Here is a 121,896-nt window from a genome sequence, read left to right on the forward strand (position 1 = left end):
CGAGCTGGAATGGTTTTGATGGCGTTGGCACTGGACCACTCTGCTTCCTGCAACCTGCGGTGGGTAGGGGGGAGGGAGGATGAGGGAGTCTTCCTCTCAGTTACAGCTAGGCGAGGGCTGTCACTCGAAGGTAGGTGGATGTGATACGTGAACTTTTGTAACTTGGGGTCAAAAGCTGAATTTCGTTGCTTGCTGTAGGTAATATCTCGAGCTGGAATGGTTTTGATGACGTTCGCACTGGACCACTCTGCTTTCTGCAACCTGCAGTGGGTAGGGGGGAGGGAGGATGAGGGAGTCTTCCTCTCAGTTACAGCTAGGCGAGGGCTGTCACTCGAAGGTAGGTGGATGTGATACGTGAACTTTTGTAACTTGGGGACAAAAGCTGAATTTCGTTGCTTGCTGTAGGTAATATCTCGAGCTGGAATGGTTTTGATGGCGTTGGCACTGGACGACTCTGCTTTCTGCAACCTGCAGTGGGTAGGGGGGAGGGAGGATGAGGGAGTCTTCCTCTCAGTTACAGCTAGGCGAGGGCTGTCACTCGAAGGTAGGTGGATGTGATACGTGTACTTTTGTAACTTGGGGACAAAAACTGAATTTCGTTGCTTGCTGTAGGTAAAACCTCGAGCTGGAATGGTTTTGAAGACGTTGGCACTGGACCACTCTGCTTTCTGCAACCTGCGGTGGGTAGCGGGGAGGGAGGATGAGGGAGTCTTCCTCTCAGTTACAGCTAGGCGATTTCTGTCACTCGAAGGTAGGTGGATGTGATACGTGTACTTTTGTAACTTGGGGACAAAAGCTGAATTTCGTTGCTTGCTGTAGGTAAAACCTCGAGCTGGAATGGTTTTGATGACGTTGGCACTGGACCACTCTGCTTTCTGCAACCTGCGGCGGGTAGCGGGGAGGGAGGATGAGGGAGTCTTCCTCTCAGTTACAGCTAGGTGAGGGCTGTCACTCGAATGTAGGTGGATGTGATACGTGTACTTTTGTAACTTGGGGACAAAAGCTGAATTTCGTTGCTTGCTGTAGGTAAAATCTCGAGCTGGAATGGTTTTGATGACGTTGGCACTGGACCACTCTGCTTTCTGCAACCTGCAGTGGGTAGGGGGGAGGGAGGATGAGGGAGTCTTCCTCTCAGTTACAGCTAGGCGAGGGCTGTCACTCGAAGGTAGGTGGATGTGATACGTGTACTTTTGTAACTTGGGGACAAAAGCTGAATTTCGTTGCTTGCTGTAGGTAAAACCTCGAGCTGGAATGGTTTTGAAGACGTTGGCACTGGACCACTCTGCTTTCTGCAACCTGCGGTGGGTAGGGGGGAGGTAGGATGAGGGAGTCTTCCTCTCAGTTACAGCTAGGCGAGTTCTGTCACTCGAAGTTAGGTGGATTCGATACGTGAACTTTTGTAAATTGGGGACAATAGCTGAATTTCGTTGCTTGCTGTAGGTAAAATCACGAGCTGGAATGGTTTTGATGACGTTGGCACCGGACCACTCTGCTTTATGCAACCTGCGGTGGGTAGCGGGGAGGGAGGATGAGGGAGTCTTCCTCGCCGGTACAGCTGTGGCGAAGGCTGTCTCTCGAAGGTATGTGGATGTGATAAGTGAAATTTTTTAACTTGGGAACAAAAGCGGAATTTCGTTGCTTGCTGTAGGTAAAATCTCGAGCTGGAATGGTTTTGATGACGTTGGCACTGGACCACTCTGCTTTCTGCAACCTGCGGTGGGTAGGGGGGAGGTAGGATGAGGGAGTCTTCCTCTCAGTTACAGCTAGGCGAGTTCTGTCACTCGAAGGTAGGTGGATGTGATACGTGAACTTTTGTAACTTGGGAACAAAAGCTGAATTTCGTTGCTTGCTGTAGGTAAAATCTCGAGCTGGAATGGTTTTGATGACGTTGGCACTGGACTACTCTGCTTTCTGCAACCTGCGGTGGGTAGGGGAGAAGTAGGATGAGGGAGTCTTCCTCTCAGTTACAGCTAGGCGAGTTCTGTCACTCGAAGTTAGGTTGATTCGATACGTGAACTTTTGTAACTTGGGGACAAAAGCTGAATTTCGTTGCTTGCTGTAGGTAAAATCACGAGCTGGAATGGTTTTGATGACGTTGGCACTGGACCACTCTGCTTTCTGCAAACTGCGGTGGGGAGGGGGGAGGGAGGATGAGGGAGTCTTCCTCTCAGTTACAGCTAGGCGAGTTCTGTCACTCGAAAGTAGGTGGATGTAATACGTGAACTTTTGTAACTTGGGGACAAAAGCTGAATTTCGTTGCTTGCTGTAGGTAAAATCTCGAGCTGGAATGGTTTTGATGACGTTGGCACTGGACCACTCTGCTTTATGCAACCTGCGGTGGGTAGCGGAAAGGGAGGATGAGGGAGTCTTCCTCGCTGGTACAGATGTGGCGAAGGCTGTCTCTCGAAGGTATGTGGATGTGATAAGTGAAATTTTGTAACTTGGGAACAAAAGAGGAATTTCGTTTCTTGCTGTAGTAAAATCTCGAGCTGGAATGGCTTTGATGACGTTGGCACTGGACCACTCTGCTTTCTGCAACCTGCGGTGGGTAGGGGGGAGGGAGGATGAGGCAGTCTTCCTCTCAGTTAAAGCTAGGCGAGTTCTGTCACTCGAAGGTAGGTGGATGTAATACGTGAACTTTTGTAACTTGGGGACAAAAGCTGAATTTCGTTGCTTGCTGTAGGTAAAATCTCGAGCTGGAATGGTTTTGATGACGTTGGCACTGGACCACTCTGCTTTCTGCAACCTGCGGTGGGTAGGGGGGAGGTAGGATGAGGGAGTCTTCCTCTCAGTTACAGCTAGGCGAGTTCTGTCACTCGAAGGTAGGTGGATGTAATATGTGAACTTCTGTAACTTGGGGACAAAAGCTGAATTTCGTTGCTTGCTGTAGGTAAAATCTCGAGCTGGAATGGTTTTGATGACGTTGGCACTGGACCACTCTACTTTCTGCAACATGCGGTGGGTAGGGGGGAGGTAGAATGAGGGAGTCTTCCTCTCAGTTACAGCTAGGCGAGTTCGGTCACTCGAAGGTAGGTGGATGTAATACGTGAACTTTTGTAACTTGGGAACAAAAGCTGAATTTCGTTGCTTGCTGTAGGTAAAATCTCGAGCTGGAATGGTTTTGATGACGTTGGCACTGGACCACTCTGCTTTCTGCAACCTGCGGTGGGTAGGGGGGAGGTAGGATGAGGGAGTCTTCCTCTCAGTTACTGCTAGGCGAGTTCGGACACTCGAAGGTAGGTGGATGTAATACGTGAACTTTTGTAACTTGGGAACAAAAGCTGAATTTCGTTGCTTGCTGTAGGTAAAATCTCGAGCTGGAATGGTTTTGATGACGTTGGCACTGGACCACTCTGCTTTATGCAACCTGCGGTGGGTAGGGGGGAGGTAGGATGAGGGAGTCTTCCTCACAGTTACAGCTAGGCGAGTTCGGTCACTCGAAGGTAGGTGGATGTAATACGTGAACTTTTGTAACTTGGGAACAAAAGCTGAATTTCGTTGCTTGCTGTAGGTAAAATTTCGAGCTGGAATGGTTTTGATGACGTTGGCACTGGACCACTCTGCTTTCTGCAACCTGCGGTGGGTAGGGGGGAGGTAGGATGAGGGAGTCTTCCTCTCAGTTACTGCTAGGCGAGTTCGGTCACTCGAAGGTAGGTGGATGTAATACGTGAACTTTTGTAACTTGGGGACAAAAGCTGAATTTCGTTGCTTGCTGTAGGTAAAATCTCGAGCTGGAATGGTTTTGATGACGTTGGCACTGGACCACTCTGCTTTTGCAACCTGCGGTGGGTAGCAGGGAGGTAGGATGAGGGAGTCTTCATCTCAGTTACAGCTAGGCGAGTTCCGTCACTCGAAGGTAGGTGGATGTAATACGTGAACATTTGTAACTTGGGGACAAAAGCTGAATTTCGTTGCTTGCTGTAGGTAAAATCTCGAGCTGGAATGGTTTTGATGGCGTTGGCACTGGACCACTCTGCTTTCTGCAACCTGCGGTGGGAAGGGGGGGAGGGAGTCTTCCTCTCAGTTACAGCTAGGCGAGTTCTGTCACTCGAAGGTAGGTGGATCTAATACGTGCACTTTTGTAACTTGGGGACAAAAGCTGAATTTCGTTGCTTGCTGTAGGTAAAATCTCGAGCTGGGATGGTTTTGATGACGTTGGCACTGGACCACTCTGCTTTCTGCAACCTGCGGTGGGTAGGGGGGAGGTAGGATGAGGGAGTCTTCCTCTCAGTTACAGCTAGGCGAGTTCTGTCACTCGAAGGTAGGTGGATGTAATACGTGAACTTTTGTAACTTGGGGACAAAAGCTGAATTTCGTTGCTTGCTGTAGGTAAAATCTCGAGCTGGAATGGTTTTGATGACGTTGGCACTGGACCACTCTGCTTTATGCAACCTGCGGTGGGTAGCGGAAAGGGAGGATGAGGGAGTCTTCCTCGCTGGTACAGCTGTGGCAAAGGCTCTCTCTCGAAGGTATGTGGATGTGATAAGTGAAATTTTGTAACTTGGGAACAAAAGCTGAATTTCGTTGCTTGCTGTAGGTAATATCTCGAGCTGGAATGGTTTTGATGGCGTTGGCACTGGACCACTCTGCTTTCTGCAACCTGCAGTGGGTAGGGGGGAGGGAGGATGAGGGAGTCTTCCTCTCAGTTACAGATAGGCGAGGGCTGTCACTCGAAGGTAGGTGGATGTGATACGTGAACTTTTGTAACTTGGGGACAAAAGCTGAATTTCGTTGCTTGCTGTAGGTAATATCTCGAGCTGGAATGGTTTTGATGGCGTTGGCACTGGACCACTCTGCTTCCTGCAACCTGCGGTGGGTAGGGGGGAGGGAGGATGAGGGAGTCTTCCTCTCAGTTACAGCTAGGCGAGGGCTGTCACTCGAAGGTAGGTGGATGTGATACGTGAACTTTTGTAACTTGGGGACAAAAGCTGAATTTCGTTGCATGCTGTAGGTAATATCTCGAGCTGGAATGGTTTTTTGGCGTTGGCACTGGACCACTCTTTCTGAAACCTGCAGTGAGTAGGAAAGAGGTAGGATGAGGGAGTCTTCCTCTCAGTTACAGCTAGGCGAGGGCTGTCACTCGAAGGTAGGTGGATGTGATACGTGAACTTTTGTAACATGGGGACAAAAGCTGAATTTCGTTGCTTGCTGTAGGTAATATCTCGAGCTGGAATGGTTTTGATGGCGTTGGCACTGGACGACTCTGCTTTCTGCAACCTGCAGTGGGTAGGGGGGAGGGAGGATGAGGGAGTCTTCCTCTCAGTTACAGCTAGGCGAGGGCTGTCACTCGAAGGTAGGTGGATGTGATACGTGAACTTTTGTAACTTGGGGACAAAAGCTGAATTTCGTTGCTTGCTGTAGGTAATATCTCGAGCTGGAATGGTTTTGATGGCGTTGGCACTGGACCACTCTGCTTTCTGCAACCTGCAGTGGGTAGGGGGGAGGGAGGATGAGGGAGTCTTCCTCTCAGTTACAGCTAGGCGAGGGCTGTCACTCGAAGGTAGGTGGATGTGATACGTGTACTTTTGTAACTTGGGGACAAAAGCTGAATTTCGTTGCTTGCTGTAGGTAAAACCTCGAGCTGGAATGGTTTTGATGACGTTGGCACTGGACCACTCTGCTTTCTGCAACCTGCGGTGGGGAGGGGGGAGGGAGGAGGGAGGATGAGGGAGTCTTCCTCTCAGTTACAGCTAGGCGAGTTCTGTCACTCGAAGGTAGGTGGATGTAATACGTGAACTTTTGTAACTTGGGGACAAAAGCTGAATTTCGTTGCTTGCTGTAGGTAATATCTCGAGCTGGAATGGTTTTGATGGCGTTGGCACTGGACGACTCTGCTTTCTGCAACCTGCAGTGGGTAGGGGGGAGGGAGGATGAGGGAGTCTTCCTCTCAGTTACAGCTAGGCGAGGGCTGTCACTCGAAGGTAGGTGGATGTGATACGTGAACTTTTGTAACTTGGGGACAAAAGCTGAATTTCGTTGCTTGCTGTAGGTAATATCTCGAGCTGGAATGGTTTTGATGGCGTTGGCACTGGACCACTCTGCTTTTGCAACCTGCGGTGGGGAGGGGGGAGGGAGGAGGGAGGATGAGGGAGTCTTCCTCTCAGTTACAGCTAGGCGAGTTCTGTCACTCGAAGGTAGGTGGATGTAATACGTGAACTTTTGTAACTTGGGGACAAAAGCTGAATTTCGTTGCTTGCTGTAGGTAATATCTCGAGCTGGAATGGTTTTGATGGCGTTGGCACTGGACGACTCTGCTTTCTGCAACCTGCAGTGGGTAGGGGGGAGGGAGGATGAGGGAGTCTTCCTCTCAGTTACAGCTAGGCGAGGGCTGTCACTCGAAGGTAGGTGGATGTGATACGTGTACTTTTGTAACTTGGGGACAAAAGCTGAATTTCGTTGCTTGCTGTAGGTAAAACCTCGAGCTGGAATGGTTTTGATGACGTTGGCACTGGACCACTCTGCTTTCTGCAACCTGCGGTGGGGAGGGGGGAGGGAGGAGGGAGGATGAGGGAGTCTTCCTCTCAGTTACAGCTAGGCGAGTTCTGTCACTCGAAGGTAGGTGGATGTAATACGTGAACTTTTGTAACTTGGGGACAAAAGCTGAATTTCGTTGCTTGCTGTAGGTAAAATCTCGAGCTGGAATGGTTTTGATGACGTTGGCACTGGACCACTCTGCTTTTGCAACCTGCGGTGGGTAGCGGGGAGGTAGGATGAGGGAGTCTTCATCTCAGTTACAGCTAGGCGAGTTCCGTCACTCGAAGGTAGGCGGATGTAATACGTGAACATTTGTAACTTGGGGACAAAAGCTGAATTTCGTTGCTTGCTGTAGGTAAAATCTCGAGCTGGAATGGTTTTGATGGCGTTGGCACTGGACCACTCTGCTTTCTGCAAGCTGCGGTGGGAAGGGGGGAGGGAGTCTTCCTCTCAGTTACAGCTAGGCGAGTTCTGTCACTCGAAGGTAGGTGGATCAAATACGTGCACTTTTGTAACTTGGGGACAAAAGCTGAATTTCGTTGCTTGCTGTAGGTAAAATCTCGAGCTGGAATGGTTTTGATGACGTTGGCACTGGACCACTCTGCTTTCTGCAACCTGCGGTGGGTAGGGGGGAGGTAGGATGAGGGAGTCTTCCTCTCAGTTACAGCTAGGCGAGTTCTGTCACTCGAAAGTAGGTGGATGTAATACGTGAACTTTTGTAACTTGGGGACAAAAGCTGAATTTCGTTGCTTGCTGTAGGTAAAATCACGAGATGGAATGGTTTTGATGACGTTGGCACTGGACCACTCTGCTTTCTGCAACCTGCGGTGGGGAGGGGGGAGGGAGGATGAGGGAGTCTTCCTCTCAGTTACAGCTAGGCGAGTTCTGTCACTCGAAAGTAGGTGGATGTAATACGTGAACTTTTGTAACTTGGGGACAAAAGCTGAATTTCGTTGCTTGCTGTAGGTAATATCTCGAGCTGGAATGGTTTTGATGGCGTTGGCACTGGACGACTCTGCTTTCTGCAACCTGCAGTGGGTAGGGGGGAGGGAGGAGGGAGGATGAGGGAGTCTTCCTCTCAGTTACAGCTAGGCGAGTTCTGTCACTCGAAGGTAGGTGGATGTAATACGTGAACTTTTGTAACTTGGGGACAAAAGCTGAATTTCGTTGCTTGCTGTAGGTAATATCTCGAGCTGGAATGGTTTTGATGGCGTTGGCACTGGACGACTCTGCTTTCTGCAACCTGCAGTGGGTAGGGGGGAGGGAGGATGAGGGAGTCTTCCTCTCAGTTACAGCTAGGCGAGGGCTGTCACTCGAAGGTAGGTGGATGTGATACGTGTACTTTTGTAACTTGGGGACAAAAGCTGAATTTCGTTGCTTGCTGTAGGTAATATCTCGAGCTGGAATGGTTTTGATGGCGTTGGCACTGGACGACTCTGCTTTCTGCAACCTGCAGTGGGTAGGGGGGAGGGAGGATGAGGGAGTCTTCCTCTCAGTTACAGCTAGGCGAGGGCTGTCACTCGAAGGTAGGTGGATGTGATACGTGTACTTTTGTAACTTGGGGACAAAAGCTGAATTTCGTTGCTTGCTGTAGGTAAAACCTCGAGCTGGAATGGTTTTGATGACGTTGGCACTGGACCACTCTGCTTTCTGCAACCTGCGGTGGGGAGGGGGGAGGGAGGAGGGAGGATGAGGGAGTCTTCCTCTCAGTTACAGCTAGGCGAGTTCTGTCACTCGAAGGTAGGTGGATGTAATACGTGAACTTTTGTAACTTGGGGACAAAAGCTGAATTTCGTTGCTTGCTGTAGGTAATATCTCGAGCTGGAATGGTTTTGATGGCGTTGGCACTGGACGACTCTGCTTTCTGCAACCTGCAGTGGGTAGGGGGGAGGGAGGATGAGGGAGTCTTCCTCTCAGTTACAGCTAGGCGAGGGCTGTCACTCGAAGGTAGGTGGATGTGATACGTGTACTTTTGTAACTTGGGGACAAAAGCTGAATTTCGTTGCTTGCTGTAGGTAAAACCTCGAGCTGGAATGGTTTTGATGACGTTGGCACTGGACCACTCTGCTTTCTGCAACCTGCGGTGGGGAGGGGGGAGGGAGGAGGGAGGATGAGGGAGTCTTCCTCTCAGTTACAGCTAGGCGAGTTCTGTCACTCGAAGGTAGGTGGATGTAATACGTGAACTTTTGTAACTTGGGGACAAAAGCTGAATTTCGTTGCTTGCTGTAGGTAATATCTCGAGCTGGAATGGTTTTGATGGCGTTGGCACTGGACGACTCTGCTTTCTGCAACCTGCAGTGGGTAGGGGGGAGGGAGGATGAGGGAGTCTTCCTCTCAGTTACAGCTAGGCGAGGGCTGTCACTCGAAGGTAGGTGGATGTGATACGTGTACTTTTGTAACTTGGGGACAAAAGCTGAATTTCGTTGCTTGCTGTAGGTAAAACCTCGAGCTGGAATGGTTTTGATGACGTTGGCACTGGACCACTCTGCTTTCTGCAACCTGCGGTGGGGAGGGGGGAGGGAGGAGGGAGGATGAGGGAGTCTTCCTCTCAGTTACAGCTAGGCGAGTTCTGTCACTCGAAGGTAGGTGGATGTAATACGTGAACTTTTGTAACTTGGGGACAAAAGCTGAATTTCGTTGCTTGCTGTAGGTAAAATCTCGAGCTGGAATGGTTTTGATGACGTTGGCACTGGACCACTCTGCTTTTGCAACCTGCGGTGGGTAGCGGGGAGGTAGGATGAGGGAGTCTTCATCTCAGTTACAGCTAGGCGAGTTCCGTCACTCGAAGGTAGGCGGATGTAATACGTGAACATTTGTAACTTGGGGACAAAAGCTGAATTTCGTTGCTTGCTGTAGGTAAAATCTCGAGCTGGAATGGTTTTGATGGCGTTGGCACTGGACCACTCTGCTTTCTGCAACCTGCGGTGGGAAGGGGGGAGGGAGTCTTCCTCTCAGTTACAGCTAGGCGAGTTCTGTCACTCGAAGGTAGGTGGATCAAATACGTGCACTTTTGTAACTTGGGGACAAAAGCTGAATTTCGTTGCTTGCTGTAGGTAAAATCTCGAGCTGGAATGGTTTTGATGACGTTGGCACTGGACCACTCTGCTTTCTGCAACCTGCGGTGGGTAGGGGGGAGGTAGGATGAGGGAGTCTTCCTCTCAGTTACAGCTAGGCGAGTTCTGTCACTCGAAAGTAGGTGGATGTAATACGTGAACTTTTGTAACATGGGGACAAAAGCTGAATTTCGTTGCTTGCTGTAGGTAAAATCACGAGATGGAATGGTTTTGATGACGTTGGCACTGGACCACTCTGCTTTCTGCAACCTGCGGTGGGGAGGGGGGAGGGAGGATGAGGGAGTCTTCCTCTCAGTTACAGCTAGGCGAGTTCTGTCACTCGAAAGTAGGTGGATGTAATACGTGAACTTTTGTAACTTGGGGACAAAAGCTGAATTTCGTTGCTTGCTGTAGGTAAAATCTCGAGCTGGAATGGTTTTGATGACGTTGGCACTGGACCACTCTGCTTAATGCAACCTGCGGTGGGTAGCGGAAAGGGAGGATGAGGGAGTCTTCCTCGCTGGTACAGATGTGGCGAAGGCTGTCTCTCGAAGGTATGTGGATGTGATAAGTGAAATTTTGTAACTTGGGAACAAAAGCGGAATTTCGTTTCTTGCTGTAGTAAAATCTCGAGCTGGAATGGCTTTGATGACGTTGGCACTGGACCACTCTGCTTTCTGCAACCTGCGGTGGGTAGGGGGGAGGGAGGATGAGGCAGTCTTCCTCTCAGTTAAAGCTAGGCGAGTTCTGTCACTTTTAGGTAGGTGGATGTAATACGTGAACTTTTGTAACTTGGGGACAAAAGCTGAATTTCGTTGCTTGCTGTAGGTAAAATCTCGAGCTGGAATGGTTTTGATGACGTTGGCACTGGACCACTCTGCTTTCTGCAACCTGCGGTGGGTAGGGGGGAGGTAGGATGAGGGAGTCTTCCTCTCAGTTACAGCTAGGCGAGTTCTGTCACTCGAAGGTAGCTGGATGTAATATGTGAACTTCTGTAACTTGGGGACAAAAGCTGAATTTCGTTGCTTGCTGTAGGTAAAATCTCGAGCTGGAATGGTTTTGATGACGTTGGCACTGGACCACTCTACTTTCTGCAACATGCGGTGGGTAGGGGGGAGGTAGGATGAGGGAGTCTTCCTCTCAGTTACAGCTAGGCGAGTTCGGTCACTCGAAGGTAGGTGGATGTAATACGTGAACTTTTGTAACTTGGGAACAAAAGCTGAATTTCGTTGCTTGCTGTAGGTAAAATCTCGAGCTGGAATGGTTTTGATGACGTTGGCACTGGACCACTCTGCTTTCTGCAACCTGCGGTGGGTAGGGGGGAGGTAGGATGAGGGAGTCTTCCTCTCAGTTACTGCTAGGCGAGTTCGGACACTCGAAGGTAGGTGGATGTAATACGTGAACTTTTGTAACTTGGGAACAAAAGCTGAATTTCGTTGCTTGCTGTAGGTAAAATCTCGAGCTGGAATGGTTTTGATGACGTTGGCACTGGACCACTCTGCTTTATGCAACCTGCGGTGGGTAGGGGGGAGGTAGGATGAGGGAGTCTTCCTCACAGTTACAGCTAGGCGAGTTCGGTCACTCGAAGGTAGGTGGATGTAATACGTGAACTTTTGTAACTTGGGAACAAAAGCTGAATTTCGTTGCTTGCTGTAGGTAAAATTTCGAGCTGGAATGGTTTTGATGACGTTGGCACTGGACCACTCTGCTTTCTGCAACCTGCGGTGTGTAGGGGGGAGGTAGGATGAGGGAGTCTTCCTCTCAGTTACTGCTAGGCGAGTTCGGTCACTCGAAGGTAGGTGGATGTAATACGTGAACTTTTGTAACTTGGGGACAAAAGCTGAATTTCGTTGCTTGCTGTAGGTAAAATCTCGAGCTGGAATGGTTTTGATGACGTTGGCACTGGACCACTCTGCTTTTGCAACCTGCGGTGGGTAGCGGGGAGGTAGGATGAGGGAGTCTTCATCTCAGTTACAGCTAGGCGAGTTCCGTCACTCGAAGGTAGGTGGATGTAATACGTGAACATTTGTAACTTGGGGACAAAAGCTGAATTTCGTTGCTTGCTGTAGGTAAAATCTCGAGCTGGAATGGTTTTGATGGCGTTGGCACTGGACCACTCTGCTTTCTGCAACCTGCGGTGGGAAGGGGGGGAGGGAGTCTTCCTCTCAGTTACAGCTAGGCGAGTTCTGTCACTCGAAGGTAGGTGGATCTAATACGTGCACTTTTGTAACTTGGGGACAAAAGCTGAATTTCGTTGCTTGCTGTAGGTAAAATCTCGAGCTGGAATGGTTTTGATGGCGTTGGCACTGGACCACTCAGCTTTCTGCAACCTGCGGTGGGTAGCGGGGAGGTAGGATGAGGGAGTCTTCCTCTCAGTTACAGCTAGGCGAGTTCTGTCACTCGAAGGTAGGTGGATGTAATACGTGCACTTTTGTAACTTGGGGACAAAAGCTGAATGTCGTTGCTTGCTGTAGGTAAAATCTCGAGCTGGAATGGTTTTGATGACGTTGGCACTGGACCACTCTGCTTTCTGCAACCTGCGGTGGGAAGGGGGGAGGGAGTCTTCCTCTCAGTTACAGCTAGGCGAGTTCTGTCACTCGAAGGTAGGTGGATGTAATACGTGAACTTTTGTAACTTGGGGACAAAAGCTGAATTTCGTTGCTTGCTGTAGGTAAAATCTCGAGCTGGAATGGTTTTGATGACGTTGGCACTGGACCACTCTGCTTTATGCAACCTGCGGTGGGTAGCGGAAAGGGAGGATGAGGGAGTCTTCCTCGCTGGTACAGCTGTGGCAAAGGCTCTCTCTCGAAGGTATGTGGATGTGATAAGTGAAATTTTGTAACTTGGGAACAAAAGCGGAATTTCGTTTCTTGCTGTAGTAAAATCTCGAGCTGGAATGGTTTTGATGACGTTGGCACTGGACCACTCTGCTTTCTGCAACCTGCGGTGGGTAGGGGGGAGGTAGGATGAGGGAGTCTTCCTCTCAGTTACAGCTAGGCGAGTTCTGTCACTCGAAGGTAGGTGGATGTGATACGTGAACTTTTGTAACTTGGGAACAAAAGCTGAATTTCGTTGCTTCCTGTAGGTAAAATCTCGAGCTGGAATGGTTTTGATGACGTTGGCACTGGACTACTCTGCTTTCTGCAACCTGCGGTGGGTAGGGGAGAAGTAGGATGAGGGAGTCTTCCTCTCAGTTACAGCTAGGCGAGTTCTGTCACTCGAAGTTAGGTTGATTCGATACGTGAACTTTTGTAACTTGGGGACAAAAGCTGAATTTCGTTGCTTGCTGTAGGTAAAATCACGAGCTGGAATGGTTTTGATGACGTTGGCACTGGACCACTTTGCTTTCTGCAACCTGCGGTGGGGAGGGGGGAGGGAGGATGAGGGAGTCTTCCTCTCAGTTACAGCTAGGCGAGTTCTGTCACTCGAAAGTAGGTGGATGTAATACGTGAACTTTTGTAACTTGGGGACAAAAGCTGAATTTCGTTGCTTGCTGTAGGTAAAATCTCGAGCTGGAATGGTTTTGATGACGTTGGCACTGGACCACTCTGCTTTATGCAACCTGCGGTGGGTAGCGGAAAGGGAGGATGAGGGAGTCTTCCTCGCTGGTACAGCTGTGGCGAAGGCTGTCTCTCGAAGGTATGTGGATGTGATAAGTGAAATTTTGTAACTTGGGAACAAAAGCTGAATTTCGTTGCTTGCTGTAGGTAAAATCACGAGCTGGAATGGTTTTGATGACGTTGGCACTGGACCACTCTGCTTTCTGCAACCTGCGATGGGGAGGGGGGAGGGAGGAGGGAGGATGAGGGAGTCTTCCTCTCAGTTACAGCTAGGCGAGTTCTGTCACTCGAAGGTAGGTGGATGAAATACGTGAACTTTTGTAACTTGGGGACAAAAGCTGAATTTCGTTGCTTGCTGTAATTAAAATCTCGAGCTGGAATGGTTTTGATGACGTTGGCACTGGACCACTCTGCTTTCAGCAACCTGCGGTGGGTAGGGGGGAGGGAGGATGAGGGAGTCTTCCTCTCAGTTACAGCTAGGCGAGTTCTGTCACTCGAAGGTAGGTGGATGTAATACGTGAACTTTTGTAACTTGGGGACAAAAGCTGAATTTCGTTGCTTGCTGTAGGTAAAATCTCGAGCTGGAATGGTTTTGATGACGTTGGCACTGGACCACTCTGCTTTTGCAACCTGCGGTGGGTAGCGGGGAGGTAGGATGAGGGAGTCTTCATCTCAGTTACAGCTAGGCGAGTTCCGTCACTCGAAGGTAGGCGGATGTAATACGTGAACATTTGTAACTTGGGGACAAAAGCTGAATTTCGTTGCTTGCTGTAGGTAAAATCTCGAGCTGGAATGGTTTTGATGGCGTTGGCACTGGACCACTCTGCTTTCTGCAACCTGCGGTGGGAAGGGGGGAGGGAGTCTTCCTCTCAGTTACAGCTAGGCGAGTTCTGTCACTCGAAGGTAGGTGGATCTAATACGTGCACTTTTGTAACTTGGGGACAAAAGCTGAATTTCGTTGCTTGCTGTAGGTAAAATCTCGAGCTGGAATGGTTTTGATGACGTTGGCACTGGACCACTCTGCTTTCTGCAACCTGCGGTGGGTAGGGGGGAGGTAGGATGAGGGAGTCTTCCTCTCAGTTACAGCTAGGCGAGTTCTGTCACTCGAAGGTAGGTGGATGTAATACGTGAACTTTTGTAACTTGGGGACAAAAGCTGAATTTCGTTGCTTGCTGTAGGTAAAATCTCGAGCTGGAATGGTTTTGATGGCGTTGGCACTGGACCACTCAGCTTTCTGCAACCTGCGGTGGGTAGCGGGGAGGTAGGATGAGGGAGTCTTCCTCTCAGTTACAGCTAGGCGAGTTCTGTCACTCGAAGGTAGGTGGATGTAATACGTGCACTTTTGTAACTTGGGGACAAAAGCTGAATGTCGTTGCTTGCTGTAGGTAAAATCTCGAGCTGGAATGGTTTTGATGACGTTGGCACTGGACCACTCTGCTTTCTGCAACCTGCGGTGGGAAGGGGGGAGGGAGTCTTCCTCTCAGTTACAGCTAGGCGAGTTCTGTCACTCGAAGGTAGGTGGATGTAATACGTGAACTTTTGTAACTTGGGGACAAAAGCTGAATTTCGTTGCTTGCTGTAGGTAAAATCTCGAGCTGGAATGGTTTTGATGACGTTGGCACTGGACCACTCTGCTTCCTGCAACCTGCGGTGGGTAGGGGGGGAGGTAGGATGAGGGAGTCTTCCTCTCAGTTACAGCTTGGCGAGTTCGGTTACTCGAAGGTAGGTGGATGTAATACGTGAATTTTTGTAACTTGGGGACAAAAGCTGAATTTCGTTGCTTGCTGTAGGTAAAATCTCGAGCTGGAATGGTTTTGATGACGTTGGCACTGGACCACTCTGCTTTCTGCAACCTGCGGTGGGTAGGGGGGAGGTAGGATGAGGGAGTCTTCCTCTCAGTTACAGCTAGGCGAGTTCTGTCACTCGAAGTTAGGTGGATTCGATACGTGAACTTTTGTAAATTGGGGACAATAGCTGAATTTCGTTGCTTGCTGTAGGTAAAATCTCGAGCTGGAATGGTTTTGATGACGTTGGCACTGGACCACTCTGCTTTATGCAACCTGCGGTGGGTAGCGGAAAGGGAGGATGAGGGAGTCTTCCTCGCTGGTACAGCTGTGGCGAAGGCTGTCTCTCGAAGGTATGTGGATGTGATAAGTGAAATTTTGTAACTTGGGAACAAAAGCTGAATTTCGTTGCTTGCTGTAGGTAAAATCACGAGCTGGAATGGTTTTGATGACGTTGGCACTGGACCACTCTGCTTTCTGCAACCTGTGGTGGGGAGGGGGGAGGGAGGAGGGAGGATGAGGGAGTCTTCCTCTCAGTTACAGCTAGGCGAGTTCTGTCACTCGAAGGTAGGTGGATGAAATACGTGAACTTTTGTAACTTGGGGACAAAAGCTGAATTTCGTTGCTTGCTGTAATTAAAATCTCGAGCTGGAATGGTTTTGATGACGTTGGCACTGGACCACTCTGCTTTCAGCAACCTGCGGTGGGTAGGGGGGAGGTAGGATGAGGGAGTCTTCCTCTCAGTTACAGCTAGGCGAGTTCTGTCACTCGAAGGTAGGTGGATGTAATACGTGAACTTTTGTAACTTGGGGACAAAAGCTGAATTTCGTTGCTTGCTGTAGGTAAAATCTCGAGCTGGAATGGTTTTGATGACGTTGGCACTGGACCACTCTGCTTTTGCAACCTGCGGTGGGTAGCGGGGAGGTAGGATGAGGGAGTCTTCATCTCAGTTACAGCTAGGCGAGTTCCGTCACTCGAAGGTAGGCGGATGTAATACGTGAACATTTGTAACTTGGGGACAAAAGCTGAATTTCGTTGCTTGCTGTAGGTAAAATCTCGAGCTGGAATGGTTTTGATGGCGTTGGCACTGGACCACTCTGCTTTCTGCAACCTGCGGTGGGAAGGGGGGAGGGAGTCTTCCTCTCAGTTACAGCTAGGCGAGTTCTGTCACTCGAAGGTAGGTGGATCTAATACGTGCACTTTTGTAACTTGGGGACAAAAGCTGAATTTCGTTGCTTGCTGTAGGTAAAATCTCGAGCTGGAATGGTTTTGATGACGTTGGCACTGGACCACTCTGCTTTCTGCAACCTGCGGTGGGTAGGGGGGAGGTAGGATGAGGGAGTCTTCCTCTCAGTTACAGCTAGGCGAGTTCTGTCACTCGAAGGTAGGTGGATGTAATACGTGAACTTTTGTAACTTGGGGACAAAAGCTGAATTTCGTTGCTTGCTGTAGGTAAAATCTCGAGCTGGAATGGTTTTGATGACGTTGGCACTGGACCACTCTGCTTCCTGCAACCTGCGGTGGGTAGGGGGGGAGGTAGGATGAGGGAGTCTTCCTCTCAGTTACAGCTTGGCGAGTTCGGTTACTCGAAGGTAGGTGGATGTAATACGTGAATTTTTGTAACTTGGGGACAAAAGCTGAATTTCGTTGCTTGCTGTAGGTAAAATCTCGAGCTGGAATGGTTTTGATGACGTTGGCACTGGACGACTCTGCTTTCTGCAACCTGCGGTGGGTAGGGGGGAGGTAGGATGAGGGAGTCTTCCTCTCAGTTACAGCTAGGCGAGTTCTGTCACTCGAAGTTAGGTGGATTCGATACGTGAACTTTTGTAAATTGGGGACAATAGCTGAATTTCGTTGCTTGCTGTAGGTAAAATCACGAGCTGGAATGGTTTTGATGACGTTGGCACCGGACCACTCTGCTTTCTGCAACCTGCGGAGGGTAGCGGGGAGGGAGGATGAGGGAGTCTTCCTCGCCGGTACAGCTGAGGCGAAGGCTGTCTCTCGAAGGTATGTGGATGTGATAAGTGAAATTTTGTAACTTGGGAACAAAAGCGGAATTTCGTTGCTTGCTGTAGGTAAAATCTCGAGCTGGAATGGTTTTGATGACGTTGGCACTGGACCACTCTGCTTTCTGCAACCTGCGGTGGGTAGGGGGGAGGTAGGATGAGGGAGTCTTCCTCTCAGTTACAGCTAGGCGAGTTCTGTCACTCGAAGGTAGGTGGATGTGATACGTGAACTTTTGTAACTTGGGAACAAAAGCTGAATTTCGTTGCTTGCTGTAGGTAAAATCTCGAGCTGGAATGGTTTTGATGACGTTGGCACTGGACTACTCTGCTTTCTGCAACCTGCGGTGGGTAGGGGAGAAGTAGGATGAGGGAGTCTTCCTCTCAGTTACAGCTAGGCGAGTTCTGTCACTCGAAGTTAGGTTGATTCGATACGTGAACTTTTGTAACTTGGGGACAAAAGCTGAATTTCGTTGCTTGCTGTAGGTAAAATCACGAGCTGGAATGGTTTTGATGTCGTTGGCACTGGACCACTCTGCTTTCTGCAACCTGCGGTGGGGAGGGGGGAGGGAGGATGAGGGAGTCTTCCTCTCAGTTACAGCTAGGCGAGTTCTGTCACTCGAAGGTAGGTGGATGTAATACGTGAACTTTTGTAACTTGGGGACAAAAGCTGAATTTCGTTGCTTGCTGTAGGTAAAATCTCGAGCTGGAATGGTTTTGATGACGTTGGCACTGGACCACTCTGCTTTATGCAACCTGCGGTGGGTAGCGGAAAGGGAGGATGAGGGAGTCTTCCTCGCTGGTACAGATGTGGCGAAGGCTCTCTCTCGAAGGTATGTGGATGTGATAAGTGAAATTTTGTAACTTGGGAACAAAAGCGGAATTTCGTTTCTTGCTGTAGTAAAATCTCGAGCTGGAATGGCTTTGATGACGTTGGCACTGGACCACTCTGCTTTCTGCAACCTGCGGTGGGTAGGGGGGAGGGAGGATGAGGCAGTCTTCCTCTCAGTTACAGCTAGGCGAGTTCTGTCACTCGAAGGTAGCTGGATGTAATATGTGAACTTCTGTAACTTGGGGACAAAAGCTGAATTTCGTTGCTTGCTGTAGGTAAAATCTCGAGCTGGAATGGTTTTGATGACGTTGGCACTGGACCACTCTACTTTCTGCAACATGCGGTGGGTAGGGGGGAGGTAGGATGAGGGAGTCTTCCTCTCAGTTACAGCTAGGCGAGTTCGGTCACTCGAAGGTAGGTGGATGTAATACGTGAACTTTTGTAACTTGGGAACAAAAGCTGAATTTCGTTGCTTGCTGTAGGTAAAATCTCGAGCTGGAATGGTTTTGATGACGTTGGCACTGGACCACTCTGCTTTATGCAACCTGCGGTGGGTAGGGGGGAGGTAGGATGAGGGAGTCTTCCTCACAGTTACAGCTAGGCGAGTTCGGTCACTCGAAGGTAGGTGGATGTAATACGTGAACTTTTGTAACTTGGGAACGAAAGCTGAATTTCGTTGCTTGCTGTAGGTAAAATTTCGAGCTGGAATGGTTTTGATGACGTTGGCACTGGACCACTCTGCTTTCTGCAACCTGCGGTGGGTAGGGGGGAGGTAGGATGAGGGAGTCTTCCTCTCAGTTACTGCTAGGCGAGTTCGGTCACTCGAAGGTAGGTGGATGTAATACGTGAACTTTTGTAACTTGGGGACAAAAGCTGAATTTCGTTGCTTGCTGTAGGTAAAATCTCGAGCTGGAAGTGTTTTGATGACGTTGGCACTGGACCACTCTGCTTTTGCAACCTGCGGTGGGTAGCGGGGAGGTAGGATGAGGGAGTCTTCATCTCAGTTACAGCTAGGCGAGTTCCGTCACTCGAAGGTAGGTGGATGTAATACGTGAACATTTGTAACTTGGGGACAAAAGCTGAATTTCGTTGCTTGCTGTAGGTAAAATCTCGAGCTGGAATGGTTTTGATGGCGTTGGCACTGGACCACTCTGCTTTCTGCAACCTGCGGTGGGAAGGGGGGAGGGAGTCTTCCTCTCAGTTACAGCTAGGCGAGTTCTGTCACTCGAAGGTAGGTGGATCTAATACGTGCACTTTTGTAACTTGGGGACAAAAGCTGAATTTCGTTGCTTGCTGTAGGTAAAATCTCGAGCTGGAATGGTTTTGATGGCGTTGGCACTGGACCACTCAGCTTTCTGCAACCTGCGGTGGGTAGCGGGGAGGTAGGATGAGGGAGTCTTCCTCTCAGTTACAGCTAGGCGAGTTCTGTCACTCGAAGGTAGGTGGATGTAATACGTGCACTTTTGTAACTTGGGGACAAAAGCTGAATGTCGTTGCTTGCTGTAGGTAAAATCTCGAGCTGGAATGGTTTTGATGACGTTGGCACTGGACCACTCTGCTTTCTGCAACCTGCGGTGGGAAGGGGGGAGGGAGTCTTCCTCTCAGTTACAGCTAGGCGAGTTCTGTCACTCGAAGGTAGTTGGATGTAATACGTGAACTTTTGTAACTTGGGGACAAAAGCTGAATTTCGTTGCTTGCTGTAGGTAAAATCTCGAGCTGGAATGGTTTTGATGATTTTGGCACTGGACCACTCTGCTTCCTGCAACCTGCGGTGGGTAGGGGGGGAGGTAGGATGAGGGAGTCTTCCTCTCAGTTACAGCTTGGCGAGTTCGGTTACTCGAAGGTAGGTGGATGTAATACGTGAATTTTTGTAACTTGGGGACAAAAGCTGAATTTCGTTGCTTGCTGTAGGTAAAATCTCGAGCTGGAATGGTTTTGATGACGTTGGCACTGGACCACTCTGCTTTCTGCAACCTGCGGTGGGTAGGGGGGAGGTAGGATGAGGGAGTCTTCCTCTCAGTTACAGCTAGGCGAGTTCTGTCACTCGAAGTTAGGTGGATTCGATACGTGAACTTTTGTAAATTTTGGACAATAGCTGAATTTCGTTGCTTGCTGTAGGTAAAATCACGAGCTGGAATGGTTTTGATGACGTTGGCACCGGACCACTCTGCTTTCTGCAACCTGCGGAGGGTAGCGGGGAGGGAGGATGAGGGAGTCTTCCTCGCCGGTACAGCTGTGGCGAAGGCTGTCTCTCGAAGGTATGTGGATGTGATAAGTGAAATTTTGTAACTTGGGAACAAAAGCGGAATTTCGTTGCTTGCTGTAGGTAAAATCTCGAGCTGGAATGGTTTTGATGACGTTGGCACTGGACCACTCTGCTTTCTGCAACCTGCGGTGGGTAGGGGGGAGGTAGGATGAGGGAGTCTTCCTCTCAGTTACAGCTAGGCGAGTTCTGTCACTCGAAGGTAGGTGGATGTGATACGTGAACTTTTGTAACTTGGGAACAAAAGCTGAATTTCGTTGCTTGCTGTAGGTAAAATCTCGAGCTGGAATGGTTTTGATGACGTTGGCACTGGACTACTCTGCTTTCTGCAACCTTCGGTGGGTAGGGGAGAAGTAGGATGAGGGAGTCTTCCTCTCAGTTACAGCTAGGCGAGTTCTGTCACTCGAAGTTAGGTTGATTCGATACGTGAACTTTTGTAACTTGGGGACAAAAGCTGAATTTCGTTGCTTGCTGTAGGTAAAATCACGAGCTGGAATGGTTTTGATGACGTTGGCACTGGACCACTCTGCTTTCTGCAACCTGCGGTGTGGAGGGGGGAGGGAGGATGACGGAGTCTTCCTCTCAGTTACAGCTAGGCGAGTTCTGTCACTCGAAGGTAGGTGGATGTAATACGTGAACTTTTGTAACTTGGGGTCAAAAGCTGAATTTCGTTGCTTGCTGTAGGTAAAATCTCGAGCTGGAATGGTTTTGATGACGTTGGCACTGGACCACTCTGCTTTATGCAACCTGCGGTGGGTAGCGGAAAGGGAGGATGAGGGAGTCTTCCTCGCTGGTACAGCTGTGGCAAAGGCTCTCTCTCGAAGGTATGTGGATGTGATAAGTGAAATTTTGTAACTTGGGAACAAAAGCGGAATTTCGTTTCTTGCTGTAGTAAAATCTCGAGCTGGAATGGTTTTGATGACGTTGGCACTGGACCACTCTGCTTTCTGCAACCTGCGGTGGGTAGGGGGGAGGTAGGATGAGGGAGTCTTCCTCTCAGTTACAGCTAGGCGAGTTCTGTCACTCGAAGGTAGGTGGATGTGATACGTGAACTTTTGTAACTTGGGAACAAAAGCTGAATTTCGTTGCTTCCTGTAGGTAAAATCTCGAGCTGGAATGGTTTTGATGACGTTGGCACTGGACTACTCTGCTTTCTGCAACCTGCGGTGGGTAGGGGAGAAGTAGGATGAGGGAGTCTTCCTCTCAGTTACAGCTAGGCGAGTTCTGTCACTCGAAGTTAGGTTGATTCGATACGTGAACTTTTGTAACTTGGGGACAAAAGCTGAATTTCGTTGCTTGCTGTAGGTAAAATCACGAGCTGGAATGGTTTTGATGACGTTGGCACTGGACCACTTTGCTTTCTGCAATCTGCGGTGGGGAGGGGGGAGGGAGGATGAGGGAGTCTTCCTCTCAGTTACAGCTAGGCGAGTTCTGTCACTCGAAAGTAGGTGGATGTAATACGTGAACTTTTGTAACTTGGGGACAAAAGCTGAATTTCGTTGCTTGCTGTAGGTAAAATCTCGAGCTGGAATGGTTTTGATGACGTTGGCACTGGACCACTCTGCTTTATGCAACCTGCGGTGGGTAGCGGAAAGGGAGGATGAGGGAGTCTTCCTCGCTGGTACAGCTGTGGCGAAGGCTGTCTCTCGAAGGTATGTGGATGTGATAAGTGAAATTTTGTAACTTGGGAACAAAAGCGGAATTTCGTTGCTTGCTGTAGGTAAAATCACGAGCTGGAATGGTTTTGATGACGTTGGCACTGGACCACTCTGCTTTCTGCAACCTGCGGTGGGGAGGGGGGAGGGAGGAGGGAGGATGAGGGAGTCTTTCTCTCAGTTACAGCTAGGCGAGTTCTGTCACTCGAAGGTAGGTGGATGAAATACGTGAACTTTTGTAACTTGGGGACAAAAGCTGAATTTCGTTGCTTGCTGTAATTAAAATCTCGAGCTGGAATGGTTTTGATGACGTTGGCACTGGACCACTCTGCTTTCAGCAACCTGCGGTGGGTAGGGGGGAGGGAGGATGAGGGAGTCTTCCTCTCAGTTACAGCTAGGCGAGTTCGGTCACTCGAAGGTAGGTGGATGTAATACGTGAACTTTTGTAACTTGGGGACAAAAGCTGAATTTCGTTGCTTGCTGTAGGTAAAATCTCGAGCTGGAATGGTTTTGATGACGTTGGCACTGGACCACTCTGCTTTTGCAACCTGCGGTGGGTAGCGGGGAGGTAGGATGAGGGAGTCTTCATCTCAGTTACAGCTAGGCGAGTTCCGTCACTCGAAGGTAGGTGGATGTAATACGTGAACATTTGTAACTTGGGGACAATAGCTGAATTTCGTTGCTTGCTGTAGGTAAAATCTCGAGCTGGAATGGTTTTGATGGCGTTGGCACTGGACCACTCTGCTTTCTGCAACCTGCGGTGGGAAGGGGAGTGGGAGTCTTCCTCTCAGTTACAGCTAGGCGAGTTCTGTCACTCGAAGGTAGGTGGATCTAATACGTGCACTTTTGTAACTTGGGGACAAAAGCTGAATTTCGTTGCTTGCTGTAGGTAAAATCTCGAGCTGGAATGGTTTTGATGACGTTGGCACTGGACCACTCTGCTTTCTGCAACCTGCGGTGGGTAGGGGGGAGGTAGGATGAGGGAGTCTTCCTCTCAGTTACAGCTAGGCGAGTTCTGTCACTCGAAGGTAGGTGGATGTAATACGTGAACTTTTGTAACTTGGGGACAAAAGCTGAATTTCGTTGCTTGCTGTAGGTAAAATCTCGAGCTGGAATGGTTTTGATGGCGTTGGCACTGGACCACTCAGCTTTCTGCAACCTGCGGTGGGTAGCGGGGAGGTAGGATGAGGGAGTCTTCCTCTCAGTTACAGCTAGGCGAGTTCTTTCACACGAAGGTAGGTGGATGTAATACGTGCACTTTTGTAACTTGGGGACAAAAGCTGAATGTCGTTGCTTGCTGTAGGTAAAATCTCGAGCTGGAATGGTTTTGATGACGTTGGCACTGGACCACTCTGCTTTCTGCAACCTGCGGTGGGAAGGGGGGAGGGAGTCTTCCTCTCAGTTACAGCTAGGCGAGTTCTGTCACTCGAAGGTAGGTGGATGTAATACGTGAACTTTTGTAACTTGGGGACAAAAGCTGAATTTTGTTGCTTGCTGTAGGTAAAATCTCGAGCTGGAATGGTTTTGATGACGTTGGCACTGGACCACTCTGCTTCCTGCAACCTGCGGTGGGTAGGGGGGGAGGTAGGATGAGGGAGTCTTCCTCTCAGTTACAGCTTGGCGAGTTCGGTTACTCGAAGGTAGGTGGATGTAATACGTGAATTTTTGTAACTTGGGGACAAAAGCTGAATTTCGTTGCTTGCTGTAGGTAAAATCTCGAGCTGGAATGGTTTTGATGACGTTGGCACTGGACCACTCTGCTTTCTGCAACCTGCGGTGGGTAGGGGGGAGGTAGGATGAGGGAGTCTTCCTCTCAGTTACAGCTAGGCGAGTTCTGTCACTCGAAGGTAGGTGGATGTGATACGTGAACTTTTGTAACTTGGGAACAAAAGCTGAATTTCGTTGCTTGCTGTAGGTAAAATCTCGAGCTGGAATGGTTTTGATGACGTTGGCACTGGACTACTCTGCTTTCTGCAACCTGCGGTGGGTAGGGGAGAAGTAGGATGAGGGAGTCTTCCTCTCAGTTACAGCTAGGCGAGTTCTGTCACTCGAAGTTAGGTTGATTCGATACGTGAACTTTTGTAACTTGGGGACAAAAGCTGAATTTCGTTGCTTGCTGTAGGTAAAATCACGAGCTGGAATGGTTTTGATGACGTTGGCACTGGACCACTCTGCTTTCTGCAACCTGCGGTGGGGAGGGGGGAGGGAGGATGACGGAGTCTTCCTCTCAGTTACAGCTAGGCGAGTTCTGTCACTCGAAGGTAGGTGGATGTAATACGTGAACTTTTGTAACTTGGGGACAAAAGCTGAATTTCGTTGCTTGCTGTAGGTAAAATCTCGAGCTGGAATGGTTTTGATGACGTTGGCACTGGACCACTCTGCTTTATGCAACCTGCGGTGGGTAGCGGAAAGGGAGGATGAGGGAGTCTTCCTCGCTGGTACAGCTGTGGCAAAGGCTCTCTCTCGAAGGTATGTGGATGTGATAAGTGAAATTTTGTAACTTGGGAACAAAAGCGGAATTTCGTTTCTTGCTGTAGTAAAATCTCGAGCTGGAATGGTTTTGATGACGTTGGCACTGGACCACTCTGCTTTCAGCAACCTGCGGTGGGTAGGGGGGAGGTAGGATGAGGGAGTCTTCCTCTCAGTTACAGCTAGGCGAGTTCTGTCACTCGAAGGTAGGTGGATGTGATACGTGAACTTTTGTAACTTGGGAACAAAAGCTGAATTTCGTTGCTTCCTGTAGGTAAAATCTCGAGCTGGAATGGTTTTGATGACGTTGGCACTGGACTACTCTGCTTTCTGCAACCTGCGGTGGGTAGGGGAGAAGTAGGATGAGGGAGTCTTCCTCTCAGTTACAGCTAGGCGAGTTCTGTCACTCGAAGTTAGGTTGATTCGATACGTGAACTTTTGTAACTTGGGGACAAAAGCTGAATTTCGTTGCTTGCTGTAGGTAAAATCACGAGCTGGAATGGTTTTGATGACGTTGGCACTGGACCACTTTGCTTTCTGCAACCTGCGGTGGGGAGGGGGGAGGGAGGATGAGGGAGTCTTCCTCTCAGTTACAGCTAGGCGAGTTCTGTCACTCGAAAGTAGGTGGATGTAATACGTGAACTTTTGTAACTTGGGGACAAAAGCTGAATTTCGTTGCTTGCTGTAGGTAAAATCTCGAGCTGGAATGGTTTTGATGACGTTGGCACTGGACCACTCTGCTTTATGCAACCTGCGGTGGGTAGCGGAAAGGGAGGATGAGGGAGTCTTCCTCGCTGGTACAGCTGTGGCGAAGGCTGTCTCTCGAAGGTATGTGGATGTGATAAGTGAAATTTTGTAACTTGGGAACAAAAGCGGAATTTCGTTGCTTGCTGTAGGTAAAATCACGAGCTGGAATGGTTTTGATGACGTTGGCACTGGACCACTCTGCTTTCTGCAACCTGCGGTGGGGAGGGGGGAGGGAGGAGGGAGGATGAGGGAGTCTTCCTCTCAGTTACAGCTAGGCGAGTTCTGTCACTCGAAGGTAGGTGGATGAAATACGTGAACTTTTGTAACTTGGGGACAAAAGCTGAATTTCGTTGCTTGCTGTAATTAAAATCTCGAGCTGGAATGGTTTTGATGACGTTGGCACTGGACCACTCTGCTTTCAGCAACCTGCGGTGGGTAGGGGGGAGGGAGGATGAGGGAGTCTTCCTCTCAGTTACAGCTAGGCGAGTTCGGTCACTCGAAGGTAGGTGGATGTAATACGTGAACTTTTGTAACTTGGGGACAAAAGCTGAATTTCGTTGCTTGCTGTAGGTAAAATCTCGAGCTGGAATGGTTTTGATGACGTTGGCACTGGACCACTCTGCTTTTGCAACCTGCGGTGGGTAGCGGGGAGGTAGGATGAGGGAGTCTTCATCTCAGTTACAGCTAGGCGAGTTCCGTCACTCGAAGGTAGGTGGATGTAATACGTGAACATTTGTAACTTGGGGACAAAAGCTGAATTTCGTTGCTTGCTGTAGGTAAAATCTCGAGCTGGAATGGTTTTGATGGCGTTGGCACTGGACCACTCTGCTTTCTGCAACCTGCGGTGGGAAGGGGAGTGGGAGTCTTCCTCTCAGTTACAGCTAGGCGAGTTCGGTCACTCGAAGGTAGGTGGATGTAATACGTGAACTTTTGTAACTTGGGGACAAAAGCTGAATTTCGTTGCTTGCTCTAGGTAAAATCTCGAGCTGGAATGGTTTTGATGACGTTGGCACTGGACCACTCTGCTTTTGCAACCTGCGGTGGGTAGCGGGGAGGTAGGATGAGGGAGTCTTCCTCTCAGTTACAGCTAGGCGAGTTCCGTCACTCGAAGGTAGGTGGATGTAATACGTGAACATTTGTAACTTGGGGACAAAAGCTGAATTTCGTTGCTTGCTGTAGGTAAAATCTCGAGCTGGAATGGTTTTGGTGGCGTTGGCACTGGACCACTCTGCTTTCTGCAACCTGCGGTGGGTAGCGGGGAGGGAGGATGGAGTAAGGAGTCTTCTTCTCCGGTACAGCTGTGGCGAGGGCTGTCTCTCGAAGGTATTTGGATGTGATACGTGAACTTTTGTTACTTGGGGACAAAAGTGCATTTCGTTGCTTGCTGTCGGTAAAATCTCGAGCTGGAATCTTTTTATGACCAGGTTTCGACTCTACTATGTGCGTCGTCTTCAGAATTAAACTAACTTCAAAAATATTTCGGGTATATAATACATTAATAAAATTTAAGTTTGTACTGGCTTGGATGAGATGCAGCACTTACAAGTCACGTTTTTAATAAATCTAAGCCGGTAAGTCTACGTCATGAACAGTTGGAAATAAGATAGCGAGCCGTGAAGGGCTGCCCATACTTGAGTGAACAAGGGTTGCAATAAGACTGAGGTGCCACGTTAGAAAGTGTGGGCAAGTAAACATGGTGGTACTACGAGCGCCATCTAGTAGCCCAGAAACAACTGGGCTACTGTACATTCAAAATTAAGCACATGAAATTGTGATAAAGCTGATTCAGGCATAACGTAGGCACTAATAATAATAGGATGAAGTTACATATTTATCTGCTTTAAACAGATACATTTTGTAACGCAAAGAAGCATCAGTTATGACATATAAGAAAACAGCAAAGATGTAACAGGAAAACATCATTTCAGCAAACTGCATAAGGAAATCTGAATCAAAGATCAAGCAATGGCTTTATACAGTCGAAAAGTTTTTCTTTCGCTGCTGTAGCTGTTTGTTGATATTGAGGCCATCATGACGAGATAGATGTTTGAAAATCTCCAATTCCTCTAAAACATCTAACCTACGCCCCTTCTTTTCGGTATGCAGAATATTGCTATCGCCTACGGCTTTAGGCACGTGTCCAGTAATTAAGAGATGATCGGCAAAGGATGAACTTAGGACTGGTGTCGTTCTTTCTCAAAAGATGTTCTTTATATCTGAAGGTGAAATCACATCCAGTTTGCCCTATATAATAGGAAGAGCAGGTAATACAGATGATCTTATAAACGCCAGAACTTTCTGTACTAGAGCGAATGGATTTCAAATTATGAAGTTTCTGTTCAGATTATTATTAGTAGAGAAGGCAACATTGCAGTTGTATTTGTTGCGAAGCATGCGCTGAATCTGATAGGAAACAGGTCCTACGAAAGGAATAGAAAAAGTTTTTTTGGGTTAATTTCAGTGCATGAGGTGTTGATCGTGGTAGTTCTTGCAGTTCTCTTTTTTAGGATATCGTCCACCATGTTGGGCGTATATTCATTACTGACTGCTATGGTTTTAAGTAAATTAATCTCCTCATTAAACTTTTCTGTTGAAAGTGGTATAGAGGTGGCTCGGTGGACGGCAGAGTGAAAAAAGGCCATTTTTTGAGACTGTGGATGAAAAGAGGAAGGCACGATTTGGTCAGTATAAGTTTCTTTTCGAAAAATATTGTAAGTGATGTTATTGTATTCTATAGTAAGAGTCAAGTCTAAATAATGTAATTGGCGGTTTTCGTTTTAGAGTTCAATAGCGAAAGAAATTTTTTCGTGGAGGTCGTTAAAAAGTTTAAATATACGATCAATTCTATCGGCGGGTCCGTTATAGATGACTAGAGAATATCATCGACGTATCCTGTGTAAGAAAGGGTACCTATTGAAGCGGCTGAGACACGGTTAAAGACTTTTTTCCGAGGAATTGATAGAGATGTCGGCAAGGATGCCGGCTAAAGGGTTGCCCATAGCGAGCCCATCAGAATGCTGCTACAGTTGTCCGTTCAATTCAGAGTAGTTGTACTTGACAACGACATTAATGAGATTCATAAAATCGGTAATCTGTTCATCTGATAGATCTTTTTTAAATTGACGTAAATTTTCTTCCACGATGATGAGCGTCTATTGTATCGGGACATTGCTATAAAGATTTTTAATATCTAAGGAAAAGAGCTTGGTGTCTGAACTGCATACTAAGTTTTTAATATTTTGGACCAAAACGTGGCTGTTAGGAACGGAATAATTATTTTCGAAATCGAAGGATTTTTTCAGTTTCGTGTAGAAATCTGGACAAATCGTGATATGCGCTATTCATGATACTGGACGTATTGGATGATTAGGTTTACGAATTTTGAAGTGGGACCAACGTTTAGGGGGCTGAGGGTTCATATTGATGAGTAGTTTCTTTTGGAAAGGTTTTATAAGAAATTTTGCATTGTTAATGGCTGACCTCACTTCTTTCTGTATTTTAGGAGTCGGATCATCATGCAGCTCCGATGTTGTTTTCACTGAAGAAATTTTCTGTTTTAGAAATATACTCAGAAATATAAGCAATGTCTAGACAACAACCTTTATCGGATTTAGTTATTAAAGCATTTGTTGTTTCAAGTTTATTATTAATGCAAGTTACTAAAATTCTGTCGTTATGCGTAGTATTACACAAACTAGCTGTATTTTTTTCTAGCATGCGGGTTACATCATACGCAATTCTGGCTTGAGAAGCATTATCTATCTTACGATAAGCGAGACCGATTTTTAAATCAACATGCATATTTTCTCTCGCATTTCTCTCTGACAGTTCGGCTGGCATTGTATTTTAGTCCTTTTCCTAACAGGACTTTTTCATTCTGAGTAAAGACGATGTTGGTTTTATTTAAAATTATTTCTTGAAAGATGACCGCTTTTTGTGAAATGTATTCTGAGGCCATTTTTCATTAGAAAGCAGACAAAAAAGATTGCTGAGCTTCTTCTCCTTCTTGCATTATACCTATTTTTACAAATCTCTAGATGTTCGTTAATTTGCGTCCACATGTCGTCAATATTAAATATCACAAACACTTATCGTGTTAACTATAATTTTAAGTACAAATGGTATGCTTCTTCGTTAAGACGGTCTTTTTTAGCGTGCAGCGCTTTTATCCTATTACAAATAATATTCTTAATGATAGGTCTAAAAGATTTTGAATTTTTCTTACATACAGAAAAATTGGCATAGGCTTTTGTATAAGTCGGGACAAGTCCCCTTTTTCACACTGCTTGTTAAAATAGATAGCCATACTTGTATTTAAAATATTTTTTTGTAATTCTTTATATTTCGAAGCAGCTTTAGATACCTGGGCAGGTAAAAAAACTGTTCAAAACGGGACCCCAGCACGAATACGCATTTTGGTGGAGGTGGAGGTGGAGGTGGAGGTGGAGGTGGAGGTGGAGGTGGAGGTGGAGGTGGAGGTGGAGGTGGAGGTGGAGGTGGAGGTGGAGGTGGAGGTGGAGGTGGAGGTGGAGGTGGAGGTGGAGGTGGAGGTGGAGCTTTGACAGAAAAAGTTCTATCCGTGAGATAGCTTTTGATTTGTTTAATTATGCTCCCAGGGAACCCTTGTGTGCACAACTTGTAGAGTAGCCCTGTATGCCATACGGAGTCGAAGGCTTCGTCTATGTCTAGTACCACTACCCCCCGGTAGCCTCTGTGGTTGAACCCCTCTGTGGCTGCTTCAACCACCCTCATGATCTGTTGTGGGGCAAAGTGGTTCAGCCGGAATCCGAATTGGAAATCCGTTAGATGTCTCTGGTAATGTGGTCCTGTACGGGTATTAGCAGGAGGCGCTCGTAGATCTTGCTGAGAGCTGGGAAGAGGCTAATCGGCTTCTAGTACTGCGGGAATAGAGGGTCTTTCCCTGGTTTGTGTATTGCGACCAATTCCGCGTGTTTCCAGCAAGCTGGGAACTCGCGGGAACGAGTGATCTCGTTGAATACGTTGGCGAGGTGTGTGATCGCCGAGGGTGGGAGGTTTTTAACTAACTGATTGGTGACACTGTCATGTCCTGGCGCCTTTATTGTGGGGAGGGACCTAATTACTTCTGCCACATATTCGGGGTTCGTCCTCTGTGTCCTCAGCATTGAGGATGACAGTCAGTTGACAACGGACTACCTCTTCATGTTCTTCCGCTTGAAACTACTTCTCGAAGGAGTCGTCGAGGGCGTTGGCCTTTTCAGCAGGGCCGTAGGCCAGAACCCGCTCGCCGTGCAGTGGCGGCATTCTAGCGCGTCTTTTTGTGAATTGCTTGGTTGCATGCCATAGTGTGTGATCATCTACTTTGAGAACTGTGAGGCGGCTTTGCCATTGCTAGTTCCTGTGCTCATTGAGCGCTACCTTTAGTTCTCTCTGTAGACGATTGAGCAGCCTCCTGGTGGCCTGATTTCTGGTGATCGTACACTCTTTTGACACTATTCTTATGCCGAATTTTAGCTAGAAAGTGTTCTGGGAACTGTATTTGCGGGGGCGGCCAGTCCCTTTGCGGGGGAGTGGCCTCTTCCGCTGCCTGCAAGATGGTACCTGTTAGGTCTTACAGCTCTTGTTCTACTGTTTCGGCAGTAGGTGGCAGAGCGCGAGCGATATCAGAGGCGACAGTTTCTCAGTATCGCTCCCAATCTCTACGTTTGTAAGACGTCTGATATCGTGGGAGTGCTACCCATTCTCCCACATCGACCTCTAGAATAACTGGGTTGTGGTCGGAGGACATTCTGTAGATTATCCTTGCGGCCACAAACCCAGCGATCCACCTAGTGAGGGTTATGTCTAACACTTCGAGCCAACATCCATTTTTTCGAAAATGTGTGGGATCGGCTGGTCCCCATGTTTCGAAGTTGAGATAGCACGCTACTCGTGATTAAAAATGCCGTCTGCGATAAAGACGCACATTGTCAGGGCTTGGATGTTTGGTCGTCTATTCATGATGGGTCTTTGAAACTACTGAGGAAGTCGCAGAGGGGAGTGACTGCTGGACTGCTGCCTGAAGGACAACGAGGATCTGTGTGTTCTGCTTCTGGGCTTCCCTGAATTCCTTCATCATTTCCATATGAGGTTCATGGTCTGCACCATAACGCCTAACAACTTATCCACGGAGGGGGTGGTGGTGACTGTGTGTGGGGTTCCTTCCTCTGCCTTGGTGGACCCGGTCGTTGTGTGTTTCCCGGTGTTCTAGTGACTGTGTTTGCTGTTGTGGTGATAGGGCCACGCTTTCATGGCTTCTCGGAGGAGAAACCACTTCCCCGTATGTTGCCATTGGTGTGTCCAGTCTTGGTTTTACCCAGGCCTTGTACATCTCTGTGTGTGTGTGTGTGTGTGTGTGTGTGTGTGTGTGTGTGTGTGTGTGTGTGTGTGTTTTGATGATGATGTTATTGTTGTTGTTGTTGTTGTTGTTTTGTTTCCTTGTTTCCTTGTTTCCTTGTGTGACTGGTTGGGTTGGTGGTGTTTTGTTTGCGTGTGTGGGGTCGGCCTTTGCGCCCTTTGCCTGCTGTGTGTGACGTTTATGGACCTCACATCCTTGGTAATCCGATGTGCGGTTTTTGCCACACAGTGCGCACTTTATTTGTGGGTCCATGTGTTTTAGTGTACATGTCCTTGTGTCGTGGGCCTCAGCACACTTTCTGCATCTTAATGGCATAGTGCAGTGTGCGGCGTTGTGGTTCAGGCCCTGACACCTGAAGTACTGCACTGTCTTGTTTGTATGGCGCAGTGGCTCAGTGGTGACAGGCACAGCCAGGACCGTTTTTATCTCCCTTTTGTTTTGAGGGATGTTGGGGAGTGTGACCTGGTGTAGTGGCCACTTACTGTCTACGTTACCCATCTGCTGGACTGCCTTGACGACGCACCCCCAGGCAGTCAAGTCTGTTTTGATTGTCTGGGGGCTGGGGGGACAGTCGTCTTGGGAGGTCTCTGACTACTATGTCTTTGTTGCGTGTTTTTGTTGTGGGGAATGTGTAGTGGGGTATGTTTTTGTTGTTAAAAGTGTCTTGACAGTGGTGTAGTTTTCTAATGTGTGTACTGTAATTTTTGTCTCTGCCTACAGGATTTGCTTGGAAGCTGCCTCCCCTGATTTCTGTTTTCAGCAACTCAGCGACAATGGGGGGGGGGGGGGGGGGAGAGAGGAGGTGAGGTGGTGGGTGACGTGTTTTTGTGTTTATGTTGCGTCATGTGGTGTCTCTGGCTCATCAGCCACCGCCTGAAACCTGTTTGGGGTGGGTTCTACTCCCCAGGCCGCTGGAAGCTCCGGCTGGCGAAAGATTTTCTTCGCCAGCACAAAACCCTCAGAGTCCTGCCCGGTTACGCAGTTCCCGGCCAGGGCGACAACTGGTGCTGTCGGGGGGCGCAGGCTCCTCAGAGGGAGTGGGGGTGGTTGAGGTTGGGGTTGGGGTAGGGATGGTGGACGTTTTCTTACTCTTGGAGTGCCTATCCTTCCGGTCCTTCCTTGCACGCCGCTGTTTGGAGGAAGTGGACTTGTGTGGGGGGGATTTTAGGAATTTGGATCGGGTGGAGGGCTGGGTTGCGGCGGTGGGCAGACAGGACTTCTGCTTGCCTTTACTGAGGGACGCGATATAATTTGGGAGGTTGTTGGCGGCGTTGGCAAGCAGGAGTGGGCTTGGGACAAGGGGAGGAGGGGCGGGATCGCAAGTACTGACTATGTATGTAGTTCTCGGCGATTTGTGTAATATTGCGTTCTGTGTTCTCGCCATGTCTGGAGCGGAAAAGCGGGCTGCTGCCAGGGGGGTGCTAGTTACAGCCTTCGTTGTCACCGTTAGGTGGCCTAGTGGACGCGGAGGTCTAGGCGGCGGCGGCGGCGGCAACCTTCTCTGCGGTTCCGCAGCCGGCTTCCACTTCCTGGCCCACATTTTCCCTAACTTTGGAGGGAGGGAGGGGGGGGGGGGGAGCGGGCAGAGCCTGACTCTGCGGCAGCTGGAGTCCTCGAAACGGCTGGAAAAGCGGCCCGCGGCAAAGAAAAGACGCGCCTTCTGTCGACAGCGGAAGCCCGCTTTGACCCCAAGGCATCAACTGCATAAGACATCCTGCAGCGGCGAAAAACACAATACCGCTCCAAATGCTTTCTGAGGCTGCTTTGCCCTCAGACGGTCCTTGAGCGCCAAACTGTATTTTTATTAAAAACGCAGTTGGCCGCTCCTGCGTCCTTGGTATGCGCAAGTTTTAAAGCGTTACGCACCCTCGAGACGTAACCCGCAAGCAGGTCACTATGGCTTGCTGTATATTCGTAAGAGCTCCTGCAGCTTCGCACGTGATCACTGCACAGTACGACTGGTACAGTACTACAACCAGAGGAGGACGACACAAGAGGTTGTGCGTTCCTACCGTATGTGGACCGCCAACAGTGAAAATAGCAAGAATGCTTAAGAAGCACCAAGGGAAAACGGTCTTTCACGCAGCAAAGAAAATCAACCAAATCAACCAAATCGACCAAAGGCACAGTTGCATCAAATTCTATAAACACCCGGTGTCATTAGTCCTAATGTTGAATGCAATACATAAGACAGATGCAACGTTGCGCTGTACAGAACATACAAGAAACGTGCTTCTTGGACGGGTTGACAAGTTTGCCGTGGCGGAACACATCATCAACGAAAAGCATACAGAAGAAACAAAGAAGTTATGCAGCGCCAGCGGATCTTGGGATTTGGTGATAAAGGAACCAGTGGAGATTAGTCTGCACGAAAATTTAATTAATCGAGACAGTGGTTACCATCTCAGTACAGCTTGGGATCCTGCAATTAGGAAAATTCCGCAAGAATACTCCGGTCCGAAGGGGACCGCGGCCGGCGCTGATATGAACAGACAACGGGAATCGACGCCCACGCGCGCGTCGCCCCCCCCCCCCTCCCCCCCATCCGCCACGACTGTCGCCAAGCGCCCGGTGCGATTCCGCTGGTACTTGATTGGTTGGCGGCAGGAATTTGGGAATCTGATAGCGGTACAGCGGCTACAAATGTGCGTGGCAGACAGCATCCCGATTCTTCCGGATCAGGAAACGCCCTCATCCACTCCCTAGGTCGGTATGATATGTCCCGCGATAAGCATAAGCGCCGTATGACGATCTTCGACGATTAAGTCGAAGAGAAAATCCCAATATCCAATACCAAATCCCAAATCCTGGTCCTTGCCCATATAACCCCAAACATCTCGCCAACCTCAGGCAAATACCAGACACATACAGAACAGTCATCACATATCAGACACCAAAAAACTACATAAAAAAGCGCGCGCGCGCGCGCGCGCGCGCGCCCACACACACACACACACACACACACACACACACACACACACACACACACACACACACACACACACACACACACCACACACACACACGGGAGTAAAAGCCGAAAGGCTACAAACTCCCCTTCACACTTCCCTAAAGAGGGGAAAATAAAAGATGAGAGCAGCAGCAGCATCCCGACGATATGCACATGCACACGCTTGCGCTGTGGCTGCCGAAGTGTGTGGACGCTCTGTGCTGACGCTGCCGAGGCTAACCTCTCGCTCGTGATCTTGGAGTGACCGGTTGCGCGGGTTCACGCATTTGGCTAATCGCCTTGCGTGTTCTCGCTCACCAGCGTTTCTCTCTTTCAGGTTAGACAACAGCCTGCAAGGGCCTTTAGGGACTTGTGTGGCAAAATCCACGTGGCATGACCGCTCTAAGAAAGCAAAAACTGTCGTGGCTTTCTAAAGAAGCAAAGTGGACGTGTTTGGGGTTACGACATGGAGGAGAAGCAGGGTGTGGCAGATAGCGGTCCAAGGGAAGTTTCCCGGACGGCGGCAGCGTCTTGAGCCCCACCACCGATGAAGACGACGAGTGAGACTGTTGTTCGCGGCCGCCGGATGGACGAGGAAATTTCTGCGAACGGACGGCGCCGCGCCCGCACACTCTCAGGACGGAGACGACGCATCGAGCCGCCGATCCCCCGATCCCCCTGACAAAGGAGGAAATTGCCGCCACCATCGCCAGGCTGACCCCCGAAGAGAGTTGCATCGGCATTCAACGCTTGGCCATGGGCACCGAAGGGGACAGGGAGGAGGTACGAGACTCCGGTCCCTGTCGCAGTCGCCACGACAGCTGCCGCGCCAGCAGTCTCACCAGTCGTTACAGAAGCCGCCCTGCCAACGTCCAGGCTGGCAAACACCCAATGAGCCTGCAGAGGTCGAGCAAACTTCGCGGAAGCGCGCAGCCGCGGCCGTAGAGGACTCTCCCTCCCCCCAGGCAAGTTCCGGTCGCGCCAGGCGGAAGAAGACGAGGGTACGTCGCAGGATGACCTCATCGCCGAGGAAGCCTGACGATGGAGGCTTCATCGCGCCCTCCTGGCGCCACAGAGAGAGCCAGGTCGTTCGAACTGGTGACGCCGGAACAGGTCAAGGTTGCAAACCAGTTTGGAGACCTGCCGGAAGTAGCAGAGACCGAAGGGGACTGGACCACGCAGACTACGGCGACAAAACCGCCCCGCCGCCAGCCGCTGATTACCATCCAGTGGCGTGAGGTCTACAGTGAGCTGAGAGAGAAGTTCTACTCCATCGTGATACCGCGAAAGATGATCGCGGGGACATAGAGGACCACACAAAACCCATGCAGCTCTGTGAGACCGAGAAGTGGAACTGCTTCACTCAGAGCATGGAACAGCTGAAGCAGCTGAAGGTCGTTTTTCGCCACCTGCCGCTGAAGATAGCACCGGCGTTCATACAGCGGCAGCTGGAGGAAGTCGGCTTCCAGACCCGCCACGTCGGCCTGATGATGTAGCCCAGGACCCACAGGGACATGCCCTTGTTCCTTGTGGTATTGGTCGACAATGTTGACAACCGGAAAATTTGTCAGGTTGGAAACACTGCCGACTTGACGTAAAAGTCGAGCCACTCCGCGCAAAAGGCAGACGGGCCCAGTGCTTGAACTGCCACCGCATGGGCCACGTGGCAAAGTTTTGCAGGATGCCTGTGCGCTGCTGCAAGTGCGCCGAGGAGCAACCGTCTTGGGACTGCCCCAAGAAAGAAGACCGGCTGACGTGCTGCAACTGTAATGGGGACCACGTCGCCTGTTACTGAGGATGCGCCGCATTCAAGCGCGGGAAGCGCGCCAGCCGCGTAAACCCGAGCCGAAGCTTTGAGGACGTAGCTAGGGGGAGGCTGCACTGGCACCGCAGCCGTCCAGCTGCCTTCGCCAGCGCCCGTGGTTGCGAGGAGGGTTACCGCCCGTGCAGGGTGTAGCCAGCACGCCACTCCGCTGCCGACTATGGGAAACGTCGCCATTTAGTCGAACCTTCCCTACACAGCGAAGGAAGAAGGAAGACACCACCGATCTGGCCGCGCTTTTGCGGTCGCTCAACCAGCTGATGACTCAGCTACCGGTACTCACGGGAGCAGTGACGGCGGCCCTCCAGGCCAGCGCCGGGAGAATCCTGTCATAAAATGGATAACATTTATGGGTTAAACATTTGCATGTTCAATGCTAGGGGCCTCCACCCCCAGCACGGTGAATTTCGCCAATTCCTACAGCACGAAGCGGTCGACATCTGCCTTGCACAGGAGACCTTCCTCAAACCTGGGGTCGACGTGCAAGCAGCAAATTTTTGCTGCTGCTGAGATGACATAACCACCCACGGGGGCGGCACTGCCATCTGTGTGAAGCCACTGCGCCACCACCGGGTCCAACTGCCGACGCTTAGTGCCCTGGAGGCCACAGGAGTGGCAGTCAATGCCACCACCAGAAAGATTGTTTTGTCAGTGTACCGGCAGCCTGGCAGACCACTAGATGAAGCAGACTTCGACGCCCTGCTGTTGTTGGAGGAGCGAGCTTTCATTGCCGGGGATTTCAACGTGAAACACACCGAATGGAAATCACGAACTGTAAACTGCAGTGGGCGCAGTCTCTCCCGCGCTTTCACCATAACGGTGCAACGGCGCGATCACCGTGAGGGCGGTTTGACCCCATGATCTTCCCTGTACAGGGACAACTGGACGTGCTCGATATTGCTCTTCTCGAGGGCATCGGGCAATTCGCGACCGCCAAGATGCGAAATGTCCTGTCTTCTGACCACGTATTGGTCATTTTTGGCCTCGACATAGTCGGAGCTACTCTTCCAGAGAGCCGTTTGAGCTATCGCAGGCTGGACGCCGAGCGCTTTCGGACGAAAGTTCTCGAACTGCTAGAGGATGCACCAAACCCCACAGAAATAGGGGCAGACTCTGCCCTACCATTCTTCAGCCGAAGAATACTCCGGGCAGCAGATGAAGCTTCGTGGCCCTTTACGATGTCTCGGCGTGGCTTCGTGACTGCTACCGCGCCCTATTCTGGACGCGACCACTGAGAAGAACAGACTGTTTCGTGAACAAACCAGACATGAAGCGCCACTTAAACAGTATGAGATGGGAAATTAAGGCAGCAGTCGAGCATCACCGGAACCAGGAATGGGCAGACCTTGTGTCTACCCTCAATCCTGAGGATGGTAGTGCATGGAGGGTGGTAAAATCCTTCCTATGCCGGCGACAGCGTATACCGCCCTTACAGGTCGGGAACAACTTCGCCAATGATCCGGACGCGAAAGACAGCGCTCTGGCTCACGCATTCGCGGCGAACTTCACGCCGGTGGCCAAGGTCATCGTCGTGGGGAACGAGCAATTACCAAGCTTCAGCGCCGCAAGAGAGGAAGGCGACGTTATCGAGCCGATAACGGAGGAAGTATTTGCTGTGCAGCTTCCCTCGCTGAACCCCAAGAAGGCTGGAGGCAGCAATGGCGTCACAAACCTTCTGAAGAACCTTCTGCTGGGATTGCACTGGTTACTTGCCCATGTTTTCAACGAGATCCTCTGATCAGGTGTCTACCCCTCTGCGCGGAAACACGCAGAGGTTGTGGCCATTCTGAAATCCGGCAAGGACCCACGCCAGGCGTCCAGCTACCTACCCATCAGCCAGCTCCCGTCCCTCTCGATGGTTTTCGAGAGGCTGTAAGCGAGAAGACTGATGCGGCACGTCACCCTGGAGGGCATCATCCCAGACGAGCAGTTCAGGTTTCGAGAAGAACGTGCCACTTCCCACCAGCTCCTAAGGGCTGTAGAACCGACGATGAGGGCACTGAAAACAAGGGAATACCTTGGGGCAGTGTTCCTCGACGTCTCCGGAGCGTTTGACTCGGTGTGGCACTACGGTCTCGAGTTCAAACTTTTTGAACAAGGGATACCGACGTCGCACATGACGCTACTGTAGTCGTACCTGTCTCAACGAACCTTCCACGTGAGGGCCGACGACGGTACGTCCACAGACCGGCAGATACGTGCAGGAGTGCTGCAGGGATCGGTACTCGGCCATTTGCTGTACACCCTGTACACTGCTGACGCCCCGAAAGTGGCAGGAGTTGAACTGGCGCTGTACGCGGATGATATGGGCCTGTTCACTAGCAGCAGCATGAACGCCCAAGTGCTGAGAAACCGACTCCAACGCAGGTGCGACGCCTTGGGCTCATGGGCAACAGAATGGCGGCTTAAATTAAACACCACGAAGAGCCAGGCAGTCGTCTTCACCCGAAGACTCCTGCCGCCAGGACTTACGCCAGTCGAAATCCTGGGAGAACCTATCCCATGGAGTGGGACGGCGAAATACCTAGGGGTCACTGTAGACCGCAGGCTCACCTGGAAACAACACATCCGTGATTTCAAAGGGATAGCAATAGGACGCCTTCGCGCCCTGTATCCGCTGCTAAACCCGCAGTCGTCATTGCCACCGCAATCACGTTATACCTAACATTGGTCTGCCCACTGTTAGAGTATGCGGCTGTGGTGTGGGGGAAAGCCGCAGATGCTCACATTGTGACTCTGCAGTGGATTCAGAACCGCTCCGTGAAGACTGCCATGCATCTTCCGAGGCGGTACTCGACTCGCCAACTCCACGAGGACACTGGGATCCTGCCTCTCCGAAACAGGATTCGCGCCATCGCCAAGAAGTTCTACGAGAAAGCGGGACACTCGCGCAACCGGCTCATCCGAGGACTGGGCCAACCACCTCACCACAGGCCAACTACGCGTTGGCCTGACCTGCTGAGGGACTAAGTTTTACTAATCCCCCATCAGTGGTTTTTTTTTTTTTACAGGCTCCACCGGCAGGGACAAGTCAACAAGAATGGTAATATCTATTCTCTCCTCCTACCCCCCTCCCCCTAGGAACCACAGGAATAACAAATTTTTGTTTAAACTGCACCATCTCGAGCCAAGGTCAGGCTCGTCTTTTCAGCGTCAGCCTCAACCGGCGTCGAGAGCCGGTGGCTATCCAATCTGTCTACGGACGCTGCTGCCTTCAGATCGGAGAGTTCCTGACGTATTTTGTCAACTGCGGGATTCCACGCTGCACTGAGCTGAAAACTGCTATCGCTGTTTACTTAATTGCTGTGCAGACCTATCTCCACTGCCTCTTAGAAGATTGAGTCCCAGAAACTGTTAACGCTGCACAAATTCTTCGTTTTTTCGAATTCGAAGGTGTGTCCCTCGATAATGCTATGTTCTGCTACCGCATACTTGTTTCTGTCCTAGTCGTACGTCCCTGATGTGTTCAGTACAGCGCTAGGAGATACATCGTTGTCTCGGTGTAGCAGTTCTTTCTGTAGGTTTCCCGCAGATGTGCTAACTCACGCGGCAAACTCTCGCTGTCACATATCGACCTGGCTCTTTATACTAAGATGTTTAGTACCGAGTTACATTGTGCTGGATGGTGGCAGCTCCGAGCATTGAGGTGTAAGTCCGTGTGCGTTTTGTTCCTGTAGACAGAATGTCCCAACGTACCGTCCGGATTTTTCTTGATCAAAATATCCAAGAAGGGAAGGCAGCCATTCTCTTCTAACTCCATGGTGAATTTGATGCTGTCATGTATGCCATTGAGATGTAGTAGGAACTTCTGTAGTGTGGCCCCATGGCAAGAAAAAAAACTACAGAAGTGTCGTCTACGTATCTGCAGAACCTTTGGTTTATGGCGGGCGGTGCTCAGTGCCACATCTTCAATGTACAAGTCGGCAATGCCTGGAGCCAGAAAGGAATTCATGGCAATACCATCTGTTTGCTCATAGAATTTCCCACCACATTTGAAGTACGTTGTGCCGGCCGTAATGGCCAAGCGGTTCTAGGCGCTTCAGTCTGGAACCGCACGACTGCTACGGTCGCAGGTTCGAAACCTGCCTCTGGCATGGATGTGTGTGATGTCCTTAGGTTACTTAGGTTCAAAATGGCTCTGAGCACTATGCGTCTTAACTTCTGAGGTCATCAGTCGCCTAGAACATCACACACACCCATGCTCGAGGCAGGATTCGAACCTGCGACCGTAGCGGTCGCTCGGTTCCAGACTGTAGCGCCTAGAACCGCACGGCCACTCCGGCCGGCGTTAGTTTGAAGTAGTTCTATGTCTAGGGTACTGATGACCTCAGATGTTAAGTCCCATAGTGCTCAGAGCCATTTGAACCATTCGAAGTACGTTGTGGTTAACACGAGACGGAAGTGTGTGTGTGTGTGTGTGTGTGTGTGTGTGTGTGTGTGTGTGTGTGTGTGTGTGTGTGTGTGTGTGTCCTCATAGCTTTTCGAGTAAAGCTAAGGAATCATCCAGTGGCACCCGGGCGAAAAGAGAAGTGACATCAAAGCTGACAGGTAGATCATTCTCGTCCAGGCGTAACCCTTGGAGTACCTTAACAAATTCAGTCGACTTGGACTACTTGACATGGTGAGGCCAGTGACCTAAGAGTCATCAGAAGGTAATCTTGTCAGCAGCAGATGTTGTCATTTCGACGTCTTCAATTGTTTTATATATTGTCTGTCTTGCACGGCGACGGTATCTTCTGTAGGGCATCTTGGCAGCGTTCAGCAGAAATAAAGACTTCGGCAAATCAACATATATGTCACCCTCACCCTTCACCTTGTATACACGTAGTAGACGTAAGATATGTTAATGAAACTGTATTTGTATGGATCAAAGGTAAAGGTACCTGTGAATATGTTAAATTTGTTGGTGATTGTACAATGTATTTTCATAAATAAAGTGATCTGTAGCGTAGCTGAGAACTGGTGAACGTACATCTAGAATCTGTCGACATAGATTATGCAACAGCATGTTACGTCAGTTCTCTGAGCGCTTGACCTTTGACCCCGCCGATAAGGCGGCAGCGCGCCAGCCGCGTAGTGACGGACAAACAGCGTACGCGGCTGGCGCGCTGCCGCCTTATCGGCGGTGTCAAAGGTCAAGTGCTCAGAGAACTGACGTAACATGCTGCTGCATAATCTATGTCAGCAGCAGCCTGTGCAGCAGCAGCAGCGCGAATGATCCGCTGCGCGGGCAACGCTCGCTTTTATAGACGCGCGATAGCGCGTCAGCAGATAGGGACTTAAAATTTCACAGTGCCAGCCGCGCGTTATCCCGTACGCGGGCACTAGTCACACTAGGTGCCCGCGTACGCTGTTTGTCCGTCACTACGCGGCTGGCGCGCTGCCACCTTATCGGCGGGGTCAAAGGTCAAGCGCTCAGAGATCAATTGAGTTCTCAGCTACGCTACAGATCACTTTATTTATGAAAATACATTGTACAATCACCAACAAATTTAACATATTCACAGGTACCTTTACCTTTGATCCATACAAATACAGTTTCATTAACAGATATCTTACGTCTACTACGTGTATACAAGGTGAAGGGTGAGGGTGACATATATGTTGATTTGCCGAAGTCTTTATTTGCATTTTCTGTCACATGATATGTCCGATAGGCAATGATCTCACGATCGACAAAACTTTCCAATCCAGATACATTAGGCACGCCTGTACCACCACGTACAATAGCGACTGTTAACCATCCGTTGCCATGGGTAAAGGAATCATTGATGTCGATGCTGAAGTTCAGTCTGCAACCACAGATTTGATAGTATTCTTTTTCTTGTCGGTGGCAGATGTTATCATTTCTACGTCTTCAATTGTTTTATATTGAAGACGTCGAAATGACAACATCTGCTGCTGACAAGAAGAAGAATACTATAAAATCTGTCGCTGCACATTCACTACTAGATGGACCCGCGGTCTTCTGTGGATGTAGACTGAACTTCAGTATTGATCTGAATGATACATTTTCTCATGGCAACGGCTGGCTAACTGTTGCAATTGTACTAGGTGCTTGGCTACGCCATACATCAGAGAATTTATGGTTTTCAATGTAGTTCAGAGTGGGACATTACGCTTAGGGATCTACGGGAGGCCATACAGTCGCGGTGGAGCCGGTGCCCGAGGGTAAAGCTTCCTAATGGTGTTTCTGTCAAGTCCTGAGCTGTTGAGAACATCGATGGTCTTGGGCGTAACAGCAGCAGCCGAGTCTTTCCCCACTTCTTTGTATGGTGGGTCTTGTAGTAAGGCGGCGGTCTTGTAGTAAGGCGGCGGTCTTGTAGTAAGGCGGCGGTCTTGTAGTAAGGCGGCGGTCTTGTAGTAAGGCGGCGGTCTTGTAGTAAGGCGGCGGTCTTGTAGTAAGGCGGCGGTCTTGTAGTAAGGCGGCGGTCTTGTAGTAAGGCGGCGGTCTTGTAGTAAGGCGGCGGTCTTGTAGTAAGGCGGCGGTCTTGTAGTAAGGCGGCGGTCTTGTAGTAAGGCGGCGGTCTTGTAGTAAGGCGGCGGTCTTGTAGTAAGGCGGCGGTCTTGTAGTAAGGCGGCGGTCTTGTAGTAAGGCGGCGGTCTTGTAGTAAGGCGGCGGTCTTGTAGTAAGGCGGCGGTCTTGTAGTAAGGCGGCGGTCTTGTAGTAAGGCGGCGGTCTTGTAGTAAGGCGGCGGTCTTGTAGTAAGGCGGCGGTCTTGTAGTAAGGCGGCGGTCTTGTAGTAAGGCGGCGGTCTTGTAGTAAGGCGGCGGTCTTGTAGTAAGGCGGCGGTCTTGTAGTAAGGCGGCGGTCTTGTAGTAAGGCGGCGGTCTTGTAGTAAGGCGGCGGTCTTGTAGTAAGGCGGCGGTCTTGTAGTAAGGCGGCGGTCTTGTAGTAAGGCGGCGGTCTTGTAGTAAGGCGGCGGTCTTGTAGTAAGGCGGCGGTCTTGTAGTAAGGCGGCGGTCTTGTAGTAAGGCGGCGGTCTTGTAGTAAGGCGGCGGTCTTGTAGTAAGGCGGCGGTCTTGTAGTAAGGCGGCGGTCTTGTAGTAAGGCGGCGGTCTTGTAGTAAGGCGGCGGTCTTGTAGTAAGGCGGCGGTCTTGTAGTAAGGCGGCGGTCTTGTAGTAAGGCGGCGGTCTTGTAGTAAGGCGGCGGTCTTGTAGTAAGGCGGCGGTCTTGTAGTAAGGCGGCGGTCTTGTAGTAAGGCGGCGGTCTTGTAGTAAGGCGGCGGTCTTGTAGTAAGGCGGCGGTCTTGTAGTAAGGCGGCGGTCTTGTAGTAAGGCGGCGGTCTTGTAGTAAGGCGGCGGTCTTGTAGTAAGGCGGCGGTCTTGTAGTAAGGCGGCGGTCTTGTAGTAAGGCGGCGGTCTTGTAGTAAGGCGGCGGTCTTGTAGTAAGGCGGCGGTCTTGTAGTAAGGCGGCGGTCTTGTAGTAAGGCGGCGGTCTTGTAGTAAGGCGGCGGTCTTGTAGTAAGGCGGCGGTCTTGTAGTAAGGCGGCGGTCTTGTAGTAAGGCGGCGGTCTTGTAGTAAGGCGGCGGTCTTGTAGTAAGGCGGCGGTCTTGTAGTAAGGCGGCGGTCTTGTAGTAAGGCGGCGGTCTTGTAGTAAGGCGGCGGTCTTGTAGTAAGGCGGCGGTCTTGTAGTAAGGCGGCGGTCTTGTAGTAAGGCGGCGGTCTTGTAGTAAGGCGGCGGTCTTGTAGTAAGGCGGCGGTCTTGTAGCAGTAATCTTCCGACTTCAGTACAACTGTCGCATTCCCTCTGTCAGCGGCTACACCACTATACCCTCGTCATCGCGAAAGTTCACAAGTGCCTTGGGCTCTTCTGCCGTAATGTTGTTCCTCGGCATTCTTGCTTCCTCGAGTTCAGAATGGTTAAAATGGCTCTGAGCACTATGGGACTTAACGTCTGTGGTCATCAGTCCCCTAGAACTTAGAACTACGTAAACCTAACCAACCTAAGGACATCACACACATCCATGCCAGAGGCAGGATTCGAACCTGCCACCGTAGCGGTCACGCGGTTCCAGACTGAAGTGTCTAGAACCGCACGGCCACACAGGCCGGCTTCTTTCTCAAGTACGCTACTGGTCTCCTAGGCTGCTCTTGGCGGGAGTGCACGTATGGCTTGCTCGACATTTGCTGCTGTCACGTTTTGGTAACGTTCTTGGAATCGGAGCAAAGTTCAGGGCTTTCGACTGCACAGATATAGCTGGCTCATCCAGTGCTCTCTCTGTCAGGTTGATGACGGTCTTAATATTGCTGGCTTTCTCCTCCTGCTGACGTCCGCTCGGAAGTCTGAGGAATCTCTTGCACTGTTTGTTGGTGGCTTTCTTCATGTAGAGCTCACTGCTGGCGTACGTGTTGATGTCCATCCACTCCCAGGTGTGTGCTGGGAGAGTGGAAGGTAGGTACAAGTGGTGAGTGAGCAAATTCTTGGCGTTCTGGTCGAGTTCCGTTCTGGTAACACGTATGTGTTCCCATACCAAGGCTGAACTTGCCCGACGTAATATGCGTTTTGTCCTCGCCGTGTTGGACAGGATGCCGTAAGTTCGCAAACTGCGGCTTCACTTCGTTATCCTGACACTTTAGCAAGAAGGCTAATCTGCTGAGCCGCTTTCCCTTCTTCATTCATAGATTCTGCAGCATCTTGTAGCTGCAGTGGACATCCTCCCCGAAGAGGTATGATATAATGTGATTGCTGTCTTTCTCGGCGTATTCCAATGATGAATTCTCGGGTCATCAGCAGAGAGGTGGCGTCGTCTTGTCGCAACGTTGCGAGAAGACGACGCCTCCACTCGGCTGATAATCCGAGAAGAATTCATCAACTGACTTCTTTACTTCTGGATTTCTGTCCATCACTATGTTGGATGATACTGACGATCCCGTTGCCTCACTACTGCTTTCTGTGCAGTTCTCTATTCACTGTTTCAGTTCTGTAAAAATGTTTTCAAATCGTATATCGAATCTTGAATCTTTTTAATGCAGCTCGTGTGACACGTTTTCTGACATAGACCTCTTCCACGATTTGTTGCGCCTCACCAGACACCTTACCAGACACCTTACGTGCTAAATTATCATCTCTTTGATTAACATTGGACACTGCGTCCTGCACCTGGTCAACGTCAGAACACATCTTTTCATGTTCAGCCATTAACGACTGTATAAGTTCGCGCGATTCTCTCGCCTCTCGCTGGATTTTAGTGAACTGTTCATTAACTTCCGTTCGTCGTTTTTGCTGACCTTCGCGGAATTTTTCGAATCCAGCATAGGTTTCCAATTTGAGACTATTTAAGCCAGCACTTGTCTCTCTTTTTAAATCTGCTAACCCTGCATTTGTCTGCATTTGCTTTACGACCATAGTGAGTTGCTTCAAATTGCGAAAAAAAAACTGACTGTTCACCATCGTCACCTGTCACTATTTGATATAAATTTTACCGTACGTGGCGTCTCACCGACTTCCGTACATAGTGCGGACGTACATACACACATTCTTTCTGTTGGAAACTGTCGCGTATGATTTCTGACCCACTAGATCTGCCATTTGTTCCTTTTTGTGCATTCTCAGATTGTGATACCAATCGCGAAAGTACCACCATTCCATCTGCACTATCACTTCGTTCCATTCAGTGACTCGCACTCGATACTTTTTGCTGTCCATAAATCTCTATCCCAGATAGGGCAAACTGAAAATCTTGACAGGATCATCTCCGTTCTTCCGCCACCCCCTGTCGTCTAATTAACCTCTGTCTTTCTCGAACTGCGTGAGCCTGAGCTCTCGTCAGCATAAAGTTATATGATCTTACACGTTTCCAAAAATCATAGAAAGTTTTTTAGACTATATACACATCATTAGTAACGCCGTTCACTGTTTTTAGAATTAAAAACCAACTCAACAATGCAGTGAATAGCTTCGCGCATGCCAGCAAGGTCATGCACACTTTTACACAAATATAAACATTATCTTGTTTATTAATACAACTTTTGTACACTTTGAATCGCACATTTACTGTATTCTGACCACTATACGCACACATACATTGTGTAACCTCGTCACAAAAAAAAATTTTTTTTCTTTCTAATTTGACTAATTGCCATCCAGGCAGACCAGTTGCCATCCTGGCAAGGTCGCTATTGTGTAAGGTTTCGGGGGTAAAAACAACTAGTGTGTAATTTGTAAACAATTTAGGTTTAATGATGCAATCTTATCACAGAAATACGTGGGTTTATACAGTTTACAATGTGACAATGGTGCAATAGTTGTCAAATAAGTGCATCTCATCCTCAGAAAGTGAAATAATCCTAAACACAACAATGGTAAATTTTAACTAGAAGTTTCTTTACAAAATTATTCATATGACTACATAACGATGTTCGCCAGTACTAAGATAAATGTTCAAAGTTCAGTACTATTTAGAAAGACAATCAAGTCTATGGAGGATGGTTAGCTTTGTGACAAGTTCAGCAACAGTTGGAGCCCAACGATGCTACAGCTAATATGTAGCTGAAAGTTAGCCGCAGTGAACGCAGTGTTCACTCAAATTTCTCCTCTGTGCCGCACGGAGCGTAATGTGCCCCCTTCTGCACTTGCTGCCAGTTCAGAGAAAGGTCCTCGAAAATTTTGCTCTCGTCTTTCTCGTAGCCGAATTGTCTCCCCACGTGGGTTGTTTCGTTCTCCATGTCATGGCTTTCTCTGACCAATAGGAACGTTCCTCTTATTTTGTGGAAACACTCTCCGCCAATCGCAAGGGCCCTACCATTGAACTGCATCGAAAGTTTCGGCACTTTACTCCTTCCTAGTTCGTTTCTGCCAATCGGACGTTTTGTGCCCGCTTTGGACACCGGAAAGGTACATGCGTACATCACATGTGTACCATTCGCTGTTCACATGATCAACTGCATCACAGGTTTTGTTCCTATCCATTTTGAATTTCGAAACGCAGTTTTCTAAAGCTTCTTTGTGTCCTACGTCTTGTGGCCTGTTACTTGCTCTCCAGTATGCATCACCCGTCCGGTCACCGACTCCAGCCGCGGGGCGCCCCCTAAGAGATGCATCTGCCCGGACTTGCTTCCACGCAAAACGTTTCCTCTCGCGGCCTATTTCACCTTCTGCTCATTGACATGCATTATATAGGTGCGGTGCGTTAATACTGTCGATTGTCATCCCTTTGCATTACATACTTAGACAAATCTGCTCATTACCACTGAAGTAAATTTGGTGTCATATTCACCTTCCTGTTGCAATGTATAAAACTCTTATGTAAGGTGCGAAATTGACCTTCATTTATTTTGCCACCTCGCAACATTGCTTAAGAGGCTTAGCAACCACTACTGCAAAGCGGGATAGCTGCTACCGGTAGCATCTCGTTAGCTCAGTCGTACAATATGTCTTGTATTGCAAGGAAGGTGTCGGCTGTCGGTTCCATTCGTGATAAACAAAGGTTTCTATTTTTCGTTTTATTTTATGGAGCTGCAAATTGGTAGAAGAAATTCTTGTTCGAAAATCCGAATAAAACCTTTAAACAGTAAATCTTATCGCAAGCTTTAATATGTAAGCTATCTTAATAGTCATAGATCTGTTTTGCAAATACAAGAGTGCTTGACTATGAAATCGTCTCTGAAAACATTCGAATCGAATATCAGTGACACAACTTTGTTTTTGTTAAGTATGAAATTCCTCCAGCTGTACTTAAGAATTTATATTTACTTCGCTACTAGTTTTGATGTTGCGTCTACGCCATCTTCAGGCCCGTAAACTTTGATAAAATCAGCTGTGTGGGGCTCAGTCTAGAAATCCGTGGTGAAACCAACACATGTTCCACATGGATGGCGGGCGCACACAACTGATTTCATCAAAGTATACGGACCTGAAGATGGCGTTGACGCAACATAGAAACTAGTAGCGAAGTAAATATAAAATCTTAAGTACAGCTGCAGGAATTTCATTTTTAATGAAAATCATACCAGCTGTGTCCCACCTTCATCCAGTTTAAATATGGATGCACGACGACTTGGTTTTGTTCGTCATGTAGGACCCGCATGTCTGTGTGATAGATATGAAGTGAACATATTTTATTAATAAACTTCCTCTGGTCAAGGTGTCTTCGCTTCTATAGAGTACTGCAAGGTGTTCACACACTGTCAGTTACATTGACCATAAGGAATCGAACAACGACACTAAACACGTTATACCACAGTTTCTGTGGCTTGACGAAAACATAGGAATTCCTGACAAAAAAAATTCGTGAAGAATCACCTCTGATGTGGTTGTTAAAGCTTTATACCCCGTTTAAAAGAAAAATAAACAGTGTTGAGGTTTCTTAATTCGATTACAAATTTGCATATTAGTGCAAGGGCAACGGTCTTGCCGCAGTGGATACACCGGTTCCCGTGAAATCAACGAAGTTAAGTGTTGTCGGGCGTGGCCAGCACTTGGATGGGTGACCATCCAGCCTCCATGCGCTGTTCCAATATTTCGGGGTGAACTCAGCCTCGTGATGCCAATTGAGGAGCTACTCGACCGAATAGTAGCGGCTCCGGTCAAAGGAAACCACTGTAACGACCGGGAGAGCGGTGTGCTGACCACACGCCCCTCCTATCCGCTTCCTCAACTGAGGATGATACGGCGGTCGGATGGTCCCGATGGGCCACTTGTGGCCTGCAGACGGAGTGCTTTATATTAATACAATACAGTACTCATCATATTAAAACGGGTCGTCTGCAGCCTTTGTTGTCCTGCGTGAAATGGAAATCAGACGCACATTTTGTGGAGCATGACTCGGCAACCTAACGACAAAGAACGCGGGAATGAAATGCCTCCGCTGCAGGTGTCCAGCAAATGAGTCTGGGAGAGCTTTGGAGTATGTGGCGTTCCGAGGCAAATAGTCTGCCAAGAAATTTGTCAGAAAGTGTGACACGTTGTATCTGCGCTGCCTTTATAATCAAGACTTTTACATTCCGACGGAAGGCGCTATAAAAAATTGGCAATGAGCGGTGTCGACCGCTATACTTTGCATTCAGACGACACGTGATTTAGCATTAGTCCACTGGTATAGGCGTCGCAGAAAACCTCGAAGACAATGTTTCCTCGAGAAACTGCCACAGCCTGCAGTGTATTGTGCAGATACTCGGACTTCCAGAATATCAAGATGGCCATATTATTTGTCCCGTGTCGCGATCGGCGCGAGCTTAAGGCCACCGCAAACGATCAAAAAGTTCGTCAAATTTTACCATGTTTGCCAAATATTTGAGTATGTGCTGTGCTGTTTTTTGTGTTTCTCATACACAGAGCGTGTTTGATGTGTTCGACAGAAATTTTGATTGACGAAAAAACCGACAAGATGGGACGAGGGGAAAGGGGAGGGGGATGTTGTTTGTTTCGATGTTTCACTGCAAATGTTACGTAAGAAATAGTTTTTTTAAATCATCGCACTGTATTGTGAGTTTACGCAACTATGGAAATTGTAATCAAGCATAAAATCAATTTAATACTGGCGGTTACCAAGATGGTAGAGTTGTTGCATCTTTCTAAGCCAAAACATTACGCGGGAAGAGGCTAAGCAAAAAATCAACATTCTGTACACAATATACAAGCGGGAGAGCAACAATATAAAAAACCGGTAGACGTAAGCTATATTTTCCCACATTCTGATATTTCAATAGACTGTCTGTAGTTTTTCCGTGTCCATTCGTAGAAAGTAGATGTAATCATCAGATTCCACGTATTAAACAGATTTTCGTGTGTTTTTGTCTGTCTTTCACTTTAAATCATTCCCTGCACCAGCGTCTTGTTCTTTTCTTCACATTCATCTTCAAACACAGTGCCAGAGTCAATAACAAAAACGCATTTGTAGCTGTTGCCGCAAGTGTCACAATACAACATACATGAACAGCGCCTCAGTCAATAATGAGGTTAAATTGACAAGCTTTGTTGGAAGGTGTATGAACTTTCCTGACAATCTGTGGCTAGATAAGAGGGAATTTGACAAACGATTTTGATTGTTCAGGGGGGACTTTAGACTCTGTGGCAGCCAGATGATGGTCAAGGTTCGTGTTAAAGAGTGTACCTGAGAACTCAAATAGACTCATGTTAGTTACAGACAGGTGTCGAGGAGACATTAGATCGTTATCAAAAACACTAAGCTTTAAAGCTTCGGTTCAGTCTTCACGTTTGATAAAGGAAAATAATACAGCAGTTCGTACGTCCATTGCCCTGGTCTTTACCGCATGGGTCTTTAATGCAATAATAAACATATATAACATATTGTTGTCGCATTTATTTTAGTGGAGTTGTGTGTTAGTACAAGTAAAACTCTACTGACACATATTTTGAGTACATGCAGTATCCGTACTATTGTAAAGACCCTGCACTGGATTCTCAATCATCATATACATTCTTAGATACGTTTTGTTATGAACACTGTTTTCTTTGTAACGTTCGATGTTTTCAATTTCTGTTACTGTTTCCATTGGAAAAGCGTTGTATAAATTGTATAATCTATTATAAATTCCCCGCAGCCTTTCTCATCACTCCTGACTGATGTTCGTAGAATAATTTCAAATTTGGAAAGGAGTTATCACATAATCAGAACTGAAGTGTGTTAAATGGATTAATTTTGAATACATCGTGGGAGCAGACAGTGCTCAATGTTATTACTAATAGTTAGTGTTAAAATCAGTCTTGATCACAAATTTATTTATTCTGGTAACTGGTTTCGACCACGCCTGTGGTCATCTTCAGACCTACAAGTCAAATGCAAAGTCTGATCAGAGGGCTATCAACATTAAAGAGAATTACATAAAACTACAAATTTATAAAATGATGAATTAACGAAATGCTGTATGAGCTGGAGCCTCCTTCTGGTGATAAATCATTGCTAGATAGAGCAGTGAACTTCTTACTTACTTACTGGAGGCTCCGCCCACTTTTGACAGAATGATGACATCGCTAACTAATGGATTAAAAAGTCAAATAACAATGTAAAATTTCATAATTAGAAGAACAATGATAAGACTGAGAATACATGGAATTTAGCTGGTCCAACAGCTATTGTCAGATAAAATATGTAAAAATATTAAACATATTAGATAAATGAAAATCGTTTCTACAGTACTTGGGTCGCCCTCTTTGCGCCTGTTAGAGAAGAATTTGGAAGCTACTGATTGCCATGTTAAGTATAGACGCCATTCCAAAGATATGGCAACAGGCTTATCTCCAACGAGGTTGTTGTAATATCGATAGGCGAACACTGTCACATCAGACGAGGTACCATGAACAGCAGCATGTTGTTACGGAAACGATAGACGCTCTACCAGGGCGCTTTCCAATAAGGAGGCTGCAAAAATCGTTGACTGATGTGTTGTAGTAAATGCTGCTCAGATACAATTTGAAGGTGTAAAAGAGACATTCATTTGTATAGATTGTTGGATAGATAATAATTTGTTCTTGCAGGTGAAAACAGAGAGAAAATAATCGAGAGGGCACAGTACTTATAAATTTGCTATATATATATGAGCATCATAGGTAGTATTTTAAGAATATGCACATGTGACAATATTAAACGGCGTTGCTATTTTACATGCCACATTTACAAACAAAAATATAGTTAAAGTATAAAAGTAGTACTATAAGACTAAGGATAAAACAATGACAGTATAAGGTACCGAATTAACAGGTACCTTTGACAAACACTGAAGCAGGTCACATGCATCATTCATCAATAATATATATGGACAAGATTATATATATAATAAGTTTATATTATATTTATATTAAAATACAATAATTCAAGCCATAGTGTCGCAGTATTAAAGGGATTTGAATTTGTATTATGCAGTCTTGAAGCAAGACAGAAGTAAACATTGTAAAAACAGATTGTCAGTCATAAAATAATATTCAGCAAAATAAGAAATGTTACAAAGTATAAAATGTTTTACAAAGGTTTGAATAATTTTTATCAAACGAGAGACAGAAGAGTGAGCTTTTTGGCGATTTGCTTTAGAATGCCCAAAGACAAGTTTGTCTTTGAATGCAAGAGGCTCATTTAAAACAGATAACGGTTTACTTTTATATAGTCAATAGATTTCAGTTTCTTCTGGAGTATTTAACAGAAGCCCTTTTGGTACTTTATTTAATATTTTCAAATTGTTTGATATGTAACCCTCAGAGTGATTGTATTCATGAAGATGCTGACCAAATATTGATTTGGTATGTGCAGTACCAGTAGCATGTTCCTTAAAATATGTTAGAAAGTTACAGCCAGTTTGGCCAGTTATTGTTCCTCACAGTCGTTACATTGTATTTTGTAAATGCCGAATTCTGACATTTATCTGATTCCCTGATTCTGTGTTTTAATTTCATTTGTAGAAGGTTGCTGATTTTGAATGCTATTGTCACATTTTTCTCATAAATAATTTACTTATTATATCTGAAATAAGTCCCATGCATGTCATTTTAGTAAATCTCCTCTTGAAATTTGTAGTAGCATCCTGATGAGAATTACAGTTGTTACCAAATGCTATCTGTTTTAAGGCATCAATTTCAGGTTGAAGAGGTAATTTCAATATCCTACCTATGTATCATTGTTTTAAAGAATGCTGTTTGTATTTTAATGGATTGCATGTTGTGGCGTTTATTATTACATCAAATGATGTGGGTTTTCTGTAGATAGAAATATTATGTTTTCCATTCTTGTTTTTAATTGTGAGGTCCAGGAAATTAATACTGTTATGACTTTCGTGTTCTACTGTCAATACAAGTTTCAGATGTAGATTATTTAAGTTGTTAGTGAAAGTATAAATTTGTTCCTTATAACCATTATATAATAGCAATGTGTCATCAACATATCTTTTGTAGTATATAATTTTATTCATTATTTCTGGCTTGTTTTTGAAAATTTGAATTTCAGCATGATTGACGAAGATATCTGCAACAGTTCCAGCCAGGGAATTCCCCATTACAAGGCCATCCTTTTGAATGTATATTTTATTATTAAATGAAAAATAATTGAAATCAATAGTAGTATTTCACAGTTCATTGAACTCCACTATCTCTTCAGCGTTCATGATTTTATGATGCATTAGGTTATCTTTAATAACACAGTCTCTTGAATTGGTATGTTCGTGTGAAGATTGGTTAGGTCCAAAAATGCGAACCTGGCGTTTTTTGGAATTTCACATCATAAATTACTTAAATTAATTCAATACTGTTTTTAATGCTATAATTTTCTTCATAAATGTAAACGGATTTAAGGATTCCATTATGCTTTTTGTTCATGTTATAAGAGGGACTGTTAACATTGTTAACAATTGGACAAATTGGCAATTTTGGTATATGTAATTTGAAGGTTATCAATCCCACTCTACCTAAGCTGAGATCACAAGTCAGTTATTTTATCTTTAGGTGAAAATAGTATGTCATTATCGTCAATCAGCTTTTTAATTTCTGTTTGAAATCTTGAAGTCAGGTCTTTGTTAACCTGAGTTATTCCATTGGTGCTGAAAAAGAAAAGTCTTAAAAATATAATCATCTTCACTAACGATGACAAGGGTATTACCTTTATCTGCCTTGATTGCAATTGCTTGATTAGTTGTTAGCTTCTGGTTAATTTTTTTGCAATTTTTAATTCATTGTTATGTTTCTTTTCATCTTTTTCATTAGTAATGACTCCTTTAGTTTTACGGACAATGTCACAAATTTCAGACGTGCTAAATTGAGCAAGTTTTACAGCAATCCTTATGTCAGCAATCACGCGTTTAATATTTCCATTATTCCATTCAGGAGCTAGACTGTATTTTAGTCCTTTGTTTAAAAGTATTGACTCAGCAGGAGTGAAGCTAATCTTCGGTTGATTACTCTTGGATTAAAGTTCTGTACATTTGGTGAAACATCTTGTGAAAATAAAATTCGTTGACTAACAAGGGCTGCAATTTTCTTATTATGCCTATTAAGAATAGTATCACATACTGCATTAATTTTGTTCTCTAGAAACTTAAGTAACTGTGAAAGTATTAATGGTGACAATTGATTGCTAATTTGAAGATGTAAATTATACATTTCAAGTTTTAATGCATCTTTTCCTCTATATGCATCTTTAATTTCAGATCTAATACAAAGAATGCTACTCTTCTGTCGTCAAGATTTTCCTATGTTTAATGTGGTATTAAAGCTAATTTTTATGTACTTAGTAATCACATGATTCATTAGGCATTGTTCGTTAAAAGATATTTTGGAAGTGAGTTTCATGATTTTAGTGCATAACCCTCTAAACTTCTTGTATTCTCCCAATACCTGAGTCGGCAATACCTGAGTTTTGAATGAATCATGGGAGCAGACAGGGATCAATGTTATTACTAATAGTTACTATTAAAATCAGTCTTGATCGCAAATTTATTTATTGACCTGTGGTGATCTTCAGACCAAAATGCAGGAGCCTACTTCTGGTGGTAATTCCCTGATCATTTATCTCATCTGTTTAATATTTTTTACGTATTTTATCTGACAATAGCTGTTGGACCAGCTAAGTTCTCTGTATTTTCATTCTTGTCATTGTTCTTTTAATTAGGTAATATTATGTTGTTATTTGACCTTTTAAGCCATTGGTTAGCGATGACATCATTCTGTCAAAAAGTGGGCAGAGCCTCCATTATATAGGTAAGACGTGCACTGCTCTATATATCTGTGATTTACCACCACAAGGAGGCTCCTGCTTATACAGCATTGGTAATTCATCGTTTTATAACTTTGTAGTTTCATATAATTTTCTTTAATGTGTGTAGCTCTCTTATCAGGCTTCGTATTTGACTTGTAGGTCGGAAAATGACCATAGGTGTGGTCGAAAATCGGTTACCAGAATAAATAAATTTGTGATCAAGACTGATTTTAGTAGTAACTATAGTTAAATGGACTTCTCACTAACTGCTAGAAACAAAACTCGTTACATTTGTTGAAATTGTTAAAGCACCACTAACTTTATGTAGACTTGAAAGACGTCTGAGCTATCTTCAATGCACATATTAGATTAATGCCATGTGTATAGAAAGTCATGTTCTTAAGGTTCCCAACTGTTGAAGTTCAGCTGTGCGCGGTCCAAAATTTTGTTTACGTTGCCAATTGTATCCTTTCTCACAGATGGGACACCAGAACGTAATCCTCCAAATGGGAGCTAAATGTAGTCTGTTGAGATTGTTGTTTGTACAATCACAATTCGAAAAAAATTCTACGATGAGTAACACCAAGGCAAATACTCGGATGCTCTAGAATTTTTTTTATATTTGGCAAAGTGAAATCCCACACGCTGTTCACCTCTTCTCCAAGATCAGTTTTAACACAATCGTGTAAAAATACTTCTAGCTCATGCTTAGCGTTAAGACACATGTATTATGTATGTTTCTTATTTCATGCTCCTTACTTGTCTTTGTAGGTCCATACGAGAACTAGAACTCGTGATGAACCACTCCATATTCCTTCTCCTGTTTCTCAACATGCTGAATATTTGCGTACATACTTTCGTTACTGCCGTGGTAAGCACATCTTCAGTCGTTACTTACTCACTGGCATGCCATATAGTATAAGATCACTTAATCTCATAGCAAATTGTCAACAACGGATATGTTCATTTCACATATACCATATATAGCACAAAGTATTATTAGTTTTGACATGTACTGTTTCATAAAGCGAAACCAGTGATCTAAGGACTAAACTGGAGACACTACTCGAAGGCATCTTTGCAAGTCACTTTATTGCAGATGAACGTTATTATAGGCCTAAGCTTCTTAATTTGGAGTGATTGTTTTAGTTGAATTGTGAAGCAAATCAGTTAATTGTTGTTTTGGGTTAGAATGACGTAATCAATGGACAACAGGATAGTGTTCAGTTGTGTAAGCGAATTGGATAGGTTATATAATTGAAAAGAAAAATATGAAATAAATTCAAGGGTTTTCGTTTATTTTTCCATCTTCTTACCTTCAATTGTCAGCACTTAGCTGGAGAGAGTGCTTAGTGTCATCACAGAAATAAGTACTGACCTCATTCATAGATATATAATGCCCTTGTAAAACCAAAGATACTAATCAATGCTTAAAAACTTAAGAGTGTTCAGATATTGCATGTTGTTAGTTGTGTGTGACTAATTCAAACAGAACGATCATCGCGTAGAATACCGATATATATTCTCAAACAAATGAATAATAATCATTAAATGACAATAATGAGCTTTCTATCACTGACGTGTGCAATGTAGACTGGTCATGCTGGGAAGAGGCTGCTTCTTCAGGGTAATATTTTGCACAGACGAGAGCATGGCGTGCCTGATAATATGGTTATACTGAGCACCATGAAGATGGCCGTCTATGTGGATAGTCATTCCAAATCCACGGAAAGAGATTCCGCCTCACACTTCTATAGACACACGGCTACTGAAAAAGTAATCACGGATATATTTGGAGTGAAACGGACATCTTCCTGCCTGTATACTCAAGTCGAACGATCACTTGATGACTCGCGAAAATATATAATGCTCCACCAGTTTGATTGACATAACGTCGGCAAACTCTAGCCGCTTGAAGGAATTAATAATTAACAATGGTGTTTAACATCTCATCGATGGTGTTGGTGGTGGTGGTGGTGGTGGTGGTGGTGGTGGTGGTGGTGGTGGTGGTGGTGGTGGTGATGTCACTGAATATGAAGCACTGTCTGGGAAGATATCGTGTTCCATTCTCGACCATTCCGTGTCCTATTCAAAGTAACAATCCTGTTTCTCCCCCAACTGATTTAGAGAATCGCAAGAAACCTTGATCTCGATCGGTGACGGGAATTAGAACTACTCTCCTCCCAAATACTCATCATGCTAACCACTACGACACCTCGCTCGATGCGATATCTGACAGCGAATCGACTGATCAGTTTCCGCTGTACAAACTATTTCGGATAGTTGCTATGGTATTGGACTGTAGATCAGGTTCAGCCGGGAAAAAGTGGGAGGAAGTACTCCCACAAGAAATTTAATTGCAGAATGAGATTTTCACTCTGCAGCGGAGTGCTCTAGAGATCACTTGCGCGCTAAAAAGAAAGGTCCCGAGTTCGAGTTTCGGTCTGGCACACAGTTTTAATCTGCCAGGAAGTTTCAATGTAATTACAGTTATATACCTAGAACATCATTTTGTCCGACAAGACTTGAGGCATTGTATTAGTGTTCGTAATTTATTCGTCCAACGATCATCTTGCAATGGTGCAGAAATTGACAGATTAATACAGCGAAAAACCCAAGCTATATTTTGAGACATACGAAAATTTACACACGTTTTCAATAAGGACAGATAGTCAGCTGTGGACTTGCTGAAGATACCATCTTGCCAACTACCCGAAATTATTTAGAAAAACCTCTGAAAAACTCAAGCTGGCTGATCAGAGCATGAATATCCATCCTCCTGAATCGAGGCCTTAACAAATGCACTACCTCATTCATTTATACCTAACGTAGAATTCTCTTAAGTTTGTATATAGGTGGCACAACATAGCTTAATAACGTGGAAAATTGAACTTCCTGGCAGATTGGTTCAAATGGCTCTGAGCACTATGCGACTTAACTGCTGAGGTCATCAGTCCCCTAGAACTTAGAACTACTTAAACCTAACTAACCTAAGGACGTCACACACAGCCATGCCCGAGGCAGGATTTGAACCTGCGACCGTAGCATTCGCGCGGTTCCAGACTGTAGCGCCTAGAAACACTCGGCCACCACGGCCGGCTCCTGGCAGATTAAAAGTATGTATTAGACCGAGAGTTGAACTCGGAACCTTTGCATTTTACAGGGAAGTGTTCCACCCACTGATATACCCAAGCACTACTCACACACAACCCGTCCTCACGGCTGTACTTCCGCCAGTACCTCGTCTCCTAAGTTCCAAACTTCACAGCAAGACTTCTATGACGTCTGCAAGGTAGGATTGTAGTAGTGGCGGATGTAAAGCTGTGGGGACGGGTTGTGAGTCGTGCTCGGGTAGCACAAATGGCAGAACACATGTCCTCCAAAGGCGAAGGTCCCGAGTTCGAGTCCGTCCAGCACACAGTTTTATTCCACCAGGAAGTTTCATATTAGCACACACTCTGCTGCAGAGTGAAAATTTCATTATTGAAACATTAAAAATAATTTACGGTGTTCATTTAGTCTCTCATGATTTATCCGTGCACACCACACATACTAGGAGATGACTTTATGATCATGTTACCATGCTTCTGTTACATCTTCGCTTTTCCCTCTGCCTGGATCAAAAACTGAGTCATGATGAGTGAGATGTTGAATTGAGAGAATACTCTTTACAGTGTCACAGGAAAAAGCATGAGCGCTAAAACTTACCTGCTGACGTCAAAAAGTTTGCCTCATTTCTGCTGCTGCTGCTGCTGCTGCTGCTCAGCAAAAGTATTTTGCACTTTGTGACACATTCTGCATTAGCTTGCCAAGGATTAACACTGTGACATCGTTAAGTTACCGTTTTCCCTCTGAAAACAGCAAACATCGGGAAATCCGTCTTCCGCTTGAAGAGGTCAAATCTTTAAAGTTATTGTGGTTTGTAATCAAGCTTCTACAGACAAGATTCTTTAAGGCAAACTCAGCTGAAATCCATTCCATACCCTTGTATGACAAAAAATAAGTCACTTCGTAAACTGTAGGCTGTTTCTGGTGGAATTAGTAGTAGAAACGTTTCCTCCCTGTAAACAGCTGCTGATGCAGACTTTAATTTTGAGAATATTAAACAACAAAAGAACAGTGTTATGTAGACAGACCACATATAAAACTTCCTGGCAGATTAAAACTGTGTGCCCGACCGAGACTCGAACTCGGGACCTTTGCCTTTCGCGGGCAAGTGCTCACCAACTGAGCTAACGAAGCACGACTCACGCCCGGTACCCACAGCTTTACTTCTGCTAGTATCTCGTCTCCTACCTTCCAAACTTTACAGAAGTTCTCCTGCGAACCTTGCAGAACTAGCACTCCTGAAAGAAAGGATATAGCGGAGACATGGCTTGGCCACAGCCTGGGGGATGTTTCCAGAATGAGATTTTCACTCTGTAGCGGAGTGTGCGCTGATATGAAACTTCCTGCAAGATTAAAACTGTGTGCCCGACCGAGACTCGAACTCGGGAACTTTGCCTTTCGCTGGCATTCTCATTCTAGACTACTTATAGCATAAACACTGTATCTTACCCTTACACTTCAGTAACAATGTAGCCACATTCCTTACATGCTGGAGTAGTTTTCTGTAATTCCCTTTCTGTCATCGTCCCCATCGACGCGCAAGTCGCCGAAGTGGCGTCAAATCGAAAGACTTGTACCAGGCGAGCGGTCTACCCGTCTACCCGACGGGAGGCCCTCGTCACACGCCATTATATTATTATTAAGAAAGGATTTACTTATTTGCTGAAAATGGTGACTACAGTTAAAATCCGCTAAAAATTTTAATGGCACCTGCTTCTTCAACGAGGCACAGTAGTAGTAAAAGCGACGGCACTGGTGCATTTGGTGCAACTGAAAATTGAGGAACCTCTGTCCCCAAAACACACTGCTATCTGTGCCCCGGTAAGTAGGACTGTCCTTCCCTGTGACAAGACCAGTTTTTTGAGATTGGAAGTTTATTGAAGAGCAGTCAGTCAGAGACCATAAAAGTGCGGTGCTCAGCTGCCTTAGCCCACTTTCCTTCACTTCAGTGGATGTAAATAAATGATGCACTCGGGTGACAATTTTGCAGATTGGAATCTGATCTCTGCACTTACTCCTTTGAGCCATTATACGAGCCTCTGTCCACGGTAATGACCAGTAAAACTGTAAGGTCGCCTCCAATTAAGCGGTACCATTTTGTCACGATAAACGCAACTACATCCTGCAGGAGCTTCGAGACAGACAACCAGATGCTGTGAGCTGACATTCACGTTGCCATGTGGTTGAGTAAGGTCCATACCGCGTTGGGATACCGCAGCAGCTCATCTGCCAGAGGGGCCAAACACATATGGGATTGGATGGAGCCTGCCGCCCTGGCATCTGCCACCAGCGCTGCTGGCACAGTGTCTTGCTGGCAGGTCTGCCTGGCCGGCAGGGCTGTCAGAGCAACGCACGGCACCTTGTGGACGATCACACACCAGACTCCAGGGTCCCAGCAGAACTGCCAGGCGTTACCTGTTGTTCACTCTTACGTAGTTCTCTTACAGTTCCACACGTGTGCTATGGATAATTTTGATACTGAATCTTGAAAGTTAGGACGCTACATTACACGACTATTCGAACTGTGAACTGAAAAAAAGTGGAAATAATTCAAAAGCCAGTATCGCTTAAATACTGTCTACTGGATAATCGATTTCAACACACTAAAGGTGCCATAATCGGATCTGTGAAGATATAACATGTCAGGTTTGAGGGAGGGCTTACATGAATTACGCTATATACATTACTATTAGTACAGTACCACATACCTGCATGTAGCTTAACATTTATAAACCATTTCGATATGACGATACATGTCACAAAAATAGACAACTGCTCTCGTGTTCATTCTTTTTCATAAGATATGTAAAACCACAGCCACAAGATAAAACTATTTGGTACATGACCACTGTTCGGCTAACAACGGTCGGCATCACACTGCCCTATTCTGAGCAGGTATACCAACTGCGATTCTAGTAGCTCACAACTGGCCACTAGATAGTGCCATCCAGGCAGTGCACACACAGTCCCACGGTATAACCACTCATTACTACTACAAAACAACTTAACTATTCTGCTAATCGAATACCCATGCAAAGAACACTTTCACATACACTTACTGTACATACTATACGTCTATACATACCAAGCGTACCGACGTACGTACATACCAAGCGTACCGACGTACGTACATACCAAGCGTACCGACGTACGTACGTACGTACGTACGTACGTACGTACGTACGTACGTACGTACGTACGTACGTACTATAAAGCACGTCAAATACAGAGTAAAAACATCTGAAGCAAAGGCATAATCCATATTAGTGCCATACAAAACTACATGTTGTAATTTACCCTTATTCATATGTGGAAGTCAGGAATATACACATCGTAAACTGTTCATAACACAACTTAGATACAATGTGACGAGTGATTAAAACCTGTATGCTGGGCTTTACCTGTCTGGGCACAATGGTCTTAGGTATTGTAAGCGCCAAAACAGTACTAAATTGCTGTAAAACTCTCTCACCATCTATACCCTCATTATGAACTTAGAACGGACCGACTATGTATACCTACATAGGCACATGAAAGTAAAGAATTCCATGTCAGAAACTAACCGAAGGGACACGGGAACCGAGGAGAATGAGACAGACGTGCGTACCAAGATGCACAGCCACTCCACATGCGCTCTTATCGACATGGCACTCGTTCCGTCCATTCAACTCACCGAATGGGGAGTAATGGAAGACCATATTACTGCGATACCAATAAAACACCCATTCTGGTCGGCCATCCACAGATACACCTGTGTAATATAGAAACGTGTCGTAGACACACTTGGCGAGCAATGGTAATCATCGAGCAAAGATTTAAACAACTACACGTCAAGCCTCATAACGAGCATTTATCTTAACATGGCAGTCCACGCCCTGCAAAAACACTTGACCCATAAATTCCATTAGCATAATTCTATAGGTGGTTTTCCGAGCATAATAGATACACAACGCCCTTCATAGCGTGTGAATAGGCAGCACAGGATCTCTAGGGCACCGCATCAAAAATGTCAAAGAAATTATGGTCTGCCGATTCTAATTGGTCGTTCAACAATTGGCTTGGAAACCTCTCTGTTTTTGTAAATTTCGATGTTTCTCAAAACGTTGAATTTTCTTCCTTTAGGTGCTTTATGCAAGATTTTCATACATTGTTGCATAAGACTGATTTCATGGTTCGAGTCCCTCAGACGGTCACCCAAAGCGGACTTATTGTGGGCACTCGTGTGCTCACGAAAACGCGTAAAGAACGATCTCCCTGTTTGCCCCACATAAAAGCCTTCACACCCCCCACATTGTAGTCTGTATACCCCAGTGTTTCTAAATTTATTAGTGCTGTCTTCACTCGTATGCCTATGTTTCGAGCGCAAACTATTTTTCGTGCGAAATGCCAGGACCACGCCGAACTTACGAAACTGTCGATCTATTTTGTCAGAAACTGGCCCATGATATGTCAGTATTTAAGCGATCTTGGCTTTTGAATTATTTCTACAACAGTGTGATCGCCCCACTACGCACTGTGTGTTCACTGAAAAAAAAGTGTTGGAAATATGAATGTCATAAAGCCCAGCTCAAAGAATGTTAGTCAGATCGAAACTAATTCTGATAAAGCACTTACGGGCGTCGGAGAACGTGGAAATTATTGAACCTTAATTTCGTCACAGCCTGATCCTGATGCTCCATTCCAATTATTAGAACTTTACCACACAGACAAACCGCATTACTATCTGGGATATAGAAATTCTTAAAAATCTACTTCCAGAGGGTAATAGCACGGCTCCATCTCATGCTGCGGCAAGTGATGCTATGGGTCTGATACTTCAAACATGGTAGAATTACTTTAAGAATGTTTGTAAAAAGAAAAAAGCAGAAACAACTTGATAGGTTTACGACTTTTTGACTAAAATATTTGAAAATTGAATTTAAGATTACAATAAAGTACTTTACAAACGAAGACTGAAAAATCACTTCTACATATACTTTATTTACAACTAAAACTGGAAATATCACTGCAAGCAAATTATTAGCTACTGATTAAGCAGGCAGATAATTCAATGTCAAAAAATTCTTTTCTTCTGGTGATATGACTTTTCCTATCAGAAATGAAGGGATACACCCAGAACTAATACGTTCTCTACATTATTTTTCTATTTAGGTGCCGCACGTCTACAACACACTGTCTCGGGCGCCTTGCCACGGTTCGCGCGGCTCTCCCCGTCGGAGGTTCGAGTCCTCCCTCGGGCACGGGTGTGGGTGGGTGTGTTTTGTCCCCAGTGTAAGTTTAAGTTAGATTAAGCAGTGGGCAAGCCTAGGTACCGATGACCTCAGGACTTTGGTCCCATAAGAACTTAACAAAACCAATCAATTCAGGTTCAAATGGGTCTGAGCACAGTGGGACTTGACCTCAGATGTTATCAGTCTCCTAGAACTTAGACCTACTTAAACCTAACTAACCTAAGGACATCACACACATCCATGCCCTAGGCAGAATTCGAACCTGCGACCGTAGCGGTTGCACGGTTCCAGACTGAAGCGCCTAGAACCGCTCGGCCACACCGACCGGCTCATTTTAAGTACAGCGCACAAAGTTACTAGCACTTTTACCTATATTTCGATTCTGAAAGCGACTGATTAAATTACTCTGCTGTAGGACCATACTGAGGGCGCAGTAGGATAACCACTGGTACAGGAAGGTCGCAAAAATGTACCAAAGAGACAGGAATTGAAGACCATTCAAGAATTAACTCGGAGAAGTACGTGATTTCTCATACACAGAAGATAGGAATACGACGGGTAGGAGAAGAGGCCATTCTCTTCTCTCGGCCCATGACTGCAAACGCACTCTGTTCTCGCAGTGTCATTTTGTCCAAGCAGCAGCACAAAGAAATGTCCGCTACTGTGCAAACGTCTGTCGCTGACGTTTTATTTTGCAACTGTTGTACCGAGGCTTAACACCTAGAAAGCAACTAACATTGCATTAGCGCTTCGAAGATGCCTGACACACAGGCCATGCTCCGACCGTCGAGTAGGCGGCGACCCAAGCGCTGCTAATGGCCATGGGGCCCCCCACGTACCTGTTCTCTTTCGCAAGACACTTCATCGAAAATAAGCCCGGCTGTATCCTAGTGCTGAGGGGTATTTAGGCAGCACTCTTGCGTTTTCCTCGGCCAGGACCGATTCCGCAAGGATTCCATCCATTACGCTCCTGACTCGAGAGTTGCTTCCATGACGTCACTGACATTCACGCCTGACTTCACGACCCCAGGAGCTGCTAGCTGAGGACTTGGTGTTTGTAGCCTCCTTGCCGTAGAAGACGAAGACTCTGCAAGTCCGCAAGTCTGCCACAACAAAAAATTTATTCTTGTTGAACCCTCAAACGTCTACATGCCGAACTCGGACAATTTTTATCCCTGTGGGACGTAAATTTTGTTCATTCAGTTTGTACTTTAAACACACGATTTATAAAAGTCAAAGCCCCATATGATGCCCAGTGTTAAAGAACTTAGAACTAAACTGGTGGGTGAAGGGAGGTTAGATTGATAGTGAGTCTACTTAAAGAAGTGACTTTTGTGTTTAGTTTCGAGCCGTCAGTATAGACGTGCTATTAATCATTGGTAAGTAAATTTTTTCAGTGATTGCTACCTGGATATTTTTTGTGCCAGCGTTAGCGGACATACTGTTGTGTAAGCCACACACAACTTCGACTCTGTGTAGTCCGGGCCAGGTAGTCACTACTTAAATGTGTTTTCCATTTGACAGTACACTCATTAGAACGTTGCTTACAGCTTGATAGAACAGTTGGATCTCTCTGCCCAGATACTGACACTTCTACAGCAGTGAAGGGCACCAAAGAATTCCTGATCAATCTCCATGTCGCCTCTAAAAATCTCCTCCTATCTCTGAGATCGTCACCACGGTCAAGCGTTTCCAGTTAGGGCCAGTAGCTTTCCAGCTGTTCGACAGGCACAGCTCTGGGCAAACTAGCCTACACGCATTTCCTGTATCGCGGCATCTCGGGCGACCAATGGGCTCTTTCTTTTCGGCATCCATAGAGCTAGATGTTTATCACATATTATGACAGAGAAGTGCACTGCGCTCCGCCTCCCCATTTAACTATGAAAACTCAAAGACCCGATTACTTGAGTACTTTGCTCTAAAGTACACACGGCGGCAGCCCATAACAAGTTTTTTTTAGTTGTAATAAACTCAAAGAACGGTCTTATAGAGAATGGATTACCTGCTTACAGGATTTATCTTGCGACCGCCGTTTTCAATGCAGTCACTGTAAGTGAAAGCCATCATATATTGCTGCCTTGGTTAGAGAACTGATTTAGTGCATGACCAAGGTGAGAAGCTTAGAACTCATCTCTTGAAACTCAAGGACCCACCTCTAGAAACTTGTCTTCCCATCATAATTAAAATTGCTACACCAACAAGAAATGCAGGTATTAACGGGTATTCTTCGGACAAATATATTATAGTAGAACTGACGTGTGATTACATTTTCACGCAATTTGGGTGCACAGATCCTGAGAAATCACTATCCAGAACAACCACCTCTGGCCGTAATAACGGCCTTCATACGCCTGGGCATTGAGTCAAACAGAGCTTGGATGGCGTGTACAGGTACAGTTGCCCATGCAGCTTCAACACGATACCACATTTCATCAAGAGTAGTGACTGGCGTATTGTGACGAGCCAGTTGCTCGGCCACCATTGACCAGACGTTTTCAGTTGGTGAGAGATTTGGAGAATGTGCTGGCCAGGGCAGCAGTCCAACGTTTTCTGTGTCCAGAAAGGCCCGTACAGGACCTGCAAAATGCGGTCGTGCATTATCCTACTGAAATGTAGGGTTTCGCAGGGATCGAATGAGCGGTAGAACCACACATCTGAAATGTAACGTCCACTGTTCAAAGTGCCGTCAACGCGAACAAGATGTGACAGAGACGTGTAACCAATGGCACCCCATATCATCACGCCGGGTGATACGCCAGTATGGCGATGACGAATACACGCTTCCAATGTGCGTTCACCGCGATGTCGCCAAACACGGATGCGACCATCATGATGCTGTAAACAGAAGTTTCATCCGAAAAAATGACGTTTTGCCGTTCGTGCACCCAGGTTTATCGTTGAGTAAACCATCACAGGCGCTTCTGTCTGTGATGCAGCGTCAGGGGTAACCGCAGACATGGTCTCGGAGCTGATAGTCCATGCTGCTGCAAACGTCGTCGAACTGTTCGTGCAGATGGTTGTTGTCTTGCAAACGTCCCCATCTGTTGACTCATGGATCGAGACCTGGCTGCACGATCAGTTACAGCCATGCGGATAAGATGCTTGTCATCTGGACTGCTAGTCATACGAGGCCGTTGGGATCCAACACGGCGTTCCGTAATACTCTCCTGAACCCACCGATTCCATATTCTGCTAACAGTCATTGGATCTCGGCCAACGCTAGCAGCAATGTCGCGATACGATAAACCGCAATCGCTATAGGCTACAATTCGACCCTCATCAAAGTCGGAAACGTGATGGTACGCATTTCTCCTCCTTACACGAGGCATCACAACACGTTTCACCAGGCAACGCCGGTCAACTGCTGTTTGTGTATGAAAAATCGGTTGGAAACTTTCCTCATGTCAGCACGTTGTAGGTGTCGCCACCGGCGCCAACCTTGTGTGAATGCTCTGAAAAGCTAATCATTTGCATATCACAGCATCTTCTTCCTGTCGGTTAAATTTCGCGTCTGTAGCACGTAATCTTCGTGGTGTAGCAATTTTAATGGTCAGTAGTGTACAAACAAATCTTTGGACCTCGTCTACCCTACAGGATTCCTCACAGGTGTTTGCCTGAACATTATAAATCCGATTTAGACAGGTGTCCATAATTGGGTTTGAGGACGACATGTTACATGAGTTGCAAAGACATTGTACCCCAGCACCGTCTTAAACAGCTGCCTTCCTGCAGTCAGTCTTTTATCAGTCATCAGCAACACCACTGCCATTACCGGCGAGCAAAATCCACCTCATGTGGGAAATCCATACACAGTTTTGGGATATCAGTGGACTGCACCCACGTAGACCCCTCACATATGGGGGCAGACAACACAGATGAAATGTGCCCAAACGTAGGATATATATAAATAGTGTTCCCACGCTACAATACTGCCATGACTATTATCGGTTAGGAAGGGTGTTACGTCAAACCTTTGCTACCTGAATTCACAGCCAAAGTACATTATTGGTCGCACAACTTCACAGCAAGGTTTTGGTGTGGATGCGCTGAGAACTGCCTCTCTCTTACGCATGGATCTTATTAATGCACTGAAGTTACAAATTAATGACTCAACCCCTAACAGTCAGCTCTTTGGCTACTAATCAGTATATCAAAAGATTTTTTTTCCAAATTCAGCTCCGTATTTTCACAATCCTCCTTGGGCGAGACTTTGAAGCCCATGTGACCCTCCTTGAATTGGCAATACAGAATTTTTTTAATGCTAGCAATGTTCCTTTCGGTCTCAGGGATAAACCTGAAGGGGAATAATAGCACTTACAAGACGGGAGCATTCTCATTCCACTCCTAAATTGTCAATCGGCCAAACCCATTGTCATTGTTGAAAAACAAATGATACATTACGCATTTGAGATGATTTCAAGACAACCATCAACGCCCAGTCATTGACACGTACTCAAATACGTAAGGTAAAGGACATCTTGGTCTCTCCAGCAGGCGGAAGAGCGTTTGTAGGAACTGACCTAAGGGATGCGTACCTCAAACTGCGTTGGTCGTAGAAACCCAATGTATCCTAGTCATCAATACTCTCTTCGGGTTTGTCCAGTACGACAGACTTCCCTTTGTTATAGACAGTGACCGGTTGTATTTCAACAATATTTAGAGCATCTCACAAGCGATGTACTAAGGACAGAAAATATCTTACACGACATTCTCGCCACAGGCAAAGATGCACAGGATCTGGCCAACAACCTGCGGTGCCGCATGTTCAACAGTGTACGCGAAAGGTGTGCTCTGAAGCACTCGTACCTACAACAGCATTGTGATCTGTTGTAAATCTGCCACAGACCGCAGCCTACCATGCTTCACAGAACACGGACGTCGGAAGCTTGCCTGCTTTGTAGTGAGGCGTAGACTTAATACCTTACCGCCTATTCGCGCCTTCACCATCCTTCAACCACTTTCCATAGATGTACACGACGGTGGTACGCTTCGCCGTTTGCGAGGTCCTCGTTCCCAGGCACCGGGCTATAAAAATCTGCCCTTTGTTAAAATCGGTGTCAGTTGATTTACCCTTTTGCGGCCCGCATCGTCGCCAGAAGACTTCTCAGTCACCTCCGCTCCACTTATAAAATTTCCGTACTACGTCACGTGCCAGTGTTGTTATCGGCCTGTGTTTAGTCTCACGGTGAGCAGTGGTGACAATGTTGCGTCTCATTGGCGTATATTAGGTGAAGTATTCACAGAATTTTAGTGTGTTGCTACGTATGCGCCATTTTTAGGTAATACTTGGTATCTCCTGTGTACATGTTCGATAGCTGTAACGATGTGGCCAGACCTACAGTTCGTGTAAAGCCGTCGGCCTGGGAACGTAGGTGGAGCGTGCCGAGTTTCTGACGTCACAGCGAGAAAAAGGTGTGTTGGGGAGTCTTTTCGAACGTGCAGAGCAATATCTAGCGTGTCGGATATCATAAACATGCGTTTGAACGTAGACCACTGAGATGGAAGAACGCATTCTACGTCACATACACGATCTCTCTCTTCAGTACTGAGTCACGACACGCCATAGTGGCTTTCATTTGAAGCCTATACCTGTACAGTTATGGCACTTCTAAGTACCAGAAAATTAAGGATCTCCCGAAATCCCGTCGTTAATTGTATGATTAGTGGTAATAAAATGACGGGGATCGTCACATGGGTGGATCAAGTATTATTGTAGCTTGCGTACTATTAAAGAATGCGGTTTCAAAGCAATAGCACACTGAGCATTCATCAAAAACGCATTGTTCTCGGTACAGTTGTTATAATTAAATATCAGCTAATAACATTTGTACAATTGAAGCTTTCAGGAGACGGTAAGATGCAAATTATTGTCATGAGCGACTGATGGTCTGTAAAGCGCATTGAGTAAAGTCATTGAATTGTATGATTGCAGGTGATGTGTTGCAGGTTCGCGTCTCACTGGATCCAAACTGTGTGTGTGTGTGTGTGTGTGTGTGTGTGTGTGTGTGTGTGTGTGTGTGTGTGTGTGTGTGTGTGCCTTCGCTTTTTCTAGCAATTTCTGATACTGTCTTATTTCTTTGATAAAACTGCATATTGTGTGATATCTGATGTTAAGTAAATATAAGTGAGCTCTTTCTGAGAAATGGGATTGTTCAATTAGCTTAATCTACAAGACAGCTTGCTCTACTTGCAGTAAGACATTTTCCGACTTCTTGTTTTAAGTTTTGTTTTTCACATGTTGCAAAGATTCTGCTGCTGAGTAGGAACAGTGATCAAGTAAGAATGACCTTAGGTAGAGAGCGGTGAATTAATATTGACTTACGTGGAGAACTTTTACAAATTTGTATCTCACTGTTTGTAAAGGAACTTTTAAAAGGCCATGTCCTTGTTGAATGAACATGATACTTTTCTTTTTGTCTTGTTCATGGATACTGAGGTTTTCTGTCTGTAGTACACGTAAATAAAAGTGTGACCAACATACAGACAAGGGTAGAAATATGTGTTTTAATAAAGTTAACGCAGTAATTTTACGTCCGTTCACTTCGTGAACAAACTTCTGATTTGCGAGCTATATACGGTCGAAAACTGCTGCTGTAGTGCGCTGCGGTCGCATATACCACGTTGAGACAAGAGTACCGTATGCTCAGCCTCATTGTTTCCGAGCAGTCAGCAGCTCTTTGGATTCGGCACGCAACGTCGACGTGCACGGTATGTGTACCGTCGGCTGAAGGAGGACGTCATCTAGGTCGTATTGCACGATCTTGCTCAGACCTATGACTCCTAATCCAGCTGCAACAAGCAATGAAGTTACCGTTACGACGAACAAATGTGTTGTCGGCTTCTGTGGCAGTCAGCACCGACACAAGCAAGGAAGGAGAGCAAGTTGCGATGGCCAGTGACAGGAATCTAAAATGCTATGTACCTTAAACTTAAAGATTAACAGAACACTTTATTTCTAAAAACGAAACAAGTATAACTTGATTACTACGCTTCAAGTGCTTCCTACTTGCAAGTACTTAGTCAGTCTCTTACTACACACAGACCGCACTTTGGCAAGGTGCACCCGGTAATGGAGATGTATTGGAACATTTCCTTGTGATTTAATACATACAACTTGTCGAAATTTGCTGATCCTAGTGTGATATGATGTTACCAGACGAAGGAGATAAATGGAAACAACGCCGGACACAAGCCATCGGTCTCATTTGGGCCAGCCGCGTAAACGGACTCTGATTAATGACTGCAGAAGTGCAAACAAATGGGCAGCTACATTCTTATTATTCCTGTGTACTTGAACGCACATCGAACCAGTGCAGCTACCTACGTAACCTCTTTCAAGGTTCTTTTAGCTATGCAAATCCTAACGCAGGACAACAGTAGTTTCGATATACAAGTCCTCGGTTTTAATTGTTCTGTCTCGCTTTCGTCTTCTAGTTTGGATTACAACGGTTAAAGTAGCTCTGTAGATGTCTGAAGTTTAGTCGTAAACGCATGTTGTGCATGAACTCCACTGAGCTGTCATGTACTTGGCTGCAGCAATAAACACTTCATTCATGTTCTAGCTTCTACAGAAGGAAGTACAGCCGACGACGATGTACAAGATGGTTAGCACTCTCCCGATTTACATGTACGAGACTGGACTCTACTGCATCTTTGGACAAACAATCATCGATCAGGTGAGAGCTTGAGAATAGTCCAGCCGACATAATGCACAGAAGCTTCATGGAAAAATGTCGGTGATTACATCATATATTGATGCTGAAACTAGTTTCCAAAACACCGTCCAACGTATGACCTTTCAACCAGTTATTACGATGGTAAAGCCTTAACAGCACATCTTTACAGTAGCTGTTCATACTATTCCCAAGTACAAAGACAGTAATTGTGAAATATGACTGAATTTTGTGTAAAAGTCTGTTATTCAGCTGTTCAAAATTTGATAGCAGTACAAATATACCACCGCTCTTGAGAAAATCGATGTACGCGTATGTACGCGTATGTACTTTGAAGTATCTGGACTCGTTTCTCCTTGATAACAGCGTGAATGTATTCTCTTTCGCCGTCCGTAGTGGCCGAGCGGTTCTAGGCGCTTCAGTCTAGAACCGCGCGACCGCTACGGTCGCAGGTTCGAATCCTGCCTAGGGCATGGATGTGTGTGATGTCCTTAGGTTAGTTAGGTTTAAGTAGTTCTAAGTTCTAGGGGACTGATGACCTCAGAAGTTAAGTCCCATAGTGCTCAGAGCCATTTGAACCATTTTTACTCTCTTTCATGGAATTCTCAGTCCGCCGGAGCAGTAACTTCACTGGATCTCTAGGAGAGTGTCCGAGGAGATTGCCCGCTATTAATCAGGAACAAACCAACCAACCACCAAACAAGGTAGAGCAGTCGTTTCTGTAATATTTAAGTGTAAAACCAGAGTTCCGTCATTCCGAACAAGGAAATGCTCTGCAGTTTAATCGTGTTCTCCAGAGTCAATGTATCATGTATCTGCCGGAAACTTGATAAATTTGTGACGGTTGTAGCTGTTACCTAGTGCTCCTATCCATCACAGGTAAGGAACACGATGTTAAAATAACCTGAGAACACTATTACCCCGTTTCTCTTAACTCTGGCCTCTCGCAGTTAGATGTGAACACCAATTCAACTTGCGATGTATAAAATTTCAGGCTGCACTAACGAGCGAGATAGCGCAATGGTTAGCGCACTGGTCTCGCATACGGGAGGGCGACAGTTTAAATCCCCGTCCGGCCATCCAAATCTCGATTTACATTTTTCCAAATTTCCCTAAATCGCTTACGGCTAATGCCGGGAACGCATCCTTTGAAAAGGTCACGGCGAATATTCCTCCCCACTCTTTCCTAATGCGAGCTTGTGCTGCGTCTCTGATGACCTCATCGTCGACGAGACGGTAAACATTGATCTTCCTTCCTGGCTGCACCAGAACCTGATTCAAATGTTCGATTACAATGAGCAGCACGATCGTACTTCCTTCACAGCCCACAACCACTACGTTGAGAAGCCATCGTATTTCGTGGGACTGTAGATAATACTTAATACGATTTTTCGAACTCCAAGTTCGTTGGTTTGGAAAATGTGTCAGTATTTCCAGATGTAATGAAGTATAAAATTTCTATTTACTTAATACCTCGGCTACTAGATGGACATGTTTTCAAACAGAAAACAATAATAGCTGCATTTGTAGACAGTAATAAAGTATTCTTTTTTTTTCAAATTTTGACATGGAATTAAATGATACTATCACATTGTAGCCTCTGCTTTTTTATTTAAGTTCGAAAATAAATTAATTTTCACGCTTTGGGCTGTAAATCATTTTTTGTTAGTCCAATATACTCTTCATGAACGTAACTGTTGCACTGAACAAAAAGCCTCATATCAGCTACACGATCCTCTTCGCGAACGCAACAATACCAGCTCATGGATGAAATTTGTAGGCCGGTACTTGTGGTTGATTGAGAGAGGTTTTGGGGATTCTTTGTTCGGCAGTACTTGCTCCCCATCAATGTCTTTACTTTCGTTGTTAGTGAATAGTGACTTCACGGCTACTAGAATGTTGAGAAGCATTTGAAATAGAAGAATTTAAAGAATGGGGAACCCCCACACTTCCATTTTTCAATTGATGTCTGCACAATACGTGCGTGTGGTACAGTGTGCGATTTGTGCTTTTACCAGTGGGGGGGGGGGGGGGGGGGAGGGGGAGGGGATGTCTTAGGGGGCTAGTAGAATTATATATGTTACTAGCTTGGACCGTGGCGTTACCCATGGTTAAACAGCTATTTATAAATAGATGTTAATGCCGAAACTCACTATTGACGCGCATGCACTATCAGAAAAGCCATCCCTTGTTATATCTTCAAAAGTACATTATAGGTAAAGCTTATTTACAAAATCATCTACATACGGGTACAGATATAAGAGAGGAATTCAAAAAGTAGAGGCACATTTGTTAAAAGTTGTACTTATTCTGATGATAGAAAACTGAAACATATTAATAGTATTAATAGTAAGACTTATTAAAAACTTTCAGTGTTCGGCTCCACAAATTTAAATTATATGTAAAGTTTTATTATAATGCGTGGGAAATAAACATCCCAGGTTGGGATGCATAAACTAAAACCAGAGGAGGGGATGGTCTGATGCAGATGGGGGGAAATCCCCCCCGTGCAAATCGCACACTGGTGTGGTATCGATAGCTACGATGCCACGGCGCAGGTTGGCACTACGACACCGACACAGACGACAGTGCCCTCTAGCCGACGCTGTCCAGATCTACGAGCTCCGCTCCCAATTCAGCCCATTTGATCAAAAGCAGACAGGCGGGACACTTCGCTTCAGCTTCGCTTCGTATAGAGACTTTGCACTACTTACGACGAGTCTAAGACTTCGCACCTACGTGCTCATCATTGCGAAGTTATATAACCATTTATAAACGTGTTTTTGCCTATAGTAAACATCTATAATTTTAGACGCAGTACCGAAGTGCTTGTCCACTCCTGCTCCTACTCGCTTTCGTCACTCAGCCAACATTCCAATTTTCCGGAGCAGACCTACGCGCCGCCTTCCAGGCGGGATGCAAAAGTGCGTATGGCAGAGAGTTATTCTCAAAGATGTTCGGCGGGATCTCGGACAAAGCTGAGGGAACGAATACAGTTTCCGGAATAATGTCTGGATTACACCGAGGTGACAAGTCATGGGACACCTCCTACTATCCTGTTGGACCTCCAATTGCCCTGCGTAGTGCAGCAACTCGACGTGGCAAGGACTCCACAAGTCATTGGAAGTCCCCTGCAGAAATACTGAGCCAGGCTGCCTCTACAGCCGTCCATAATTGGGAAAGTGCAGCCGACGCAGGGTTTTGTGCACGAACTGAACTTTCAATTGTGTCTCATAAGCTTTCGATGTGATTCATGTCCGGTGAACTGTCCAGATTGTTCTTCAAACCAACTGCGAACGATTATGGTCCGCTGACATGGCGCATTGTCGTGGGGAGATGAAGTCCATGAATGGTTGCAAACAGTTTCCAAGTAGCCGACCATAACCATTCCCAGTCAGTGATCGGTTTACTTGGATCATAGGACCCAGTCCATTTCTTGTAAAAACAGCCGACAGCGTTATGGAGCCTTGTTGACACTTTGAGTCTGTGTCTTCATGGGTTCTGCTCCACAGTGGAACCCTACCATCAGCTCTTACTGTCTGAAATCTGGGCTAACATGACCAGGCCACAGTCACGTGATATGGCCACCAGCCTAGGATAGGTGCCACACGTGTTGTCGTGCTGTTGCCACAGACATTCGCGTCAGTTGCCTGTAGAGAGAGCCCATTAACGCCATATTTCGCCGCATTGTCCTAACGGATACGTCCATCGTGCATGGCTCGACAAGTGCTGTCAAAGGATTATTTGGAAGGTGGAATGGCGCGTCGTGGTCTTCAGCAATGAAAGCAGATTCTGCTTGCACTCAGGTGATGGTCGGTTTTGTGTACGGCTTAGACCTGGTGAGTGCTGTCTCATAGAATAGTGTAAGGTTGAGCCAGATAGTACGGGATTATATCTTTATTTTATTTCAAAAGGTTTATTTCATTCTCATGTTACGGTCAAGCATTAGCCAGTAGCTTCAGCTGTCTGTAATTTTCTCGTCCCATGGTCTGGCAGCACCAAGGTGGGAAATCTCGATCAAGCGCATCCCTCGTGTGCTGACGAGGTAACGCCGATTAGGCGAAGCTGACTAAGCCACGCTTCGGAACTTTCCATGCCGCCCCCGCGGTCCTGGCCAATCAAGGAGGGGGAAATGGCGTGGCCATGCTGGAGGTACCCTGCCGCCCATCAGCCAAAAACGCACTCTCTGCCGCGCACCCAGTGACCGGGAACATCATCTTCCCTTCCTGGTGCTGCCGCGCCAAAGACTTTGGTGAAGTTAAAGAAACGTGGTGGCAGCCATTTGGACAAGTCCGAATGGCGTGGCAGCTACAGAAACTAACTTTTTTGCGAATTATGTTTCGCCCACCATTACGTCTTGGCTCACCCTCGTCTCCCCAGGCCTGACTCATGTTGCCCATTTGAATTTGCATCTGTTGGTTTTTCTGCCAATAAATGGCCTCATTTCAAGAAAAGGTGTCAGAACAATTTCTTTCAACACATTCGCCCACCGCCTTAGCCGCCGCTAACAGAGCCATTCCTGCACAGTTCGTTTCTTTAAGACACACTGGCCCCTCCCCAGAGCTTATAACCTGGGGTGCGATAAGCTACAACTCTAGTTCACCTGTTTCTGGAGGAGACTCTAACCCTCATTCTGTATATGCAGAATGTTGTTAGTATCATTCTTTTCCCGTTATTGCAATAGGAAGGTGATATCTTGCTTCAACAGGATAATGCTCACCCCCACACAGCCCACAAAACTCAGCATTCTCTTCAAGATGTGCAGCAAAGTTACTGGTCAGCAAAATCTTTGGGCTTGGGTCCAATCGAGGACATGTAGGGCATGGTGGGAAGAGAAATGACTCCTGTCACTCGTCAATCAACAACGCTTCCAGAACTACGTGAACAGGTTGAGCAGGTATGGCATAACGTATCGAGGACAGTATTCGCTCTCTGTATGATGAATGAATTTCATAGTCAGCGCCTGCATTGCCGAACATGGAGGCTATGCGACATACTAACATGGGTGTTTCAGCATCGGTGGATACCTGGTACCTCGTAACCGCTTCTGCTGTTGGTCTGCAAATGTAATTATTTCATGTACTTTATACACACCGTTGCAACAACAAATCTTGAGTTAACTGGAAACCCCTAAAAGGGTGCACTAATTTTTTTCTGGCAGTGTAGTTCCTCCTCTTGTCCTACCTTTGGAGTTCAGTGTTGTACTAATTTCCTTTCAGCTATTCCATAAATAATGTGGTTGCAATTTGATCGTCTGGGAATATGGAACGTTCTTGATGCTTCCCTCAACGACATGCCATCAGGAACAGCAGCAGAAGCTAATAGGATCTGCTCCTTTGTCAACATGGCCAGTTTCTGTTGCACGCTTACCACTAAAAAAAAAATTCTTTTCTGAACTATTATATGCAATTAACTACGCTCAGTTTATATCCCTTACAAAAGTTATAGTTCCAATCCAGACAGTCTAAATACTGTAACTCTTCAGGCTTTCCCGGCGATCTAATGACATCTTGGGTTGTCGGGTGTTCTGCCGGATATCAGCGTCGTACTTGCACGATATTTCGGTCACGTAGCTCGAGACCTTCATCAGGTGCGACCTGAGACTGCTCCTCGAGTGGACCTGGTCCAGTATTTATGCCTATGGCCTTCCCCCTCCACCAACGGCTGCAGGCGCTTCCTCTGTGGTCCGCGCGGACCACAGAGGAAGCGCCTGCAGCCGTTGGTGGAGGGGAAGGCCATAGGCATAAATACTGGACCAGGTCCACTCGAGGAGCAGTCTCAGGTCGCACCTGATGAAGGTCTCGAGCTACGTGACCGAAATATCGTGCAAGTACGACGCTGATATCCGGCAGAACACCCGACAACCCAAGATGTCAGTCTAAATACTGCTATTTTCTCATAAATTTTAGACAATCTAACTGGGAAACGCTGATGGAGGCTCATGAAATAGTATAACAAAACAATGAAAAAACTTTGAAAGTCTATAATTCAGTAATTCGCTTTGGAAGGAAGCTAAGATTTACATAAAAATAAGTCTCAGAATATCTTATAAGGACACACCTTCCCTTATTGGTTTCATTGCACCATGACCAAATATTTTTGATTTGGTACCTAAATACCTGAATGTTGCTATATTACACAGTGAAATACTAAAATAACATTAAATTACCTACGAAATCATGCATAAACAATTTAAGTGAACTATCACATATTCCTTAGCCAAAAACGTTGCTACATAAAGTACATCGAACTGCGCACCAAACTAACACGTCAGCACACGGCGATACTAAGAGCTGGTGGAGGGAACAACCTCGCATCAGGTGACCAGAGTCACTTCATATTGAAGAAGGTACTGCCCATGTAGAAGTCCTCCTGCGTACAGCTTTCACAGATGGCCAGTAGCCTTATCATGTATCTGTCTTGTTTGGGTCACCTAACTTATTTTAAATAAATTGAAGAATTTGTCGCAACAATCGTAACTTCGTCGAAAAGTGTTCTGGATAATTTTGAAGCTGCTGCTATAATCGGTGAAGGCATCTGCAGTATGGATGGTCTACATTCAAAGGGTACATCCGAAACCTTTTCTTTCTCATGTTCAAGAAACACTTTTTTTGGCGTCAATCTATTTTGCTCTGCACACAGTAATCCACTCAACTAGCAACTTGAACAGTCGCAGGGTAAAGACTTCCTGCGAGAAGCTAAATGCCCGCGTGGCCAGCGATGTGCTAGCAGTGAGGCTGTAGCATAAATGAAGGAGAACAGAGTTGTGCCCTGTGCCAGCAGCGAGAAGTGAAGTGCCAGCAGCGCGGTTACGTCGTTAACGTACTGTTAGTATGCAATAGTCTCAACGTGATAAGAATGGCCACTGCCTGGATCTACACATTCCTCCCAGTCGCCTCCGAAAGAGCAGCATACTATTGTCACATTCTCCTGGGGGTTCATATGAGCTACAATTTGTTGGCAGTGGCCATCAGCTGGTGCTGATGACCGCAAGCAACCGCTGCAAGGTAGATCTTAAATTTTTTCTCTCTCTCACGGTAGTGGCTTAATGTTCGAATGACCTTGCTTTGGAGCATGCCAATTCGGTGGGCAATTTTGCGTTCCGGCAACCCTACTTCCATAAAGCAGTGGCTCGCAAACTTGGAGGTAATTACCGACTGATGGGTAAAATGAATTTTTCTGAGGGGTGCCCCCCCCCCCCCCCCCATGAACCATGGACCTGCGCAGGATTAGCCGCGCGGTCTAAGGCGCTGCAGTCATGGACTGTACGGCTGGTCCCGGCGGAGGTTCGAGTCCTCCCTCGGGCATGGGGGTGTGTGTTTTTCCTTAGGATAATTTAGGTTAAGTAGTGTGTAAGCTTAGGGACTGATGACCTTAGCAGTTAAGTCCCATAAGATTTCACACACATTTGAACATTTTTGAACCATGGACTTTGCCGTTGGTGGGGAGGCTTGCGTGCCTCAGCGATACAGACAGCCGTACCGTAGGTGCAACGACAACGGAGGGGTATCTGTTGCGAGGCCAGACAAACGCGTGGTTCCTGAAGAGGGGCAGCAGCCTTTTCAATAGTTGCAGGGGGGCAAGAGTCTGGCTGATGGACTGATCTGGCCTTGTAACACTAACCAAAACAGCCTAGCTGAGCTGGTACTGCGAACGGTTGAAAGCAAGGGGAAACTACAGCCATAATTTATCCCGAGGGCATGCAGCTTTACTGTATGGTTAATGATGATGGCGTCCTCTTGGGTAAAATATTCCGTAGGTAAAATAGTCCCCCATTCGGATCTCCGGGCGGGGACTACTCAAGGGGACTTCGTTATCAGGAGAAAGAAAACTGGCGTTCTACGGATCGGAGCGTGGAATGTCAGGTCCCTTAATCGGGCAGGTAGGTTAGAAAATTTAAAAAGGGAAATGGATAGGTTAAAGTTAGATATAGTGGGAATTAGTGAAGTTCCGTGGCAGGAGGAACAAGACTTCTGGTCAGGTGAATACAGGGTTATAAATACAAAATCAAATAGGGGTAGGTTTGATAACGAATAAAAGTAGGTTTGATAATGAATAAAAAGAATAGGAATGCGGGTAAGCTACTACAAACAGCATAGTGAACGCATTATTGTGGCCAAGATGGACACGAAACCCACGCCTACTACAGTAGTACAAGTTTATATGCCAACTAGCTCTGCAATGACGAAGAAATTGAAGAAATGTATGACGAAATAAAAGAAATTGTTCAGATAGTGAAGGGACACGAAAATTTAAGTCATGGGTGTCTGGAATTCGGTAGTAGGAAAAGGGAGAGAAGGAAACGTAGTCGGTGAATATGGATTGCGGGTGAGAAATGAAAGAGGAAGCCGCCTGGTAGAATTTTGCACAGAGCACAACTTAATCATAGCTAACACTTGGTTCGATATTCATGAAAGAAGGTTGTATACATGGAAGAAGCCTGGAGATACTGGAAAGTCGCAGATAGATTGTATAATGGTAATACAGAGATTTAGGAACCAGGTTTTAAATTGTAAGACATTTCCAGGGGCAGATGTGGACTCCGACCACAGTCTATTGGTTATGACTTGTAGCTTAAAACTGAAGAAATTGCAAAAAGGTGGGAATTTAAGGAGATGGGACCTGGATAAACTGACTAAACCAGAGGTTGTACAGAGTTTCAGAGAGAGCGTAAGGGAACAAATGGCAGGAATGGGGGAAAGAAATACAGTAGAAGAAGAATGGGTAGCTTTGAGGGATGAAGTAGTGAAGGCAGCAGAGGATCAAGTAGGTAAAAAGATGAGGGCTAGTAGAAATCCTTGGGTAACACAAGAGATATTGAATTTAATTGATGAAAGGAGAAAATATAAAAATGCAGTAAATGAAGCAGGCAAAAAGGAATACAAACGTCTCAAAAATGAGATCGACAGGAAGTGCAAAATGGCTAAGCAGGGGTGGCTAGAGGACAAATGTAAGGATGTAGAGGCTTGTCTCACTATGGGTAAGATAGATACAGCCTACAGGAAAATTAAAGAGACCTTTGGAGAAAAGAGAACCACTTGTATGAATATCAAGAGCTCAGATGGAAACCCAGTTCTAAGCAAAGAAGGGAATGCAGAAAGGTGGAAGGAGTGATGTACTTGAGGACAATATTATGGAAGTGGAAGAGGATGTAGATGCAGATGAAGATGAAATGGGAGATACTATACTGCGTGAAGAGTTTGACAGAGCACTGCAAGACCTGTGTCGAAACAAGGCCCCCGGAGTAGACAACAGTCCATTGGAACTACTGACGGCCCTGGGAGACACAGTCCTGACAAAACTCTACCATCTGGTGAGCAAGATATAAGAGATAGGCGAAATACCGTCAGACTTCAAGAAGAATATAATAATCCCAATCCCAAAGAAAGCAGGTGTTGACAGATGTGAAAATTACCGAACTATCAGTTCAATAAGTCACGGCTGCAAAATACTAACGCAAATTCTTTACAGACGAATGGAAAAACTAGTAGAAGCCGACCTTGGGGAAGATCAGTTTGGTTTCCGTAGAAATATTGGAACACGTGAGGCAATACTGACCCTACGGCTTATCTTAGAAGCTAGATTAAGGAAAGGCAAACAAACCTTTCTAGCATTTGTAGACTTAGAGAAAGCTTTTGACGATGTTGACTGGAATGCTCTCTTTCAAATTATGAAGGTGACAGGGGTAAAATATAGGGAGCGATAGGCTATTTACAGTTTGTATAGAAGCCAAATGGCAGTTATAAAAGTTGAGGGGCATGAAAGGGAAGCAGCGGTTGGGAAGGGAGTGAGGCAGGGTTGTAGCCTCTCCTCGAAGTTACTCAATCTGTATACTGAGCAAGCAGTGAAGGAAACAAAAGAAAAATTCGGTGTAGGTATTAGAATCAACGGAGAAGAAATAAAAACTTTGAGGTTCGCCGATGACATTGTAATTCTGTCAGAGACAGCAAAGGACCTGGAAGAGCAGTTGAACGGAATGGATGGTGGCTTGAAGGGAGGATATAAGCTGAACATCAACAAAAGCAAAACGAGGATAATGGAATGTAGTCAAATTAAATCGGGTGATGCTGAGGGAATTAGATTAGGAAATTACACTTAAAGTAGTAAAGGAGTTTTGCTATTTGGGGAGCAAAATAACTGATGTTGTCGAAGTAGTGAGGGTATAAACTGTAGACTGGCAATGGCAAGGAAAGCGTTTCTGAAGAAGAGAAATTTGTTAACATCGAGTATAGATTTAAGTGTCAGGAAGTCATTTCTGAAAGTATTTGTATGGAGTGTAGCCATGTATGGAAGTGAAACATGGACGATAAATAGTTTGGACAAGAAGAGAATAGAAGCTTTCGTAATGTGGTGCTACAGAAGAATGCTGAAGATTAGATGGGTAGATCACATAACTAATGAGGTGGTGTTGAATAGGATTGGGGAGAAGAGAAGTTTGTGGCACAACTTGACTAGAAGAAGGGATCGATTGGTAGGACATGTTCTGAGGCATCAAGGGATCACCAATTTAGTATTGGAGGGCAGCGTGGAGGGTAAAAATCGTACAGGGAGACCAAGAGATGAATACACCAAGCAGATTCAGAAGGATGTAGGTCGCAGTAGGTACTGGGAGATGAAGCTTGCACAGGATAGAATAGCATGGAGAGCTGCATCAAACCAGTCTCAGGACTGAAGACCACAACACGCAACAACACTGAGGGGTAAAACCTAAACGATTCGATTCTCTTTCAGTTACAAAACTAATTTTTTTTTTCAAAAGGTCGTTACTATTACAACTTTATTATTAACTTGTATAATCAACATTGGAGAGTTACAATCACTTTTTCACAGTTAGTAGTATTAATTCGGCGGAAGTTACAGGTTCCTCACATGGTCCACACTAGACACATGTTGTACTTTGTCCCGTACATTGCTGATGAAAAAAGTGACATATAAAAGTAAAAAATGCTAATATATCAAGAAAGTCTTCCCGAAGTTGTGCGTAGTACCTGCAGTCGTCCCGAAATTGCTTCATTACTTTCTTCGAAATAGATAAATGAATTGACAGAACAACAGAAAAGTAACTATTTAAGGCTGTACACAGTATTATTATTATTAATTATTATTACTATTATTATTATTATTATTATTATTGCTATTATTAGACTGGTTATACGAAAAGCATTAACAGCCTACAGCCGTCCAATTTGTGCCAGTTCAAAAGTAATCAAGTGACTCAAAAACAGTAAATATACTGCACACAACTGAACTTCTTTGATTTCAATTGGGGTTCCAGTATGTGGGCAAGCAAGTGCCGCAGTGGAGAGGAATAATGCAGGGCAAGTGTGTTTTGTAGCAAGCATCAACCATCACTGTACATAGTTACGTTCCTATCAGAGAAGAAGTTGTGGGTATAAATGCGATGCACCACGAATTCCTTTGTCATTCATTCTAACACCTTCCCCCGGCAAACACACACACACACACACACACACACACACACACACACACACACACACACACACACACACACACACACACACGCGCGCGCGCGCGAAGTAAATATCATTCATCTTTCATCATTTTAAAAATAAAATTGTTCCAAGAAAAATTTTTCATTCTACAGTTTATTTAGGTGATACAGTTCGCGGAAATGTTGTGGTGCGGGGAAATAGTGTCAGACTGCACTCGGGGGTAATGGTCTAAGAAAGGTTCGGAACCACTGATGTAAAGAAAGTGACAGTGCGTGCATGGCTTATGGTTGAAATGACCTTTCCAAGTTCGTTGAGGGACACAACAACGCAAACAAGCCGCATTATCACGCCCACACCTTGAGTACCAGCAAACTCTGCTCAACTGCATTGTGATATGGTTCTAGTTTTCTCTCCATTGCAAGGGTGATTTCCTCTGGTCAAAAGAATATTGAGAAAGAAGTCGTCGATCTAACAATATAAGTTATACAAGTCATAAAGTTGGTGCTAAACTAGTTCTCAGTAGGTTACATTTCCGACAGAAAAAGACTGACGGCTTTGAAAATTGTCAACAGACTTTTTTTAGATGGCACTAAATAGAACTAATTAACATATCGCAAACTACGCCACATATTAATAAAATCAACTAATTTTTATGCGTGTACTTTTTGGAGTAATACCACCAGGTCTTACGTGCGTGATTGTGCCTAACTTGCTTCGTATTCCATCTAAGACATCGTGAATTTGTGTTGTTTTGCTGCCGGCCGCTATGCCGAGCGGTTATAGGTTCTTCTAGGCGCTTCAGTCCGGAACCGCGCTGCTGTTACGGTCGCAGGTTCGAATCCTGCCTCGGGCATGGATGTGTGTGATGTCCTTAGGTTAGTCAGGTTTAAGTAGTTCTAAGTCAAGGGGACTGATGACCTCAGATGTGCTTAGAGCTATTTGAACCATTTTGTTGTTTTGCATCTTAAGTGATCCCAGTTATCTTCTAACTTAGTTACGTTTTTATTCCTTTGGAAAGTATTAATTAAATAGAAAAAATGTAGGCTAGGCATTATTAAGAGTACAAAAATGCTGATTATTTCTGTGTATACGATGCTTGTATTAGAATTACGCATTAGTGTAAGTATTAACATCCTCGTTTTAATCAAAGCATGAGGTATTTCGGTAACGTCCATTCGAACTATGTGTTGTTACCAGTTTGACATTCAGCACTACATTGAAAGTAGAAAGTACCTCTGCTTCGTCACTCAGGTTCAACTTTCTATCGTTTGCACTTCTGACAATTTGTGATGGATTGCATTGCGCTAGCGTTGCCTCACGTATTCGTGTTAGGTCGGTGCATAAGTTGGTAGTGTTTTTGTTTTGCATGTTGGTATTGCGGTTGTTATGGGTTTATTTACCGATTGTCGTTTTTAATTTGTCGTTCACTGTTGCAATCTGAGTTTACATATTGTCATTGTTTCATCTGGTGATAGTGAATGGAGCTGTGGACGCTGGAAAAAGGAGTGCCAAGTGGAGGAATCGGAACATTTCCGACATACTCTTCAGTTGAGTTCGATAGGGACTTGCCAGCAGCGGAGGCAGCTAGAAAGTTATAAGCCGTTTATGGAGACAATGCCATTGGTCAGAGCACGGCAGGAAAATGGTTTTCTCGTTTTAAGAAGAATCGTTTTGGCGTTAGTGACTCTCCACGTTCAGGAGGGCCTTCAGGATTTGATAAAGATCGTTTAAACGCATTAATCCACAAAGATCTAAATCAGTGTACTCGAGAACTGGCAGATGACATTAACTGTGATCATTCCTCCATGGCGCGACATTTGCTTGCAATGAGGAAATTCAAAAGTCGAGTGTATGGGTAGGGCATGATCTAAGCCAAAATCACAAAAATCAGCAGGTGGCCTGCACCTCTGCTTACTCGTCACCAACTGGCTGGTAAATAACATTGATCATTTGTATCTTGGTGATGAGAAATGATGTATTTATGTTAACATAAGTAAAATAGAGGAATGGTTGAGAACAAACAAAGCAGCAACTCCCTGTGCTAAGACCTGCGCTCGTCCACAAAAGAGGATGTTATGCATCTGTGATAGTGTGGTGTGTAACGAATTGCTTCCCCGAGGAAGGACATTTACTGTCAACAACTGGCACTTCTTGTAGATGCATTCCAAGAACAACGGCCAGAAAGACTGCATGAAGTGGTGCTATTCCATGGTAACGCCCGCGCGCAGTTTGCTAGACTGACCAAAAAACAGTATACAGGATTTGGGTCGAGAAGTCACTCCGCACCCACTTTATTCACCTGATCTTGCGCTCTCCGTCGAACAACCTTCAAGGAAATTCCTTTCCAGATGAAAATGCGTCCCAAAATCACGTGATTTCTACGGTAGCGGAGTCGAAAAGTTACCCCAGTGTTGGCAGCCTGTTGTAAATAAAAAATGGTTCAAATGGCTCTGAGTACTATGGGACTTAACATCTATGGTCATCAGTCCCCTAGAACTTAGAACTACTTAAACCTAACTAACCTAAAGACATCACACAACACCCAGACATCACGAGGCAGAGAAAATCCCTGACCCCGCCGGGAATCGAACCCGGGAACCCGGGCGTGGGAAGCGAGAACGCTACCGCACGACCACGAGCTGCGGACCTGTAAATAAAATAATGGAGAATCATGGAGGTCACAAACCTGAAGCCAATGTCCGCCGTCTTATGTAACCCAAAACCATTAGGTTCACCTCATTTATACCTCTAAAGTTCATCGCAGTGATACTTCCCTGTGATGTCACTCTGACGTGCCCACATGCAGTTTTGACAGCTGGGAATAATTATCGACCTCCGTGATCGTATTCCAAACAAAATCTGGTGCTTTAATTGTGTAGAGACGTAGTTATTTCTTAAGAAATTGACATTTCAATAATCGTTCACATCATTGACGTGCAGAAGATAAGACAGCGTGCCTTGCTTCTTTCCTCGTTTTACACTTACATGGGCTAACAAAAATCTCGTAGGTACGTTTTTTGCAAAAATGAAGGTTAAAAATGTGTATACGAGCTAAAAGCTGAAAATGTAACGAACAATAAGCAGTACCAGTAAAAAAAAAGAAAAAAAGAGAAACACCATTGGTTTCGGAATTCCAGCTTAATTTGCTATCGATACAAAAGCAGTAAAAGTGAAATTACACGGTTTATGAAAGGATTTTTCTCACATTATAGCCTTCTCTTCTTGGTTATTCAAAATATATCAAAGCAAAAACAAGTTGCATAAACGAGGTCAGATGTGTCGTATTACTACAGCAAATGCGCATAAACGTTCCAAATTGCCTCCCTGACACTATGTTGTTCGTGTAAGCTCTATAATTAGTATTTAAAAGAGCTGTTGGATGGACACGACAAAAATAATGAACAAGAAGCAATTGTAACAGCAGTCTGCTAATGTTTTGGGCTCTCTAAGCTGGCGGCAGGCCGGGCCCAGTCTGGGTTCAAAACAACGTACAGCGTAAGTCTATAGTGTTATCTCCCTTCTTTTTTTGCTTCCATGAGGAGAATATATTGTTGATGACTAAAGTCTCCGTAACGTGTATGACTCCGCGCACCTACCTTACACATTTTTCCACAGGCAGCGTCCACTGTTCAAAGTGCCGTCATTGCGAACAAGAGGTGATCGAGACGTGTAACAATGGTACCCCATACCATCACGCCGGATGATACGCCAGTATGGCGATGACGAATACACGCTTCCAATGTGCGTTCACGACGATGTCGCCAAACACGGATGCGACCATCATGATGTTTTTACAGAGCATGGATTCATCCGAAAAAATGACTTTTTGCCATTCGTGCACCCAGGTTCGTCGTTGAGTACACCGTCACAGACGCTCCTGCCTGTGATGCAGCGTCAAGGGTAAGCGCAGCCTTGGTCTCCGAGCTGATAGTCCATGCTGCTGCAAACGCCGTCGAACCGTTCGTGCAGATGGTTGTTGTCTTGCAAACGTCCCCATAGGTAGACTCAGGGATCGAGATGTGGCAGCACGATCCGTTACAGCCGTGTGGATAAGGTGCCTGTCATCTCGACTGCTAGTGATACGAGGCCATTGGGATCCACCACGGCGTTCCATATTACCCTCCTGAACCCACCGATTCCATGTTCTGCTAACAGTCATTGGATCTCGACCAACGCTAGCAGCAATGTCGCGATACGATAAACCGCAATCGCGATAGGCTAGAATCCGACCTTTATCAAAGTCGGAAACGTGGTGGTACGCATTTCTCCTCCTTACACGAGGCATCACAACGACGTTTCACCAGGCAACGCGGGTCAACTGCTGTTTGTGTATGAGAAATCGGTTGGAAACCTTCCTCGTGTCAGCACGTTGTAGGTGTCGCCACCGGTGCCAGCCTTGTGTGAATGCTCTGAAAAGCTAATCATTTGCATATGACATCTTCTTCCTGTCGGTTAAATTTCACGTCTGTAGCACATCATCTTCGTGGTGTAGCAGTTTTAATGGCCAGTAGTGTAATTTAGCAAAGAAAGATTGTTTGAAAGTAATCAGGCTAATTAAGAAAATCTTAGTTAGTGATTTGAGGAAAAATTGGAATATTTAACGAAAAGCTGTCTGTCTCCTCAAGACCTAACTCTTCATATAGTTAAAGATTTTAACATTTTGTGCAAAAAAAATTACATTGCAGTGATATTTAACTTCAGTAAAATAAAAAATTGAAATAGCAGGCTCAAAAATTTTTGTGAAAAGATATGTGTAAAAGTAAGAAGAAATATAGATTAGAGACATACAATGAAGCGCCAAAGCAACTCGTATAGGCATTCGCATTCAAATACAGGCAGAATACGACGCTGCGGTCGGCAACCCATATATAAGACAATAAGTGTCTGGCGCAGACGATACATCGGTTACTGCTGCTACAGGGGCAGGTTATGAAGATTTAAGTGAGTCTGAACGTGGTGTTATAGTCGGCGCACGAGCGATGTGACACATCTGATATAGCGACGACGTTGGGATTTTACCGTAAGACCATTTTACGAGTGTACTGTGAATATCAGAGGTCCAGAAAAACATCAAATCTCAGTTCCGTTCTAGCAAGATCTTTTTCCGACCGCAGCGAACGACTACTGATGAGAATCTTTTAGCGTCACAGAAGTACTACCCTTCCGCAAATTGCTGCAGATTTCAATGCTGGGCCATCAACAAGTGTCAGGGTGCGAAACATTCAACGAAATATCATCGATGTGGGCTTTCGGAGCCGAAGGACCACTCATATAGCCTTGACGACTGCACGAAACAAAGCTTTACGCCTCGCCTGGGCCCATCAACACTGACCGACATGCCCCCCCCCCCCCCCCCCCCCCTTGGGGGCCCACAGTCCTTTTGTTGGTACGTGTGTGGCTCGCACGGGGCCCCGAGCTTTGCAGTCTCCTTTCCTTCCCAGGCTGGATTACCATCCTTGTTCCTCTCCCTCCCTCCCTATCCTTACTCCTTTGTCCCTGCCCCCTCTTTTTCCCCTCTTAGTTGACTTTATGCCGGCCTGGCTATCCTCCTGGCTTTGTTTTGGTCTATGCTATTGTATAGTTTGCTGTTTCCATCTCCTTTTTGGCGTTTTTGCTCCCGTTGGGGTTTGACCTCCATTTCCAAAAATTTTTCATTCAGTGTGAGCCATTTGGGGATGATCGGCATACCTAGCTTCCATGGTGCAGGTTCCTCTCCGCCTCCCGTTGCCCTCCCCTCTTGCTTTGCACCCTGCCCCCCCCCCCCTCCCACTAGGTCACCCACGGTACCCATTCCGTGTGGTGGGGCTATTAAGTACCCACTTGGCTGCGCCCCCTGAAACCACAGGGATTACACTGCTAGTAACTGAGCTGTTAATGCCTCATGAATGCCCAGGAGTCGATGCTCATCACTTTGGAGCACCAGAACTCCCAGCAATGGCCGCCATCCCAGACAGCCCTTGCTGTGGCTGGGTGCCGCCTCGGGATGAGCCCCTGATAATAGTGGGTGGTACTACAGCAGACACTTTGTGCATGAAGCGACAAAAGCTTCACAATCCTGGCCATTCTGCGGCAGTCTCTAAGAGTGGTAGTAGCAAAGGTGAAACTCCTTTGATCCTTCGGACTTTCCCCTCCCTGGCCACCACCTGGGTGGAGGGTCAAGTACGCCAGCTTGGGTTGAAACCTTTCCTTCGGTACCTGGTTTGTACCAGGACAGATGGCGAAAGTTTCGCCACGACCAAGCCTTTGTTTTTCGTGGAGACGATTGAAGATAAGAATGGCGAAGTTGAATCGATGAGTAAAACGTATCCAGTGCTTTGGTCACAAAGACATCTTCTGCTGCCCAATCTGATGCCCTGCATGCTTGTGACCATCTCGGTGACATACCAGTCCCTGTCACGCCCCACCAATCTTTGAACTCGGTACAGTGGAACTGTACTGGGTATCTGCGCCACCTTCGAGAGTTGCAGCCCCTTCTTTCCTTCTACTCTGCCGCTTGTATTGCGGAGACCCATTTTGTCAATTCTTACTCACCCGCCCTTGTGGGTCCCATGCTTTCTGTCGGAACCAAATTGGCCCTTTGCGGGCTTCTGGTGGTGTTTGCACCTTGGTCCACAAGGACATTGTTAGTAAATGGGTTCCCCTCTATACCACTCTATACCACTCTGTAAGCCATTGCTGTCAGGGTCCATCTGGCCACTCCAGTCACAATCTGTAATCTCTACCTCTCATCTGACAGGCCGCCCACATCCCATGCCCTCACCACCATTCTTCAATAACTCCCTTCCTGCTATTAGGGGACTTAAATGCCCACAATTCTCTTTGGGGTAGTCACAAGACTACTGCTCTGGGCAGGACAGTTAAAGCTGTTCTGGCAGGACTTGACCTCTGTTTACTTAACACAGGCACTCCCACTCACTTCACTGTGGTGCACGGCACTTTCTCTACCATTGACCTCTCCATCTGCAGTCCCAGCCTTCGTCCCTGCATTCAGTGGGGAGTCCACAATGACTTACGTGACAGCGACCATTATCTTATTGTTTTGACCTTCCTTCAGTGTCTCTCGCTCCATCACCCTCCCAGATGGGCCATATCTAAGGCTGATTGGGGTGCCTTCTCCTCTGCTCCCATCCCCCCTTTATTGCCACACGACAGTGTTGATGAATCTACTCAGTCTTTGACTGCTGCCATCCTTTCAGCAGCTGTTTCCACAATCTCTTCTTCTTCAGGTTCCCCACACTGGAAGATGGTCCCTGGTGGACTCCGGAAATTGCTGCAGCCATAAAAGACCGCCATTGTACTCTTCAACACTTCAAACGGCACCCTTCTACTGCCCTTCTTCTGATCTTTAAACGACTCCACACCCAGGCCCGCTACCTTATCAAATTTCAGAAACGGATTTGCTGGGAACGATATATAGCTGCCAAAGGGCCACACACCCCCTCTTCACAAGTCTGGGCGAAACTCAGGCGAATTTTTGGCCACCGTCCTCCCACCAGGGTTGCAGGAATTCCTGTGCATGGTGTTGTCGTTACCAATCCAGACTTTGTAGAAAAAAAATTTGACTCCACACTTTGCTCAAATTTCGGCATCAGTTCAGTATCCACCCACGTTCCTCCTCCTGAAAGAGTGCTCAGAATGACTGCCTTTGTCTTTTCTTTGTCACATTCAGCGAGTGGGAATTTGCCAGCATCCTCGCCCTTTGGCCTGACTCGGCTCCTGGACCAGATCGGATACATAACCAAATGCTCCAACACTTATCGGCGGCTGGCCACCATCGTATACTGACCCTCTTCAACTATCTGTGGAGTGAGGGGAAAGCATTATTGTTCCGGTGTTGAAGCCAGGGAAGCCACCTCTTCAGTTGAACAGCTACCATCCAATTAGCCTTACTAACACCCTCTGCAAGCTCCTTGAATGCATGGTGAGTCAGCGGTTGTTTTGGATCCTTGAATCCCGCGACCTTTTGTCATCGACTCAGTGGTTTTCGCTGTGGCTGCTCTACAGTGGATAACTTGGTGCAACTGGAGTCTGCTATCAAGTCAGCTCTTGCCCATTGGCAACACCTCCTTGCAGTCTTCTTTGATCTGCATAAAGCCTATGACACCACCTGGCGCCACCACATCCTCACCACCCTTCACGAATGGGGCCTTCTTGGCGCTCTGCCCATTTTTATCCGTAACTTCCTTTCTTGTCGCTCTTTTTGGGTCCAAGTTGGCTGCTTCTACAGCACTCCCCATCGGCAAGAAAATGGGGTTCCCTTGGGTTCCGTGCTGAGTGTCCCTCTCTTTCTCATAACCATTAATGATCTGGTGACAGCTGTTAGGCCGACAGTGTCCCCCTCTTTGTATCCTGACGATTTTTGTATCCACCTTGCTTCCTCCGTAATGGGTGCTGCAGAACGCCATCTACAGGGGGCAATCTGCCGGGTGCATTCATGGGCTCTCTCCCATGGCTTTCAGTTTTTGGCGGCCAAGACATGTTCCATCCATTTCTGCCATCGCTGTACAGTCCACACCCATCTGGAACTGTTCCTCAATGGCCATCCCCTTGAGGTAGTGGACACCCATCGCTTCTTGGGTCTGGTCTTTGATGCCCAGTTGACATGGCTCCCTCATCTTCATCAGCTGAAGAGGACGTGCTGGTCCCATCTCAATATTCTTAAGTGTCTGTGCAATACCACCTGCAGTGCAGACCACTCTGTTCTCCTGCGATTGTATCAAGCGTTGGTCCAGTCTCATTTAGACTACAGAAGTTCTGTCTATGGTTCTGTGTCGCCTTCAACAGTGAAGATCCTAGACCCTATCCACCACTGTGGGGTCCGATTTGCGATTGGTGCCTTCCGGACTAGCCTCGTACTTAGCCTTCTCGCAGAGGCAGAGTTTCCACCACTGCAACGTTTTGCACCGACAACAGCTGTTATCTTAGGCACTCCACATTCACTGCACCCCAAAGCACCCTAATTATGGCCTCCTTTATCCAGACATGGAGATCACCCTGCTGCAGCAGCGGCCATGATGTGGGCTTACCTCGGCTGTCCGCATTCAGCCTCTGTTTTCTGAACTCCAGCAATTCCCTTTACCGCCTCTCTTCTCTGCTCACGCACTTACCCCTCCTTGGTGAGTCTCTCGGCCACAGCTCTGTCTTGATCTCTACACCAATTCAAAGGATTCTATCCCTCTGTTGGCCCTTTGCCACCAGTTCTGCTGTCTCATCAGTTCATTCCAGGGTTCAGATGTGATTTATACTGATGGCTCCATGGTTTCTGGCCGCACTGGTTTTGCTTACACACATGCACGATGCACAAAACTTCGTTCCTTGCCTGATGGCTGCAGTCTTTTTACTGCAGAATTGGTAGCCATCTTGCATGCACTGGACCATATCCATTCCTTCTCAGGACTATCCTTCACTATCTGTAGTGACTCATTGAGCGGTTTGCACGCTATTGGCCAGTGCTTCCCTCGCCACCCATTGGTCATCACTATTCAGGACTCCCTTTCTCTCCTTGTTCAACGTGGATGCTTGGTGGTTTTCATTTGGACCCCAGGCCATGTTAGGATTCCTGGCAATGAACTTGCTGATCGACTGGCTAAATTAGCTACTACCAGGCCATCTGCTGCTATTGGCATTCCAGATATAGACCTTAGCTTGGCATTATGTCGTCAGGTTTTGGGCCTTTGGGATGCAGAATGGCACGCTCTTTCTATGCCGAACAAGCTCAGGGTGGTTATGGATTCTACATCTCCATGGCAGTCCTCCTCATGGGCCTCTCGTAAGGCCTCTGTCGTCCTATGCCGGCTCCGCATCGGGCATACTTGCTTGACTCACAGTTCTCTCTTCAGTCGTGAGGACCCCCTCTCTGTCGTTGCAGATCAATGTTGACTGTGACTCACATCTTATTAGACTGCCCCAACTTAGCCACCCTGCAACGGACTTTTAGCCTTCCCGACTCGCTACCCCTGTTTTGGCTGCCAGTGCCTCAACAGCGGACCTCGTTTTACGTTTTATTCGTGAGGGGGGGGGGGGGGGGGGAAGGCTTATCGCTTTATTTAAGGGAGGGGCCTTATAGATGAGTGGAGGGGTTGGCAGGCTCTCATGCTCCCCCCTTTGCCCCGACTGGATTGGCTTCAACTGGGCTTGGTGGTTCACCCCGGCATTCTGCCTTCCCACTCCTTTCCTTATGGGGTCTGTTATGTCTGGAGCATCTCTATTGTCTCGTCTGCTTCTTCCATCATGCCCCTGTCATTAGTCACTTTCTTTCCCTCACCTCGTCTACGGTCGTTTTCCTTCCATCCCTGTCAGTAGTTTATCATTTTATGGGTGTTGTACCTCCCTCTTTTAATATGGGATTTTATCAGTTTTACTTAATCTCAAGTCGGAGGGCCTGATGATGGCGTAGTTTGGTCCCTTCTCCAACCAACAGACCGACATTGGATGGCTGATGACTGGAAACATGTTGCCTGGTCTGACGAGTCTCGTTTCAAATGGTATCGAGCGGATGGACGTATAAATTTACGAATCCATGGACCCTGCATGTCAGCAGGGGATGTTCAAGCTGGTGGAGGCTCTGTTATGGTGTGGGGCGTGTGCAGTTGGAGCGAAATGGGGCCGCTAATAGGTCTAGATACGACTCTGACAAGTGACACGCACATAAGAATCTGTCTGATCACCTGCATGCATTCATGTCCATTGTGCTTTCCGACGGACTTGGGCAATTCCAGCAGGACAATGCAACACCCTATACGTCCAGAACTGCTATGGAATGTCTCCCTTCTGAGTTTAAACACTTCCACTAGCCACGAAACTCCGCAGACTTGAATATTATTGAGTGTATGTGGGATGCCTTGCAACGTGCTGTTCAGGAGGGTTCTCCACCACATTCTACTGTTACGAATTTATGTACATTCCTGCAAGATTCATGGTGTCAGTTTCCTCCAACACTATTTTAGACAGTCGAGTCCATGCCACGTCTTGTTGTGGCACTTCTGCATGCTCACTTGGGCTCTATACGATACTGGGTAGGCGTACCTGTTTCTTTGGCTCTTCAGTGTATTTGATACGCGTTTGAATGATGTTCGACGTAATGTACTGCAAGTGAGATGGTGGTTTAGAGTTCAATATTTAACTCAAAATCTTAGAATTTTAAGGAGTAGTGCAGGGTGTTTTGCCTGGTGGATTATGTAGACAGTGCAGTCGATTTGTTGTGCAGTGTTTCGCATCAGATGTGTCTCTAATCTGTTTTATTTTTTGTTTTTAGACAAACCATCTCATAAAAAATTTGATCCTTTTTCCCGCATTTTGATACTAATCTCGATATGTACACTTTTACTTCAGTGATTCTGGAACACGCCATAAGTGAAGCAATTTGCGACACACAGTCCTCCGCATTCCTTTGCCTTTTCTTTTATCCGACACCAATCAGGTCTTTACTTGCACATCACGAAAGAGCTATTACTTACCGACTGGTAGCCATTAGTAAAGCAGGTAAACTTTCCAGGGCGAGCGGCTGGCGACGTCGGCCTTCAGCAGCGGTTGGCCCGAATGCGGGGTTCGTTTCCGGCGGGTGCTGCTCGTCTTCATGCTGAGAGCATCCCAGCCTCTCCAGCTCACCGTCGGCCAAATGTACACTCTCTCCAGGCACACGTTTCTGCAGGTAACTAATGTAACCATTCGCTCATTTTGGTGGATTATTAGCAGATAGTTTTAATTCATTCCTTGTTCCGACAAACCATTTCGGAAAAGTATTTCAATAATATTTCTGTAAAAAGTATTTAAAAGGAGAAGGATGGTAACTAAGAGTAAAGTTTCTATAAGAAATTAAAGCTCGACGCCAAAGCTTGTTTGACTTTAACCATCAAGCGCCCTGCATGAAATGTATGTCACACTGGGTTCGAAATGCTTCCTTTCTGCTTAATGCCTGGTGTGACACATCTGTTAACGCCTCCATAGCGATCTCCTGTGGCATTCAAATGAATCAGGGGTGCGGTCAAAGCGTTCTGAGGTAGTTTCGTCATCTGACCACTGCTATGGACAGCGATCTCATGCCAGGCAATATTGTGCCTTCATTGCCTTCGTATTATCGCAGTTCGTTGGAATATTTTGGTATATTATTTTATGTGGTCATACCGCAAATAGCTGATATTGTTTGGGAACGGAATAACTTTCCTATACTGTGCTGTAATAGGGGTTGGAAATGCTATCCACTTAAGTAGTACAGGGGGTTTCAAAAAGGACTTTACAACTTTAAAAATTCGTATAAATCTATTGAAAAGAAGATATAGAGCTGGATTTAGTGTTACTTTGTAGGAAAACACAACCACTTTAGTTTAAGGTAAAAAAAAAAACTGTATGTGGCCTCCGGTGGTTATCCTGCACACATCCCCCTCAGAAGTCAATTCCTTCTCCAAACTCGCTGTAGCATTGCAGGTGTAACTTGCCCAGTGGCAGCGTAAATTCTTGCTCTAAGTTCAGGTAGAAAAGTCGGCACAGGAGGTACAAACACGATATCCTTGATGAATCTCCATTTAAAAAATGGAGTGGTGTCAAGTCTGGGGAATGTGGGGGCCATGCAGTTGGTGCATCATGGCAAATCCATTGAACTGGAAAGAGGTCACTGAGAAAATCCCAGACGTCAGCCAGGTAGTGGCGTGGTGCACCATCATGCATGACGTAAACATTTCGTTCTTCGACATCCTCATCGATCTGTAGTATCGATCTGTGGTATCAAAAATTGTTGTAACATATCCAGTTACACTAACCCGTCACCAAGCGAGGTGGCGCAGTGGTTAGCACACTGGACTCGCATTCGGGAGGACGACGGTTCAATCCCACGTCCGGCCATCCTGATTTAGGTTTTCCGTGATTCCCTAAATCGCTTTAGGCAAATACTGGGATGGTTCCTTTGATAGGGCACGGCCGACTTCCTTCCCTAATCCGATGAGACCGATGACCTCGCTGTTTGGTTTCTTCACTGCAAATCAACCCAATCAACTAACCCGTCAGATGTACTTGGACGACCTGATGATTTCCCATGTCTTGCCGAGCACATTGTTTCTACAAAAAATTTATGCCACTCATAAATTGTAGGACTACTAGAAGGATCTTTAGCATACTTGGTATGGAAATTAGCTGAAATGTTGTCGCAGACGTCGATTCTTCAAACCAAAACACACAGCTAGCACTCTCGGGTCCAGTGAAGACAGCCATCTTTAATGCAACTGCCAAAAGCGCTTCTTACAGTGCGATTCGGCACTAGCGACTATGCGAGGCAAAACTTGATATATTTTCCTGTGAACTGACACTACAGTCACCTTTGCAGGTACTATGAATTAATTTATAAGAATTTTAGAAGTTGAAAAGTCCTTTCTGGAAAACACTGTACTTTCTATTCTATAAAATTTTTTTGTGTGTGAAAATGGTGCTTAAGGTTGTTTGCATGGAAACTGAAGAGTCCATACAGAAGGCGACAATGTTGCAGAAAAGTCTGATTAACTGCAGTGGAAGAAGGGAAGTTTTGCTCCAGTCGTTCAGCCATTTGTTACTGTATCAGCTCCTGCTGTATTAATGAGTCCTCTTAAATATTTCAGACTGTTTTGGTGACTTATAATACGTTTCACAACTTCGTACACCAATAAAATCAGTACAATGTACAAAAAACCAGAATAACAGTGAAATAAGCAAGGCACAACTGAAACGAATGTTAGGAATATACCTGAGAATGGCATTTGCTCAAAGCCTAGCATTCACTACTCCTAGGAGACCCACAGGCTCAACCATTGGTTTGTAATGTTATGGGACTAAACAGATTTGAAAAATTGAGTGCCTTCCACATCAAAATTAATTTATTAGCAACTGATGAAACTAAAACTAGTGATAGGCTCTGGAAAATCCAACCGTGGCTGAATCAGTCAAGAAAAAATTGTTTGAATGAAGTTCAAGAACACCACCACAGTGTCAATGAAGTAATGATTGATTCTCAGGCAGAAGCATCTTAAAACAGTTTATGCAAAACAGTCCTGTAAGGTGGGGATTCAAAATGTGGGGTAGGGCAGGAGCTTTTGGCTATTCATATTACTTTGAAATTTTGTCAGGATGCACCAGGTAAAAATATAAAAAGGAAGAGAGTGGCAGGGAAAGGGGTTGCCTCTGAATTTGTCATAAAATTAACGCACACATTGCCAGAAAACTGCAGTTTCAAGGTATGTGCTGACAACTTCTTTACGAGCAGTATACTTGTTCAGTATCTGATGAATACAGGTATCTGTTTCATTGGAACAATAAGAACAAGTATACTGAAAGACTGTGGTCCACCAAATGAAAAAGACATGAAGGCCAAATGACGAGGAGCTGTAGCAAGCGTAGTAGGCTACATAGGGCAATTCATTGCAGTGAGATGATTCGACATCAAAGTTGTTACTCTGCTGCCATCTTACATTGGTGTTGAGTTACAGGATAAGGAAAATGTGTGTGGGATATCACTAAGAGAATGTGTGTAAGTTCCAAGAACAGTTGTTATCAATACCACCCACAAAGGTGATGCAAGCTGGGATGTGATGGACATGCTATCACTACTATAAAAATACCACATAAAATCGAGGATGTGGTATTTATCCACCTCCTGGCACCCAATTAAAGTTGCAATAGTCAATAGTTGGTTCAAATACTGTAAGGGCTGCAAGTTTCTTTAAGAAAGATACATTTCAGTGAATAAATTCCAAGCAGAAATTGGGGGTGGACTAGTATTGGCAGGGAAAGACAATGAAATGAAATGATCGTATGGAACTGCTGGCTGGGAGGCCCCATTCGGGGAAGTTCTGCCGCTGAGTGAGAGTCTTATTGCAATCGACACCACACTGGGCGACTCACGTGCCGGTGGTGGTGGTGGTGGTGGTGGTGGTGGTGGTGGTGGTGGTGGTGGTGGTGGTGGTGGTGATAACAAAACACCCAGTCCACAAGCAGAGAAAATCTCCAACCCGGCTGGGAATTGAATCTGGGCCTGCTGCATGGGAGGCAAGCATGCAACGACTCAGCTAAGCAGGTGGACAGGGAAAGACACATCAAAGTGAGGCCACCCAAGTAAAGAGGACATGTCAGAGTGAGAGGGTTGCCACAACAGTTCTGCCAGTTATAGCCTGCAAAAAGGAGAAGTATCTTTGGCCCATATGGAAGGAAACGAGGAAGATGCAAGATGTGTATGAATATGGTGTCATACGTGTGCTATGAAAAATCTGCTGTATTTTTGTGCTTAAATAAGACAGAAATTGTTTGAGAAGATTTCACATATAAAAACTGAAAAACTGAGTTGGGTGCTAATTTCAGTTGGTTTTATTTCTGTATTATTGTAAAAAGGAATTAACAATTTTGCATAATGTTCTCTTTAGTGAGCCAGCTGCTGTTTTGTAGCATGTAACAATGTGACTGTGCAGAATGACTTGCTGCTATATGATGATAATCAATCATTTACTTCATTATATATGTCTTAATTATAAATAACTGCATTTAAAAGTATTAACATATTCATTCTTCAACATAGATTTTTCTGTAAAAATAAGAATAAGTGAGATTTTGCGGCTAGAACCTTTAAATTAAATTAAAATCTTAACAATATGATCTGATACTCAATATTTTATACTGTCTGTTGCCTGGTGCGACAAATGTCACATTAGAATTTTGGGGCGGAAAATGTTAAAAGAGTTAGAATTATGTATGAAATACTAAAAAGAGGCAATAATAAGAAATTTTGGTGAAATAAATTTTTTTAGAACTATGGGCAATGGTGTTGGGCATTATAGGGTTGTATCAGCCCGAAACATTGATTGTTGCTCTCTGTGTGTTCATATCAGTTCTGTAAGCATCTTGTCCATTTGCACTATCGGTTTTATGTGATGTGTAGTTTTGAACTGGAAGTTGAAACACCATATCAGTATTATTAAAATTGTGGTTTATCTGATTTATTGCAAAAGTCTGATAAATCAGTTAAATAAATAGAAAGACGTGTTTTAGGGACTGACTAAATTGACTGAGATTATTAACAGATAAAGAACATGGACAGTGATTAGCATTGAAGTGATATTACTTGATATTTGCTTTCTGAAATTTTAACATAGTAAACACAACGCTAACCGCTAGTCAGTTGTTTGAGTGATTAATTTACCTGTTGCTAGATATGCAAGGGCAATAATTCAATTTAAAACCTTATTAGTCCAACAGGAAATAAAGAGCTCCATATTAGCACATACTTGATAATTATTGATATGACTCGTTATTCAGCACTGTGAATTTTGAGATTTTGTACAAATTGCACACATCTTAAAGCATCTATTTTAAAGCTACAACCTCAGTGAAAAGTGACGATAAAGCAGGTTGTGTCTGCTTGTGTCCCACTTCTCCAGCTAACTACACACAGACCAGAGCACCCACAAATATGATAGCTAACTCGTCATCCTCAGCAAGAAAGCAAGATCTTCTTACATAAATTGTCACCACCATACGACGACTACTGCGACGACGACTGCGACTGCGACGACGACTGCGACTGCGACGACGACTGCGACTGCGACGACGACTGCGACTGCGACGACGACTGCGACTGCGACGACGACTGCGACTGCGACGACGACTGCGACTGCGACGACGACTGCGACTGCGACGACGACTGCGACTGCGACGACGACTGCGACTGCGACGACGACTGCGACTGCGACGACGACTGCGACTGCGACGACGACTGCGACTGCGACGACGACTGCGACTGCGACGACGACTGCGACTGCGACGACGACTGCGACTGCGACGACGACTGCGACTGCGACGACGATGACGACTACTACTACTACTACTACGACGACGACGACGACGACGACGACGACGACGACGACGACTACTACGACGACGACGACGACGACGACGACGACGACGACTACTACGACGACGACGACGACGACGACGACGACGACGACTACTACTACTACTACTACTACTACTACTACTACTACTGTGGGCAGCTATTACGACATTCTAAAGTGCAAGTGCTTGCAATTCCCACTAAATTCAATAGCTTCTACTGATGTACAGCGTGTGTGCTTTGTGTGATTCTTAACATATTTTGCAAGTTTGTATATCTACAGGAATTCATCCCTGTCAAAGTTGTAGTTGATGCTCAGAGGTAGCACCTTTGAGTGGTAAAAAATCTATGTGGCTCAGTTCTCCACGGGAACATTACCAATTGTCTATTTCACCACACATATTACACATAGTATTTCCAAGATATGACTCAATAAGTGACATGTGGCTCATAATACGTTAGCAAATTTGTTTATGAAATAATACTGATGAATCATTTGAAGTCATTTTTGCATGGGTTACAATTTTCTCCATTTTTCACATGAACTTCACCTCTGGAATAGATGTGTCTGTACTTAATACACTTGTTTGAAACTGCTAGTAGGGATGTAATAACTCTTTGAATTCAACACATCAGTATAGGCAGCAACAGCATGTTGGGTTGGGTTGTTTGGGGAAGGAGACCAGACAGCGAAGTCATCAGTCCCATCGGATTAGGGAAGGATGGGGAAGGAAGTCGGCCATGCCCTTTCAAAGGGCGATTTAGGGAAATCATGGAAAACCTAAATCAGGATGGCTGGACGCGGGATTGAACCATCGTCCTCCCGAATGGCAACAGCATGTTATAAACATAACACTAATTACGAAAAGCTTAAGGGATTGAAATTACCTAACTGATAAATAATGAAATAAAATGCTTATTTTAAAATAAAAGAGCAGCTTGTATGGGAAAATGACCAGTATTTCAAAGAATCAGACACTCTACTTTAAATTAAAAATCTCTCTTCTGCTCCGCATCAACAATTTACCTTGAACTGGATTATGATCTTCATCTGTCTTCTATTTCACACAAGCTATCTGTTCCCTTTCTCTAATATCGAATTCATGGATAATATTGGTTCTCATCAAACAACCAAAGAATTGTGCCTGTCTGATTTTATTGGAGATGTCCACAGACAGTATGTACCAAACCCAGAAACTACAAATTTAGAATGCTGCATTCAGTTACAGGGTCATTTGAGAAAAGGGGTCGTGTGTGTTTGCCCAGAATTCCAGTACATCTGGAGCCTACATCAACAGACAACACTATATTTAAAATTGAGAGAGTGTTTTACTATGAAGAACATTCCAACAGTTTCCCAACCACCTTACAATCCAAACATGGCACTACGTAACTTCTTGTTGTACCCATGTATATAATGAAACCTTTAACGAAAGTGTTTTGGTACTTTCAAAACCGCCCAAGCTGTTGAGAGAATGACTTCAAATAGTATTTCTTTTGTAGAGTTCCAGTTATTATGTATCAACAACACTGGAATCCTTGTATACAATGTCAATGGGAATAATACGAGAACTGCTAAGTGCATTTGAACTAAATTTCAATGAAAGTGGTGCTTTTTTTTTTAAAAAAAGAAAAACTCATTCTTATTTCTTCCGGGACATAACCAGCACCTTATCCCAGTGTAAATTATAAATTTTAGACTGAAAAAATTCCCAATAACAAAGATCCTGGTCAGAATGTCACGATCCTTATAGGATGAGAAGGAGATTTTCACTCTGCAGAGGAGTGTGCGCTGATATGAAACTTCCTGGCAGATTAAAACTGTGTGCCCGACCGAGACTCGAACTTATAGGATGCTTGACAGCAGCAAAGCACATGCTGCCATATTACGAACACATCCTGCAGAAAGAACTAGACCCTACATACCAGACTTACATTCAGCAAATGGCCTAAGTCTTTTGTTATTGCCTCAATGAGCTGACACACAGGACACCTGTATTTTAAACCTATTAAGTGGTAGAAAAGTGAATACTAATATACCTTAAGAAATAATGGCCTCACCAATTTTCTCTGTAAAAGGGAAAGTAGGTGCATTGTTCCTTAAATTCTCCAAGTTACAGCCGCATTCACCATGATGGACATTTGCACAGGGTTGCTTGTACCATGTGTACTATGGTGATGGAGCTGAGAGTCATACCATACAAGGGGTCAGTTAAAAAAATTTCAACATTTCTGTAGTTTTATTTCTGTGCTATGATGCCACAAGTGGCCAAAGTAACAAAAAAAAACCATTGAAGTGAATGCAACAGCTATATCAAGTCCATTGCTAGGTTTATCATCGTAAGAATGGCTGTTAGTTGAGCTGGACATGTAGTGCACGCATACATATGGAATCCTTTCCCTGTCTTAGTGCCCTATTCCTTCGTATCCCCAGAGAAGCCACAGGTTCACACTCCATGATATGACATAGTGACTAGGGATGGGTCTATCACATGCAGAAATGTTCCTGTGATGAGCTTCCCAGTTCGTGCACTTCCCAAGTGTTAGTAGACAGGTGACCTCTTCCTGACTGGTGTCCATTTCACTGTCAGTTATAGCATCCTGAACCCCCCCCCCCCCTCCCATCCACTGTGACAACATACATTAGTGCAAGCACCCCAATTTTTGCTCACTGCATCTCGCAGGGCGGGAAGTTGCTGGTTTTTGGCATCCTGACATCAGTGGTGTCAGCTGGTTGAGCGACACACACTGGTTTTGTGATGTCATCCCAAATGCTGCTGGTTCAATACAGGACTGGCTGCACTGGAAACGAGTGGAAGCTGAGAGCCCACCACTTCACTGAAGACAACACTGGGGATCGTTCCACTGGCATCCCGAATTTACTACTGTGTGAGCACTGATTACGTGGCAGAGGGTGATGTTGAGGTGGCAGTCACATGGCCTATGGACCAAGCTGAAGACTGTTTTGCTTCAAAGGAATAGTGTGTCACCTGGGACAGGGGTTGAAATGGTGATGATGGCATGAGAAGCTATCTCCGTTATGGGCAAAGGTATTGCAGGTATTTGTCTCTTTAATGGTGGCCTGGGCCCATTTAGGTTGTTGGCCATGGCTTTGGTTTCACACTTAGGTGCTGGTAGTGTACCAAGTATGCAGTTGCTTTCTGTTACAAAATGCTGGCTGCAGCATGTTCGTATCATTACTTACATAACTATGTACATGTCTACAAACATTTCTCACCTTCCATCCCCACTTCATGCTTGATCGGTGATCCATTCCATTGGGATCTGCATTTTGAGATTTTCAGTCCACAGCGGAGTGTGTGCTGATATGATACTTCCTGACAAAACTGTGTGCCGGACCAAGACTCTAACTCGGGATATTTTACTTTCGCGGGCAATTAATTAATAGCCCACTGTTGTGCAGTCTCCATTGCTTTGTCCCTGAAAAGCTCCACATCTTCTAGCAATTTGCTACCACCACGACGGTGTTGTACGCAAAGTAGATCCAGTGTAGTGCTGTTTGTTTGGAATGTGGTTGAGGCTTTAGCATGTGACACGGACAGCCCTGGTCATCTGTTCTGCCTAAGAATAACTGAAGCTCGCACGTGTCTGTGCAAGTCTGGATCACTCGGTTTGGCCATATAGTAATCCTTTCCCTCTGACAGTGCTGGAGTTTTTCTTTTTTTTTTCACTGTTATTTCCGTGTGCCTCCAATATGCTGTTGGCTAATTAGCCCCATGAATTTTACTCTTGTGTCCAGCACATCTACTCGAGTTTGTATGATTCCTAGATTTCGATTCATGCTACCAACTCATGACTTTAAGTTCTCCATTACCTCAGTGGTCAATGTTCATAACGTGCACATACTGTTCAACACCTCCCGTCTCAAACTGGTCAGTTGCAGCGTAAGCCACTCAACCACTGCGTTGTTACCTCTTGCCATCTCCCTCACACTTCCCAACATTCAGTTAAACTCCGTAATGTCAATGTCATCTGCAGTTCCAAATACAGTTTTCAGTAATCTCCCCTGCACCTAACCAACACCTTTTGCATTATCCAATGGTAAGCAGCACCATGTCTATTGCTTGCTGGATTTGCCCCGTAGTTGTTTATAAGATGTATGTGATTTCTCATATTCTCCACGCACTTCCCTGAGTATCCCTTTGCTCCTCATCTTCTTGCTGCAACACTGAGAACCCATCCTCCAAGCTCTTCATTGTTTTTCATCTGCCAGACATTAGAAGTTTAATCTCAACATCCATTGGAGGCTTGTTAAGAACCACATGCTGCTGCCTAATAAAAGCACTTTCCAGTTCTTGATGTTACAGCGTTCCCATTCCACCTTTGATGAAGAGATGAAGCACCTCCATGATTGTTTCCCTCCATCCTTAATTCTGGCGTACAGCAATCTGGGAATAGGAAACTAAAATTACTCTTTTTACACACTTTCAGAGAGATCTGCTGTCACCTCACATACCCCTTACTCATATACTGATCAAAATCCCTAGACATAAATTACGATAACTATGACGCAAAAAACTCATTCACTGCTCTCTTTCCACAACCTAAGAGGTTCAGATAATCCTGATGTTAACAACTTTCGTAATTACACTACAACATAACACAAAATGTACACAATATCACTCCGTATTTACTCGGCCGTATCCAGTGTGGCATTTCCTGCACAGGTTGCACAACATCTTCGCGCCAACTCTTCTCCTTACTGCTTTCCTCCTTTTTATTTGCTGTGCATGGTGATTGTAGTGGCAGTGAATATGTAGTGCCCCCCCCTACCTCTTGCAGTTTGAGGGCTTTGGTATTTGCTTTCTGCACATGCCTCCGTACCTTGTTTAGTGGCTTGACAAAATGTGAACTGGCTTCCCATCCTTAACAATTTTTGGTCTGGTCACAGCAGATGGTGAAAACATGACAATTGATGTGTATGAATCCCAGTCATTATGGTGAAAGTTTGCATACTACCTCATCATCCTGCCAATAGAGCGATGCACATAGACTGTTCCACCATTAGTTTGCAGGTGCTACAGTACAGTTCTTAATTTCCTAACATGTACCAAATGACACCATTGTTTCATCAAAGCTCCAATATATATTAATAGTATTTAGTGTGCGGTTCAGATCGTTATCAGACAGTCTGTCTTCCTTTCTCAATGTGTTGCGATCTTTGTGTCCTTACTCACAAACATACGTATTACGTCTGAAATCTTGTCGTCTCCCTTTAGAGTTTAATCCAGAGGGGCATAGGACTTTCTTTCATTAATATTTGCAGAAGCACTTGTAGAAAAACTACCATTCCATATTTTGCAACATCTTTCCTCACTTCGGTTACATTATTGCCTTCCCAAATGACACGAATCGCCACCGCCATTTTCATGCACACGGTTTAAGCTTTATTAATTTTTAAAACCAGGATGGCGGCAGTTATACAACATTTTGGCGTCTTCATACTTCTAAAATACATGCTTTGTACCACAGCTGCACCAACACAATTAGTAGCAGCCGTATTGAGATGGAGGAAACAAACAAGGCCCGAATCGTTAATGAATTCCAGAATATGGTTTATAAAAATTCGTATTTAATCTTTCTCAAAGACACTTTATTATACCATCACTTCTATTTGATGAATAATAAGACAGACTTCCATGGTTTTCCTTACTATACAGAAGATAAGATTTGAAACAGCAAACGATTCAAAAAGAAAGGCAAGTTATGCCAAGAACATGGGAAATAAAAGAAAACCTAATGGTTGGTAAGTGTAGAACCATAGAGACAGATACAAATCCCAAAAGTTTAATTTGGTCAGTGTTTAAGCCTACAGCAGGTGGTGATGTAAACAATGTTAACTATGTTTGTTGTGTGGAGTGCAATGAACTGCTCTTGAATGCTAAAGGGTCATTTGGCACCTCGCATACTTCACGTCATTTGTGTGTGTCTGACAAAAAAGCGGCCTCTCTTGACCAAAAACGTCTTCCCAGATCTGCTCAGGGAGAAATTACTGACCAATGCGTGGCTGTGTGTGCAAGAGATTTGAAATCTTATGACGCTATTGGGAGTGAAGGATTTTTTGGATCTGGCTCGGGGATGAGTCGACACCGTAGTGACTTACGGAGAAGTATCCGCAAAACCTATATGCCTCACTCCAGAACTACCTCACGACACACCACAGAAAAAGCTAAAAACCTAAGAAAGACAATGTCTGAAAGAATTTATTATGTGAGCTGACGTGAATGACCGGCGACCGCAGGTATGTGGACATGCAGCACAAGGAGAGATCATTACCTGACACATACAGTCTCCTCTTTTGTTAATTTGTACCTCAAATCACGTCTTCTTGTTCATGACCCCATTTCCAGATGAGCCTAAAATAGCAGAAAATATTAGAAAGGAATTGCTGAGATGATTTACCTAATTTGGTATTCACTAGAATAATCTCAAAGATGACTGACCAAGGTGCCACCATTATTGCTGCTGTTCGTAGACAGACTAAACTGTTCCTGTCACATGCTGAACACAGTGCTAAAAAAGCGTTTAATATGCAATACATGTCATCAAATTGCCGGCAACTTCATTTTTTTCTGACTGCGACATTTGCAAAACAGTAGCCTAGAGAGAACGCTGGAGCAGTCTAACGATATTCGCTGGAACACCCATTGACCATGCTTGAATCGATCATAAGGAAGAACGGGATATTGTGTGAAAAGCACTCTGAGAAATGAGAAACAGATTAAAAGAAATTGACATCATGTTGATGGACGAACTGATTTCTATTCTGCCCGTATGTATGCTGTTGTGTTTTTGTATTAAACTGGTATACATTACCAAGCAAATTATTTCAGGAACTGTAAAGGAATGATTTTTCTTTCATCCCTTCAAGGAGACATCAAAAGAACTGGAAACGGAAAGGTCGCCTACACTGCACCTTCTGTGCCAAGGAAGATGACACTCCTGATAAACATAATATAGAACTTCGGGGTGGAGAAGACTCTTGAATAATAAGAATTGCGAATCAGCCTGTAAATTTATGTAGAGGGAAAGGCACCATGAGATAGCTACTTTCCCGTGGAATGTGGGAACTGTTTAGCCATATGAAAATGTCTGAATCTTAGAGGCGTGGAGTCATGGGAGAGGTAAAGCGTACAATTCACTAGCTACTGCATCAATAATATCGAGCGACCAGTCACAAAAGGACGCTCTCTCGTGAAATGCCATCCAGTAAACAAAACTAAATTTGGCCACAGAAAACACGAATATCTCAGATGTATTCTCACCTGAAGAACAGCCAAATATACGTAAGATGTTTGTCAGCTGCCCAAGTAGAATCTGAGAGCAACTTTGGTGAAGTCCTGAAACACCGGAAAATAATTAAAGTATTTTTAAGAATGGATTTAGTTTTCAGTAGTACTTTTACATTCTGGTGATTTGCCAAACGGTACATCAAAAGTCTTCACTTTACAACCATGAACATACATGAAGTTTGCTCTGTAGGCATATGTTGAGTCTATCTGAGTCCCACAGATATGTTAGATAGGTACGTAAATTGGAATTGTAAATGTAAATTCTCTGTAAGCCCATCTTTATACACTGTTATGCAACTTCGCCTGTTCAATACCTTATGTTGAATGAAAATACCTTTTATTCATCTAAATTTCCAATTGTTATTTTATTTTAGCAACCAGTTACGACGCCACCTTCGACCCCCCTCACCGACGTCTGGGAAGATTCCCACCTCTGATCCAGTTATTATCTACAGACACCAGCCACCGCACGCTGGCCCCTATTTTGACTCTGCCAGAGGAGGAGGAGGAGGAGGAGGAGGAGCAGCAGGAGGAGGAGATTTATGTTCAGCGTCCCGTCGACAACGAGGTCATTAGAGACAGAGCACAAGCTCGGATTAAGGAGGGACGGGGAAGGAAATCGGCAGTGCCCTTTCAAAGGAACCATCTCGGCATTTCCCTGAAGCTATTTAGGGAAATCACGGAAAACCTAAATCTCGATGGCCGGACGCAGGTTTCAACCACTATCCTCCCGAAAGAGAGTCGAGTGTGCTAACCACTGCGACACCTCACTCGTTCACCACAGGTGTAAGTAAATCTTCTTGCCGGTTGGACATGTGGGTCTGAAGATGGCATAAAGCTGTGCGGAAAGTGGTTGCCAAAATAAAATAACAATTGGGAATGTAGACAGTTGAAAGGTGTTTTATTCGACATTCTGTATTTTGAATTGTAAATTGGTCGAATATATGGCCTCTTACTGCAAAGAAAACAGAGAAATGTTTACAACTGTCCAAATGATCGCCCGAAATTTTGTGTTTACAGTCATCTGGCTTTGCATCGGACAAATTGTAGTTCTGGAGTTTTCATTCTAAGTGCACAACTGTCGCTTTTTGGACCCAGACAATGTTGATGCTCTTCTCTTTCTTCATATCAACTCCAATAACAGAGAAAATTTGTAAATTTTCGTAAATTTTTTCACACCATTTCTTTCCCCCTCTCTTTGTGTTAGATAGTCGATCATTGAATCTGTTTCTGTTTGCCTTGTAGGTTTCATTTATGCAAACTTTTCTCAAATTAGTGTTGATTAATTACAGCCAAATAAAAGAAACTTGTTTCTTTGTGAAGCATTGTTGCATTGTAGAAATTACGTTGGCAGTTTTATTGCACCCCAAGAGACCGTGTTTTGAAGTTAGTACAGTGACAATTGTTTAAAGTGAAAACGCTTGATTTGAATAATCCATTGGCGTGAAAAAGTGTTTTACATGACAATAATCCACTTCTTGGGAAAATGAGATGTTCAGTATCTAGTTTATGCAGTCGCCTTAACACTCAGAAGTTTTATTCCTATTTCCTATTCACTAAATTTAAACCATTGTAAGTAGCTTTTGGTTATAGCCAGATATTTGGAGTAGATTATTGGGAAAGCCACAACCCAGTGATGAGATGAAATAGCTTGAGAGTTCTGATAACAATTGCAGTACTAAGTGAATGAAAAACCAAAATGACTGAACTGCTTATCTTAATAGCCCCCCATAAGTAGCACTGTTTCCAAGGAGCAACCAAAACTGTTCAGGGTGAGGAATAAAATGTGTTTATTGGATAAGAGTTTTTGTGGGTTTTACCAGGCAGGAAAGGATTGGAATGGTTTTTTCCTCTGTGATGGTAAAGTTAGGTTTGAAATGGTGTGAAAAGACCCTTGTGTATTCCTCTCTGGTAATTAGGTCATTGGGGTTCATGTTGACAATGTTGTTATAATAGGGAAGAAAGATAGGATTTTAACATTCAAGAATACTTTGAAATCTCTCATTAACATTAAAGAAAGGGATGACGTATTTATTCTAGGACATGAGGTTAAACAGTCTCAAGGGCAGGTGAAATTAAACTGAAGTACCTACATTCCGCAGACAATAAGAGAATTTAGAATGCATGACTGCAACGACCTAGCCACGTGATCAAATGATAACCATTTTGGTGAAGATGAGAATGACAACCCATTTGGCCAAAAATTGTACCAAAAGGCAGGTGGTCATTTGCTGTATATCTACAGTGTACCCTGGCTGATACTGCCTTTATTGCAGGAAGGTTGAGTCATTTCAATTGTAAACCATGTTTTTCTCACTGGGCCAGAGTAGAAAGTGTGTCTGGCTACCTGCAGCAAACTGAAACCTTGTAAATGGTTGTAGGAGGTGTGGCCATCAATAGAATGGAGTCTGTAAATATCATCTGTAAATATCATCTGTAAATATCATCTGTAAATATCATCTGTAAATATCATCTGTAAATATCATCTGTAAATATCATCTGTAAATATCATCTGTAAATATCATCTGTAAATATCATCTGTAAATATCATCTGTAAATATCATCTGTAAATATCATCTGTAAATATCATCTGTAAATATCATCTGTAAATATCATCTGTAAATATCATCTGTAAATATCATCTGTAAATATCATCTGTAAATATCATCTGTAAATATCATCTGTAAATATCATCTGTAAATATCATCTGTAAATATCATCTGTAAATATCATCTGTAAATATCATCTGTAAATATCATCTGTAAATATCATCTGTAAATATCATCTGTATATGCCAGCACCTGAACTGATTTGTACAGGACATAGTTGCAGGAACATAGAGAGCAATGGACGAAGTCTTTACACATCTTAAATGAGCTGCTAGAATGATGAACGTACAGATAAATGAAAGGAAAACTAAGTAACTACCTCTAACTTAGAAATATTATCCTAATAAAACCTCCTTCACAAAAATTGCTTCAAGTAAGTTTGATGGTGGTCATAGTTCCACTTACCTTGGATCGCAAGTAAACTGCAGGAACAATTTCAGAACTGAAATCCACAAATGAATATTTTCCACTAACGAGTGACCTCAGAAAACATCTAAAATCTAAGCCGCTGTTCAGGAAAACTAAATTTATGATGTGTAACGTTTTAGTGAGGCAGTTTGCTAATATATGGTCCCAAAACCAGGACACTAACAAAACTTGATAAAAAGCAGCTTGGATATATGAAGGAAATATCTTATCATTCGAAGAAAATGCTGTGTGGAGGAGGAGATTAAGCTAGGAATTGTGTAAACTGTGTAATTTACAAGACATTGTTAGTTGCATAGACATTAAAAGGCTCAAATTGGCAGGACATGTACTGAGAGCTAACAGCAGAATTATTAATAAGATATTCAGTGCAGTGCCTGAAGGAATTGGGTGGGATCCACCACTAAACAGGAAATAATGGAATAATCTTCTACAGAAGCACAATGTTCACAAAAAGCCACTGTACCAGAATGGTTGCTCCTGCCTGGTAATGTATAAGTTGGTTCATTCCACATCCATGAAAGCTCTTCTTCATGATGGGATGTACAGACTGTGAGTTATCAGTGAGTAAAAGAAACTAATATTAGTCTGTCAAGATGGGATTGATACCATCTCCTTCTGAATATGAGGCCAGTATGCTTGTCTCCAGTGTTCACAAAGTGTTGCACCATTTCATTGCAGCTTATTCTGGGTGTCATATTTGACTCTTAATACATTCTTCATAAGAAAATGTTTTATAACGTGGAAAAATTTGAGATTTGTGTGGTAAGCCTCACAGGTGTTATGAACATGGCACATTCAACTTTTTGATGAAGGTTTTATGGTCTGAAAGCTTTATTTGTGAGTATGGTGAGCAGCAAATTTGTTTTCTTGGACCACCTAAACTCACACCACCCTAACATTAAATTCACCATGGAATTGGAGACTGACTAAAGGTACCATCTCCCTCCCTCTTAACTACTACAGCTACGAAAGGGAGTAGTCCATCTCAGTGTGTACTGCAAACCCACTCACACCGACTTGTACTTGCAAGCCAGCAATTGCCACCACCCGGCACAGAAAAACTGTGTACTCAGAACCCTGGTTCACTTGGCACAAGCTGTGTGAGATCTGCATAATTTGATGATGGAGATAGAACAACTACAATGTGTATTCTACAAAAATGGATACTCTTCTCGAGATGTTCAAAAGGTGCTGCACCCTGTTTCGCCACCAGAGGTTCCTGAAGAGATACAAGAAGAGCTGGAATTCTCCTCAAGGAATGTGTGTTCCATCCACCTACCAAGATTCTCAGCTAGGGAGTGTGGAGGATGTCCTGCACCTTCAGAAACTGGGAATTTACCACGTACCATGTGAACGTGGGATGGCATACATTGGCCAGACAGCAGCACCGTTGACGTGAGCTGCAAAGAGCACCAAAGGCCCACCAGGCTGAGACAGGCGATAAAGTCAGTGATTGCCGAGCATTGTTTAGAACTCAAAATCTTGGCTTCTTTACACTTCATAGAATGATTAACACAAACAGAGAGATACTGGTACAGCATCATCAAAGAATCTATTGAGATTAAGGTTGCGGAGAATCTCGTTAACCGGGACACCAGTTTCCAGCTGAGCTCAGCTTGGAACCCAGCACTCAAGCTTCTGAAGACATAATGTAGGCAACATCCAGACCCCAGGGGATACAAGTATAAAGGTGAAATTAGGGATAACAGCCCAGTACATGTAACAAAGGAGATATGTGAAGTGGTACCTCGGACAACAGACACAATGTCTGAGGGCGTTCTTCTAATTCTCAAGCAAAAATTTGAACATAATCGGCCTGAAATGACATGTCAGGCATTCTGTCCAAAGTTCCGTCCCCCAGGAGCGGCTGCAATGACACACTGCAGTAACAAAACATCTCCATTCACAGGACGACTCAAATGACGACAGTCGGCAGATAAAATGTCTAGCACAGCCTGGACACAATTCACAACTTAATTCAACTATAATGACAATGGATAATAGCCACAAAGTATGTGTTCAGTGTTCGGAACAGCCACTGCCAGAAGGAAACTCTACAGCCATTGCTATTGGTCGGCGCACTCCACAGACAGAATGACACGACACGGATTGCAGAGGAAATGCCTAGCACAACGCAGGCATAAATACCGGACTCTCACCACACTGGAATCAGTATTGGACAGCACCTGAAGAAGAGTGCAAGTCACACAGATGGAATATCGTTCAGGAAAGATGCGAATAACTGGCAGAAACCCAATTAATCAACATGACAACACCTTGCCGGGAAATCCTGAAAACTTTCTTTTTCATAATATTGTTAAATTCCATCCTGGGTTTTTCATTGTTTGAGTAAGCTACTTATTTTATAACTTTGCATTATTCATTGAGACCATCTGTAGCCAGTTATGATACCAAATTACAGGACTCATTACAGGAAAGAGTGCCTGAGAATATGGCTGGAACTTCAAAACTAGTTGTAAAGAATGAAATATCAGTAACTTAAAGTAGTTTTTGAAAAATAAAAGTGCCACAGCTATACTTTACTGTTTTTATTTATCATCTATTGGCCAATAAATAAAATTCTCCTATGAAAATCTTGTGGAAAATCATGAAAGGATTTATTTATTTACTAAAACTGTTTAACAAAGTAACACTTCTATTTTTGTTGTACTTAACATAATCTTATAAAGTATTTTAATATTTTTAAAAATTGCGTACTTTATAGTTCATATATATTTGCGATGGCTGAGGTGGTGATTTCAACAAATTATACTTATTTATGTCAACTAATGAGATACCCAGAGATTTATAACACATTTAGGTGATTGAAAGTATTAACAATAAGAGTTTTCAAGCATTCCAGAAAGCTATATTCACAAAATGACATGTAAACATGTGAATGTTTTGCTAGGAAAAAACCGTAATAAACATAAAGGAATTAATGCTACTCACTATTTTGTTAATTCTTAATATGTGTGGACACTTAATAATTTCATATCGATGACTATTTTATTTTCTTTTTTTGCAGCTCCTGAATGGATCTTACACTTTATTCAACATGCTCTATCAGATTCAAGGGAATAAATGATACTGACTGAACCTTGACAACACAGCTGACAGTATGACAACTCTTCAAGAATTGTGGAGATATTTTAGGATATTCACAGAATATATTTGCTTCAATTAATATTTTTTGTATTAATCAGACTTGTCAGATTCTTGTATGAGAAACAATTTCCATCGAAATTGCTACTAATGGAAGATGAAACTCAATCAAAAACTTTTTATGAACCACATATCATAATGCTTGAAATTTGCACTGCTGTTCTGCTCAACAAATTGTGTGCCTGTTAGTTAACTCCAAAATAAAGTTGTATTTGAAAGGCTGAAAGTGTTCAGTTTTATTTATAATGTATATGTTGACAGATTTTATAAAATGGAGTAGTACTAGTAACACTGCATTAGGGAACATCTTACAAAATTGGTGAAGTAACTGTCCCATGTTACTTACTTGTATCACCACAAATTATTAAACTAATCAAAATTTTATGGACAACAACAAATTCATCATAATGTAAATGCTTTTACTACAAATATTCTTCTGCTAACTTCCAAATCATTGCTTCACAAGTTTACACATTCTTTAATACCCTTTAATGGTTCCTGTGAGTGAAATTAAAGTCTTTCAGTTGAAGAAAAAATGGTTCAAATGTCTCTGAGCACTATGAGACTTAACCGCTGTGGTCATCAGTCCCCTAGAACTTAGAAATACTTAAACCTAACTAACCTAAGGACATCACACACATCCAGCCTGAGGCAGGATTCAAACCTGTGACCGTAGCAGTCGTGCGGTTCCAGCGCCTAGAACCACTCGGCCGCCCCGGCCGGCTCAGTTGAAGACATTGGCAGTAAAATATAATTGGAAATCACTATTAATCTGACATACAAGCCTCTTCCATACATCAATATCTTAAGAGCTGCACTTAAAATCTTCTCATTTGCTTAAAACTTTGTTTCTAAAATTCATTCATATTGCTTAAGACTATTAATCAAAAGTTCCTGGGTCCAATGTTTGATTCCAGCTGCTGTTTAGATTTTGGATAAAAATTGTCAACAGTTGTGGCTGAGGACATCTGTTACAAGTGGTCATTCCTGTTCTGTCAACAAACTTGTGAAATATGACAAAGGGGTATATTGCTCTGTGCTTGGATTGAGAAAATGCTTTTAAAATTTGAAGAATGAGCAATGATCAGCAGTATGGAGGTATACAAGGCAATGAGAACCACTGTATATATATGCACAGGGAATACAGTAGTTGGAAAAAGTGTCATGATGATCTCTCCACTGGCAGAAGTTTCTGAATTAGTGCCCCATTTGTACCTCTGGAAAGAGACTGCCAAGGGGTAAATGACCATGAAATAAAGATTCTCTCTTAGAGTTGTGAATTTCCACCTTCTGAAAAACCAACAAAATATTTTAAAAGTGGTAGGGAAGCTAGGAAACCTGAAAAGGAAAAAGTGAACATCAATCTAAATAAAATATAAGTCTGCGATGTGAAGTTGAAAGGAGGATTGTGGGTTCAGTTAATATAGGGTAACATCAACAGCAGGAAAAATGGTGGTAGTATTTATTATGAGATGGAAGGTGGGACAAGAACAAAATACTGTGAGCAGTTTCGCAATAGGAGTCTTTATGTCAGAACTGACAGCAATCAACACAAAGAATAATTGTCCAGCTGTCCATGCCTGCAGCACTCCTGATAGAAGAAGAGACTGGAGTCAGTCTGGAAGGCACAGGTGATCCAAAATTGGAGTCAGAGTTTGATGGAGGTTTGCAAAACATGACCAAACAAGGCAGAAGGGATAGATAGGTAAGGTGAGAAACCATTTTCTTAACATAGTGTTAACTATTTACAGACCGTCATAATATAAAAATTTTGTGGTTTTAGTTTGAAGTTAAATGTGAGACTAAGATACTGATCATCACCTGTGTTTTTGCATTTCATAAATATGTGTGATGCAGCACCAGTGCAGTATTCTCACTAAGAGTGGTATCCACCAGTTATATGTTTGTGACGCTGAGATACAGATGGTTTCAGGGAATAATCTGCACATTATGGCAGTTGAGTTAAATGTATAAATGAGCCATCATCAGATCCACTGATGAAATGACCATTTAGCAGCTGGCATGGCTCTTTTCTCCCCCCCCCCCCCCCCTTTCTGACCATCCACTCTGTCCATGGTCTTTCCATTGACATGTTGCACTGAGGGATGAGTGGTGGTAGGCAGAGCAACAGCTACTAGCAAAGTTAGTTCATTGTAGGATATTTCCTTCCAGTTTTTAAACAGACTACATGCTGGATTCCAAGCCTTCCTAAGGAGGCAGCCACTATCATGACTGATCAGCAGTTCCCTTAATCTGAAGAGTTCTTTAATGACACAGTACCAGAAGCTGGATGTCTTTGCAAGAACCTTAGTACAGTCATAACCCATTCTATATAATTCCAGTAGGCAATGTTCTGTGACTGGTGGCTTACCGGACTGGCGGCGGCTTACCGGACTGGCGGCGGCTTACCGGACTGGCGGCGGGGGGCGGCCGGCTTACCGGATGGGGGGGCTTACGACCTATAAATTGGTTCCATAGTGGCAGGTCATCTGATAGATCCTGGATTTCCATAGTCCAAGGCCACATCTGGCACCAACAAGCAGTGCATTTGTTTTAGCTGAAGGGAGGAATACTATCTTCACTTGACATTTTGGGGGAATTTGCCCTATATTTCTGGATAATGCACCACAAAATGGAACAAACACAATGGCTACATCCTCCTGAGGTTCCTCTTCTGTTTCCATCAGTTGCACAGAGAGTCTAGGGTTGTAGGGCTCTCCAAATTTGCTGCTCCATGTAGCTGTTCTTCTGGAACACTGTGCTTATATGTTATAGTTCTTGGTTGAGATTTTCATAGTCAGATAAGTTGAGATACCTATGTACCAGTATTTTAAGCATACCATTCCTCTGTGCCAGGTAATGGCAGCAGCTGTTTGCATAAGAGTGTAGGTTAGTTTGAATCTTCTTTCGGTACATGCAGTGGTTCTTTTTTTTTTACCGGGACTTTCAGAGAGAAGCACTTCAACTTCAATGATATAATTGTTTTGGTGTATGGAACTGAGACTCAGGGTGATTCAGGAGGAATGTCATATAACTTGTGAGGTGATTCTACATGTTTAAATAAACTAAAAGAAGTCCTATGAACATGTTCTCGATTTTTGATCCTTAGGGAACAGGAGCAGTTTGAAGACTACACACATTCATGATTGATGATGAAGCCAAGTGTGGCTATTACATACCAAAATGCTGTGTAGGTGCTGTGGTGAACAGAATAATGGTGAGACAGATGACTAATCCATCCTACAAGAAATGTTCAAAAAGTCCCTCACCCATATCAATGCATTGGAGGGTGTGTTGTGCTGTACATCAATCATCATCTTGGTGGGCCTTAATGAAGGCAACAGTGTTGGTGATGCGAGCAACCAGCTCTTCAGGTGCATCCACATTCAGAGCATAAAACCCTTTAACCAGCTCTGTAAACAGGTACCTAATGGGGTTAGGTTGGGTGATCTGGCAGTTTAGTTAATGGGTCCACCAGGGACAATCCACTGTTGCAGAAATGTGTTATGGGATACTTGTCTGGTACAGTCAATCAGTGATCCATCAGGTTTCAGATGCATTTGCCATCATTGCTCTAATGTCATGTCTCCCAAAAGTGCAGGTAGATCTTATATTAGAAACTGTGCATATGCTACAACTGTCATGTAATTTGACAAGAACACAGGCCCAATCACCAGGTTGTCTATCATACCATACCATACCATACCATACCATACCATACCATACCATACCATACCATACCACACCAGACATTCACTGAGAACCTAACATGGAATCTTGTCTCCTTAGTGTCCTGTGGCTTCTCCATCCCCCATGTATGAAAACTGCGGGTGTTCACAATACCAATGCATGTAAATGTAGCCTCATCTGTAAATAAAAGGTATTGCACAAAACTCTGTATACAGCCAACCATTCATAAAATTGTTGTGTGCTTACTGAGTCACTTTCATGCTCTGTGAGCATGTGCTCGTGTGTTCTATTTTCAACAAAGGCCTTATTGGCTGAAAGCTTATATTGCAACAGTCTTTTTGTTGTGCCTATCTGCCACTTGGCATCTCCACTACACGATGAGTAGCAACTTTCTTTTTCGTAATATTGTTACATTTGCTTTATTTGCTAGCAATTCATCAAGAACATTAACGCATTTAATCACACTGTGAGCGTGGAAGTAGTTGCCAGTGGGTAACTGATGAAAACAAATCAAATTTCTTTCAACAAATGAAAATTTTATTCCTAAAAGCCTGTCACAAATCTGCAACACACCAGATTACTTTAAACTAAAAATTTTAACAACTCACACAAGCACATAAACTGTGCACCCCGTATTAGGGATGGAAATGGTACAAAACACTAACATTAAAAGATTGTTGCCACCGAAGGTGCAACTTGATTTTAAAAAGAAACTCTTACGGTGGAAGGGTGGCAACTTTATATACTAAAATGACCATTTAAATAAAAATCCATGAAATGCAGTCTTACATGAAATACACAAGGTTCGCCAAACATGCTCTACATTACACATATACCACCTCTCAAGATGACAGACAAGATAAAAAGATATTTCAGTAATTCGGCCATTACACTTCAAGCAATAAATTCGTTACCACCGAATCTGACAAACATGACAGAGGCAGATATTAACATCTGGCAGATTGACAGGGAGATTACTGAACAACCCGAACCACAAGTTGCTGTAACCCACCCCTACTCCACAAGGGAAAAATGGACCACCCAATTTATAAATAACCACCTTCCTGTGGGTGAGCAAACAGAGAAGAATGGTGGGATCGCCCAAAAACAAAGCAGCTGGTGACCTCACCAAGAAAACAAGTAGAGTTTAACAAATAAATACCAACATACATCCAATCTCTTAACTTCTAATAAACTGCGATTTCTGGTGAAGACCTGGCGCAGCACCCCCAAAACGCTCTCCTGAACTGACTGCTGCCAGCTGCTTCAATGGACACAGGAAGGCATGCCGATCTCCTGTCTCACGGCGTCGCAGCTCGCACCGGCCAGACCACTGTTGTGGGTTGACTCCTGTTGCTCTCGTATCGGCCGCAAAGCCATTACCCCTCGCTATACTGGACTCACGTGGCAACCTCACAGGTGCCGACGGTCAAGGTGGACAAGTAATCTTGTCTCTCAGTGCGCGACCAACCAACTGATCGAGCCAACCACCAATGACTGTTGCCTGAGCAACTCAAGCAGACTGGTGGCCTAACACGCAGACTCATATGCAGGAACTCGGCCCCAACCGGGGGACCACTAGCAGAGTTCTGTTACTGATGGAGCGGCAAGACTCTCATTTTGCCGGCTTTAAAGTTTGATCCAAATGACAGACATACTACCACTCTGCATGACAGACAGACACTAACTGCTGCACAAATGCAAACGAGACAGACCAGCAACTGGTGACGAGTGACTGACCCAGACTCACTCCGACTGACCAACTGACCCCCATTGGCGAGCTTATTGCACTCCTCAAATGCACGTGAACAGGCAACATTTCCCCTTTTACACCAGAGGGAGACACCAAAGCTGTGATTGCCACAGCAGTACCACCGCCAGGAACAGAGAGCAACTGCTTCACACAATGCGCTGCGGCGCACTCTTCAAAACAGCCATTTTTTTCCACGGCTCAACCTGTATAATAGGTAGTGTTCCAGATTCACATAATGTCTGAAAATCTTGGGAAATACCCTTGCACAGGGGTCACTGATCAGAGAAACATCTGACATTCTGTACAGCCGCATAGGTACTGCCATTATAGGACCTGTATAAACAACATGTCTGCATATTTTACCACAGGCAGGCACTGCCATTACATTACCAGTACAGGAACATGTTTCATATTCTGCATGTGTGAACATATGCAGCATGTTGGTATTCACGGACACAATGGACTTGCTCAATTAAACAACATTCAATGATGACACACACACACACACACACACACACACACACACACACACACACACACACACACACACGGCTTAATGACTGCTCACTGATCCAACCCATGATTGCACACAGGATATGATTGCAGCTGTTGGCTCGGTGCAGCATCACTGTGCAGCCATCTGTTGCAAAACCCCCAAACCTTTTGTAGAATGGATCAGTCATCTGTACCACCATTATTCTCTCTGTCACAGTGCCTATACAGCATTCTGATAAGTAATATTTTCACAGGTCTTCATATTCATTCATGGATCTGTGTAGTGTTCAACCCACTCCAGTTCCATAACAATTGAAAATTGAACACACATTCATAGGAATTTTTCCATTTATTTTCACATGTAGACTCACCTCACTAATTATTCAACATTCTTCCTGAATCACTCTGTGTATTTAAGGCCTGGGAAAATGCAAGTAGTCTGATTAAGGAAGGGGTAGAGGTATCCAACAACAAACTGACTTAAAGGGGTAGATAGAGCAAGAGCAGAGATACCACTAGCACATGTGCCTGGCTGTGGCCATTGGGCATTGGAATACAGCCGTTCACCCATAAACTATTTTGAGATGAGTGATTCAGGGGAAAGGATGCTATCATTTGAAAAATTTATGATGATACTGATGAGACACCTTCAACTGAAAAAGTTAACTCATTGTGTTCATTTACTGCAGAAGGTATTTGTGGGTATGTTTTGGAAATACAAATACATCATAAATGTTGAGAAAGACCTATGGTTGTGGGGAAGTCATTTATTAAGCCACAAGAATGCAATGTAACTTCATAAATTTTCATTTACAAACACTGACGCACAACTGTTTTGAACTGAGGAAAATTTTGATTGAATCTGGGCTCTTTGTGCAGTCACAGCAGTGGTCTCACATGTAATATTATGACAATGTAAAAAAAAAACATTAGGTACTATAAACATTTATGTTATATGCTAATTATAATAAAAAAGATCAATACAGGTCATTTCAAATGTTACTTCAAGGTCAGCAGAGAATGAAGACGTATGTCAAACAGTCAAAAGTTCATGCTAAAGTTCTTAATTGTTTTGATCACTACCACTTACAGAGGCTTCAGTACTAAAGTTACATTACTTTGTACATCTATCTATATTATCAGTCATGTTTAACATTAATTACTGAAATTGTGAACTGTTTAGTACAGGTAGATAATAGTCACAACACTGTATAGTGTTTTTATTTCATTTTCTGTTTTTTAATTTTGTATGAGAATGCCTGCACCACAAATTGCTCCAAAATTTTCAACCTTGCTTCAACCAAACACAAACTTGTAAATATTCTATTTCAAATTACTAAAATTTTGTAATTTTATGTTGTATTTATCATAAATAGGTGCTCAATTCACAGATTTTTCACACAGCCTTAAATAAGGAATAATAAATAGAAATATAGGCATACAGCAATTATACAAACAATACAATACAGTGTATCAGACTGTTCGTTAATCATCTATATTGTGTAATGCAGTATGTAATCTTGATCTATTAAGTTACACACAGCAAGAATTTCTTGCATTAATTTATTCATGAGATTTGGCCAGAATATGCATGAGACACACAAAGAAAGAAAAATTTAGAAGTTAAAGTTACAATGACACAGACCAAACTGAATCAGTGTAGGGATTGGTTTGTTATAGGTGCCTCTGTAAAGAGTAAATGCTTAAATTGTCTTTTCTAACAAACCTAATTTGAGTAGCTGCCTGCATTGTGTGTGTACATTGATACACAAAATTTTTTAGTGTTTCTCATTTCCTTTGTTCTTTCTTGGCTCTTTGTCCATTTTCCTTACCTGAATTTTTGCTTAAATATTTTCAAAGACAATAATGAGTGTAAATTACTAAATATATACAAATGTAGGTACAATATGAGCAAAAAGAGCTCCTTTCTTATTAGTATTAACCTAATCTAAGTCCTTGATTACTTAATATACAAGTTGCATGTATATTTAAAACAATATATGAAATAAAGGAAAGGCAACCGTAATAAACTGTATAAGTTATTGTATTGCTCTATTTGTACAATGGACCACAGACTTGGCCAGTACATACACACACACTCTGATACTTTACTTTTTCTTATTACTGATTGCCTAAGCCGGCCGCGGTGGTCTAGCGGTTCAGGCGCTCAGTCCGGAACCGCGCGACTGCTACGGTCGCAGGTTCAAATCCTGCCTCGGACATGGATGTGTGTGATGTCCTTAGGTTAGTTAGGTTTAAGTAGTGAAAGTTCTAGGGGACTGATGACCAGAGATGTTAAGTCCCATAGTGCTCAGAGCCATTTGAACCATTTGAACTGATTGCCTATATTTACAAAACAATATCAAAAACATTGTGTTTTTCCATTTCTTTAACACACTCAACACCCCAGTCAGTGTGCTTATCTAAACAGTAGGTTTTGGATAGCTGCAATATTTCTCTCCCATAACGTACTGATGAGTTACTTGCTGGATGATAGGGTGTTGCCTACACCTAATATTTTTCTGCCAAGAACTGTTAATTTATTCCTCCAGTCCCTGGGCATGAATTGTGGGCCATTGTATGATAGTGTGACTTTAAGTGCACCCGCTTCTTCCACATATCAGTCAGCTATTTCCTTACTCTTCTCCTATTACTCTGATCATTTGATAGTTTTCTAAAGTTATTAATTACATCAAACATGAGTAAAATATATTGGCCCCCACTGAGAGGTGTAGCCAATGGATCAAAGAAATAGACTCCTAGTACATCTGAATCAACACTCCACAAACCACCTGATGGTGTGTCGTGGGTGCTTCTGGTACCACTAACTGTCCCCCCCCCCCCCCCCCCCCCTCCTTCAATTCCAGTAATGAACGAATGGCACACGGGAAGAATGACTGTCATTAAGCTTCTGTATTAGCTCTAATTTCTCAAATCTTCTCATTGTGGTCATTTCATGAGACATATATTGGGAGAAAGCAACATATTTTCCATCTCTTCCTGGAAATACTCTCTCTGAATTTCAAGAGTAAACCTCTCTGTGATGCACAATGCCACTCTTTGTAGCACCTGCCACTGGAGTCTCTCTCTCTCTCTCTCTCTCTCTCTCTCTCTCTCTCTCTCTCTCTCTCTCTCTCTCTCTATCTATCTATCTATCTATCTATCTATCTATCTATCTATTTCCTGTCAATCTTACCTGGTAAGGTTCCTACATTGATGAATAATATGCAAGATATGCCCTTCCAACTATTTGTTTTATGTGGTCTTTTGCTCTGGATAAATATTCCTAACTCCAACACCTCATGTGCTAGAATATTCTGCGACTTCCCTTGAATTGCTTTATTCATGTGTTACTCATTTTGGCATCTATCACAAGAACTGATGCACTGCTTTGTTCTCCTTTCCATAATCTTGAAAATAATGGTTCCTCTCAACTTTTCTTAATATTTTTGCATTCCAAAATAACCATGGTTGACAAGGGCATAATAAGTTTATCAGTAAACTTCCAT

At 44.9% G+C, this 121,896-nt stretch overlaps 2 protein-coding genes across 2 annotated transcripts; one reads left to right on the plus strand and one right to left on the minus strand.

Annotated features, from left to right (window-relative positions):
- Nucleotides 1-42,117: 42,117 nt before the first annotated feature.
- LOC126474779 (putative uncharacterized protein ENSP00000383309) lies at nucleotides 42,118-44,353 on the minus strand. Its single transcript, XM_050102255.1, has 2 exons — nucleotides 44,067-44,353; nucleotides 42,118-43,675 (listed from the first exon to the last, which is right to left on the minus strand). The coding sequence occupies exons 1-2, from the start codon at nucleotides 44,351-44,353 to the stop codon at nucleotides 42,118-42,120; spliced, it is 1,845 nt and encodes a 614-aa protein (XP_049958212.1).
- An 11,065-nt stretch (nucleotides 44,354-55,418) lies between these two features.
- Nucleotides 55,419-112,438, plus strand: LOC126473210 (odorant receptor 43a-like). The gene is made up of 4 exons (XM_050100119.1): nucleotides 55,419-55,499; nucleotides 70,530-70,643; nucleotides 93,588-93,743; nucleotides 112,313-112,438. Exons 1-4 carry the CDS (start codon nucleotides 55,425-55,427, stop codon nucleotides 112,370-112,372), a joined length of 405 nt encoding a protein of 134 aa, XP_049956076.1. The 5' UTR covers nucleotides 55,419-55,424; the 3' UTR covers nucleotides 112,373-112,438.
- The last annotated feature ends 9,458 nt before the right edge of the window (nucleotides 112,439-121,896 follow it).

This window comes from Schistocerca serialis, chromosome 4, assembly GCF_023864345.2.
Source record: "Schistocerca serialis cubense isolate TAMUIC-IGC-003099 chromosome 4, iqSchSeri2.2, whole genome shotgun sequence".
Lineage (NCBI taxonomy): Eukaryota > Metazoa > Arthropoda > Insecta > Orthoptera > Acrididae > Schistocerca > Schistocerca serialis.

Excerpts from the sequence above, each read along its gene's own strand:
- LOC126473210 (XM_050100119.1), top strand. The coding sequence starts at position 55,425 with ATGAACCACTCCATATTCCTTCTCCTGTTTCTCAACATGCTGAATATT. Across the intron at positions 55,500-70,529 it reads ATACTTTCGTTACTGCCGTG|CTTCTACAGAAGGAAGTACA; the intron begins GTAAGCACATCT and ends TTCATGTTCTAG. Across the intron at positions 93,744-112,312 it reads CCAGGCACACGTTTCTGCAG|CTCCTGAATGGATCTTACAC; the intron begins GTAACTAATGTA and ends CTTTTTTTGCAG.
- LOC126474779 (XM_050102255.1), bottom strand. The coding sequence starts at position 44,353 with ATGGACATCAACACGTACGCCAGCAGTGAGCTCTACATGAAGAAAGCC. Across the intron at positions 43,676-44,066 it reads AAGAGCAGCCTAGGAGACCA|ACCGCCGCCTTACTACAAGA; the intron begins GTAGCGTACTTG and ends CCTTACTACAAG.